This window comes from Mesoplodon bidens (genome assembly GCF_964165515.1).
Source record: "Mesoplodon bidens genome assembly, chromosome: 2".
Taxonomy (NCBI): Eukaryota; Metazoa; Chordata; class Mammalia; order Artiodactyla; family Ziphiidae; genus Mesoplodon; species Mesoplodon bidens.
Window position 1 is genome coordinate 9,131,646 of NC_138177.1, and position 144,179 is coordinate 9,275,824.

Sequence of the window (144,179 nt, forward strand, 5' to 3'; positions counted from 1 at the left end):
CCCCTTTACCTTCTTTCTTCTTCCTTTCACCTCAGTTGTCCGGATCACCTGGTCCTGCTCCATCCACAACTTCATAGTCAGACTCTTTGTCAGTCACTTCTAATCTGATTTCTGCTACTACCACGACCATTCTTGAGAATTTGTCCCTTGAAGGGTAACAATATCTTTCCTCTTGCAAATCAAAGGATCTGTATAAGTTCTCACTCCTTCACTCATGTCCTTTTTTGCTACTATTGACTCTGCCCTCTCTTCAGAGAAATTTTCCCCTTCATAATTCTGCCTACATTGTCTTGTGTGGATTCCCAAAAAGGATAAAAGATACAATTCAAGAAAAAAGCAAAGGGTTACAAAAGCCTCTCTGTGTTCTTTGCCTCTTGTTTGCAGAAAAGCTGAAGTCTCCCAGGCTTCCCAAGGTCACAAAGGAGCAGTTAATGTCCTAATGATTAGGACAATAGAGTCATAGATTCGGTGTCTGATGCACATTCTGAGTGGTTTAACAAGTACTGTAACTGCCACCAGAGGACATGACATAAGCTGCTCCAACTTGAGCAGTACTGAATCTATGGCTAGCACAATTCCAAGAACTGGCCTCAAGAGCATGGGATTAAAATTATTGCTTATAATAATCTGTATCTTTGTGGGCATCAAAATAATTGTAGCTTTCTCTGCCCATATATGTAAGCTGGCAACTTAAATTGTCAGCAAAGAGATGCTACAGACCAATGTTGACATCTTCCACTTGAGAAAATGGTGCCCTATGTCAGCATGAAGAAGTTACAGAAGATGGACCTTTGCCCCTAACCCTATAGAAATGGAATGATGTTTGACAGTGGGGAATTGAAAGCAGCTATTCTGCCCCTTTCCTGTTTGCCCACTTCTGTTCCCCTCTAACCTTCAAAGAACCTAATTATAGGAATGAGATTACTAAGCAATTTAACCTAACTCCTGATTTATGCTCTCCTGAACGCACACTATGCCCTGCTTAACCTGTTGATTCTTTTCCTAGATAAAAAGACGAATGAAGAATTAAGTTAAAAAAAATGACCAGTTCTACCCCCAACAGCTCCCCTTAGCAATCCTGCAGGCCAATCACTCAGGCAAGATAACATCTGAAGAGAGAGTCAGCCAGTCTGCTCGCAAGGGAGAATGATGCAGAACCCAACCTCCTGCCTCGATGATTCACTGAGATTCTTTCCCCCATTTTTCCCTTTAAAAACTATCATGGGGCCTCCCTGGTGGCGCAGTGGTTGAGAGTCCGCCTGCCGATGCAGGGGATACGGGTTCGTGCCCCGGTCTGGGAGGATCCCATATGCCGCGGAGCGGCTGGGCCCGTGAGCCATGGCCGATGGGCCTGCGCATCCGGAGCCTGTGCTCCGCAACGGGAGAGGCCGCAACAGTGAGAGGCCCGCATACCGCAAAAAGAAAAAAAAAAAAAAAAAAAAAAAACTATCATGACTGAGCAGAATCTTCGGAGTCGGTTTCTGGACACGAGTCCACCTTCTCCCCAGATTGCTGGCTTTTCTAATTAAAGCACCTTTCCTTTCTAGTGACACTTGCCTCTCGGATTATTGACTTTTGAGCAGCGAGCAGCTGAACCTGAGTTCAGGAGCAATACAAGTTCAGCCTCCTCTTAAGGAAAGAAATAGGACAGGGCAAAGCAATAGTGACCTCTATGGAGATAGAGAGAAAAGACAACATTTCAGAATGCAAAGGTTAAGAAACATCTATCACAAAAGGCTGTTCAACACCAGATGGCAATCAGAGGTATTAATCTGTCTAGTGCAAGGTTTATAGACTACCCAAGATCTTTTTTTTTTCAGTTGAGGTATGGCTGATTTACAATATTATGAAAGTTTCAGGTGTACAATGTAGTGATTCACAATTTTTAATGTTATACTCCATTTATAGTTACTATAAAATATTGGTTATACTCCCTGTGCTGTACAACATATCCTTACAGCTTATCTATTTATACATGGTAGTTTGTACCTCTTATCCTCAACCCCTATCTTGCCCCTCCCTGCTTCCCTCTCCCCATTGGTAACCACAACTTTGGCCCTCTATATCTGTGAGGCCACCCAAGGTTTTTTTTTTTTTTTCAGTACGCGGGCCTCTCACTGTTGTGGCCTCTCCCGTTGCGGAGCACAGGCTCCGGACGCGCAGGCTCAGCAGCCATGGCTCACGGGCCCAGCCGCTCCGCGGCATGTGGGATCTTCCCGGACTGGGGCACGAACCCATGTTCCCTGAATCGGCAGGCGAACTCTCAACCATTGCGCCACCAGGGAAGCCCCCACCCAAGATTTTAGAAAACAATTTGCTCACACTTCAAAAGAAAATATTTTTGTTCTTGTCATTCCCAGTCTATTGACCCAGAGACTTAAGAACACACATATTAGGGATTTCGAAATGATATAGAAGTTAATAAGCGCTTGACAAAAAATAAAAGCTAAATAAATATCTTCATTAGAGTCCACTGGATGCTAATTCTTCAGCAAATTGAAGTGGTAGAAGTACCACATTCTTTAACAGAAGTTTCCCTAATCCATGATACAAGTTTCATTTCCTTCATAAGTATGTCCAGGGCATACTTGGTTAAGGAATTCCAAGTCTTCCATATATCTATAAAATACTCCCTATCTGGTTTTCTTTCCCCTGTTCTCTGGGCTCAGAGCATTTAAATATCTTTCAGTTTGACACAAAAATTCTGAATAAATCTTGACATAATTCTTTCCCATCTCACTATGCTGGTGGATTTTCTAATCTACCTATCCAAGGTATTTTCTTATTCATTTCATTCTTGAATTAGGAACCTGAACTATATGCCTTCTGAGTATAAGAACTTAAATAACATTTGACATCCCCATTCATTATGGCTTATCCCTGGGTTCTTCCAAAAAGATCACATAGGTCCTTGTGGTATCAAAATATATAGAGAGAGATTTGGCTTTTGTCCCCGGTTTGGTTCCTGGCACAGAGCTCCTAAAACCCTTGGAATTTCCTGAGTGATTGAAGGGTTTTGGTTATTCATAACAAGTCCCTTCCCCTCATAACTGAGTATATGTTAATGAAGTTATTCTTTTTTTTTTTTTTTTTGCGGTACGCGGGCCTCTCACCGTTGCGGCCTCTCCCGTTGTGGAGCCCAGGCTCCGGACGCGCAGGCTCAGCAGCCATGGCTCACGGGCCCAGCCGCTCCGCGGCATGTGGGATCTTCCCGGACCGGGGCACGAACCCGCGTCCCCTGCATCGGCAGGTGGACTCTCAACCACTGCGCCACCAGGGAAGCCCAATGAAGTTATTCTTGATGCCCCAAATCTGGTTTCAAGGGAGGGGCTCGCTGGGCTTAAAAGTTGGATTTTCAGTGCCCCCTGCTCCTCCCCCCAAACACACATCTCAGTGGAAGGGACAAGTTTGAGTGCCACCAAGTCAGTGATCCAATCAGCCACGCCCATGCAATGGAACTTTGATACCAACTCTGGAATGACAAGATTTCGGGGAGCTTCCGGGCTGGTAAACAGGTTGATTTGCTGGGAGGGTGGTGCTCCTGGCGAGAGTGCTGGACTTCTGCACCCAACCTTCCCCCAGCCGCTCCCCAGGCATCGCTTCTATTGACCTGTTCCTGGTTTGTATCCTTCAGAATAAAACTGTTTTTTGTAAGTACAGTGCTTTCCTGCATTTCGTTCGTTTGTTTAGCCAATTATTGAACTTGAGGTGAGGTCGTAGGAACACCCAGATTTGTAGCTGGCCAGGCAGAAGTGTGGGCAGCCTGGACACCCGCTTTGTGGCTGGTGTCTGAAGTGGAAGCAGTCTTGTAGGACTGAGCCCTTGACGTTTGAGGTCTGTGCCACGTCCGCGTAATTAGTGCCAGAATTAAATTGAAATGTAGAACACCCAGTTGATGTCAGAGCATTGGAAAACTGGGTGTTGTGTGAAAAAGCAGAGAGTCCTTATCAAGCTTTCCTGTGAAATGATAATGTGTTGTACTTTTTGTACTTGTTGAATGAGAAACTCTAATGCCCAAAAGCTTACAATGAATCTCAGTCATGGTTTTAAACTAATGTGGTTTTAATTTAGAGTTGCAGTCTATTTGGGAGAAAAACACAAGGGGGAGACATTGTTCAGGCTAAGACAATATGCATGGGCACACATAAGTTTGTTTTTACCTTTTCAAATGGGAGTACTTAACATTGATGTCAAAGTAAAAATATGACACATCTTTGTGAACCATGAACTATACACCGTTTACAACTTTACAGCGTTCAAAAATTTGTTGAAAAGATAGAGTGTTATCTCCTATGGGGCAGGAACCTTGTCTGTATCGTGCATCCAGAACAGAGGCTGACCGAATAAAGGATGAAGTAATACAGGAAAACAAATCCAGAAAATGACTATAATGTGAAATTCACAGGATTTTAACAAAATACACAAGACTTCAGTGAAATATCAGGCTTTCTCTAGGCTGTGTTAGGTGTGGTAGGTTGAAAAATGGTCCTTCCCCCCAAAATGTGGAGGTCAAATCCCTGCAATCTGTGAATGTTACCTTATTTGGAAAACTGAGTCTGCAGATGTCATTTAGTGAAGGACCTAGAGATGAAACCATCCTGGATTTTTCAGCTGGGCCCTACATCTAATCACAAGTGTCCTTATCAGAGAAGGAGACATGAAGAAGGAGGCAGAGACTGAAGTGATGTGGCCACAGCCAAGGAACACCTGGAGCACCAGAAGGTGGAAGAGGAAGGACATGAATTCGCCTTTATAGTTGTCTCTAGAAGGAACACAGTGCTGCCAGATTTGGGACTTTTAGCCTCCAGAACTGTGAGAGAATAGATTTCTGTCCTTTAAGTCTGTGGGAATTTGCCACAACAGCCCTAAGACAACTAATACAATAGCTGATCCCTGAGGGCTCACAATCACGCTCTATTTAAAGTTTCTCCGGAGGAAGCATTTTCCAAGGTTCCTAGATGTCTAAGGTCCACAGGTTGGACCCACTCTAGAGGACCTCCCTGAAGGCCCTTTCAAGTGGAAGATCTCACCATTTACTGATCTGAGCGACTTACAACGCTAGGAAGCGGAAAACCCTGCTCTTGATGTCAAACACAATGTGTGAGCTTTAACTGACAATTTAAAGAATAAAAAACGAGTTTGAAAGAACATTCAAAGATATGTCAATTCTTTTAATTGATACCATGTTGAATCTTGAAAAATATTGTAGAACTCCTAAGGCCGTATTTACCAATATATTCTTGATCTACCTATACTGGCCATCCCCCATTATGTTCACACAAAAATGAACAGCCCACATCTTCATGTATCATTGCAGACATCACAATTATGACCAAAAATCATCACTTCTGTAGCTACCCAAAGAAGTACAAAGCAGTTGAAGATGATGAATATATCATGCTTAATTCAGGCATAACATTTTTGTCTGAAGTACTCTCATTTGGGAATCCCTTTTAAAAAATCTGTCCAGTGAATTCTGTGCTTAACATAGGCCATCTATACTATATTAAAATTAAATTGTGACATGCTTGTTTCACCTCACAATACACAATTGGAGACAATAAGGTAAAATTCTACAACAAAACAAAAAAAAAATACAGTAAAGTTCCTAAATAGCTGTCTTTTGATTAAAAAAAACCCAAAACACAAAACCGCACAACATTGTAGATAACAACATATCTTCATTTTTAAATTTAATTTTGGATTTATGAAGAATGACTTTACACCTTTTGGGGTATTTGTTTTTGCAACCAATTTTCATCCTTTTATGAAGTAATGAAACATGGCCCACTTGAAAGTAGGGAAAGAACTCTCAGAACTAAATCTTAAATTTAGCTAATTGAGCATGAAGGATCAAAAAACATCTGAATTTTTCTAATAATTGTTTAGAATTTTACCATTTGACCTTTGACCTTAACAAATAGATTTCAACGTCCTCAGTAAATAAAGGCCGACCCGCCTCTTCTTATACAGCCACGCACAAAGGGCTACTATTACCGTGACTGACACAATCCTGTCATTAGCAGCACTCAAAGCCATAGGGAACACTCCTGGGCTATTTTAAGTTTTATTTTCTAATTTTATTTTGAAAACACAATCTTTGTTTTCTTTGGAATGAACGTTCTAAATTGGGTGGCTTTTTTTCTAAAATCCAATATTCCCATGATTTATATGAGTTCTCGATCAACGGCCTAATTTTGAGGTGACATCTTTAGGCTCTGATTTCACCAACACAAAAACCTGTCCGATAGGAAGTTGCGCTGACGCTGCCTTCCTATGTAAACATCCCAGGCACTTTGATTCCGTGTCGGACACTCATTATTTTTCTTCTCCGTTTTGTCATAATGTTGGCCACAATCCCCAAGAACTATCTCCACGTGCCTGTGAGCCTTCATGAGCGTCCCTAACCCTAAAAGGAACAGGTGCGTGGCTTGGATGAACCTTGAGACAGGCAGGTGAGACCTCGGCGAGGACTCCGACAGCCGTTCCCAAGTGGGCGGGGACTCGCGGGACCCAGCTCTTCGGGCGCCCGGACAGGGAGGAGCCGCCGGCCGCACAGAGAGACTGGCGCCCGCGCGGGCAGCCCGGAGGAGCGAGGCCGGCCGGCGAGGGCGGGGCGGGCTAGCGGGGGCCGGGCCGGTGGGCGGAGGCGGGTACTGCGGGGGCGGGGATGGGGGCGGGGCCGTCGAGCGGGGGTGGAACCGGCGGGAGGAGGCGGGGCCGCTTAGAGGGGCAGGGCCGGCGGATGGCGGCGCCGGTGGGCGGGGGCGGGCTCTCCCATGTCGCGGTCGCCGGCGCATCTACTCGCGGTGGCCCAGAGCCACGGCCACCGCGTGTACTGGCGCCGCGCAGCACTGGTGAGGACGCGGCTTGTCCGGAGCGGGAGCAGGTCGGCGGGCCGGCTCGAGGGGGCAGCGGGAGTTTCGGCCTCTGGGTAAGGGGCGCCGCGACCACCACAGGCAGGACGTGGCGCAGAGGCCTTGCGGGGGTCTGGACCTAGCGGTGGGCGGGGCGGCTCTTCCTGGGTGCCGGGTGGGCCCTGAGTCGATGCAGGTGCCGAGGCCCCTCGGAGGGCTGGGGGCCCAGGAAGGGCAGGGAGGGAATGTTCCCTAAGCGCTCAGGTCGACTTAAGGATCATGTGACTCTCAGGTTGCAAATACCTGAGTCTTGTTCGCTTGTACCTCCCCTCCCCCTCGGTTGCTAGGTAAAATACAAGATGCTCTAATAAATTGGTATTTCAAATAAACAGCGAATAATGGTTTGATTTAAGGATATACCAAATATTGCACGGGACATACGTAGGCTAAACAGTTATTCGCTGTTTATCTGAAATTCTAATTTAACCGAGCTATCTTCATTCTCACTTGCTAAATCTGGCAACCCTGCGGCAGGAAGTGAAAGTGGCGCTTTCTACCAAATCGCCAAGTCTTTGAAGATAGGACGGTTGCCTATTCATGCTGAAGTCGTCCTTGGCTCGAGCGAGGACGGTGAATACCCGCGGCTCCCCGGCCTGTGGTGCGAGACCCACTGCCCAGACGGATGCTCTGCCCACCTCACTCCCGCGCGGCTGGTCTGGGCTGTCCTATCCGCTCGCCTATCTGTGCATCCATCCCTCTGTCTGGGAGTTTCTTCCTAATTCCTTGATCTCCTACCAGTTTTGCAAGACTCCAGGAACTCTTTTTGGGTTTTTTTTTTTTTTTTTTTTTTTTTTTGCGGTACGCGGGCCAATCGTTTTGGCCTCTCCCGTTGCAGAGCACAGGCTCCGGAAGCGCAGGCTCAGCGGCCATGGCTCACGGGCCCAGCCGCTCCGCGGCATGTGGGATCTTCCCGGATCGGGGCACGAACCCGCGTCCCCTGTATCGGCAGGCGGACTCTCAACCACTGCGCCACCAGGGAAGCCCTCCAGGAACTCTTGATTAACCTTCCATGCAAAACTAGAGAGCCCCTCCGGAAGGTGCCGATCATATAGTGTAACTATTTGACAGGTCCTTGAGGCTCTTTGTGTTCTTCCAGTGATACGTATCCCTGGGGCATTCCGCCTGTTTAGCACATAGTAGGTGCTCCATAAATGTGGCATGGCTAGTGGCTGCTTCATCAATGAAACGTTTATTGAACACTTGCTGCTTTCTCGACTAGAATTGGAGAAAAGTGCCTTCCAGAAGCTTTCTCTTTTCTGTGGTAGAGAAGAGGATGATGTTTCAGAATGCACCTCCCACCTCCTCTCTTAGTACCCAAGAAAGCATTGTCTTATGAAAGTGCTACTGGAATTCCTGCTTCCAGAGCAGATGCAAACAGTAGATGGTTTAGGGATGATAATTAAATGCTGGAATTGAGATGAAAGGACGTGTTTTCTTAGTTGATAAGAGAAAGAGATTTCTGTGTTATTCCACCCCTGCACCCCTTAATCTCCTTTTTCTGTTCTGGAGGCTAGTTAGAGAAGCACACAGGCCCTTTTGATATTAGTAAACAAATACTTTGTAAACTGATATTTTGTACTGATAATAAGTAAAACATTTTTCTCTTTCATAAGTTTGGATATACATTAGCATATTGGGTTTTCTTCAAATGGATCTCATCTGATATATTGATATATTTAATGTTTAATAAACTGCACTGCCTTTTAAAATTCCTTTTAGGATGGGGAACGGCACATCGTCATCTATGGGGAACACAGCAGCTACTCCCATGAATCAGATCCAAGTGAGTGATGTGGGACATGTAGGAAAAAACTTTCCTTGGTGGAAAAAGAATTGTCTTACACATTTAATATGCTTATTCTGGTTCCAAACCTGTCATAGTGCAGCAAATGAATTACTAAGTTATTATATATTTTAAAATCTGCTATCAAAATCATGCATGTGACAAGGAAGTTCTAGATCATTTTGTTAGTCAGAATTTATGAGATTTATTCTTTTGTTTTTTTTGACCATGCTGCATTGCTTGTGGGATCTTAGTTCCCCAACCAGGGATCGAACCTGTGCCCCTGCAGTGGAAGTGCGGAGTCCTAACCACTGGACCGCCAGGGAATTCCCTATGAGATTTATTCTTAATGGAGCCTTCGCTTCCCTAAGCTGGGTCTATGATGTGGGCTGCTCTTACTGTCTCACCCAACGCAGGTCTACTGTTGATACCAGTCAGGCTGCTCTTACCCAGGGATAGTGTTTGGTTCTGGTCTGGGAAGCTGTTTCCCTAATACAGAACCTAGTTTGCAGTAGTTACTCTATGACCGATCCTCTCAAGGATACTGTGCACTGCTGTGCTCTCTTGTCTTTCTCTTGCTTGCACTGCGAAGCCCAGTTAAGTCTGCCTCAGAAAATGCCTCTTGTGTGTATGTTTTTGTTCCCTTGTAGTCCACAGGACATACTCATTTGTCTGCTTCTCACCTCCAAACACTACTTCACACAAACATTTTTGCCTTTAATTTATTTGGCTACAGAAGTATCCACCCACAGCCATTGAACATAACAGTAATGTTGGAGACCTATAGTGAGGGATTGCCTCTTTTAAAATAAGAATACAAAACCATGGTGGGGTGGGGGACTTCCCTGGTGGTCCAGTGGTTAAGACTCTGCACTTCCACTGCAGGGGGCATGGGTTCAATCCCTGCGTGGAACTAAGGTCCTGCATACCGCGTGACTCGGCCCCCCCAAAAAGAATACAAAACCACGAACTATTTAGCAAGGATGAGGTTGAGAAAAGGTGAGAAGGAAGGTTCAAGAAACTTGGACACTGTCCCCTCGAGTTTCGGCTCACTTTGGAATCTCTCCATCAGTGTTGGTACTACGTCTCGGCCTCCAGGGTGCTCCTCTCTCTCTGAATTATGGTCCATGTGCCTCTAACCCGAGGCAGCACAGTGAGGAAGAAGCACTGGCTTTGGTGTTGGGACAGGTTGGGTGGAATCCCACCCAGTATTGTGAACTTCTCAACCTCAGTTTTCTCATCTATAGAATGAATTCAGTAGTACATCTCTGGTGTGTCTGGCTCTCCCTGAGATAGACTTCTGTAGTAAATAGTATGAGTGAGCGGGAGAGAAAGCATAAAAAGAGACCAATCTGCAGACACCTAGACACTGACCTAGAACCCTTCTGACACCCAAGGGCAGATATAACTTCTGAAACACTTTGCCTGGGTGCTCGACTTTCTGATTTTTGGTCTTCTTGAAGGTGCTGCTTATAACCCACATTAGGACAGCCTAGGCAGATGCCTAGGTGCCAGACATGTCCATTCAGAAACTCTTGAAGTACCTGGGCATCGATATGTCTAGGAACACAAAGCTCAACAAATTTCACAGGTGACGCAGATGCAGAGCAGAGTCTCAGGGTCTTTGTGATAAAAGCCTGGAGAGTAGCTTCCAAACCAGGCTGATATCATTAGACTCATCTGGAAAGGTTTTTCAAAAATAGCTTCTGACCTCTGCCTCAAACCCATTGAATCAGTCTTTCTGGAAGTAGCATTTCCAGGAACAACGCTGTGGGAAGACCTTATCAAAACAGTAATGACTTTTTTTGTTTTGTTTTTTTTTACTATAAAGATACACAAGAAGAAGTGGAAGTTGAGGGGCAGGGTAAGCTGTTGTTTACATCTGGATCAGTGAAAGACTTACATTTTAAAGAGAAATCATACATTTCTCACCACTGAACGTTTAGGAAGTGGTGATCATTTTGTAAAGTATAAAAATATCGAATCACCATGCTCTACACCTGAGACTAATATAATAGTGTAAATCAGTTATATTCCAGTTTTAAAAATAGCAAAGAAGGGAATTCCCTGGCAGTCCAGGGGTTAGGTTAGGACTTCACGCTTCCACTGCAGAGGGCACGGGTTCGATCCCTGGTGGGGGATATAAGATCCTGCAAGCTGCACGGTGCAGCCAAAAAAAAAAAAAAAAAAAAAAAGGCAAAGAATGGTTAAGATGGTAAAAATAATAATACTAATAATAAATTAAGGAAAAAAAGTTAACTCCTGAACACCTGAATATTTGAGAAGCAGTATAGCAGAGATCAACTACCTGGGCTGTGGCATCAGACTTGCCTGGGTTCAAATCCCAGCTCGCCCGCTTCTCAGCTGAGGACCAGGGGTAAGTTATTCCCCCTCCTCTGTACCTCAGTTTCGTCATCTGTAAAGTGGAGGTGATGATAGCATCTATCTCAAGACTGTAGTCAGGTTTAAGTGAGCTAGTAAAGGTAAAGTGTTGAGAGTTGTGTCGGCACCCAGAAGTGTCGCTGTATATGAATTGGCTATGAGTATTGGTGTTATTACTCTTTGCCAACACTTTCCACCTGTCACATCCTATTTTTCTTAATAATGTTTCTTTGTCCTCAATCTACAGATGAGAAAACAGATTGATGGCGACTGAGTAGTTTGAGCCCTGAATTGTGAGACTCCAAAATCCATACCCCTTCTACTGTATCATGATTCCTTTCTGAAAGATAATGTCTAGAATTCAAATGATTTTTTTGTTCTGGTTTGTTTTCCTTCAGGAAACCATTTCTAATAATTGCGTGGTGATTTTCTCCAAAACTTCTTGTTCTTACTGTACGATGGCAAAAAAACTTTTCCACGACATGAATGTAAACTATAAAGTGGTGGAATTGGACATGCTTGAACACGGAAGCCAGTTTCAAGATGCTCTTCACAGAATGACCGGTGAAAGAACTGTGAGTACATCCACTGTGGTGCTTTGCCCCAAAGTGGGGACTGAGCTGGGTCACCTCGGGCCTGTGCCCTCATGATGGGAAAAGTGAGCCAGACATACTCTGAGAATCTTAATTGATACAGAAATGGCAGATCTGGAAACCAGACTCATAGACTAGGAAACAGCAGAGTTCATTTGTTTTATTTTTTTTTTTGCTGTGTGTGTGTGTGTGTGTGTGTGTGTGTGTGTGCGCGCGCGCGCGCGTAGATGGGAGAGGTAATGGTGTTGTCGTGAGTGCTGGTCTACAAATCTTTGAGGTCCTCCTGGGGCTTTTTCAAGATGAAAACATCCTTCCTTCCTCCCTTGAACAGTGAAGACCAAGGGTTGGTCTTCATGTTCTGTGCTAATATTAGTGTTTTCGGGCTCCATGTTTTTAGATTCTTGCAATCTGTGGATTTTCCCATAATATGCATTATCAGACAAACACCCTGGCGGTCCAGTGGTTAGGACTCCATGCTTCCACCGCAGGGGGCACAGGTTTGATCCCTGGTCAGGGAACTAAGATCCTGCATGCTGCGTGCCACGGCCAAAAAAGCCCCCAAACGCCCCGGCAACCCAAAACGAACAAACAAAAGAAAAATAGATAATATTGCCATTTTCCTTCTTGTTTATATGTGCCTGGAAGGAGTTGATACTGTACTCTTCCTCTTTAGTAAACAATGGTAAGAAAGAACCACTTAAACATTATTAATAATTAGAGATTGCTTTATTTTGCCTTTTATACGCCATAGCGATGAGGCGGAGGGGGCAGAGAGTTAGATTGTCCTGGATTTAGATCCCAGCTGTGTCATTTACTATCATTGTTATCTTGGGCAAGTTCCTGTGCCTCCTCTTCCTCCAAAATAAGGCTAAAAGTAATACCTACCTGAAGGGTTGTAAAGTTTAAATAGGTAATTAGTCAAAGAGCTTCATGTATGTCTGGCCCATAGAAGTACTCACAGTGGAATATGTATTAGCATCATGTGAATGGCCTTATACTTCTGACACCAAGGTGCCATCTCATCTTTTGTTTATCCAACAGGTGCCAAGAATATTTGTCAATGGAACTTTTATTGGCGGTGCAACTGACACTCACAGGCTTCACAAAGAAGGGAAATTGCTTCCACTAGTTCACCAGTGTTATCTAAAAAAAAGCAAGAGGAAAGAATTGTAGTGATGTAGGTGCTCATAACTTTGCTAATAAAATGTCACTATATATTTAAAGTGATAATGCCTGATAATGCCTTTTAAATATTTGAGGGTATTTTAAATATATGAATTATCTTCATGAAAAAGTTGTCAAAAATAGTGAACAGTAAATCACACTGGAAACCTCTTCTTATTTGCCAATTCTTTTTTTTTTTTTTTTTTTTTTTTTTGTGCGGTACGCGGGCCTCTCACTGTTGTGGCCTCTCCCGTTGCGGAGCACAGGCTCCGGATGCGCAGGCTCAGTGGCCATGGCTCACGGACCCAGCCGCTCCGCGGCATGTGGGATCTTCCCAGACCGGGGCACGAACCTGTGTCCCCTGCATCGGCAGGCGGACTCTCAACCACTGCGCCGCCAGGGAAGCCCTATTTGCCAATTCTTGAGTAAAATGGATGATATTTAAAACCGAAGGAGTAGAGTTGTATCAAAAGTTAAGGAAAGAATGTGTTTTATTCAGAATTTATAGATGAATTTTACAACCAAGAGCTAGAAAGTAAGCCTTTGGGACTCTTTATTCTGTATTGTATTGAGAAGGAGTTAATGCCTTTTCTTTTCTAGCTTTCAGTGGTGAGCGCTGATGGGTGCCTTCTCTGCAAAATGTAAGGCTCTCACTGATGCAGTTGTGAACTCGGTAGGGATATCCTTGTACTGTATTGTGACAAGCCTTCACACTTTGTGCTTCTAGAGTAAAAGAAGTCTATTAAATTTGTAGGATGGAATGACATTCATTTTAGAAAAACCACATTATTCATCTGATGATTTAGTAGTTCTAGAGAATAAAACGGCACCTCTGGGCAGAAATTAAGAGGAGGAAGATTTCAGCATTGTAGGAGGATGAACTGCTGAAACAGTTCAGAAATATACTTGAGTCATAGTGTGAGGTGGAGAGTTCTGCTTTCCAGAAGCTGTTGGAAGCTGTTGGAAATGTTCCATAGGGGATCCAGGTATTGGATGGGAGATGAAACTGAATGTCCCTAAAGTAATTTCTGATGTAGATATTCTTCGCTTCTGTGACTGGGAATTCTAGCTGATCGCACAGAGTCACACGGGGCAGATTACCAGATGCTGGGAAGAGAAAACTCTTCCTCAGAGGTGGGAGGAAGATGAACTTTAAGAGAAGCGGTGAGCGTCTGCTTTCTGGTCAAGATGGATCAGAGAATCTGGGATAGTCCTGCAGAAGACAGCTGGTGGCTTTTTTTGCCATTTGCCCCCAATGATGCTTCTTACATGGTCTATTAAGCTGTCGTTAGACCTTGATAAAGCAAGAATTTGGACTATTTCATTCTCACGTGATAAGTTATAACTGGAATGGAACAGTGGAGGCATTCCTTTAGCCCTTTATTTTGCATTATGTCATGATGCAAAATTCTTGCATGCTTGCTATGTTGTAAACTCTTTGTTAGAGAGTAGAGGAAATGTTACCTCGTGTGATATTGTGATTTATATTAAATATATATTTGGTCTTCATGCCATTCCTAGCACACAGCTGAAACCCCTGGAATTTCCTGTGAGAAGAGCTATTAAATTGTCTTTGGTTATGTTAATGAGGTGTTTTTTTGAAAGCCCCTGAGGATGGAGGCTGGTTGCCTGGGGAAGCTTGTGATTAGGTTGGAAATACCAGCCCCACCTCCGACCTCTGGGGAGGGGAGAAGGGCTGGAGATTGTGTTCAATCATCAATGGCTAATCAATCCTGCCTGTGTAATGAAGCCTCTCTAAAAACCCAAAAGGACAGGACTTGTGAAGCTCCCTGGTTGGTGAAAACGTGGAGATTGGGGGAGAACAAAGTGCCCAGAGAGGACACGGAAGCTCTCCCCTTTCCCCATACGTTGCTCTATACTTCTCTTACAACTGGCTGTTCCTGAGTTAGAGGCTTTTATTGTAAACGGGAAATCCAGAAAGTAAAATGTTACCTCTGAGTTCCGTGAGCTGCTCTAGCAAACTAATCAAACCCAAGGAGGGAGGGAGAGGGTTGGTGGAATCCTGTCTATATCTGGTTGGGAGAAGCACAGGTGACAGCCTGGACTTGAGATTGGCATCTGAAGTGAGGGCTGGAGGGGACAGTCTTGTAGGTCTGAGCAGCTGCCCCGATGACATGCCAATCCTGGCTGACCGAGGCTTTAACTAGTTGTGCAGGGGCTAGTTACAAAGCCGAGGATTAACAGGAAGAGATTTCGATAGGGGACTGTAACAGATTCTCAGTGGAAAAACTCATATAATTGGTGCTGGGGATGAGGGTTTCAGCATAAATTTTGGGGAGACACGTTCAGTCCATGACACCATAAATTACAGCTAGATAAAAGTGTATATATATTAAAAAAAAGTATAATGTAAATCTAAGGCAAAACTAGGTATGAGGGGTTTCAGCAGCTGTTTTTTCTTTCCAAAACCACAGGTTAGAAAGAAAATCATGACCAGTTGAAGAAAAAGTAATGAGATCATTTTTTTTGGTCCTCTTATTTTTAATATTAAGATCTGAAAGACATACCGTTTAACATTTTTAAAAAGGGCCATTTGTTTTCTCACTTTATCACTAATCAACTTACACATAAATTGCCAAAATATTTAACTGGGAAGCTGGAAAGCTGCTGAGAAAAAAAGGGGTCATTTGTTTAAATATATCTGCATTTTATTATTTACTAATATTTTAAAAAATACCATTTGAACATATTTTTTAAAGGCAAGTTTTCTTGATAAGGTTTAAAATAAAGTTTTTTTACGTTTAGTTTTCTTCATCTATGAGGAAATGTATACAGTTGACCCCTGGAACAACGCAGGGGTTAGGGGCTCCAACCCCCACACTGAAAATCCAAGTATAATTTATAGTCAGCCCTCTGCATCCAAGGTTCTGCATGCCCAGATTCAACCGACCGCTGTTCAGGGGTCCAACCAGCCGTTCAAGGGTCCACTGTAGTTTGTGATCTTCCTTTCTCCGTAACTGTTCACTGTCACCTTTAAATGGAGAACTATAAAATCGATCAAATGTTCAAAGTTTTGGTGGGTATATTCATATGTAACTTGTTCTCACTCTTCTTCATAACCTACAGCTCAGATCTTAGAACTTTTAATATGAAAGTTTTATGGGAATTCAGAGAAAAGAAATTTCTGCAAATTGGCACTTAAATATTTTTATTTGCATAGTTGACTTTTGGTGTTAACTTTTCCCAAAGGCACCTTTTCTTATTTTTAAAATTTTTTATTGAAGTATAGTTGATTTACAATGTTGGATTAGTTTCAGGTATACAGCGAAGTGATTCAGTTACAGATATATATATCCATTCTTTTTCAGATCCCTTTCCCTTATAGGTTATTACAAAGTATTGAGTATAGTTTCCTATACTATACAGTAGGTCCTTGTTGGTTATGTGTTTTATATATAGTAGTGTGTATATGTTAATCCCAAACTCCTAATTTATTCCTCTCCCACTCCCAAAGGCAACTTTGAATTTTTTTTCACAAAAGAATCATGTTTTAAACTCTTTAAGAATATGCACTTTTATTAAATCCAGTCGTTTTGGTCCTATAATTAATATCCATTGGAAAAGAATCCCCAACCACATATTTTAAATAATTAAATAATAGTTATATACAAGTAGAGGCATTTTAAGACCAATATTAATGGTCAAACCTTAATTTAATCTTATTCAAATATTATAAGATTGCTAAGAGCCTTACATTTAATAAGGCATATAATAACCTTAAAATTCTTCTTTAAAGAAATGGAAAGACAATTACTTGATGTGCATAGAGTTTATTTGGTACATCTATCAATTTTTACAATACAAGTGACCAGAAACAGTTCACATTGTGCCCACCTGCACTCCATGTCTAAAATGATTTATCCAGTATGGGGTTTTGCAGGGCTAGAAAGGAGAGTCCAGATTTCACAGTATCAGTGAAAACTGTTTTGTCATGAAATAAATTTCATACATTAGTATTTCATCCATTTTCTATCAGAAAACAGCAGAATTACATTGCTAGGTATGTTATTTACAGTGAAAACTTGGAAGACTCAACAAAGTTATCAGTGAGTTGATCAACAACAGACCTAGGAAACCCCCTGCCCCTCCTTTCAGTGTCCTTTTCCTTTGAAATGGAACTTGTTATAAATTGAACTTTATATACTTTTAAGCACCAGCTTGACAATTTAAAGTTTTCTCTCATTTTTATAAAATATTCCTGCTTTGAAAGGCAAAGTGAATGTAAAAATGTGAATGTAATTAAACATCACTGGCCTGGATACTTTTTATTGCAATAGTCGCAATGTCTTAAAACTATATTCACTTCTTTGAATGAATTTGCTGGTAGGCTTGAAACAAAATATTTGCCTTTTGTCTTGAAAAATTCCCTTAAAAAATTAATCATTTTTGGAACTGTACAACTATATTTTTCATTCAGAGTGTTTAAATATGCAACTTGGTCCTTGGAGATCAGTTACAGAGTCCAGCTTCCTGGATAATTTGTTATACAAAACAATAAAAAACCTTAAACTACCACAAAATATTACTGATGTTAACAGTCATGTATGTATAACACATCAGTGTCCCTAGATTATCCTGTTAACGGGTGCTTAAACAGCTAATGTACAATCAGGTTTTAAAACTTAATAATTAAATTTCCATTCTATATGTAAAAGAGACAGCTGTAAAAGACCTTTCGAGTTCTATACTTCAGAAACACTGACACTATTAAGGCATTACTTAATGAACAGACCCTATGCAAAGTACGTATGCCTGTGTTGGAGAGCTAGTCATATTTTAAGGCAGTCAGAAGGCTCATTTTTTTTCACTTTAAGGCTCTTGCATACTTAAATTTTATTCTATGCAGCCATTAGTCTGTATAATTTAAATTTTTGAGTGGTCAAATATGGAAATCAAAGCCTTTATATAAAGCAAATGGACAGTTTAGAACTAGATTATAACACCTCTTCCCCATTCAATTTTTTTTAAAAAGATGATTTCATATATCTCATCTCCTGGAGAATTTCTTCATTATCAGAAGCTGGCAATAAAAGGAAGAAAATATAACTCAAGTGCATTACAAGTTATGTCTAGTCACATCACACCGAATTGCAAGCAGTCCATCTTTAGAATAATAGTGAACAAAAACACTTTTTCTTGGTTACTATTCATTAATTGTATAATATGTTTAATTTGGCTATCTATGGATTCTAAACAGTTTACATTGCAAATAAAGCCTAATAAGTAATTTAAACAGAAGTTTCAATACAATGATTGTATGGATATAATATTCTATCAGTTATGTGGTAATGATATATAGCAAGACTTCAACCTCATTTACTACACTCAACAATCCAAGTATTCATGAAGTGAAGCCAGCGAAGTGTAGCTAACTTACTATTTCTTTTGTTCAAGAACAGATTCTGATAACTTCTAAAAGCAGAGAAATTTAAATATATTTTAAAATGAAGTATATTATCACTTGTGTTCATAAAATTAATATGACACATGGTGGTGCTAAATTAAATAGAAGCAAAGGGGAAAATCTTAGGCTCAGAAACATCTTTTATATCTCTTCATTGTATTTACAAAATTAATTCTCATTGAAAATAATCACCTTCATTTTAGTAACTGAATTTTGCAACATAACTCCTCAGTTTATGTTTCTTTCTACCAATTTCCTATATAATTTGGTTATTTTCAGGGTTTAGGAAAATGTGTCATTTATTATAATTCTATTCAGACAGTAAGTTAAACTACATTATTAGTTTTCTACCTGAAAAATATTACCATAGAATTAATTTTTAAATTAACTTCATAATTTTTCAAAAGCAAATAAAATACTCACCGGTTAAAAAAATTTTGAATGTGGATACATGTCATTTACAAGACCTTTTATGCTACAAGCCATGTATATATAAGCTCTGTGAAGTATTTGGTAGACAAAGATTTTGTGGGTAGTCTTTATAATTATGGCAATATGAGCACTGAGACATGCTATTTTCTGAAAGAGTATTCACTTAATTATTTTTCAAAGAGTGCTTTTTCTAAGAGCTAGGTACATCTATAATTGCAAACAAAGGCTGAATAACTGCAAACACTTCTGCAAATATCTAATATAAAAGGTATACAATATAACTTGATTTGGGGAGAGAATTTATCAATTCAATTATTGTTCCAGGAGACCTGCCCATTATTAATTTGAAAACAATATGACCTTAAATCTATATGGAACAAAAAGCAATCTGCAAGATGTATCCCAAACCTAAATACGGGTGACTTTCCTGTCATTTATTTTATTACTCAGGTACCAGGTACAGCAGGACTAGAAAAACAAACAGAAGATCAAAATGTCAGAAGAAAGGAATTTTAAAAGAAAAAAAAAAGGTATAGAAGGAATCTTCCAACAAATAAGGGACTAGGGAGCAAGTAACTGGGATATATACTAAATTAAATGCATACAGCCAATACAACTAATGAAATAGTTTATCTTTTTTCTAATTCTCCCTTGTGCATGTTTACATTGATGCTATCTGACATTTCTCTAGAGGGGATATAGCCTTAACGAATCACCCAAGTCTGTGGTATACAAGACTAGAATTTTTCATTTGTGATTACTAACTGTAAGGGACTCATCGAGAGATCTGTGGGTATATCATCTTTAGGTCAAATTGAAATAAGTCCAATAAGTGATCACAACCATTTCCCTTTAATCATTGTTTAGATGTAGCTTTACTGTGCTTCTAAAGATGTTTCTTACTTGTCAGATCCTCAAATTTATTCAGAAATTCTATCTTAAATTTCCAAAATAATTGTAAATTGTTTTGCAGAAAAAAATCCTGATTAACTGATAATCTATCGTTTGTAGATTTACCTGTTATTTTAAAAGATTAAGCAAATGTTTGTAAGACCATCTTCTCATTTAGAGTATGAGTTAGTTTTTCTTGATCTATCTAATGGAATATATTCCTTCTTTCTCTTATCAGAGAATGGTGATTTCTTTAGTCATTACCTTTACTGTTAAAATTTTTCTTCCACATTTCCCCGTTCAGAACAGGAGTGTTTAAAAAAATTATTGAGCCTACTGAGCTGTTTTTCTAAAACATTTTATCTTTCAAAACATATATCCTATTAAAAGTGTTTTTAATTTTTTTTAAAAAGTTCAAATTTCTTTGCAAGCCTTCTTCCCAATTTCAAGTTTTATACAGATATAAAATCATTGATTCTTCTATGATCCAAGCATCAGATGTTACTTTTTAAAGATAGCAAAATTGAATCACATAGGTTAAATTGGTCTACAGTCACACAGTAAGTTAGATAAAGCAAAAGAGGTTCCAGAAGGGTATAACACTAAATCCCATTCACTAGTGTCTTCCTCACCAATATTTCCTAAAATGATGACTAAACTAAATAATACGTAAGTGTTAATAAGTGGAATTTCCAAGAAATTTCAACTAACAGGGATAGGGTAGGATCATAAGATTAGTTTTTGTTTTACTAATTACAACTATATCCTGAAAATATTTACATATTTTCTAGGAAATAAAGTTTCCTTCTCTTAGGATTGTTTTTTAGAAGCAACATTTTCCTAATCAGCAGTAATGCTAGAAGTAATTCAGAAAATAAAACTTCTTTATCACTTGAGTACATTTTATTCATAATGAGGTAAAGTTTTTTTATTCTTTCTATATGACTATGTTATATAGCAATACAGGTTATTAAGACATTAATTGTGCTTGAGGGTTACTATGAACTACAGAAGTATACATGTTCACAAGTTCTGTTTTTCTACTCCTAAAGCAATCATGTATATACATTATTTCCTAATACCTAAAAAGATAAAAGTCTTGAATAATTCTATTTTATCACCTACTCTTGTAAGTCAATGTCTTCCCATTTTGTCGGGAAATGAACACTGGAATGGGAATGAAGAGACCAAGGTTTCTAGATCTACTAGATCTAGGGCTCCAAAGTCACACTCTCTCAGACCATGGATCCCTAACCTAACTCAAACAATTACCTTTTATATTTCTAAGGTTTCTTCCAGCTCTAAAGCTCCATGATTTGAAAATAAAGCTACCTTCAGTGGTGGCTTTTAGTTTTTTCTTTCTCAAATCTTACCATTTAATAGACTTATCTATGTGACTTCAAAAAAGTCACATCTAATCTTACTTCTTTGATGGATTTAATATTAGTCCCTGAACATATCTGTCTAAAAACAATATAGAAACAGTGTTTAACTGAAGGAAATAAACGTTTATACTATATTCCACTTAACATTTCTATTAGGAATAAAAAGTTAGATCATGTTATAATTTTTAATTTAAGAAGATTTTGGGGCTTCCCTCGTGGCGCAATGGTTGAGAGTACGCCTGCCGATGCAGGGGACGCGAGTTCGTGCCCCGGTCCGGGAGGATCCCACATGCCACGGAGCGGCTGGGCCTGTGAGCCATGGCCGCTGAGCCTGCGCGTCCGGAGCCTGTGCTCCGCAACGGGAGAGGCCACAACAGTGAGAGGCCCGCGTACCACAAAAAAAAAAAAAAAAAAAAAAAAAGATTTTGGGTTTACTTAAAGAATTCAAGTACTATTACAAAATTCTGTTAGGTTCTTTAAACTTTAAATTCAATCTGAACGTAATATTTTAATGTATCAAAAGTAGCTAACATGTCAAATCCAATGCCTGACAGAGGACAAAAAACAGATATCAGAAGCCATGTATTTTTTTTGGGGGGGGCAGGTAGTGGTGCTACTCTTTGCTGACAAAAAAATCAGGTAAATCATAATATTTACAAATGGCTACTAGTGGCCTTGAAGGAAGAGCTACATATCAGACAAGGCCAGCATTAATTTATCAAATAAGTTTGAAAGGAACATTGTCTTGTTACTCCCAGAGCCCAAATTTCTCATGAAACAGAAGAAAATATACAAATTCTAACATTACATAAGTCCCCCTGCCCCCCAAAACATAAAACCTCTAACCCCCAAGCACGTGAAAGTATAATTTACATTTACTAGTTTGACTTTTCATACAATACTGAGAAGGGCTTTATAAATCCCCAGTAAATCTTTAAATACATTTAAAGAACAATACATAAAAACTGAAGTTTTGGGCTTCCCTGGTGGCGCAGTGGTTGAGAGTCCGCCTGCCGATGCAGGGGACGCAGGTTCGTGCCCCGGTCCGGGAAGATCCCACATGCCGCGGAGCGGCTGGGCCCGTGAGCCATGGACTGAGCCTGCGCGTCCAGAGCCTGTGCTCCGCAACGGGAGAGGCCACAACAGTGAGAGGCCCTCGTACCGCAAAAAAAAAAAAAAAAACTGAATTTTTATGTGCACATTATCTTAGACAGCCATGATATAATTATGAGCAAATATACTGGCAGTTCAACAGGTTAAAAGCTCCCCACAAAGAAGGGATACTTGCTCAAGAAAATAATACACTTTATAATGAACAGGAAGTTTAATATACACAAATAAAATAGAAAAAATTAATTTCTTACAGACTGGTTAGTGATAATGTGCCACACAAAAATTGCCTTTCAAACCTGAAAGACCTACCTTGCTTTATTATTTTTTTATACTATCAAAAAAGAATGTTTTGTCACAAATGAATAATGGACAAAGCCACAGATGAATAATGGACAAAGAGAGAGAAGGCCACTAACATGTTTACGATTAGAAATATCTAAAACCCATTTACAATTGGCTAAAAAAATAGATACAAGTAATTAAAACAATATTTTTAAAGTAAGGAAAAGGCTAATCTGGCTATGTTTGAGATTTTAATTGTCATACTTTCAGATTATGAATGGGGGGAGTTAAATGCTTGAAACGTGTTTTCATTTAAGAGAATGAAAAGAAAAGTGTGCCTGCATGTGGCTATGTTGTTATAAGCCAGAGGAAACTGTCAAGTCATGCCCCTCACTCACAGCAATAAACAAACAAAAGCAAACCAAAATAGACTTCCTCAGCTGACACTAACTTCAGATCTCAGGGGTTTCCCTTATGTTTCTGGTTAATGGTAACAATTCTACAAGTGTAAATTAAACCACAGAAACAAAATATCTTTTTCACTAACTGAGAAAGCTGTTATTTATGTGACTGTAGAAAACTGTTAAAGGAATTTGTAAAACTCATTCATAATCAAATGTCTTTTGTTTTTTTGTTTGTTTTTTTAACCCCCTTGGTATAAAAGTTGACAAATGAGTTTCATATTCCATCACAGTTACATGGTCCAGTGCATTTCAGAGTATTTGGACATTATCAAAGTTGTCCTTTACCTATGAAAACATTTAAGAAAACTTTAGGCATTTCTCAAATAAGTGACATGATATGGAACTACTTACACTTTTGGCTCTCTCTTCTTTTAAGTACAAGTGTGATTATTCACCAAAACAAAACTGTTTGACTATTTTACAGTCTCTCAACAAGAAGTTCTCTATTAGATAGAGGGGGCTACAGTGTATTCTGAAGCTATTTCCCAAGAGCTAGTTTAGTAGACAGAAAGAACTTTGGGCTCATCTTATTGTTCCTTCCTTTTTTTTGGTAAGGTAAACCTTCCATTATGCACATACTATACCATCATCCTACTGTTTTTCATTGGATTATGATTAGCTGGGAAGTAGCGGTGTATTAGCGAGATCACTGATGGCAATGGACCTCTTAGACTGTGCTGGTGCTTATGATTAAATCATATCTAATGTGAAACTTCGAATCACATCCAGAGCTCCAGTATCAAAGCCACACATATCCAACATGCCTCTATCATCTGGGTCTGCAATGGTAAAACCATTTGATGTCATTCCACAGACAATCAACTTAGCTGGAATATCCATATTCTGTAGGAAAAGATCAAAAATATTTTAAAAATAGTATGTAAGCAAAAGCAAATTTTAACCTAAAATTAAAACACTTTAAATTCTATCGCAGCTTTTCATTACAAAGCCAATTTGTTTTTCCTCCATAAAATCTGTCAATCTTCTAGGGCCAGACTATGTGATCTTCAGAAGAATAGAAGGTTATTAATAAACGTGTCAACAACCTGCCTGAAATCCCTGCTTCTTTGTTCAATAGTTATTACTCATTTTACGGGCATAGAACACATTCCTGAGCGGCATAGGGACTGTGTACTTATGAAACTAGTCAGGATATTCAGGGGCATGACACTTTTACCAACATGTCAAACCCTGGGGCAGTATGTAAGGATATATATAAGGAAACAGTTCCCTGGGGTTATCAATTTTTGGTTTATGACTTTGCTATGTATAACATATACGTCACATGTAATAACCTGTTCTCTACAGCTATGATTTCAGGCTAAAATAATTGAGTTTTTGAGAAAAACCAACAATCACTGAGTGTGCACTATGTCAGACACCATGCGCTCTTTAAGCAATTTATCTAATGTAATTGTTATAACAACCCTAAAAGCTAAGTAGTACTTTTAACTACTATGGCACATATCACAGTAGTGATATACTACTATGACACGTATCAGTTAAATATTGATAATTCACTTGGATCCACAGTTAGTATAATGAGAAAGGCCCAGGACTCAGAACCCAGGCTGTCTTGACTCCGAATTCCATTCTCTCACTTGTTCTCAAACTTAAGCATACATTAGAATCCCCAGAAGGGCTTGTTAAAACACAGTCCCACCCCAGAGTTCCTGATTTAGCAGGTCTCCCATGGGGCCCAGGAATATTCATTTCTAACAAGGTGCCAGGTGATGCTAAGGCTGCTAGTAGGGAAATCTCACTTTGAGAACCACTGCTCTTCATCAGGCTCTATTTCCACTTCCGGTCACACATGCCACAATTCAAGTGCTCCACAGGCCATGTGACTGGTAGATTTCACACTGGATAGTGCAAATATAGAACAATTCCATCATTTCAGAAAGCTCAACTAGAGAGCACTGATTAGAACACAGAAATACCCATAAAGCTTAAAACACAGATTACAGCTTTGCTTTAGGTTTATGTAATCCTTAGCAAAACTCAGAAATGATGCTTTAATTTTTCAAGGAGCACACTGAATCATTAAAAATTTACAGTTAAGGTAACGAAAATTTTGATTATCGAAAATACTGTTTGCAAAGGATATTAAAATGTATGGAAGTGGAACTGCTTGAAATAAATTATATACGTGTAGGCAGTACTTCCTTATTTCCAGAACTGGTGTTATATTCCTATACAAAGGTACAGAACTACCTTCAGTATCATTTTTTGAAAAATATAGTCAATGTTTGAGAATCTAATCTTATTTGGGGTGAGAAAGAATATTAGAATTTATCTTACCTTTCGATATTCCCTCAGAGCAACGGCAGGATGGACATGTCCAGCAAAGGTCTCGTTATCAGTGAATACTATGAAGACATCGGCAGCTGTATTTGTGTTTTGAGCCCAGATCATTGGAAGAGAGCAATCAGTTCCACCTGCTGGGATCTAACTCGGAAAAAAAACATGGATAAGAATACAACAAAATGCCCTCATTTCTGTACTGACATGTCTGAAATAATTAAATACTTAAAAATACTATTTTATAGGTTATTTTGTTTAGACCCAATACACAGGCTTTTCTAAAGCTTGTAAATATATTTCTGATTTTGTGTTCATGAGAAAGTTGAGATGAAATAATTTGTTCTCACAAATTTATTAATATCAGGAATGACATCAATAAATTTTTATAGAATACATGTTAAATAAACTTAATAAAACAGTTTCTTACCTGGCTCATAGCCATTAAAACCTGTTGTAAGGTCATATCTGTAGTCACTGGACATGGTACCATTTCATCTGAAAAAGCAACTATATGAGAATCTTTTTCTGTTCGTGTGACAACCTGAAAAATTCAATGGTAGTAATTTTCAGTAGATTTGGGGGAAACAAATACAGTATCTTGAAGTTCATCTTTAAAAGAAAATACCCTATGATGCTTACTTTTATTTCTAAACGTATATTACTTTGTTTGGAAACTACACAGTAACAGTGGTATAACTTTCAAAGTACTTTCACAAACTCTTATAAAGAAACTGGTTTTCACAACAATCATTTGAAGCAAATAGAGTATATATTATTATTCTCATTTTATTAAATAAGGAATAAACCCACAGAAGAGAAGCTAAGAAGCTCGCCTATGGTTCATTTACTTGTTATTCAGCGACAGAGTCAGGCTAGAACAAATCTCCTGACTGTTATTAGTTCCTGATCTTTTAACGTCTATATTCATTAATAATTTCTCTAAGCATTATCTATTTCCTTAAAAATACTGGTAATATTTAATCTGTTGTTGTAAAATTAAAATTTCTACTCTGACTTTTCCTTAGACATGCTTTTTCAATATACCTACAACATTGTATATACCTAAGTATAAAACTATATACAAGTATACCCAAGTATATATATAATACTTAAAGCTTTGCTTAAAACAAGTGAAAACATAATTCGTGATCATATCCAACTTTATAGTTTTGTCCCAGGGTAAACATTTTTAGGGTGGCAAAATTCTAAATTGTCTTAGGTGTTCTCACCATGCACATTGCTGCGGCTACTGTGCTAGCGTTGAGTACACTACCCAAAACTCTTTGGTTCATAGAAGCACTGACATCAATTGCCAGTAAGAAACGCTTTCCAGCTGGCTCAACTGTCTAAAGAGAAAACGAAACCAAACAATCATTAAAAGCAGTGAAAGAAATTATAAGTATATTAAATTTCTAATGAATCGTATTTACTTAATTTTCATTCAAAAGACTAAGATAAAAGGCCTGATTTTTGATTTACCAATTGACAATTACAAATGCTTAGCTTTTACTAGAGGTAAAACAAAGGAAATAAGACGGCCTATTTACTAATTTAAAGAAGTTATCATCTTCCTTTTTTTAAAATCTTTCCACATGAAGTAAACTGGGAATTTCTAGCAAGAAAGTTTTTTGTGGTAAAATACAAATAACATAAACTTTACCATTCCTAAAAAAATTACTTCCTATCAAGACAGAAGAGATCTACTACTGATTAACGGAAAAACAAGGACAGAGGACCAAGTCACAGGACTCCAGAGGAATGCAAATTTTTTAATTTGGTAACTTAAAACTTATCAAAATGATCTTAGGATAACTGGTTGTTGTGCAAAGGTAGAAATACTTTATTCATAAGCTTACAATGTTAATTATATGTTCATTTTCACATGAACTAAGAAAAAAACAAATGAATAATCAAAAATGGTTAAACTACTAATATTATCTTTAAAATGTGTTTTTACAAAAGATATTAAATCCTAACTGGGTCTTTTGTTTTAAAATAAAAATCAAACCATTACCTTAAATGTTTTGTAAAAAGCGGCATCCAAAGCTTGCAAAATTTCTTCATCAGGGCGCCACTTCAGTTTTCCTCTGAGCCCATGACCTGTTTTGTAAGTTTCTAATGCAATTAAAACATGAAATGGATGTATACGAGCCTAGAAACACAACAAAGACAGAAAGCAAATGTCAAATTCAAGTGAAGAACAGTAACTATTTCTTTTAGATTTTTGTTATTTTGGCTAATAAATCTATTTCATAAAGAAAAGAGAAAAATGAGGACATACTAATCTTAGATTTAAGAGTCAGTGCAACTTGGTCTCTGAATACCTAAAAAATGTGCCAACCGCATTTCCAAAATTTAGGAGCCAACTTTTTCAATTAGCAGTAGTTAACAAAGGTAATGCTTACCTTTTTTAACAGTTTTTCATTACACAGCTTTTCACATACTAAAGACACTTCTGAGTTTCCTGGTTCAAGCACTGAATTAGCAGTCATCTTTCCAAGATTCCTTAGTAATGCTGTAAGAGGCATTTCTTGTAACAAAGCCTTCCATACCTATTGCAATAACACAGGTAGAAATACAAGGAATTAAGGGTAAATGAATATGTATAACATAGCTGTATCAATTAATAACATAGACTTTAAGGCTTTCTTCTGGGGTTCAGAGCATGTTCTAAATAAAAATTTGTGTGAACTGGTCAAAGGTTCATCAAATAAAATAACTTGCTCTTTACTAGGGTGAGGAAGTGACGTATATTTTGTAAAGGAATTGCATATAAGAATTTTATTTACTTATTTTAATTAGTAAGGCAAAATAACCAGCACATTTTCTGGAGTGAAACTAATATTTATAAAATGCCAACTACATCTGGCATTGTGTTAGGTGTTTTAAATAAACGTTAATTTTAAGATTTATTAAAATTACTTTTTTAAGGAAATCCCCTGGCAGTCCAGTGGTTAGGACTCAGTACTTTCACTGCTGGGGCCCAGGTTCAATCCCTGGTTGGGGAACTAAGACCCTGCAAACTGTGTGGTGGGGCAAAAAAAAAAATTTTTTTAAGTATTAATTTTTTTAAGTATTATTTTTTAAAAGCATTACCCACAATTTATCCTTTTAATACACAGCGCAAGTTCCTCATGTTTAATCACATGCTTTAACATATTATAATTTGCTTACCTCCTTAGACTTCAAGTGATTTGTTAGGAGATGCTCCCTAACCAGTCTGTGCTCTTCTATCAGATGAATGACTTCCAGTTCATCTTTTGTGCGCTTCACTTTCTCTACAGCCTCCAGATACTTTAATAATTTCTCAGTCTCCACAGAAAGTGCTTTTTCTTTATACATTTCATGGACCTCTTTCCAGCCCTTTGTAATATATTTGGTAACAATAGCAAGTCCTTTAACAAAATAAAGAATTAAAAAGGCATGTAGGATTATAAGGTAAAGAACAGGACATGTTATGGAGAACGCATTATGTGAAAGGCACACCTAGATACACGGGAGTTTAAACTGACATGCTACTTTCTATGATATGACAAACACATTTAAGCCAATGGAGTCTGCTAATTTTGCCTGTTCCATCATAACTGCTTCAACATGAGACTTTGGAGGAAAAGCTCCAATATCCTAAGTCATTTCATTACGGAGCTTTTATTTATTTTTTTGAAGCACTAGCATTAGAACCTTTGGTACACAGTGCCTATCTCAGGTCCACAATCTCAGAACTCACAAAAGTACAGATCTACCTCAATTAATCTCATATTCACTTGCCCCTTTAGCTGCTAAATAAATATGCATTTATAAATTGTAGAGATAAGTGGAAGTAGACAGGTAGGTAGGTAATTTGTGATTTTTTTTTTAATAGCTGAGAAAGTATTACAGGCTAAATTTTTTTAAAAGGGAAAATAATGTGTTCATTTCTTCTACAATTCCTTTCAAAAGCTGAAAGAGCTTTCAGTTGGGGGGCGGTGAGGAAACCTGGGTTCTAGCTTACATGTTGTCAATAAATGGCTGTGTGATCTTTCTAGGCCTTAGTTTCCACTTCTGTAAAAGGGGGGGAGGGGACAGACTGAATTATTCAATTCCAGGGTCTATGGGGGAATGGTAGGTAAAGCAAATAAATGAACGAGGCCACTGACAGAAGAGAGAGTGCTTAGCACTGTGGTGAACTAAAGAGTGAATGCCCTGACAAATGTTTTAGTGAAATATTGGCTCACTGCTGCCAAAAAACCGTATTTTCAAAAGAAGGTACAATATGGATTTTTATGTGATGCTGCGAAAGAGTTCACTTTTTTCTAAAATATGGTGCAGCCCAAATAAAATACATCTCTAAGGCAGACTGAACCTATGTGCTATTTCTGAACTCTAATTTAAATAACTTGATCAAAAGTTAGTACTAACATGCAGGAACTTCTAAAGTATCGTGACTCTTGCTATCTTACAGATCTTAGTACAAAATCTTACATTGCCTTAAATGAGTTCATGTTTCATGTGAGCACGTTTTCTGTTCTTTCCAACTAAAATAAAAACTTTCGGGGCTTCTCTGGTGGCGCAGTGGTTACAAATCTGCCTGCCAACGCAGGGGACACGGGTTTGAGCCCTGGTCCGGGAAGATCCCACATGCCGCAGAGCAACTAAGCCCATGTGCCACAACTACTGAGCCTGTGCTTTCTAAAGCCCGAGCGCCTAGAGCCCGTGCTCTGCAACAAAAGAAGCCACCACAACGAGAAGCCCGTACACTGCAATGGAGGAGCCCCCGCTCACCACAACTAGAGAAAGCCCGTGCGCAGCAACGAAGACACAACGCAGCCAAAAATAAATTAATTTATTAAAAAAAAAAAACTTTCAGAAAGTCTGTCTTATTATTATTTTTATCTTCTTCAAGTCCTAGAATTGTGTTGGCCACACAGTAAGTACACAATAGACACCTGATTAGTTGAATCACACTTTGAATTGTTTCATCTGTTTAAATACACATTTCAGTTACTTATTTGGTAACTTAGAGTTTGTTTCCAAACACTAGGCTCTGAGAAGCCTAAGGATCTTCTACACCTAAACATATTTCTATTATTACAAGGTTTCAAGTATGAGTTCTGCCCTCAAAAATCTAGAATTGAAGAATCCTATGTGTGGGACTAAGTTTAGGGAATATCTACTAATTTCTCAATTTATAGACCAAAAATTCAAAACCCAGAATAACTATTTGCACAAATTCAGAAACTAATTTTTCCAATTTGGACTAGCACTTAGGCCCACACCACCACATAGTGTCTCAATAGACAAATAAAGCTGGATCCCTACAGCCTCCTCAAACTGGAGCAAAAATTTAAAGAAATTTTTAAAGTTAAAAAAATTAAGCCATGAATATGTTAGGAAAAAAACACATGTAAGTATTTTTATGACTTTAGGTTGGAAATGGCCTTTCTAAACCGAACATAAAATAAAAACGTATTAACAAAGGCAGGTAAGTTTGATTACATGAAAATTCCAAACTTCACTGTGCCAGAAACCCCCTCCAGCAAAAAATGAAAAGACAAAGAAAAAAAATGGGAGAAAAATGCATGCAATGTATATAATAATAAATTATTAATTCCTATACTTGGTATTCCAAGTTCTGAGAACAGTGCCCATCTACAGTACGTGCTCAATAAATATTTGTTGAATGAATGGTGATTATAATTATTGCTATTTTTATAATATTAAAAATAGCAACTTGATAGATAAAAAGATACAATATAATCCATGAAAAATACAAGTAATAAATAAGCACATGAAAAGTTGAGCTTTCGCCCAAATACATAAATTCAAATAACAAGATAAAAATTTTCACCTATCATTGGCAAAGATTAAAAAACACTGGTAAATAGTCAGTGTTCAAACGTGGGGAAAGGGGCCACTTTCATATACTCTTTGTGGATTTAAGCATTACAGAAATTATAGAAACATTTATATTAACCAAGTTTTTTCACTGTAGTATTTTTGTAATAGTATAAAAAAACCAGAAGCTACTTAACTGTCATCAGTAAGAGACTAGCTACATAAACTATATTCATATAATGGTACACATGCAATTATTTCTACTGACCTGAAAAAAATCAATATACTTTTAACTGAAACAAAGAAGGTATATAAAATTTAAAAAAATAAAACATTATATTTAGGAAAAATTGGGAGTAATATACAACCTACGTATAGTGGTTTCTTTTGAAGGGCAGGACTACTTTCTGCATTATAGTTTTTTGTATTATCCAGCTACTTTAAAACAAGCATGTAGGGAATTCCCTGGCAGTCCCGTGGTAGGATTCGTGCTTTCATTGCCGAGGGCGCAGGTTCAATCCCAGGTCAGGGAACTAAGATGCCACAAGCTGCGTGTGGAATGAATGAATGAATGAATGAATGAATAAGTAAATAAAACAAGCATGCAATTTCTAATAAAAAATCAAAATATAAACGTGTTTATATACATAAATGTTTGCAGTAATTTACTGCTTAAACTTCATTTGAAAAAGTCCATTTATAGTAAAAAAAAAAAAGGGATAAATTAAGAATTACTGAGGAGATACTATGTATGAAGGTATTATTACACAAGCTATGTGGGAGGGAGGGGAGAGAACCAACACTGCCCTTTACTCGGGCCAGGAACCGTGGAAGTATTGTAATACACACTATCACATTTAGTCACAACAATTTTAAGAGTTGTGCCTTTTCTACCTTTTATAATAGATGAAGATACAGAAACTCGGAAAGGTTAAGTTACTTGGTGTAAGGACACAAAGTAATAAGTAGAACTGAAATTTGAACCCATCTGAGGGGCTGTCTTTTCAAGTTTCACTTCTGCTGTAAAAAAAAAAATGTCAAATTTGGACATGTTCATTTTGTGAAAGTTCACACTTAAAATTATTCTCATGCAAAAGTGTTTCTTATTTCCCTTCTAAGGAGGAATAAAGAGTCATTGTAGACCCAACTAACTTTTCAAAAGTCTCTTCCCATAGACATAGAAAAACTTCCTCAAGTCACCATGACCCCTGGCTGACTGCGTGGAGACAACTACCATCCTGACTTGTTACGTTCAGCACTACTTGGGTGGCCTTTAGGTTCCACGAACATATGTCCTAGGAAGACAGGGAGGGAGAAAAGGGGCTAAAGCAGTACAGCCTGGCTGTCTGCCATCTACTGGCTAGGAGCCGTTTTGATTCCTACAACTTTAATCACATCCATGCTGCTTTCACAGTCCACAATCAAGGGGGTGAGCATTCTAGTTAGCATGGTGACATTTTAAGATTTAGAATATCAAGCTGCAAATCTGTCATTTGATTCTTGATCATTAATGTCTAGGTGTTTAATTCCAGGTTGGAATTAAACATATATGAATCAATGTGTTCTGAGAATTAAAGGCTATTTCTAGAAAATATTACACAACTGTCTTATGTCAAATAAAAATTTGCTATTTGTTGGATATCAGCACCTCACCCCCCCGCAGGAAGATCTTACGCTTACCTTCACTGGAAGGTTTAAGATGCGACAATCTTAACAGATCTTTGTGAGACCAGCCATTTCTTTGTTTATATTTTGTGACGGCCAGGGCAAGGGCCATGCCACCTTTTTCATTGTACCAGTCTGCTACGGCCTTCCGGAGGGCGCGACCCCACATGCCACATTTCATGCTTTCCTTTAGATCTTTCTTAAATTGTATAAAAGTAAAGAGATGTGTAGGAATGCGACAAACTTCAGAAACAGCTTTGAAAGCAGCTTGTTTTGTGCTTATGTCGGAACACTGGGAACAAATGGCGAGGGCAAAGAGCATAGGCTCCTGCTTTGCAGTTCTGCCTTCTTGACTAAACGACTTTATTTCCTGTATCACTTCACATCCTCTGCCATCTTCAATCAATCTAATTAAAGCTTCAGCATTCTCAAGGCCCAACTTCTGTTCTTTGATAGAGTAAGTCCCACCTTCAGAACCAAAACACAAGAACCGCTGCAGCCGATTCATATCAGTGACTTGCCACACATAGCCGTCTTCAGAATTGGCTATCTGCTTCTCATTCAGCGGCTGCATTTGGTTTACCAATTCCTCCATTTTTCTGTCTTTTAGGAAACTGTCAAAAAGCAAAACGTTATTTTAGCTAGAAACAAGAAAATTCTAAAAAGGAAAATTATTATTAATCTATGCTTATTGAAATCTGCCATGAAATCTTTTAATTTAAAAATATTTTTTAAGCTCAGGAACTGGTGGTATAACGATCAGAAGCAAACGCTAAGAAGTCGCATTTTTGAGGTATAGCTTGTTGCTTCAGAGACTGAGCAGGCAGTTCAGCATGGAGTCCAGAGGACCAGACGGAGGAGGATAAAAGGGGCGGCAATAGTCACTGACCCAGACAGGGGGCTGGCACTCCCTTTACTTCCTGAATAACCGTGTAGACGGTTTTGATTGTGTATCCAACACCTGTTCCTCCCTTCCCCCTTGTCTTATCCTCTTTCTGGCAGGAATGCCCTTCAGGGGACATTCCCCAGCCCCAAGGGATGAATCTTGATTGCTCTAAGCCAGTGGTTCTCAAACTCTGTGTGCATCAAAATTACTTGAAGTGCTAGTTAAAACACAAGATGATGGGTTCCACCACCCCCCGCCCCCCCGAAGTTTCTTTCATAATTCAGTATGTCTGGTTGAGGCCTAAGCATTCATACTTATCCCAAGTTCCCAGGTGATGCTCTCATTCCTCTTGCCATGTGACTGGTACAGGTTATTGGGCAAGTATCACAACTCCCACCAGTGAGACATGATAAGTCTGCTGGTAATACTTATGAGGTTTCCTTCCTTCTTAAAAAGGGGCTTGGGCTCTTAAAAAGGAATGGTCCCCTTTCTGCCTCGACATACTCATCTGCACATGATGCCTGAAGTGGTGTCAACTATCTTGAGCCATGGGGGGTGCACTTTAAGAAGACAAACTAATTTATAAGGATGGAAGCACCAGAAAGAAAAAAAAAAAGAAGGAATCTGGGTCATTGATATCATCAAGTTACCTGTAACTGCCCTACTTAGAAATGTCCTAACATATCGTAAGTATATCCTTATTGTTTAAGCCATTGATAAGTTTTCTGTTACCTGTAGCTGAGAGGATGCTAACTGATTAACATCCTGTATCAACAGTGCTCATTTATAGTTTACTTCATCTGTGACTGCCCACATTTTCCTCCTTCCATTATCTCTGAAGCTACTAAAACTAGCTGTCTGGCAGCAATAGCCCTTTTTCTCCTCCAAAGGGAGTAACCACAATCATCCACTACTTTATCGGTCCACCGCTTCTCTCACTATAGGACAGCTGTTTATCTTCAGGTTTCCTGCCTGGGCCACTACAGTGCACTGGGCTTCTCCCCATGGCAACCAACCAACAAAAAATCCTCAACCAGCATTTACTGCATACTGTGTGTAAGGCATGAAGGAGATCTCTGTTCCATTAAAAATATTTTTAAAACTTTTTTCCTGCCCTCAGGGAAATCACAGTCTATTTGATGAGGTAGAAATTTATACACAATACAAAGCAAACTGTAATCAAGTGCTTTAACAGAAAAGTGAATGAGCAGAGGAAGATAAAATAATGGTGTCTCAATAATCCAGGAAGACTGAAAAACTGGCATATAGAGTTTGGGGAACACATTCCAGGAAGGGGTATATGAAATCTTGCTCTGTGTCTTTAAATTTTAGAAAAGGAACTAAATATACTGCAAAGAAATGTTGACAGGTAAGGTAGTAGCTTAAAGAGGAACACACGTAAAAGATATTTTGTTTTGAAGATGACACAAGCTTGAGCATGTTTATATACTGTGGGGAAGGCTAAAGACAGAATCCTGGTGAATATTAACAAAAAATAGCTAAGGAGAAAAGGGTCCTTTAAAGAAGAAAGGGAAGGAGAGGCACATAGACTTAAAATCAGGAGAGAGTGGTGTAGACCACAAGGAAGAGAATTTCACGGAGTGAATGGTTGGTAATGTCAAATGCTCAGTAATCAAGTAAGTAAGGCTGAAGTTGGCAACAGGAATGCCGAGGAAAGGCAATCGCAGTCGGGCGCTGCGAGAAATAGCTTGATTCTAGTGAGGTCAGGAGGGCGTGCAGCGATGAAGAGACTTCACAGGTAGACTACTCTTGCACAGAAGCAAAGTTCTAAAGGGAAGGTAAGAGAGAAGGCAGGAGCTAGAGGAAAAATCTTTTTACCTTTTCAGATGAGAGGACACTGTGGTTGAGGTTCAAAGTTCAATTTGGAGAGGTGAAGACAGCAGAGAAAGGGTGCAATTGAGGGAATAAGATCCCTGAAAGAAGCTTCAGAGCATCCAGGCAGAGACTAGCCCTTGACAGCAAAAGAGGCATCTCCTCCACTAAGGGTGAAGGTTATGGGTAATGATCCGTTTGAGGGAGTCAGTGCGGGGAAACTGGGTGAGTAAGGGAGCAATGACAGACTGGGTCTCAGAGGGGGGAACACACAATGGTGCAGAGATAAGTGCTGGGAAGAAAGCCCCACATCGTGAATGTGACTGAGGGGGACAGTGATTTGGCATGTGGGATCTTCCCGGACCAGGGCTCGAACCTGTGCTCCCTGCATTGGCAGACGGATTCTTAACCACTGTGTCACCAGGGAAGTCTGGGGACAGTGATTTGAATTGTGCTGGAAACAGCAGTGTCAATATTCCAAATAAAGCTCTGACATAAGTAGTTTATGTCAGTGCAGGCCTAGGCTTCAGGTGGTGTCAGAGATGAAATGATCATATTATATTAGTTATTATGGACTGATTTATAGTGACTGAATACAGCACAGGCTGAAACTCCTGGTGCAGTGGATGTTGCTTTTTCTATGTATTCGTACTCCCTTTTCTTTCTTTTTTTTTTTTTTTTTGCGGTACGCGGGCCTCTCACCGCTGTGGCCTCTCCCGTTGCGGAGCACAGGCTCAGCGGCCATGGCTCACGGGCCCAGCCGCTCTACGGCATGTGGGATCCTCCCAGACTGGGGCACCAACCCGTGTCCCCTGCATTGGCAGGCAGACTCTCAACCACTGCGCCACCAGGGAAGCCCCGTACCCCCTTTTCAATATGGCATTTACCTCTGCCTTTCAATCCAAAAAGGCTAAGAGCCTTCTCAAAGATCGATAACATTAATTGCTAATTCCAGTAGAAATTTTTTGACATTGCTGGACTCTCTCTGGTGTTAACACACTCTCTCTGGTGTTACTTCAACCTGGCTATTCCTGCTTATTAGTCATATTTGTTAAATGAATAATTTTGAGAAGACATTCAATTATCAGATTATATTACACCAGTTTTCCTGCACCAAGGCCCAAGTGGTGAGATTTCAAGGTCCCAATATAAACCTCAAAACCCCCTGCTCTCCAAGTTCTTTCCCTTATATTATTCTTTGTGAGCATGTCCAGCTAACATCAATGGCTCCCTTGAGAACAGGGACCAGGCCTTATTTGTGTATCCCTCCTCTAGAACACCATTTTTAAGTAATTCCTAATATATATTTAAGGATAACTAAGCAGCATTAAAGTTGATTTTCTGAACCATTTTTCTAAGTATTATGCATGACTGGTTTTTCTTTCCTGTAACACATTTACTTTGAAAATAAGCCTCAATGCATGCAATTAAAAACATAATTCAAGCCTTTAACATAAATTCTGTAATCTGGATAAAATAATTAATGTACTATATGCAGGTTATAGAAATACAATTAAGAAAAATAAAACATGAAAAAGTTACAAAGAAAAAGTAATGAGTACTGAGTAAAAATGTCACCTGAGAACAGTATTTCTCTGTAAGTTCTTCTAATATGTTTAATATTAGGTCTTCAAGTATCTTTTGTAAAGCAAGCAGAAAAATGAACTTTTAAATCTAGAGAGGATGCCTAAAAAAGAAATCCCTAAATGTAATCCTTGTAATCCCTACTATAAGAAATGAATTATTTATTCATAGCTGTACCAACGGAATCTTCCCTTGCATGTTATATTTTATTACGGACAACCCTGACCACACACCCTTTCGATACTTCTGCAGGAGAAATTTTCACCTTTTCATATGCTTCTGTGAACATACTTTCCAGAGTGCAACATAAAACTGTGGATCAGATCACATCATTAACAGTTATGGCACCTCTCTACTTGCTTATGTAGATTTACCTGAGTCAAATTTTTAGAGTGAAATATAAAAAAACAGAATGGCAGCATGTTCCAAGCTGCTCTCTTTGTCACTGAGTGCTGAAATACAAATTAACTTTAAAATTGGCTAGGTGATAAGACACAGTGGTATAATAAAGCATATCTGGTTTCTGTGGGAGGTACAGACTACTCCGTGTAAAATAGGCTACAAGGATGTAGAGTACAGCACGGGAAATACAGCCAATATTTTGTAATAACTACAAATGGAGTGTAACCTTTAAAAATTGTATAAAAAAAAGAAAACAGAAGAATATCTGATTTTTGTCCATGGCTCTCACAGGGCTTCACACACCACTTTGGGTTTATATCCGAAAAAAACAAAAACACTAACTTGAAAAGATACATGCACCCAATGTTCATAGCAGCGTTACTTACAATTGCCAAGGTATGGAAGCAACCTCAGTGTCCATCAACAGATGAATGAATAAATAAGATGTAGTATATGCATATACAATGGAATACTACTCAGTTATAAAAAAGAATGAAATTTTGCCATTTGCGGCAACATGGATGGACCTGGAGGGCATTATGCTAAGTGAAATAAGTCAGACAGAGAGAGACAAATACTGTATGGTATCACTTACATGCAGAATCTAAAAAATACAACAAACTGGTGAATAAAACAAAAAAGAAGCAGACTCACAGATACAGAGAACAAATTAGTGGTTACAGAGGGGAGAAGGAAGAGGGAAGGGGAAATATAGCAGTAGAGGATTAAAAAAAGGGTTATTATGGGATTATATGAAATCATATTGTGAAACTTCTGGAAACTGTGAAGCACTATAGAATTTAAAGAATCTTTTATTCAATTTAAAAAGAGTTAATAAAAAAAAAACCTTGGAATATCCTGATTGATGGGAGTGTCTTTGTTATGCTAATGAGGTGACTCATCCTGGGTCTTTGGATTGCTTCCAGTTGGGGGTCACCATAAAGACCAATCATCTGATTAGAAGGTTGGAACTTTAGGCCAGATCAACCTCCCAGGAGGGAAGGAAGGCAGGTGGCTGACCTCAACCACAGGGTCAATGAATTAGTCAATCATGCCTAGTCATGAAACCCCATATACAAACTCTGGACATCAAAGTACAGCGAGCGGAGGGACTTCCCTGGTGGTCCACTGGTAAAGAATCCACCTTGCAATGTAAGGGATACGGGTTTGATCCCTGGTCACGGAACTAAGATCCCTCATGCTGCGGGTCAACTAAGCCTGCACGCCACAACTACTGAGCCCCAGTGCCGCAAACTACAGAGCCCACTCGCTCTGGAACCCACAGGCCACAACTAGAGAGAGAAAACCCACACGCCACAACTAGAGAGGTCTGAGCGCCACAATGAAGAGCCCACGCGCCCCAACGAAAGATCCGCATGCCTCAATGAGGATCCCACATGCCGCAACTAAGACCCGACGCAGCCAAAAATAAATAAAATAAAAAAATAATAAATAAATCTTAAAAAAAAAAAAGTTCAGGAGAGACTCCCAGTTGGTGAACACTGATGTGCTGGGACGGCAATGTGCCAGGATTTTACAAACAGAAGGAATCCCTCCACTGCCTCCAGATTTTGGCCTGAGTGTGTCTTCCATTTGGCTGTTCCTGAGTTGTATCCTTTATAATAAAACTGTAATCATAAGGAGGGTGCTTTTAGGGAGTTGAGTCACTGTAGTGAATTATTGACCCTGAGCGCATTGTGGGAAGCCTAGCTGGGTGGACTGGGACCTTATTTGAAGCTGTTGTCTGAAGTAAGGGCAATCTGTTTGGGATCCTGCCCTTTCACTTGGGGGATCTGATGCTAACTCTGGAACTGAACTGAGTTGATCTCAAAATACAGACACCAAAGGTGTAAGTGACAAAAGAAAAAACCCGATAGACTGGACTTCATCACAATTTAAAACTGTGTTTCAAAAGACACCACAAAGCAAGCAAAAAAGACATCCCATGGAATGGGAGAAAATAGTTGCAAATCATACATATGATAAGGAATTTGTGTCTATAATATATAAAGAACTCATAACTAAATAATAAAATGATAAATAACCCAGTTAAAAAATAGGCAAAGAACCTATATAGGTATGCCTTCAAAGAAGGTATACAAATGGCCAACAAACACAAAAATGGATGCTGAATATCATTGGTCATCAGGGAAATGCAAATCAAAACTGCAATGAGATACCACTTCACACCTAGTAGAATGGCAATAATCAAAATGATAATAATAAGTGTTGGCAAGGATTTGGAGAAATTAGAACCTTCATATACTGCTAGTGGAATGTAAAATGTTGCGTCATATAATATCTCTATATTTAACCTTTTGAGGGCCTGCTAGATTGTTCTCCAAAGAGGTAAGGGGTTTCTTTAGGGGTGATGAAAATGTTCTGAAATTAGATAGTGGTGATGGTTACACAGCTCTGTGAATATACTAAAACCCACTGAATGTGAAGTGTGAATTCTATCTCAAAAATCTGTTATTAAAAAAAATTTAAAATTGGCTAGGTGAAATATATTTGGAAAGTTATTTAAATAGATAAGCATTTAAGTGATATTTAACCCTACATTTTTTATATTTGTCTTTAGAAAGAAATTTGAGATACACACAGACATACATATACAGGACCTTAATTTCTTCCTTCCCCAAATGTTATCATCCCCCTTCTCAAAGCTTAAGCTCCAGTGTCAGTGGTTTAGAAGGCAGTTGGGCAGTGAGTGAGGTCAAAGCCTGGTCATCAGTTAATCCACTCCTGAATAATCAAGTGTTGTAAATCCAGATTAACAAACAAACAAAACATAGTTAATTCTTCTTTCAGTTGGCCTGACGTATTCGGTGCTCTTAAAGCAACACCCCTCCCAGGAAATGTAACACAGCTAAAGTTGTATTAAACGTCTATAAATCAAAACTTCGAGAGGAAATCAAACATCACAATATCATTAAAAGCACGGCCACACTCTGAAATTGGCTGTGGATATTTTATACATTGCCCACTTCTCTTTTTCCTCATTTTGAATGCAAAACCAGTGAACGGCAGTAATACACAGTACGCAATAGCACTAGTTCTGCTTCTTATTCGCTGGAACTCGAACATCTATAGTAAGGTTTAACAGTGCTAATAATATATTACTTCTAAGGATTCCTACATTCTTCTTGAATGTGCACATCTAAATACCTTTCCCAAGTCTCCTGATCATTTGTCACCTGAAAAGGCTCCCTCTCATCCCAAGAGGTCAAACAAGTTTGCAGCTTATTCCTTTTTAAATGGGAGTCAAAGCTGACTTACATCTACGAGAGCAAGAGAGTTTGAAAGAAACAATACTGCAAACACGGGGGTCACAAATTCAGATAGCTGTATCACTCAGACTGGTAAATGGACATGCGCGAATCCAGTCAAGGGTGATGCAATAAGAAGTGGCAAGGAACTGGAGCAGACACGACAGCATGACATCCTGCAGGCACACACCTTTCAGCCAACTGGTCGTCACGGAGTTTGGGCCTCATATTGCCAGACCTTCTCATTTTTCGCAAGCACTCAGCAAGCTGGATGTTTAGGTGACCTCTTAGGATTAAATGTTAACCACATAATTAAAGACATTTGACACACACCCCCCCCTCCCATTCTGATTACTTATAAGTTGTTTCAAGGGCTAAACTTTCAGTTTGGTCTCTCTACAATAGGCACCATGTTCAGTTGGGTATCAAATGTTAGTTCTGATGTATTCAATAGTTCCTTAGCACCAAAAACATTTTCAAGTTCACAGCAATACTGCAGATTAAGAAAATACGGCAAATCCCTGCAAACAGCTTTGGGCTCTGATGACACTCATTCTAGGCATCGTTCATAAGGAGATAAGGCTAGACTCCTGTGTCTCACAGACTTTCCCATTTAAGTATATTTAACAGAACAGATACCTCTCCCGCCCCCCACCAGCTTGAAGACACAGTCTCCCAGGGACAAGAAAGTTTCCAAAAAAAAAAATTTTTTAGGGCTTCCCTGGTGGCGCAGTGGTTGAGAGTCCGCCTGCCGATGCAGGGGACACGGGTTCGTGCCCCCGTCCGGGAAGATCCCACATGCCGCGGAGCGGCTAGGCCCGTGAGCCATGGACGCTGAGCCTGCACGTCCGGAGCCTGTGCTCCGCAACGGGAGACGCCACAACAGTGAGAGGCCCGCATACCGCAAAAAAAAAAAAAAAAAAAAAAAAAAAAAATTTTTAAATCTAACCCCTGACATAAATTTTGGCTTCTACTCCATAATATAACCGTGGTTGTTTTCATATAAAAGCTGTACCGCTGTTTTTCTCAGTAAAATGTATGTTTATTTCGTAGCTTCACACAGTCCTGCAGGACAAGTTTCCCTTATTCCAGGGCACAGGTCCTCCTGCTTGAGAAGCAAAGAATCCGAGTTTTACCAAGTAAAGCTTTTTTTTTTTTTCTTTCTGGAAGCCAAGGGCCCTTCTTGGAAGTCAGAGCTTTAAAGAGTGATGCATTAACACTACTACTCTGAAAGATTTTAGTTTTAACATTACTATTCTGCAAGGGCCTGGTGAATGAGGTTTCGTGATTTAGTGAAGACAGCCATTTTTGGTTTAACACATCTTTTGGTCTTAGGACCATTACAGATATTTTCAGATTAACACACTGCATTTTTCAACCTCATGTGCCTTGGAAGCATCGCGCCCCTTTACACTTGTCTATCAGCCCCACCGACGACAAGACGGGTCTTCTCCTGTCCCTCGTCATTCCCTCCAGGACAAATTCGTCCTCGGTCTTCTCACAAAGATCCTTCTTCCCGAAGCCCAGAGGCCGGGCAACGCCTCTCGGCGCAGCAGCGGCGGGAGGAGGAAAAGGAGGAGGAGAAGGAGGGGGAGGAGGAAAGCGGGCCCCTGGGACGCCGGCCTGCGGGAAGCTCCGCAAGTACAAGCGGGAGCGATCCCGGCTTCGGGAGGGGTCCGGCCCAGCAGAGGTGTCGGTCCAGCCACCCAGGCCGGCAGGGCACGGAGGCGGGGCGGGAGACGGGTCGGCGCAGCATCTGCTCCGGCCGCGGCCGCGGGGATGCGGGGTGAGGGCCACGGAGGACCGGCCGGACCTTGCGCGTCCCCGGCGCCGCTCAGACCGCACAAAGGGCCCCGGCCAGCCGGCCGCCCGCGGTGTCCTCACCTGTGCCCGGCGGCCGACCCTCCGAAGCCGCCGCGCCACCGGGAGAAGCGCTGCGCCACGCCGCCGAAAAACGACGCGCGTCAGCCTGAGGGGTGGCGCCTGCTCCGACTCCGCCGCCCGGGTCTCCCGGTTCGGCTCCCGGGAACGAGCCCCGCCCCCCAGGCTGCCCCGCCCCCGCCCAGACTGGCGAGAGTCCCGGATGTTCCCTCCTCCGGCGCCCCAAATCCCGCCCTTTCTCGGCGGCCCTGGCCCCTCTGAATCGGCTCCGGGTCCTGCGCGGCCCAGAAAGAGTTTCGCCGGCTCTTGGGTGGCTAGAGCGTCCTCCCGCGCTCTGTCGCGCTGCAGGTGACGGCGCCCGGAGGCTGTCGGGAAGTAGGCGGGGTGACGTGAGGTTGACGAGCCAGCGGCGGGTTTGCAGAGCTCAGTGGCCTGAGGCGGCTGGATTGGGGGGGGGGGTGCCGGATCCGGAGGTGGAGCGGGGCGGCGTGTGGCCGGGGCCATGACGGGCAATGCTGGGGAGTGGTGCCTCATGGAAAGCGACCCCGGGGTCTTCACCGAGCTCATTAAAGGATTCGGTGAGAGCCAAGGGGACCGTCCTGGGCCGGGGGTCACGGGAGGAGGCCTGAGGTGGGCACGGAGTGCTTCCCTGCGGCCGCCGCCGCCCAGCGTCTGAAGGGAGGCGACTCTCTAACCCTGGAGTCGGGGAGGGGGAAAGGCAGGGCTCCGGTCCCTCCTTGGTCCCGGCCAGTCGCGTTTCCGTGGTGATCTGAGAGCCACACGGCGAGGGCAGGAGCGTGTCCCCGGGACTCGGCGCTCCAGTACTAGCTTCGCTGACCTGAGCCCCCGCCCCGGTTCCCACACCCCCCTTTACGTACCGATTCTTCCCTTTCCACCACGGGGCGCCCCCATTCCGGGCAGGGGTGCCCAGGTACGTGTCTCAGGCCATCGGTGCTACAGGAAAAGTCGGGTGCGCCTTGTCAAGTGTGGGGTGTCCAAGGCCCAAGCCGCCCCGGAACCTGACATTCGAGTTATTCGGAGCAGAACCCCTCGAGTGTGTGACCAGCCCTGCGATCGTCCGCACAGGCTGGCCGCGTGGGACACACGGGCCACCTCGCTCGTTCTGCTCATTTTGTGGCCTCCGGGGAAGTGTGCTTTCTCTAGCTAGTGCTCCAGAGGCCACATGCTTGCCTCTAATTTCTTTCTGACTCTGTTCCTTATCTCTGGTCCTAAGTAACCAACATATTTGACTTTGTAGCCTTCCCTGTCCCTGCAGCTCTTCTTTGGCAGTAAGTTTATTTTTATCTGTTACATTTTCTCAAGTATTAATTTTAGCTCTTATGTTAAAACTTGTACTTGAGGTGGAAATTCAACATTGATATAGATAACTGTTTGTTGTAAGTAGCTGACTGTTTGGATATCATGTATCGGGCATATATTGTTTACCTGCTATGTCTGACACATTGGTAGGGTTTGGATATTTTTAATGTGAATAAAGCATGACTGCTGTTTTAAAGAACTGACAAGCAAATTATAATATGGCGTATTAATTGCTGCATTAGAGTAGGTACACACAGGTCGTGGAAGAGCACAGGCAGAAGGAAAGGCATAAACAGTAGCGGTGGTAAAGTATACGAGTTAGGGAACAGCTGGGAAAGTGACTAAAACATAATGTAACAGACTTCAGGAGTATTTCGATCCGAAACTGAAAAGATAAACAGGCCAGATTGTGTGTCCTGTTGTGTAGTGTGGATTGCTCTGTAGTCCCTGGGGACTGAACTGTCAAAGATATTTCAAGGCTGAAATGATATTTTTATAATTTAAAAAGATTTACTACTTGTAGTGTGCAGGGTAGATTGGAATGAAGTAAGAGAAGCTAGAAGCCTCTTAAAATGGTCAGAATTTAAGATGATTGGCTCCACACATAAAGTAGTGATTTGGAGAGCAGGAGGCAGATTCAGTAATTTTTGGTATATTTAAATCCACAGGACTGTTACCTGCTGGAATGTAGGGAAAAAGAGGTGACAGTGACTCTAGTTTCTAGCTTGGGAGACTGGTGAAGTACAAGTACAAGAGAAGAGTAGGCTTGATGGACAAGAAAGTGGGTGCAGCTTTGGACATACACTGCGTTTGAGATGTCTGCAGGTTTTAGCCGTAAACTTTACCTTCAAAACCTTAACTATTATGACATGTTAGAGTTAACCTTAAGAAACGTTGTATCAGGCAAATTTGTTTATTTTAAAATTAGTCCATTCTGTTAACAGCTTTTGCTCCAATTTCATACGTGCAGAAAACTTGGAATTGAAAATGATTTAAATAAAAGCATGCATAAGAGACTGCCATGGCACTGCACCTTCTGTACCCGTGCAAATGAAAACTGAAACTGTAGTTATTAGACTGGTTTCATTAGCAGAAGAAGAACTTTGCAAAAAGTTAAATGATGGTAGTTGTATATCACCATCAGATGCTTCAAAGAGACTGAGTTTATTCCAGTCATTTTCTTTTTTCCTCATTCAGTTCATGGATTTAAAAAACCTTTGGGGGCTTCCCTGGTGGCGCAGTGGTTGAGAGTCCGCCTGCCGATGCAAGGGACACCTGTTTGTGCCCTAGTCCGGGAAGATCCCACATGCCGCGGAGCGGCTGGGCCCGTGGGCCGTGGCCGCTGAGCCTGCGCGTCCGGAGCCTGTGCTCCGCAACGGGAGAGGCCACAACAGTGAGAGGCCCGCGTACTGCAAAAAAAAAAAAAAAAAAAAAACCTTTGGAAGTTTATTCTTTCAGAAGTGAAACATCTTATTGTATTATGAATGCTATTGTAGATTTAAGTTTCTTCATTGAAGGGGAAATTATTTGTGAGTTCAGTGAATATATTAAATAAAATTTTTGGTGGAATATAATGTCATGGTAAAACAAAGTTCTTATTAAATTAAGAAACTGATGGAGCAGAAATATACTTTTAATTGGTACAATGCATACATAATTCATAAATGCAGCAAAACAAACTAGGATAGTCTACTAATTAAAAATAGAGGCTGTATATTTCTGCTTCCAGCCAAGATAGAGTAACAGGGACTAGATTTACTACAACAAATCAGTGACCTCAGCTTTCCTTTCAAGAAACTAGAAAAAGATGAGTAAATTAAACCTAAAGTAAGCAGATAAAAGGAAGTAATAGAGATCAGAGTTGAAATTAGTAAAACAGAAAAGAGAAAAATAGCGGAGAAAGTCAATGAAACCAAAAGCTGGTTTCTCAAAGATCAATAAAATGCATAAATCTCTAGTCAGACTGATCAGGAGAAAGAGAGGAGACAGATGACCAGTATCAGGAATAAGAGAGATGATATCACTACAGATTCTACAGATTTTTTAAAAAAATTAAATAGTTATTTTTTTGCTGCATTGGGTCTTCGTTGCTGCGTGTGGGCTTTCTCTAGTTGCATCGAGTGTGGACTACTCTTTGTTGCAGTGCGCAGGCTTCTCATTGCAGTGGCTTCTCTTGTTGCGGAGCACAGGCTCTGGGCGTGAGGGCTTCAGTAGTTGTGGCACGTGGGCTCAGTAGTTGTGGCTCATGGGCTCTAGATCATAGGCTCAGTAGTTGTGGCTCACGGGCTTAGTTGCTCGGTGGCACGTGGGATCTTCCTGGACCATGGATCGAACCCATGTCCCCTGCGTTGGCAGGCGGATTCTTAACCACTGCACCACCAGGGAAGTCCCAGATTCTACAGATATTAAAAGGATAAGTGAATATTTTAATATTTATGCAAGTAAATTTGACAACTTGGATGACAAGTCCAGATTCCTTTAAAGACGCAAATTACCAGAGTTCACTCAAGGGGTAATAAATAAACGGCATAGCCTTATGTGTATTAAAGAAATTGAAATTGTAATTTAAAATTTTCCCACAAAGAAAACTCTAGCCAAAATGGCTTCACTAATAAATTCTGTCAAGTATTTAAGGGATAAGTAATACCATTTCTGCACAAGCTTTTCCAAAGACATTGGAGAGGAGGAAGTACTCCCCAACTCATTTTATGAAGGTCAGCATTATCCTAACACCCAAACCAGACAAAGACATTATAAGAAAAGGAAACTGCAGACCCATAGCCATCATCAACATAGATGCAGAAGTTCTAAACAAAATATTAGCAAATCAAATCCAATAATATATTAAATAAACAATATATCATGACTGAGAGGGGTCTATCCCAGGAATTCCGGGTTGGTTTTAACATTTGAGATTTACACCATATTAAACTAAACAAGAAAAACCATACGATTAGATTATCTCAATAATTGCAAAAAGCATTTGAGAAAATCCAGCATCTGTTAAACAATTATGAAATGTTAGATTTTACCCTGCTTGCCAGCTGACAAATGAGCCTGCCACTATTTTATAGATGCTGGCTGACAACTTCAGCTTTACAGCTAAAGGACTGTATTACTCTTGGCACAGTAGGCAACAGGAGATTCATGTTTGCATTGGTTCCCTTGTCCTTTAAGTCCATAGAAGTGGAGGTAGATGCTGTATGCATGAGTTTCTGTCATAGCTGAGAAACCCCCAACCTTAGGGAGCTCCCAATGTTAAAAGAGGCTGCTAGCAAACTTGCTCAACCTTTAGCTCTAGGGAGATACTATTATTATAGACAGCAATAAATCTTCTCTCTGCCCCAGAGGGAGAAAACATCTCTACCTTTCAAGTCTGTTTACTATTTTGACATCCTTGAAAAGACAGTTTTGAACAAATCTAGTAATTCCTCTCAGAAGACAAGCAGTAACAGTAGAAACCCATTGAGAATTGTCAACCAACAAAACCCATCCTTTCTTTCTATACCAAATATGCCATTCCCTCAGCTACTCTGATTAATCTGACCTGACCTGCAGGGCTGGTACCAAATCTGTTTAATTTATCTCTTGGAGTGTTTTTGTTAGGGAGCCAGGTGACTTTTTCAAGTCTTTGTATCAACCTTTCCTCTTAGCTTAAGGCATTAACTCAGGTATAGCAGGGTGTATTCTGATTGCGCAGACTCTGCCTGGGTCTGCAGGGAAGAAGTCTAGAAGAATTCCATCACCCACAACAACTCAGGCCCCTGAGCTGAGGCAGATCTGAGTGACTTAGAGCCAATGTGGTGTTTCCTTTACGTGAAAGTCTGTTTCAGACACTTGTAAGGTGCATGTCACCTTGTTTTGGGGAGAGAGGCGAGTTAATGCCTGGCATTAATTAAAAGTATAGGCATTCACACAAGAAATAAAAGTATAGTTATGAGCACGTGGTACGCTTGGAAGCAAGTGTTGATTATAATCATTGGGGCCTCCAAAATGGAACCTTCTTATTAGGGGTACAAGTTAACAGTGCCTCCAACTTAGGGCTCCCTCTTCATTTCACATAATTGAGTCTAGTCCTCATTTTTGGAGAGATTGCCTAAGAGCTGACAATGCAGTCTTTCCTATTTGGTCACATCACCGGCTAAATGACATTTGTCTGTGCCATGAAATAACTGAAAATGGAGTTGGGGAAGATATCAAGGGCTGTTTTTCATGGGAGGTGCAGAAGCTGGGCCCACACCTGCTGCTTCTGGTAGACCTGTTGATACGGTTAGGGGACTGGCAATCAATGTTGTCAGAACTGTGTGTTGCAAGATAGCATCCCTACCAGTTAACTAAATTTAAGGCACTGGCAACAGATTGGGAGAGCCTCACCAGAGTATTTTTCTTGGGGAGAAAGACTCCAGGTATATCGTTAAGAAAATTATTTTTAGAATTGGTTTTTGAATAGACTGTTTTATGGAGCCACCAGTACTATAATACAGATGTGTTAGTCAAGATATAAATAGTTTAAAACATTTTAATTTAAAAATTTATTTAATGTCCTATTAAGTAAAATCAATTTAATAAAAGCAGTGTTCTGGTTTGACAGATTATTTGGTCGTCCTATTTAAGACCCAGTTCAACTATTTTTAAATGATTTATATAATTTTTTTGGCCGTGCGGCATGTGGGTTCTTAATGCCCTGACTAGGGTTCAAACCCGAGCCCCTTGCGTTGGAAGCAGGGAGTCTTACCCACTGGACCGCCAGGGAAGTCCCCCAGTTTAACTATACATTAAAGTTTTTTCTGATCAGCAAGGATAGTTGGCTACCTCTTAACTTCCAGAAGGCATCCCGTGTACCTTTTATATGCAAAATATGCAGACTGCACTGCCTTTGAGTTATATGAGCTTGTTTCCTACTAGGTTGAAGTTCTTAAGTGTTGTTAAAATAGTTTATTATTTCCTGTCCTTGCTAGGGCCTAATACCATGCTTGGCACATACTTTCAACCTGTGGTTGGTTGATTCCGCGGACCCAGAACCCGTTGGATACAGAGGGCTGAATGTATTTGTTAAATACCAGTGAATCATTAACTTTTTAAAGCCTACCCCCCACCCCACTCAACTTTTTACTTAATATATATTAGAGGAATCAGCATGGTGATTCTTTGTGTTTGGTATTTGAGAACATATACCTCACAAGAATTGTGTGGATTGGATGAAGCAGGTAGTATTCTTGTTTTAAACATGAGGAAAGTGAGGCTCAAAGACATGTTCTCATTCAAGGTAAAGAACTTAAAGGCAGTGCTAGGATTACAGCCCAGTTCTCTTGAATCATTGCTTATTTCTCTTTCCATTATACCATGCATTATTTGAAATTGAATGTACACAAGGGGATTATTAGAATTGAATGTATATAAGGAGATAGATGCTAACAGTTAAGTACTATGTTTTCCTTACACAGAGATGTGTATGTGTCTAACATAAGGCTATTTAAACAGTGTCACCACTTGACAGAAGATTTTGCAGAAATTTTTTGCAAAAGATTTTGGGGCTCTTTTAATTCAGTGGCTTTTGTTGTGTTTTTGTATGATATGTGCAATGTTTTAACGTTTGGCCTTTTTACAGTTGATTTCCAATAGCATAACCAATGTTAACAAGCGCATTAGTGTTCTTTTGTGCCCTTTCCTGATACACGTATAAATACAGGTTCACACTTAAACAAGCTTTTTTTCCCAGCTTAATGTATGTGGACGTCTAGCAACCTGTTCTAGACATTCAGGTTGTCTCTAGTTCTTCTCTACTACAAATAACGAAGTAACTCTCCTTGTACCTGTATCTTTAATGCTTGGGTGGGAGCTAATAGATATTTGCTGAGCAGAGCAAATTGAGGTACTGAATGGTATGAATGCCAAAGTCACATAGTTGGTTGGTCCAGTATTTTTTTTTTTAACCACAGATTTTTGCATGTGATCTAAAGGCTTCTCCAGCACTCACTTGAAAATAATCTGGAACAATAGAAAGTGCTCAGACTTTGGAACCAGACATGGGTTTTAATTAACTTTTTGGCATATATTAGTTTTAGTGTATTTAGATAAGACACCTAACATCCCTAAACCTCTTCCATATAATACTTTCCTTGCAGGGATTAGAGAAAATGCATTCAAAGCACTTTACACATTGCAGTTACTGGTAGATACGGCTGTTTTTTTCTGTTGTGATCATAATGCCACCTGACATTTAATGGATCCTTAAAGTGTGCCGAGGCATTGTATTAAATGTATCTCATGCATAATAAATTACCTTATGAGATAGTAAGTTATCTCATTTATTTCTCACAACAGCTCTATGAGTATGGGGAACAGAGAGCTTCAGTGGTCATGTAGCCAGTAAATGGAGGAGCCATGGTTCAAACCTTGGCAGTTTGGAGGCCAGGCTCTTAACCAGTACACCATTACCACCATATGAACTACTAGAGCACAGTTCTCGACCTTGGTACTCTTGGCTTGCCTTGCAGGGATTAGACACTTTGGGCCCGATAATTCATTTTGTCTTGACACTTTGGGGCAGATAATTCTGTGTTGTCAGGGGCTATTCTGTGCAATGTAGGATGTTCAGTATCTCTGGCCTCTACCTACTAGATGCTACCTCCCCGCCCCCCAAGTGACAGTAGTGACAGTAAAAATGTCTTCAGACATTTTGAGATGTTCCCTGGCGGGGGTGGGGGGTGCAGAGGCATAAAAAAAAAATCATCCTGGTTGAGAACCACTGTTGTAGAACACATTTGGGGGACTCTGATGTAGTTGATATTAAATTAAAAATTTAAAATATAGAATTGGAATTTAGGAAAAGGGTCAGAACTAAATAGTGTTCTGAAATTCACTGTTAAGTGGTAGCTATTTATTACCACTTTATTTATTTTTTAATTTATTTAATTTATTTAAATTTATTATTTATTTTTGGCTGCGTTGGGTCTTTGTTGCTGTGTGCAGGCTTTCTCTAGCTGAGCGAGCGGGGGCTACTCTTCGTTGCGGTGCGCGGGCTTCTCATTGCGGTGGCTTCTCTTGTTGCGGAGCACAGGCTCTAGGCACGCGGGCTTCAGTAGTTGTGGCTTGTGGGCTCTAGAGCGCAGGCTCAGTAGTTGTGGCACACAAGCTTTGTTGCTCCGCGGCATGTGGGATCTTCCCGGACCAGGGCTTGAGCCCGTGTCCCCTGCATTGGCAGGCGGATTCTCAGCCACTGCGCCACCAGGGAAGCCCCTATTACCACTTTAAAAATAAAGTGTACAGTAAGGAAAAAAGGGGGCTGTGGGCAGAGCTGTGGAAGCATAGCAGCTGAGTGAAGGGAGTGGATGAAGAGGAGCCAGAGATTGAGAGAGACTGAGAAGTAGCCATGGGGTGGTGTTCCAGTGAAAATAAATCTTGAAACTTTTTAAAGTTGTCAAAGGAATATACTCCCACTGTAATAATTAGGAAATAGTAAAGGTAGGACTAGAATTTGACTGTGAGCTTTATCATTATCAGTTTTACCATTTTAATTTATCATGTCTTATTGCCCCCAAATGTGCTTTTCTTTCAGTTAATATTTTATTTAATGGTGAAGGAAAAAAAATGAGTTATTTTGTCTTCTGAAGAAATAATTTCTTATTTCAGGTTGCCGAGGAGCCCAAGTAGAAGAAATATGGAGTTTAGAGCCTGAGAATTTTGAAAAATTAAAGTAAGTATGTTTTTACTTACTTTAAAAGTAATATGTCTATACTTAAGTAAAGTTTCATGAGTTTATTTTACTTGGGTTACCTTAGGCTGAACACATTATCTCCTTTAAGATTTTTTTCAATTGTGTGAGGTAGGTATTATTCCCATTTTATAACCAAGAACCTGAGGCTCATAGATAAGTAATTTGCAAGGGATTCAAAACTAAGTCTCTGTAATTCCATATCAACAAAGTACTGATAAGTTGATTTTTTTACAACTTTCAGTTATAGATCAATACTGTTAGAACATGGAACACATTTTAATATAAAACACATGAATAATAGGCCAGTCTACAAAACTATATTTGACAGATAATGTATATTAATAGTAATTCAGAACTTAAAAAAAATAATTTATTTTTGGCTGTGTTGGGTCTTCATGCTGCACGCAGGCTTTCTCTCGTTGCGGTGAGTGGGGGCCACCCTTCGTTGCGGTGCGCGGGCTTCTTATTGCGGTGGCTTCTCGTTGCAGAGCACGGTCTCTAGGTGCCTGGGTTCAGTAGTTGTGGCTCATGGGCTCTAGAGCGCAGGCTCAGTAGTTGTGGCGCACGGACTTAGTTGCTCCGCGGCATGTGGGATCTTCCCGGACCAGGGCTTGAACCCATGTCCGCTGCATTGGCCGGCGGACTCTCAACCACTGCGCCACCAGGGAAGTCCCAGAACATTTTTTTATACATTATTACATTGCTTCTTGGGGAGGTTACAGTTCAGATTCCAAATGTTGATGCCAGGAAGTACCTTCCTCTTACTCTGTCCTTCTGATTTCTCTGGGCCTTTCCTTAACCCCCAACCTCCAGGCATTGACCCTGGATTGCAAGTGGAGGGCTAAGGAGTTTTCACTGTGGGGAGCATTCTTAGGTCCTGGAATGGGGACTGTAGGGATATGTTTTTTATAGTAAGGAGACAGTTCCCTCCCCCCTATTTTCTTCTTCCCCACAAAGTGAGTAGTCATTTTAGATGGAATAAGAGAGAAATTCTGGCTGGATGATCAGGGGAGGTTAATTAAAGGTGCATCATTTGACCTGCCTTTAAGCAATAGGAAAGATTTTTGTTGCATGGAAGGCAGTGGTGAAAGATAGACTGGAGAGAATCCTAAAGTGGTGATTTAACGGTTTGTGGGCAACAACCCTTCCTTTGGGGAGGTGGTGATTTCATTATGTGTGAGATGCAACATCCAGTCATACTGTAGTGTGATGGTTGCTCATGCATCCAATAATTATATGAAGGCGACATCCTATATTTCATAGTATTTATGCTAGCAGCCATTTATCTGTAAACATCCTATGTGAACATGTATATCAGAATTCAGTCTAGGGTTAACAGCTTCTTCTAGTTTTGCTATGTTCTTTCTGTTTTTAAGTGAGGTAATATAAGGTAGAATTGAATAATGCACAGATTTGAGATTATTCCTTTCATTATAATTCCATTTTAATTGATGTATTTTTTAAAAATTTTGTTAGCCGTGTCTTGGGCAACATTCTAGTAACTATGAACAGCAATAGAAATCTTTAAAAAATTTCTCAAATTTACTTCATTTGCATTGTATTTGTTAAGTAAATGACCAAAACTTAACATATTGACAGTGTGTTAAAAGAAGCAAGGTTTGGTGTCACTAATTCGTATTTTTTTGTTTTGTAGGCCAGTTCATGGGTTGATTTTTCTTTTCAAGTGGCAGCCAGGAGAAGAACCAGCAGGCTCTGTGGTTCAGGACTCCAGACTTGACACGATTTTTTTTGCCAAGCAGGTATGGTCCTTGGATACTGTGGAGTCTCAAGAGCAACCCTCTTTACAAACAGCACTCTTCCACCTGTGTCTCTAGTGTAGCAGTTCTCAAACTTCTTGGTCCTAGGACTCCTTCACATTCTTAAAAATTATTGAGATCCCCAAAGACCTTCTGTTTATATGGGTTATATTTATTAGTATTTATCATTTAGACATTAAAACTGAGACATTTAAAATATTTATTAATTGCTTTAAAAGTAACAATAAATTCACTACATGTTAATGATAATGTATTTTTTTAATGAAACGTAAATATCTTTACCAAAGCAAAAGAGTAGTGAGTGCATTATTTTACATTTTTGTAAATATCTTTAATGTCTGGCTTAATATTAAGCACACAGCTGGATTCTCCTATCAGCTTCTTTATTCAGTCTGTTGCAGTGTTTTCATTTTGTTTTGTTTTTGGTTGAAGTATATGATTTAGTCTCACACATATGTGTAGTGGAGAGGGAGAAGTATGTTAATTTCTTTTCCAGGAAATTATGGATATTCTTTGATATTATATCAAAACTCCAGAAATGTTCCTCTCCTAAAGATTGGTTGCAGTGTGAAATCTGAGATCATATTAATGAACTTTGTACTTTGATATATAAAAATCCTTTGGTTTATCTTGCTCTTCAAAAGGATCTTTTACTCTTGGAGGATCTTATAACATTATGCATTGGTCATTTTGAAAGTTTACCGACTTAGGCAGATTTTCTATATGTTGACACATGATTATATATGTTATCAACAAGTCACATTTGTTAATATCAGCATCTGTATCATTAGGAGAATTGATAAGTATCCTGAAAGTTTTAAACTCACAGTGGTGGATCTATGGATCTGGATCTTACAAAATTCTAATTTTCACTTGAGAATTCAAACCTTATGAAGGGCAACAAATAGTATCAGATGTTTTCCTTGAAGTGACAGACGCATTTCACTCATTTTCAAGAATATATCTGCCAGATACCGTCTGAACAACCGTATTTGTCTGCTGTATGTCCTTTCAAGTGAAAAATGATGTTCTAAGAAAAAAGCAGCCAACCTAGTTGACAGTTCATGGAATGCCTTTCATGGAATCAACTGGCATGTTCTGGTTTGCAGCTGAAGTGCTTTATTTGTACCACCTGTTTCGCTCAACCACTTGTACTCTGAGGTCAAAATGTAATAAAAATTTTACTGCTTTATCAAAGTCATTCTTCACTAAAGCTGGTTTTTGTTTTGTTAATTTTTTAAATTACTCATGTGTGTCAGTGAAACAGTTTAATGCCACTGCCTAGGTATATGCTAAAATACCAGCAGTTTTACCCTCGATTGCTGTTGTGCTACAGTGTAAATAAGAAAGCAGGGGAAAAAAGCAAAAACTGTTTTGGAATTCTTATGGAAACAATTTTGAGCTCACAAACCCCTTGAAAAGGGTCTTAGGGATTCCCAGGGTTACATAGACCCCACTTTGAGAACTGCTGTTCTGGAGTATACAGAGAAATGTTTAACCAACATTATTAGATGCCTCCTCCATATTTTGGAGTCCATTGTTTGGAAAAGCTGAAAAAGAGAATGATGAAAGAGGTTTGATTAATGTATAAAATCTAAGCTAAATATGATCGCATTTGTTTGAAAATTGCACTTATTTCTGAGACTCAAAAAATTGCTTAAGATAATCTCATTAACCTTTAGGGAGGTGGAAACAATAAAACTGCTAATTCTCATTACTGCCCTTTAAATCAAACGTTTACTATTCCACTTAGTAACTTGTTTTTCCTTTTTCTCTTATTTTATTACTTCTTTCCATTTTCCCCCCAACTTTTAAAAATTGAGTGTTTTTAGAGAAATTAGAGTTTTTTTGCTTTACTTCAAGGGTTAGGAAAACATTATCATTGTGTACTTTTTTTTTTTTTTTTTTTTTTTTTTTTTGCGGTATGCGGGCCTCTCACTGTTGTGGCCTCTCCCGTTGCGGAGCACAGACTCCGGATGCGCAGGCTCAGTGGCCATGGCTCACGGGCCCAGTCGCTCCGTGGCATATGGGATCTTCCCGGACCGGGGCACGAACCCGTGTCCCCTGCATTAGGCAGGCGGACTCTCAACCACTGCGCCACCAGGGAAGCCCTATCATTGTGTACTTAAAGTATCTTAAGTTACAGAAATATATAGTGATGAGTGAACATCCCTGTGCTCCCACACCCATGTCTACTAACCCCTTCTAAGAGTTTGACTCATTCATTTAATCAACGAGTAGTTGTTGAGCACCTCCTTTGTGCTGGGCATTGTTTTAGGTCCTAGGGATGTAATGGTGGATAAGGCAGGCATGTGTCGTCTTATTGGTAACAACTATCACCATAGCAGTACCAACAACAGCCCACATTTACCATGTTTGTTGTGTGCCAGATATTGTGCTTTAGATATATTATTTATTTAACCCTTGCAACGGCCCTATGAGATGTTACCCTCATTTCACAGATGAAGAAATTGAGGCCTAGAAAAATTAACTTACTTGCCTGAGGTCACACAGCTAGTACATGGTGGATCCAGAATTTAAACCCAGGTCTAAAGCCCAGATTGGTGGTTCCACCTGCCATACTGCCTCCCACATTTTCTATTCACTTGTTAACACATTTTTTTATCTTTTTTTTTTTTTTTTTTACTGAAGTTGGACTGTTGTGCAAAATATTTTGCATCTTTCTTCACTTAATGATAAAAGTTTGACTTTCAGTGCACATAACAGTATTAGCTAACATATTGAAGGCTTATAAGGTACTTTTATATGTATTATTTTTTAGTATTAATTTATTTGTTGTAACTGATCCTCACAACGACCCTATGTGGTTTTACAGGTTCCTCGTCATTTCACAGATGTGGAAACTGAGTCCCAGAGAGGTTAAGAAACTTGCCCAAGTTATGTAGCTAGGCAGTGGGAGAGCTGGGTGCAAACCCAGGCACTGTTGCCTTGAAGTCCATACACTTAACCTTATCACAACACCACCTCTTTTAAAAGTATTCTTAGTATAAGCGTCCTGTAATTTATTTAACTAAATTTCTTAATGATGAACGTTTTGAGATTCCAATTATTTCTGTAACACAAATAATCCATTTATAAATTGTAATATTTATCATTGTACTATAATAATTATAATCACTGTTTGATTTTCAAGATCTAGGTAGTAGAGAATAAGTAGGGGACAGATAGTTTGGTCCTTCAGGTGATTTTTCTCCTTTTAAAGACAGTTTTTTTAAGGTATATAAGAATCTATACCCATGATATAAACTGTAAGCATTATAAATGTACAATGTAGAAAATACAAGTCCATTATAATCCCTGCTTCAGAGATAACCACTTAAAACAGTTTATATTTTTCAAGATTTTTTCCATATATATTTGTGTGTGTATTTAATTATATTTCTTCCATACTAAATTGTAAACCCAGGAGTTTTCATGTATAATCCCTGACACATAGTAGGTATCTGATAAATGTAGAAAGAATATTACAGTTAAAGAACACTAGGATTCACTAAGACACTAACAATGACTGACTTATAGAGGCCTAGGTATTTTTAAGGTATAAGAAAGTACTCTACAAAGAAAAGAAAATGATACTGGAGTATGAATTTATAATTTCTAGAGTCCCTTGATACTTTTCTAGTTCTGTATTACATTTCTACCTTACTATAATTTAATGTTTTATTTGTATTACATTATTCCTGCCATGTTTATTAATATGCCAGATTAGTGATTTCCCAATTATATTGTATTTTTTATACTATATTATGCCAACAGTTTCTATTAAACTGATCAGTAATTCAACAATAATATCTATCAGTCTTTTTAGTGTATGCCTCCTATGAGCCTATGCTAGAAATTTTATAGTATATGTTACATAAATATATAATCCTTGGTTCTAGGCTTCAAGAGCTTATAGTAAATATTTCCAATCCAGGGTCTCTGGACTCTGAGGAATATTTTCAGATATTTAAAACATTTAATTAAAATTATATTTATTTGTGATAATGTCATACAGATTAACTAAATACATAGTTTTGGTATTTATGGATGGAATTGCATCATTTTAGAGAGGTAATACTGCCTGTCTTATGCTAATCATATGCTCTAATTGGAAGTGTGCATATGTGTGGATCATTGATTAACAAAATATCTAGAAAAGGTGTCTTCTAGTAGTTACAATTTGTGTATAAGGATCCAGGAATGACCCTTTTGGTAATGCTTCTCTGCAAAACATTGTTGTCTTGTTACTTTTTCACTGATGAGAAAGCTAAGGTCTGTCTGATTTATTGCTTTAGGTCATTGGTACTAGGTTTGTGTGACTCCACCTGTTCAGTCTTTCAGGAAAGAATGATTGAGTGTCTGCCATGTGTCAGACACTGTGCCAGGTGCTCGGGGAATGATAAACAGTCAGGAGCTCTCTCCTCAAGGGTGTTCAGAGCTTAGTGGAGGAGATTGGTATTAATCAGTGAAATACAAAATTACAGTGGCAATAAGTGCCGCATGGAATGAAATGAGAACCGTATTGTGAAGTTCAAAAATAATCTATTCAGACTACCCTCCCTTTGGACACCAACTAGAGTTTTGGGTACCACAAACCACCCTCACTTTTGATACTTGCAAGTTTGGGGAGTCCCCAAGACCACCCTCAGGTTCTGTAATTTGTTAGAAAAACTCATAGACCTCACCAAAATCTGTGATAGTCACACAGTTCATTACAGTGAAAGGACACAGATTAAATTCAGCCAAGGGAAGAGACACGCAGGGCGGAGTCCAGGAAAGCTGCTTGTGGTCTTCGCCCGGGGAGTCAAAGCCAGCGCTGTAACTTGACTGGTGGTAATGTGTGACGGTGTGCAGAGTGCTGCCACTCAGGCCATCTCAGCCGATCCTTGGTATCGAGTTTTTATTGGCCCTCAGTCTCCAGCCACCCTGGAGGCTGAGATGATACTGTCGACACAGAACCCACCCTAAGTCACACGGTGAGACTATCTGTGTGGCCCACAGCCCCCAGGTAAACGAAGACACTTTAGTGAGGCATGGCTTCTCAAGAGCTTAGAGATCACCTCCCAGGAGCCAAGGGCAAAGGCCAGGCCTCTCTTAGGGCAAGACTAGATTCTTCACTGCACACATAAAAATGAGACTGACCTCTTCAGGGAGATCTGAGAAAGCTTCTCTGAGTAAGTGACATTTCAGCTGAAATCTAAAGGTTAAGTAGGTATTACCTGGGGGAAAGAGGTTGAGGATCATCCCAGATTACTAACAGCTTTATAGTAAAAGGGAGTAAGGCTAGTAAAATGTACTATTACAGGAAGGCCAGTGTAGCTGGACTAGAGACAGCACAGGCAGGGTGGTATGAGATGATGAAGCTGAGCAAGCAGTGTGGTAGTCAGGGCTCAGTACGATTAGGTATAGAGAAACAATGGTTTATAAGAAACACGCGTTTTTCTCTTTCTCATTCTCTGTGGAGCACGTCAAGATGGCAGGCTCTTTTGTTCTGTTCCTTTGTGTGTGCTTTCTATTCCAAAGGTTACTTAATGGTCTGAGATGATTGTTGAAGGTTCAGCCGTTCTATCTCAATTCCACATTCAAGACAGTAGAAGCGGACAACACACTCCCCTCTTTTTACGGACGTTTTCTAGAACTTGCTCATGTTACATGCTTTCTTCTCTTTGTCCGGAACTCAGTCACATGGCTGTACTTAGCAGCAGAGGGGGAAGCTGTCCTCATGCCAGGTGGACATGGACCCAGATAAAAGTTGGGTCCTCTGTCCATCTGGAAGAGGGAGAAGGTGGATATTAGAGAACAACTCTCCACTTCCTGCCAAGATGTGGACAGAGGCAGGGCATGCTTGAGCCTTTTGTCTGTATCCTAAGAGCAGTAGAAGGTTATTGAGGTGTTTTGGGTTTTTTTTTGCGGTATGCGGGCCTCTCACTGTTGTGGCCTTTCCCGTTGCGGAGCACAGGCTCCGGACGCGCGGGCTCAGCGGCCATGGCACACGGGCCCAGCCGCTCCGCGGCATGTGGGATCTTCCCGGACCGGGGCACGAACCCGTGTCCCCCGCATTGGCAGGCGGAGTCTCAACCACTGCGCCACCAGGGAAGCCCCCTATTGAGGTGTTTTAAGAAGGGTGACATGATCAGATTTTCATCTAGAAGAGATCACTTTGGCTACAGTGTGGGGAATGTGTTTGAGGAGGAGGGAGTGGTGCAGGATATGAGACTACATATCAGTTAGGAGGCTTTTGTAGAAGTCCATGCAAAAGCAGGTAAAAGACTTAGTAGTGATAGATGTGAACAGATGTGATTAATACTCAGGAGGTAGAGTAAGTAGCAACTTTAGCGTGTAATGATCAGACGTGATGAAGGAAGGGGACAGATCAGTCAGTGATGATGAGTGTGTCTTTCTTTTTTCCTTTTTGAAAAATTGATCTTCAGGTACACAGCATGGAATTATGATAATTCTTGACTGATGACACACGCTCACGTCCTCCTTGTATTTCTTTGTTTACTTATTTGGTGACTAAGTAATGTAGTAAGCACCTAAGAACTCACCGCCTAGACAAACGTCATCTAACTATCATTTCCTTGTGTCCCACCCATTGTCCCACATAGCTCTCATCCTCCCTCCCTTCATCCAAGTAACCTGCATGTGGAATTCTGTATATCGTTTCCTTGCTTTCCACTTTCTGTATTTTTTCTAATCCTCAAAGGGCTGTGTGTATATAAATTTTTAACTTGATAAAAAGTATCATGCTCTTTGTAGTTTTGGGAGACTAACTTTTTTGACTTAATATTTTAAGATTTATCCACTAGTTGTTTATCATAATAGTTAACTTATTTTGCATGCTGTACAATAGTAATTGCACGAATGTGCATGAAGAGTAAGTGTTTACTCTTTGTAGATTGGCATTTGAGTTTTCATTTGCATTACTGTAAACTGTGTGGCTACATACATTTTTATATGTCTTCTGTTGTATTTGTGCAAATTTCTCCTGGTACATATGTAGAAGTACAACAGTGCTTCTTCTGATACGTAAATGTAACTTTAGGAGGAAATATCAAAGTGCTTTCGGAAGTAGATACTCCAGTTTACACCCCTACTAGCAATATCTGAGTTACTGTGTAGCCACATACTCCAATATGTGGTATTGTCGGGCCTTTTTTTTTTTTTTTTTAAATAAATTTATTTATTTATTTATTTATGGCTGCATTGGGTCTTCGTTGTTGGGTCTTCGTTGCTGCGTGCGGGCTTTCTCTAGTTGTGGTGAGTGGGGGCTGCTCTTCATTGCGGTGGCCTCTCTTGTTCTGGAGCACGAGCTCTCTAGGCACGTGGGCTTCAGTAGTTGTGGCTCGCAGGCTGAGTAGTTGTGGTTTGCGGGCTCTAGAGCGCAGGCTCAATAGTTGCGGCGCACGGACTTAGTTGCTCTGCGGCATGTGGGATCTTCCCAGACCAGGGCTCAAACCCATGTCCCCTGCATTGGCAGGCAGATTCTCAACCATTGCGCCAGAGGCCTTTTTGATTTTTGCCAGCCAGCTCATTCTAAAATGGTACTTCATTATGGTCTTGGTTTACATCTCCCTGGGCATTAATCATGTTGAAAGGGTGTTGATGTACTTAGTGGCCATATGTGTTTCTTCTGTGAAATTCTTAAATTATTTTTCTGTAGGACTAACTGTACTTTTTGATTTGTAGGCGTTGTTTATATCTTCATGATACTGCTTCTCCAAGTTGGCACCTTATTGTTTTACCTTTTCTGGGTGTCTTTTGATGAATAGAATTTTGTGTTTTGTTATTTTATTTATTTACTTTTATAATTTTATTTTATTATGTATTATTTTTGGCTGCGTTGGGTCTTCATTGCTGTGTGCTGGCTTTCTCTAGTTGCTGTGAGTGGGGGCTACTCCTTGTTGCAGTGCACAGGCTTCTCATTGCAGTGGCTTCTCTTGTTGCAGAGCACGGGCTCTAGGTGCGCGGGCTTCAGTAGTTGTGGCTCGTGGGCTCTAGAGCACAGGCTCAGTAGCTGTGGCACACGGGCTTAGTTGCTCCATAGCATGTGGGATCTTCCCAGACCAGGGCTCGAACCCATGTCCCCTGCATTGGCAGGCAGATTCTTAACCACTGCGCCACCAGGGAAGCCCGAATTTTGTATTTTAGAGCCAATGCTTTTTTGCGTCTTGTTTAAGAAATCGTTATCTATCTGCATTTGTAAAAGATATTTACCTATGCATTTAAATTTTAATTTTTGATATCTATGTCCATAATTCATTGGGAGTTGGATTTTGGTATATTATTTGAGGCAGGGGTTCAATTTTATCTTTTTCCATGCGGATCACCCTTTTTTTCTAACATCATTTATTGAACATCCATTATTTTCCCTATTTATTGGACATGCCACCTCTGTTGTATACCATAGTTCCGTGTGTGTGTGTGTGTGTGTGTGTGTGTGTGTGTGTGTGTGTGTTTTCTGGACTCTACTGATCATTTTGTCTATCTCTCTGCCAATACCACACTGTCTTAATTCCTTTCACTTCTTCGTAAGTTCTTATATCTAATAGGTCATGTCTCTTCTCCCTCCTCTTTTTCAAAAATATCCTTGCTATTCTTGACCCTATGTTCTTCATATAAATTTCAACGTCATCTTATCAAGTTGTATGAAAAATTATTTTGGAATTTTGACTGGAATAGCATTGAATATATGTATCAATTTGGGGAGAATTTATATCTTCATGATACTAAGTCATGAATGTAGTATGTATCTCTATTTAGATCTGCTTTTATTTATTTACTTTTAGATATGCTTTTATTATCTTTAGTATGTTGCATAATTTTCTCTATAGAGGTTTTACATCTTTTATTAGATTTATCTTAATTCCTTGATCTCTTTGTTATAATTATAAATCATCTTTTCTTCAGTTACATTTTCTAGGTGTTTGTTGCTGGTATAAAAAAATGTAATTCATTCTTATGTCTTAATATTATATTTAGCCATCTTGCTAACCTCTATTATCTCTGTTATTTGTTGGTTTGGGAGGGGGTTCTATCTAAATTACTATGTCAAGCAAAGCAGTTTTGTCTCCTCATTTTGAATCCTTATGTCTCTAATTTATTTTTCTTATCTTATTGACTGGTTAATACCTCCAGTAAAATCATTGTGATTTTAAAGGGAATGCTTTTCCCATTTCCCATTTCAGATTGTTTTTTCTTAATGTTCAGGTAAGGACATTCTTTTAATAATTTAGCAAGTGTCCTTATTATGGAAGGATTAAGTTTTTTCAAATGCTTTTCTGCATCTATTGAGATGATCATGTTTATTTTCCCTCTTAATAGGTTAATATGGTTAGTTATGTTTATGAATTTTTCTAATATTAAATCATTCTTCCATATCTGAGATAAGCCCAGTTGGTCATTCTTCCATATCTGAGGTAAGCCCATATTCTCTTTTATGCACTGTTGAATTTAATCCAGTAATATTTGTTTAGAATTTTTACATCTATATGAATGAAATGGCCTTAATTTCCCTTTCTTGTAATGGCTTTGAATAGTTTTAGTATTAGGGTTGTGCTTGCTTCATGAATTGAGTTGGAATTTCCTCTTTTTCTTACTGTCCTGAAGAATTTGGACAATTTAGACCATCTAAAATTTAGATGGTCTGTTTCTTCAAATTTTGATAGAATTGGCCTATAAAACCATCTGTGCCTGGTATTTTCTTTGTGAGTATACATATATATATATATATATATATATATATATATATTTTTTTTTTTTTTTTTTTTTTTTTTTTTTTTTGCGATACGCGGGCCTCTCACTGTTGTGGCCTCTCCCGTTGCGGAGCACAGGCTCCGGATGCGCAGGCTCAGCGGCCATGGCCCACGGGCCCAGCCGCTCCGCAGCACGCGGGATCTTCCCAGACCGGGGCACAAACCCGTGTCCCCTGCATCAGCAGGTGGACTCTCAACCACTGCGCCACCAGGGAAGCCCTTTGTGAGTATATATATATATATATATTTTTTTTTTAAGATGTTGGGGGTAGGAGTTTATTAATTTATTTATCTTTGCTGTGTTGGGTCTTCGTTTCTGTGCGAGGGCTTTCTCCAGTTGTGGCAAGCGGGGGCCACTCTTCATCACGGTGCGCGGGCCTCTCACTATCGCGGCCTCTCTTGTTGCGGAGCACAGACTCCAGACGCACAGGCTCAGTAATTGTGGCTCGCGGGCTCCAGAGCGCAGGCTCAGTAGTTGTGGCTCGCGGGCTCTAGAGCGCAGGCTCAGTAGTTGTGGCTCACGGGCCTAGTTGCTCCGCAGCATGTGGGATCCTCCCAGACCAGGGCTCGAACCCGTGTCCCCTGCATTAGCAGGCAGACTCTCAACCACTGCGCCACCAGGGAAGCCCCTGTGAGTATATTTTTAACTACCACTTCAATTTAATAGTTAAAAGACTTATTTGGGCTACTTATTTTTTCTTGACTTAGTTCTGGTAAGATTTTTTTTTTTTAATTTCTGCATTTTAGCTTAAATTTACAAAATTGTTCAATATGGTTGTTATTACTATCCCCTTATTCTTTTTAATCTGATTTTATTTTTAGTTATATTCCTGACTCCTAGAATTCTGACTCGCATATTTGGGTGACCCTGCTTTTAATGGATCCTGCTCCATTAATCTATTGCCCTTTATTATTTCATGCTAGCATTAGAGTAGCTACCCAGTGGGATCTTGTTTGTTTTTAGCCACCTTCAATCTCTCCTGTAAATTGTCTTAAACTGAACTTTCTGAATCACTGTATTTACTGTTATTTCCTATTAAAAATCTCTTACTCCTAGCGTGAACTCCTAATTGCTTAAAGGCACTGATTTACGAGGTAACCAATGACTCTGATTACAAGCACACTAGTACATACCAGTGTGCTCATTGTCTCTTGAACATCTCATCTCAATTTGTTCCTTGTTCGCCCCCTTCTCGTTGGGGACTATATATATCATTTATACTGCAATAATTTTTTGTGAAGAAAGATGAAGTTAAAATTCTCCCAAATGGATGTATATAAGGTAGTTTTTAAGTGTTTCACGAGGACAAGGACCACATGTCTCTTGTTCACTGTGTATTCAGCATTTATCACAATGTCTAGCACACAGTGAGTTCTCAGTAATAAATATTTGAACGAATGAATGGCTGTGCACTTTTTAATGTCTTAAGTTTTTTTTTTTTTTTTGGTAATTCTGTGCGGTATTCCCCCCTTACCTGCTGTTTTACTTTCCATGGTTTCAGACAACTCTGGCTGAAATATTAAATGGAAAATTCCAGAAATAAACCATAAGTTTTAAATTGTGTGCCGTTCTGAATAGTGTGATGAAATCTCATTCTGTCCTTCACTGTCCCACGTGGGATGCATCCCTTTGTCCCTCATGTGTGCTACCAGCCTGTTAGTATAGGAAAAAACATGATATGTATAGGGGTTGGTACTATTCATGTTTGAGGCATCCATTGGGGGTCTTGGAAGATATCCCCTAAGGATAAGGGGACCACTGTGCTATTTATAACATAACCACTTTGTGGCACTTAACTCATTTAAAAACCTGAAGAGGTATGTTTACACTGATGCACACCATAATGACTGTTCTTCACACATATGCAAAATGAGCTGTAATAAATCGTGGACAGTGTAAATCCTTATTAACACCGGAAGAGAAGTATCCATAACCACGAGATTTTTTTCTTTTTTCCTTTAAAAAAAAAACAGGTTTATTGAAATACAATCGGTGTACAAAAAACTGCACATGTTTAGTGTGTACAATTTGATGAGTTTGAAAAAAAAAATTCCTAAAGTGATAGGTTACAGACTTGAAGTCCTTAGATCATAGGAATATTTGATAGTATTCTCTGCCATAGCCTCAGCGTCTAGCCTAGAATTGGGTACATATTATATCTTTAATGTGTCATCATTTTGAAAGGATGTGTGAATGAGTATAAATTTTAACTTCTGCTAACTTCGCTTCTACCAACCCATCTCCAGATAATTTTGGCCCAAGATAAGGGAGCACTAAGTCTTGTTTTAGTTAACGACCTTTATGATGTCTCCTTTAATCATTAAAAATTTTCATCCAAGTTTATTTACTAAAGAACTGTGACTCAGAATACATATTAAAAGAAATCAGCAGCAATGTTAATTGGATTCTAGATCTCCTGTTACTTTTCCTTAATCGTCAATCATAAGATAGTTTTGAGTACAAAATACTGTAAGAGGAATTACAAGAATGTGGTGGTATCACTGTTTGAGAATTGGGAGTAAGACAGTGTTCTCTAATGGAGAAAGCAGCCTTATCAAGGAACTCCTCAAACATACTGCAGTCAAAAATGTAAGAACTGGTGGGTACTCACAAGACTTCAAAAGTCTGGTAAAAAAAAGTACAGGAGTATAAGAGTTAATGAGGGAAGATAATGGAAAAATTTTCTTTTGAAATCAGGCAAGATAGAAATAATTTACCAAATTGTAAGATCATAAGTGAATTAGCATTTTTGGAAAATGGTACTTAATTATAATATTGTAATGAAATATAGCAATATGACTAAACTATATTGTAAAAAATCATTTATCAAGTTTAATTTAACTCTACAGTTAACCTTGCTGGTGTTCGAAGTGATCATCTGAAGCTCTTTCCACCTCTGTGATCTCAGCCCTGTGTAGGTGCTGTAGGGAGTGTGGCAGAGCCCTTGTCCATAAGTAGGTTATAATCTTGTTGGAGAGACCACATACGTGTACAGAGCCAGCCTCATGTTGTGGCTAAGTACACAAAATTCTAGAACCAAATCACCTGCCTCTTGCTTAGCTCTGTGCCCTTTGGGCAAGCTACTTAACCTCTTTGTGCCTCAGCTTCCACAAATGTAAAATGAGGATAATAATATTACTCCTTCTTCATAGGCTGTTGATTGACAGGATTAAAAGTATTAATACATGTGAAGTGCCTAGAAAATTACCCACACATAGTAAGTGCTATCTAAATGTTCTCTCCTCTCACTAGAATGCAAGGTCCACATAACTTGTTAAATAAACAGTTAATAGCTAGATGACAGCACTATAAAGATTGAATTGAAAAATATGTAGACAGTATATACACATTTTTAGGAATTCAAATGAGGGAAGAAAGTAATATGAGTTGTTGGATAAGTTCTTTAAGAGCCACGTCGGTGAGCTGGAGCTTGCGTTGGATACTGAAATATAGGTTGAATTTTTATAGGTAGAAATGAGCATAGGAGGAAGTGAATAAGAGGGAAGGACAAGCTCTTTTGATTTAATTAGATATATGTTTTAGACCAGGAAAGATTGGCTTTGTTACCCTAACTGAATTGGTTTTCACTGATGTGAGTTCATTTAATTTATTCGATTTCCTAGAATCTTCAGCTCCAGAATTGCAGCAAATTCCTGAAAATAAATTAGATTGGGAATTGATCATGTTTATTATGTTTATGCTAAGACTATATGAAATAAAATTTGGAAACTTTTTTTCATATTTTGGGGGTCATCATCACCAGTTAAAAGCTATTTTTTTAACAAATTGATAATATTTTTGCTTTCATATTTTATAGGTAATTAATAATGCTTGTGCTACTCAAGCCATAGTAAGTGTGTTATTGAACTGTACCCATCAAGATGTCCATTTAGGAGACACATTATCAGAGTTTAAAGAATTTTCACAAAGCTTTGATGCAGCTGTGAGTACAGTCGTATTATTCCTAAAATGCCCTGTTTGTGGTGGTTCTTATTTTAATAGGCTATTCTTAAAACTTATTTCAGATGAAAGGTTTGGCACTGAGTAATTCGGATGTGATTCGACAAGTACACAACAGTTTCGCCAGGTAAAGATAACTTTATGTGAAATAAATACTGTCTCTGTTTTTTTGTCCCTCACTGTTTTTTCTTCGCTGTAGACAGCAAATGTTTGAATTTGACGCAAAGACATCAGCAAAAGAAGAAGATGCTTTTCACTTTGTCAGTTATGTTCCTGTTAATGGAAGACTGTATGAATTAGATGGATTAAGAGAAGGACCGATTGATTTAGGTAATGTGGTTACTATTCCTGGTATTTCACTTTTGATAAGGAAAAAAAGATTGGATGTTCACCTTTGGCTTAGCCCTAGTCCTGCTTAAGTTTAGAAAGGGGAGGTGACCGTGAGGTGTGATGCCATGCAGGCTTTAAGCTCTTCAGTACTTTATGAAATTAAGTAACAGGAGTTAGGACATGTTGACTACTGTAGTTGCATTGGGACCTTTAGTTTTTTTCCTACAAGAAAAGTTTTTTTAACCCATAGATTACATAATTTATTTTTATTTTTTCAGTTAACTTTTAAAAACTACTTTTTTCTATGTAACTAGTGCATTAATGTGCTGTCCTTTGTGCCAAAGTGTGGATTTGTCCTGATCCCACCCCATCTCCTACCTTGAGCTAATGATAAATGGTTATTGAGGTTGAGGTGTTTCTGATCTAGTAATGAACTAATAGACCCACAAAATAATTTTAACTCCTTATTTTTACCTCATTAAGTTTTCTTTTTCTTTTTCTTAAAATTAGGTTTAAGTGCAGTGTAACCTGTTTTAATGGAATCTAATGTTATCTGCTGGCCATAAAACTTTATACTTTCAGATTAAAAAAAAAATAACACTTTCATTTTGCTTGTTCTTATTGACCATGCCCATGTCTAGAGCTAATACTTCATCTAATGCAGATTTACATGTTTAAAAATATTTATTTTTCTATGTTTCTTAAAGAAAATTAATAGAATGTTCTTTTAATTCTATAGAAGCTGATTTTCTCTGGTTTGGGGGTTGATCTGATCACTGCATTTTTTTCTCTTGGCTTCTATCTGGTCAGCCATTCTCTATTCATTAGATCCATGAGCTATAAAGGAAGTAAAATATAAAACAGAACAGCCAGTTTTGCTATACAACTGGTGGCTATACTAAAATTTAGGTAAAAAAGAGGATTAAAAAACTGGGTAAAATTGGTTTTGCATTGTGTGTGGATTTCATTTTTTTTCTGTAGTTATGATGGTGGGGAGTCAGAAGAGGATTGAATCCTTATTTTGTCACTAATATGTGAGCTGGGTTTTTTTAGCCCTCTGTCTCATCGTCTGTAAAATGAAGGTAGTTATCCGTATCTCACAGAGTCGTGAGTTTTAATGAAATAATTCCCTAGTTCATTATTTTCTCCAACATTTGTCTAGCACCACTAAGTGATGCAACAATGTGGAAATGCAAATTATGATAATACTCTTTCCCCTTACCATTACTAAGAAAGTAAGAGTTGGAGCTTAACATAGTTATGCTAAAAGGTTTTTTACTATCCTGAATTTGTCAAAATATTAATAAAAATATTTTGGACCAAACTTTTGAAATAATATTAATGTTGATTTTATTTGACATAAATGCTTTTACATTTCTTCCTAGGTGCATGCAATCAAGATGATTGGATCAGCGCAGTGAGGCCAGTCATAGAAAAAAGGATACAAAAGTAAATGCTCAGCTAATCTTACTGGCATAACTAATGTTCTCGTTTTTAAACCTTTATTTTATCGTTGTTTTAGCAATACTTATTGAGCTTCTACTTTTGATTGGATTAATGTGTTCAGGAAATCTATTCGGAAAATCTCTAAATTCTACATCGTAGTAAGTCGTCTTGTCTTTATAGAAGTTAAACATGCACATTTCCATTAAGTTAGATATTTTGTACAGTTATTTTGTAGAGTTTTGTTTTTAGGAGTATCTGTCTTTTTTATTAAATTAAACTTTTTATTTTGAGATAATTATATATTCACATTAAGTTATAAAAATAATACAGAGAGCTCCTATGTACCCTTTACCCTGCAGGAGTAGCATCTTGTAAAACTATGGTACAATGTCACAGCCAGCTATTGATGTTGATATAGTCAAGATACAGAATAATTCCATCATCACAGTGGTTCTTCATGTTGCCATTTTATAGCTACAGCCACTGCCCTCAACCCCACCCTCCCCCATCCTTAATCCCTAGTTCTATAATTTTTGTTATTTAAAGAATGTCATATAAATGGAATCATACAATATTTAACCTTTTTGGATTGGCTTTTTTCACTCAGCATAATTCTCTGGAGATTCATCCAGGTTGTTAAGTATATCGATAGTACATTCTTTTCTATAGATGGGTAGTAGTCTATGGTATAGATATTCCATTTTTTGCCCCATTCACCCATTGAAGGACATCTGGATTGTTTCCTGTTTTTAGCTGTTATGAATAAAGCTGCAATAAACATTTGTGTACAGATTTTTGTGTGTACATAAGTTTTCATTTCTCTGGGATAAATAACCTAGTTGTATGGTAAATACATGTTTAATTTTTTAAGAAATTGACAAACTCTTCCAGAGTAGCTGTACTATTTTATTTTACATTTCCACCAGCAGTGTAGTATGAGTGATCCAGTTTCTCCACATGCTAGCTAGCATTTTGTCAAAATTTTTTATCTTAGCCATTTTGATAGGTGGATAGTGATATTTCATTGTGGTTTTAATCTGCATTTCCCTAGTGACTAATGTTGAAAATCATGCCTTTTGTTTATTTTGTAATTGGATTGTTTTTTTGACTCTTGAGCCTTGAAGTTCTTTACATACTCTAGCTATCACTAGTCCTTTGTCAGACACGTTGCCTGAAAATATTCTCTCCCAGTCTATAGCCCATCCTCTCCTCCTCCCAACGTGGTTTTTCACAGAGCAAAAGCTCTTAATTCCAGTGAAGTCCAATTTGTCAGTCTTTCCCACTGTGAGTTGTATTTTTGTTGTCCAATCTAAGAATTCTTTGCCTAGCCCTAGATCCCAAAGATTTTCTCCTTTTTTTCTAAAAGGTTTATATAACATTTTACATATAAGTTTATGATCTATTTTGAGTTAATTTTTGTGTGGTGTGAAGTTAAGTCAAGGTTCTTTTTTCTTTCCTCTGTTTGTCCAGTTGGTCTAGCACCGTTTGTTAAAAAGGCTATCCTTCCTCCTCTGAACTGCTGCTGCACCCTTGTAAAAAAAATCCAGTGGGGCATATTTGTGTGGGTCTATTTCTGGTTCACTGTTCTGTTCCATTGATTTATTTGTCTGCTGTCTGCAAGTACTACAGAGTCTTGATGACTGTGGCTAAATTGTAAGTCTTGAAATCAGGTAGACTGATGCCCCCAACTTTATTCTTTTTCTTCAGAATTGTTTTAGCTGTTATAGATATTCTGCCCTCCATGTAAATTTTAGTATAATCTTGTATCTACAAAAATTCTTTTTGGGATTTTGATAGGAATTGTGTCAAACATCAATTTTAGGAGAAGTGGCATTTTTACTATATTGATTTTTCCAATCCATGAACATGGTATGTCTATCCATTTACTTGGACCTTCTTTAATTTCTTTCATCAGCATTTTGTAGTTTTCCGCATGCTAGTTCCATATGTATTTTGTCAGATTTATACCCAAGCACTTCATATTCTTTTGAGTGATTACAAATGATACTATATTTCATTTTTGTTCCATGTGATCATTGTTAGTGTGTAGAAATAAAGTTGATTTTTTTCTGTCTTTGTCTTGTATCCTTCAACCTTGCTAAACTCACCCACCAGCTTTAGAAGTTTTGTGAATTCCTTGACATTTCCTGCATATTGATAGATGATCATGTCGTTTGCAAATAGGCACAGTTTTGAATTTGGCTATTTCTAATTTAAGTTTTATCAGTTTTTCCCTTACATATTCTGCAGGTCTCTTGTTTGTTGCATAAACATTTATGATCACTATTTCTTCTTAGTGGATTGACTTTTTTATCACTATGCAATGTTTCTCTCTAATAATTTTCTTTGCTCTGAAGTTTACTTTATCTCACAGTAATATAACCACTTCTACTTTTTCTTGATTCATATATGCATGATATATTTTTTCCATCCTTTTACTTTGAACCTACCTATGTCATTATATTTGAAGTGAATTTCATATAGACAGCATATTTTGAATCATATTTTTTAGTCCACTCTGCCATTTTTTGTCTTACTGGGTGGATTGAGACCATTTACATTGAATGTAATGGATTTATAAAATTACGTATAAAATAAAATGTATATTTAATATGTAATTATTAATGTCTTATGGTTTAAATCTGCCATTTAAATTTTTTCTCTTTGTTCTGTTTTTTTTGTTTGTTTCTCTTTTCCTGCTTTTCTGTGAGTTATCCAGACATCTATAGTGGTTTTGAGTTTATTTCCTTGTATGGCTTTTCTAATGGTTTCTCTAACTTATCCCAATCTACTGGTGTTAACATTTTACCAGTTTGAGTGAAGTGTAGAAATCTTACCTTCCTTTATGTACTTTTACTGTCCATTGTTATAATTGTCTTAAATAATTCCTCTACATACATTTAGGACTCCATCTGACAGTATTATAATTTTTGTTTTAACCATGAAGCATAATTTTAAAAACTTAAGAGAAGGAAAATGTATTTACCCATATTTTTACTTTTTCCATTGTTCTTTCTTCTTCATGTTCCAGAACTCAATTCTTTATCATTTCCTGTCTGTTTAGAAAACTTTGTTTAGCCATTCCTTTAGGGTAGTTCTGCTGTCAAAGAATCCTAGTTTTTCTTCATCTAAGAATGTCTTGATTTCCCTTTTATTTCTGAAGGTTATTTTCACTGTGTATAGAATTCCGGGTTGATAGTCTTTTCTTTTAGCACCTGAAAATTGTTATGTCGCTCCCTTCTGGCCTCCATGGTTTCTACTGATAAATCCACTGTTGTTCAAACAGTTTTTGCCCTATAGATATGGTGGTGTTTCTCCTGTTGTTGGTCTCAAATTCATTTTTTTTTTGGTTTGTTTTTAGTTTTCATATATTTGAGTATGATGTGTCTTGGTGTGGATTTCTGTGCATTTATTCTATTTGGATTTTGCTCAGCTTCTTGAATCTGTGCATTTATGTCTTGTCAAATATGGGAAGTTTTTAGCCATTATAACTTGGAGAACTTTTTCAATCTCACCCTCTTTCTCACTTCTTCCAGGACTCCAATGACACAAATGTCTCCTGCTTTAGTCCCACAGGTCCCTGGGACTCTCTTTATTTTTCTTAGTCTGTTTTCTTTGTTCAGTTGGGTAATTTCTGTTCTACTTTTCAGTTTACTGATTCTTTCCTCCGTCTCCTCCATTCTGCTGTTGAACTCACCCATTGAGCTTTTTTATTGTTTTATATTTCAGTTGTAAAATTTCCATTTGTTTCTTCTTTATATCTTCTATTTCTTTGCTGAGACTTTCTATTTTTTGTTTCCAGTGTGTTCATAATTGTTCATTGGATCATTTTTATGATGGCTGTTTTAAAGTCTCTGTCAGTTAATTTGGACATCTATCATTGCTCCATCTGTTGAATGTCTCTCATTCAAATTGAAGTTTTCATGATTTTTAATAGGACAAGTGATTATTGATTGAAACCTGGGCATTTTCAGTACTATATTATAAGACTCTGGATCTTATTTAAAACTTCTCTTTTAGCTGGTTTTTATGGGCACTGTTCTGGCAGGGTAAATCAGGGATGCCACCCCATTACTTCCAGGTGGAAGCAGAAGTCCAGGTTCCCCACTCTGTTTTCATTGACACCTGAGGTGGGAAGGGGTTCCTTGTTACTGCTGGGGAGGGGGTGGGAGTTCTGGTCCCCCGTAGGGCTTCCCCTGATACTAACCTGGCCGAGAGGAGTAGCAGTGCCTTGTGACTGCTCTCTACATGGCTCCACTGATACCAAAGTTGGGAGGGGGGCTTCTTTACTCCTGGATGGTAGTGACTTAGCATTTGGCTTCCCACTTGATTTCCTCTGACACTGCAAATAGACGTCATTACTGTTTGCAGGGATGAAAGTCCTAGCTCCCTACACAGCCTTTTCTGACACCACCCCAGGTGCCTATTACAGCCTGGTGGGGGTGGAAGTCCAGGCTCCCTACCCAGCCTTTGCTGGCCGGTAGGGTTTGGGCCGTTTTTTTCAGTTGTGTTTGGGTATGGTAGAGTGGTTATTGTCTCAAAGTTTTTTGTCTCATGAGGTTGCCCCTTTCCTGTTTGGATAGAAAGAGCAGACTATTGTTGGTGCTTTTTTGTCTGTGCCTGTTGGCATTTCTCAATTGATGGCTTCCTTAACTCCAAGGCCAGGACATATGCAGCAGAATGATTATCCAGAGACTTCACCACTGTCATTCTTGGGTCCTGGTTCCCTAGCATGTCTGCCTTCTCTTCACTCCAGAATTTTAATTTTTTTCATTTTTTAAAAAATGTATGTCTAGATTTTTTTAGTTTGTTATTTTTTACTGGGAGGAATAGGGAAATCGAAGTCCCATAAGCAGAGTTTTAAAAACAGCATTTTTACATAGTTCAAAGTGCTATAGTTATACTGGGCCATATTCTTTCCAGTGAATAGAACTATTTATGAGAAGCTCTTGCAGGTGAACTAATGCAAAAACAGGCTTACATTTTCTACATGTTTTCATCTGATTAAGTGCCATTTACATAATGTTATGGATAATCTTTCCAATGTCAATCCTTGCCATAAACAAGCTTATACTATAAGATGTTTCATTGGTATCAGAGTAGTGAAAATAAAACAGTATTAAAAAGTTTTACAAGAGACTATTTATAACATATTACATAAATATTTATATATTTGTATATGATAAAAGTACAAGTGAAATGTAAAACATATATTAGTTAAGAATAGAAACAAAATCATGATTTGGAAAAAATTATATAATAAGGAATATAGTTAATACCATCAAGATGTCAGTAAAATTAATTCAACAAATGTGAGGTCTTAGTTTAATTATTTTTTCTAATTGAGATAAAAGGTAATAGTTACCATATTTTCTGTGAAAGTATGAGAACTGATGAAAACACGTTATTTCAAATGTCTAGGAGGTACTAAAACATTTAATAATATATTTGTGATTGATGAAATTTAGCTGATTTTTTCCTTTTTTCCTTTCATATATGAAAGCTTATTTATCTGTCTATAGACAAAAGTATTAATAAATAAATTTATATTGAAGTATAGTTGACTTCCAATACTGTATTAGTTTCAGGTGTACAACATATTTTTATAGATTATGCATCATACAAAGTTATAACAATATTATTGACTATATTCCTTGTGCTAAATGTTACATCCCTGTTTATTTATTTTATAAATGGTAGTTTATACCTCTTAATCCCCTTCACCTATTTCACCTACCCTGCCAATTCCCCACTCAACTAGTAGTTTGTTCTCTATATCTGAATTTGTTTGAGTTTGTTTCTGTTTGGTTATATTTGTTTTGTTTTTTATAGTGAAATCATATAGTATTTGTTTTTCTCTGTCTTACTTATTTCACTTAGCATAATACCCTCTAGGTTCATCCATGTTGTTGCAGATGGCAAGATTTCCTTCTTTTATATGGCTAAGTAATATTCCATTGTGTGTGTGTACAAAACATCTTTTTTTTTTTTTTTTTTCTTTTTGCGGTATGCGGGCCTCTCACTGTTGTGGCCTCTCCCGTTGCGGAGCACAGGCTCCGGATGCGCAGGCCCAGCGGCCACGGCTCACGGGCCCAGCCGCTCCGCGGCATATGGGATCCTCCCAGACCGGGGCACGAACCCGTATCCCCTGCATCGGCAGGCGGACTCTCAACCACTGCGCCACCAGGGAGGCCCCAAAACATCTTTTTTATCCATTCATCAGTCAATGGACACTTAGGTTGCTTTCATATCTTGGCTATTGTAAATAATACTGCTGTGAACATTGGGGTAGATACATCTTTTCAAATTAGTGTTTTTGTTTTCCTTGGAAAAATACCTGGAAGTGAAATTGCTGGATTGTGAGCTCTTTATATATTTTGGATATTAACCCGTTATCAGATATATCATTTGCAAATATCTTCTCCAATTCAGTAGGCAGCCTTTTCATTTTGTTGGTGCTTTCCTTTGCTGTGCAAAAGCTTTTTAGTTTGATGTAGTCCATTTGTTTATTTTTTATTTTGTTTCCCTTGTCGAGGGGACAGATCCAAAAATTATTGCTAAGACCAATGTGAAAGAGCTACTGCCTATGTTTCTTCTAGGCGTTTTATGGTTTCAGGTCTAACATTTAAGTCTGTAATCCATTTTGAGTTTATTTTTGTATAAGGTGTGAGGAAATGGTTTAGTTTCATTCTTTTACATGTAGCTGTCCAGTTTTGCCAACAACACTTATTGAAGAGACTTTTCCCCCATTGTATATTCTTGCCTCCTTTGTTGTAGATTAATTGACTGTGTGTTTTGTGGGTTTATTTCTGGACTCTATTCTGTTCCACTGATCTATATGTGTGTTTTTGTCCCAGTACCATACTGTTTTGATTATTTTGACTTTATAGTATAGTTTGAAGTCAGGGAACATGATACCTTCAGCTCTTTCTTTCCCAAGATCACTTTAGCTATTTGGGGTCTTTTGTGGTTTCATACAAATTTTAGGAGTATTTGTTCTAGTTCTGTGAAAATAGGGATTATCAAATCTGTAGGTTGCTTGGGTGGTATGGACATTTTAACAGTATTAATTCTTCCAATCCATGAGCATGGTATATCTTTCTATTTGTGTTGTCTTCAGTTTCTTTCATCAGTATCTTACAGTTTTCAGAGTACAGTTCTTTCATCTCCTTGTTTAACTTTATTCCTAGGTATTTTATTCTTTTTGATGCAGTTGCAAATGGAATTGTTTTCTTGATTTCTCTTTCTGATAGTTCATTATTAGTGTACAGAAATGCAACAGATTTCTGTATTTTGATTTTATATGCTATAACTTTAGTGAATTCACTTATTAGTTCTAATAGTTTTTGGTAGAATTTTTAGGATTTTTTTGTATTTAATATCATGTCATCAGCAAATAGTGAGTTTTACTTTTTCCCTTCCAATTTGGATGCCTTTTATTTTTTTTGTATGATTGCTGTGGCTAGGACTTCTAATACTATGTTGAATAAAAGTGGTGAGAGTGGGCATCCTTGTCTTGTTACTGATCTTAAAAGAAAAGCTTTTAGCTTTTCACTGTTGAGTATGATGATAGCTGTGGGTTTGGCTTAAATGACCCTTATTATGTTGAGATTGTTCTGTCTTACCAAGTTTGTTAAGAGTTTTTATTATGAATGGATGTTGAATTTTGTCAAATACTTTTTCTGCCTCTATGAAGATAATCATGTGATTTCTGTCCATTGTTTTGCTGATATAGTTATAATGTTGATTGGTTTGTGTATATTGAACCATCTTTGCATCCCTGGAATAAACCCCACTTGATCATTATGTGCAATCCTTTTAATGTATTGTTGAATTCTATTTGCTGATATTTTATTGGGGATTTTTGCATCTGTGTTCATCAGGGATATTGGTCTGTAATTTTCTTTTTCTGTAGTGTCTTTGCTTTTTGTATCAGGGTAATGCTGGACTCATAGAATGAGTTTGGAAGTACTCCCTCCTCTTCAGTTTTTTGGAATATTTTGAGAAATAAAGGCATAAACTCCTCTTTCAATGTTAGGTAGAATTCCCCTGTGCAGTCCTCTGGTCCTGGAGTTTTGGTTGTTGGGATTTTTTTGTTTACTGATTCAATTACATTACTAATAATCAGTCTGTTCAGATTTTCTGTTTCTTCCTGATTCAGTCTTGGAAGATTGTTTCTAGGAAATTATCCATTTCTTCTAGGTTGCTCAATTTGTTGGTGTATCATTTTTCATAGTATTCTCTTATGATTGTTTGTATTTTTGTGATACTGGTTGTAACTTCTCTTTAGGAAAGATTTTTTAAAATGTCAGTTTTTATGGTTAGCCAATTGGTAGATCTGTGTTTACCCCAGAGAATAAGGGGGTAATCACAATAGATTATCTTAATTGTAATAATGTTACATTTCTTTACTACATTATAAACTTTAATTTTTTTTTTAGGTACAGTGAAGGTGAAATTCGATTTAACTTAATGGCCATTGTGTCTGACAGAAAAATGATATATGAACAGAAGATAGCAGAGTTACAAAGACAACTTGCTGAGGTTTGTGGCCAGTTTTTATGTACAAAGTTCTAGCTTAGTTATTCTCTCAGGGAAACTATTTATTTTCTTCTTTCCTTTTTTCCTTCTTCTTTCTTTCTTTGTCTGAAATATAGATTTAATCAAGTATCCTGAGTGGTGATTACGAGAATATACTCTGGAGTCAGGCTTCTTAGATTCAGCTCCTGCCTTTGCCACTTAGTGGAAGTATGATTTTGAGTGTATTTCTTTGTGCCTCAGTTTCTTCATGTAAAGTAGGGATAATAGTATTTACCTCAAAAGGTGGTTGTGAAGAATAACTGAGATAACGTATATATAAACCACTTAAAAAAGTGACTGACAAATAGTATGTGCTAAATAAGTGTTAACAATTTACTGTAATTTCATTATATAATTAAGCAAGTTAGACTATATTTCTTACAGAATTAATTGGGCACATTTAGATTCACATGTAATCTTTACTGTTCCTCATGATGATTATCTTTCTAGTAAATATGACTGGAGAAGAGAATTAGTAATAGACAAAGACTTTTTTTACGTTTCTTTGATCACATTTTCATGAGTATATTTAAGCAGATTTACTTTATAGCTCAACAGCAGATTATAGCAATTCAGTTTGCTACCGTATAGATTGTTTTTAGGTAAAAATTCATATGTATTGTTGTAGAACATAGAAAATTGGAAGATACTACTTAGCTTTTATCCTTTAATATTGCAGTTAGTAAGCTGGTATTCTATCACCAATATTAAGAATAAAATTTGAAAATGATTGTCCTATGTTTATCATTTAAAAATAGTTTAGACTTAAGCCTCAGTCATTAGGGTGTGCTATTTCTTTTTCTTTCCCCTAAGGAGGAACCCATGGATACAGATCAGGGTAATAACATGTTAAGTGCTATTCAGTCAGAGGTTGCCAAAAATCAGATGCTTATTGAAGAAGAAGTACAGAAATTAAAAAGATACAAGGTATGTACTTTTTATTTGTTCCTTTAATGTTTTAGTGTAGAGTGGTATATTTTGACATGAAGGTATGTTGAATGCTTGATTGTTTTTTCCCCATGATTTACACTTTTTCAGAATAATGCGTTGATTCCCTGGTATCCTAAAAAGGTAACTAGTGAGGTTTCTTTCCTTTTTTTTTTCCTTTTTTTCAAGTATCATTACAAACAGATATTTAACATATTTGATGCTAAAGTTCACTGCAGTTATTATTGATGCTCAAATTATCCCATCTTTAGCCATTGGAAGCCACTTCAGGCTGTCTCCTAAGTCTTTTTGGTGTGACTCTCTTCATCTTTGATAGATTCCTTGTTTTCTAGTATGACAAGATGTTTCAGACTTATCTTGTACATTTCCTGCTTCAGACTGGGAATCAGCCATTTTTTCAAGAAGTCCTGAGTGCTTTTGGTGAGAAATGGTATTTAGAAACCATTATCTGGTTGCTTAGGGTGCTCAGTCATACTGATTCTTCATTACTTCTAGGACTTTTCAGAGCTAAGAAATACGTTTTTATTTGTTTCTTCTTTTATTTTTGAAGAGAAAATGCAACATGAATTCATATTAATACTCAAATTTAGGATTAAAGGGCTTTATATTTGAAGTTAAGCATTTGTATCTTTTCAGCTGAAAGTCTTGGTTTCTATCAACATTAACATAATTACCTATTTGCTTTATGCTATCTGTATTTGTATGTATATATAAAAAGGTTCAAATAACAGTGCCAGTAGTGTTAATAACAACTGAGAAGTTTCTTCTTCAGTTAATTTTCTCGTTAGGATATATTTCATTTTGGATGTGCAATCAAATTAGCAGATTTTAAAATTCATCTGAAAAAATTTTCTCTTGGTGTCATCCTATCACCAATTTAATACAAAGTTGGATTCGTTTTTAAAATTTTGCTTTCCAGTTTTTTTAGGGTTTTACATTTTTAAAATTTATTTTAATTATGTCAAATATTATATAACTCAGAGTAAAATATTAAGCAAGACTGCCTTTAATAATGTCATTCTCCTTCACTTGCAGTCTGTCTGATAAGCTTTTTTTTTTTTAAACATCTTTATTGGAGTATAATTGCTTTACAATGTGGTGTGTTAGTTTCTGCTTTATAACAAAGTGAATCAGTTATACATATACATATGTCCTGATATCTCTTCCCTCTTGCATCTCCCTCCTTCCCACCCTCCCTACCCCACCCCTCTAGGTGGTCAAAAAGCACTGAGCTGATCTCTCTGTGCTATGCGGCTGCTTCCCCACTAGCTATCTACCTTACATTTGGTAGTGTATATATATATGTCCATGCCTCTCTTTCGCTTTGTCACAGCTTACCCTTCCCCCTCCCCATGTCCTCAAGTCCATTCTCTAGTAGGTCTGTGTCTTTATTCCTGTCTTACCCCTATGTTCTTCAGGACATTTTTTTTTTCTTAAATTCCATATATATGTGTCAGCATACAGTATTTGTCTTTCTCTTTCTGACTTGCTTCACTCTGTATGACAGACTCTAGGTCCATCCACCTCATTACAAATAGCTCAATTTCGTTTCTTTTTATGGCTGAGTAATATTCCATTGTATATATGTGCCACATCTTCTTTATCCATTCATCTGATGATGGACACTTAGGTTGTTTCCATCTCCGGGCTATTGTACATAGGGCTGCTATGAACATTTTGGTACATGACTCTTTTTGAATTATGGTTTTCTCAGGGTATATGCCCAGTAGTGGGATTGCTGCGTCATATGGTAGTTCTATTTTTAGTTTTTTAAGGAACCTCCATACTGTTCTCCATAGTGGCTGTACCAATTCACATTCCCACCCGCAGTGCAAGAGTGTTCCCTTTTCTCCACACCCTCTCCAGCATTTATTGTTTCTAGATTTTTTGATGATGGCCATTCTGACTGGTGTGAGATGATATCTCATTGTAGTTTTGATTTGCATTTCTCTAATGATTAAAGATGTTGAGCATCCTTTCATGTGTTTGTTGGCAGTCTGTATATCTTCTTTTGAGAAATGTCTATTTAGGTCTTCTGCCCATTTTTGGATTGGGTTGTTTGTTTTTTTGTTATTGAGCTGCATGAGCTGCTTATAAATTTTGGAGATTAATCCTTTGTCAGTTGCTTCATTTGCAAATATTTTCTCCCATTCTAAAGGTTGTCTTTTGGTCTTGTTTATGGTTTCCTTTGCTGTGCAAAAGCTTTTAAGTTTCATTAGGTCCCATGTGTTTATTTTTGTCTTTATTTCCATTTCTCTAGGAGGTGGGTCAAAAAGGATCTTGCTGTGATTTATGTCATAGAGTGTTCTGCCTGTTTTCCTCTAAGAGTTTGATAGTTTCTGGCCTTACATTTAGGTCTTTAATCCATTTTGAGTTTATTTTTGCGTATGGTGTTAGGGAGTGTTCTAATTTCATTCTTTTACATGTAGCTGTCCAGTTTTCCCAGCACCACTTATTGAAGAGGCTGTCTTTTCTCCACTGTATATTCTTGCCTCTTTTATCAAAGATAAGGTGACCATACGTGCGTGGGTTTATCTCTGGGCTTTCTGTCCTGTTGCATTGATCTATATTTCTGTTTTTGTGCCAGTACCATACTCTCTTGATTACTGTAGCTTTGTAGTACTGTCTGGAGTTAGGGGGCGTGATTCCTCCAGCTCCATTTTTCTTTCTCAAGATGGCTTTGGCTATTCGGGATCTTTTGTGTTTCCATACAAAGTGTGAAATTTTTGTTCTAGTTCTGTGAAAAATGCCAGTGGTAGTTTGATAGGGATTGCATTGAATCTGTAGATTGCTTTGGGGAATATAGTTATTTTCACAGTGTAGATTCTACCAATCCAAGAACATAGTATATCTCTCCATCTATTTGTATCATCTTTAATTTCTTTCATCAGTGTCTTGTAATTTTCTGCATACAGGTCTTTTGTCTCCTTAGGTAGGTTTATTTCTAGGTATTTTATTCTTTTTGCTGTAATGGTAAATGCAAGTGCTTCCCTCATTTCTCTTTCAGATTTTTCATCATTAGTGTATAGGAATGCAAAAGACTTCTGTGCATTAATTTTGTATCCTGCTACTTTACCAAATTCATTGATTAGCTCTTGCAGTTTTCTGGTAGCATCTTTAGGATTCTCTATGTATAGTATCATGTCATCTGCCAACAGTGACAGCTTTACTTCTTCTTTTCCGATTTGGATTCCTTTTATTTCTTTTTCTTCTCTGACTGCTGTGGCTAAAACTTCCAAAACTATGTTCAATAATAGTGTTGAGAGTGGACATCCTTTTCTTCTTCCTGATCTTAGTGGAAATGGTTTCAGTTTTTCACCATTGAGGACAATGTTTGCTGTGGGTTTGTCATATATGGCCTTTATTATGTTGAGGAAAGTTCCCTCTATGCCTACTTTCTGGAGGGTTTTTATCATAAATTGGTGTTGAATTTTGTTGAAAGCTTTCTCTGCATCTATTGAGATGATCATATGTTTTTCTCCTTCAGTTTGTTAATATGGTGTATCACATTGATTGATTTGCCTATATTGAAGAATCCTTGCATTTCTGGGATAAACCCCACTTGATCATGGTGTATGATCCTTTTAATGTGCTGTTGGATTCTGTTTGCTAGTATTTTGTTGAGGATTTTTGCATCTATGTTCATCAGTGATATTGGCCTGTAGTTTTCTTTCTTTGTGACATCTTTGTCTGGTTTTGGTGTCAGGGTGATGGTGGCCTCGTAGAATGAGTTTGGGAGTGTTCTTCCCTCTGCTATATTTTGGAAGAATTTGAGAAGGATAGGTATTAGCTCTTCTCTAAATGTTTGATGGACTTGGCCTGTGAAACCATCTGGTCCTGGGCTTTTGTTTGTTGGAAGATTTTTAATCACAGTTTCAATTTCAGTGCTTGTGATTGGTCTGTTCATATTTTCTGTTTCTTCCCAGTTCATGCTCAGAAGGTTGTGCATTTCTAAGAATTTGTCCATTTCTTCCAGGTTGTCCATTTTATTGGCATAGAGTTGCTGGTAGTAATCTCTCACGATCCTTTGTATTTCTGCAGTGTCAGTTGTTACTTCTCCTTTTTCATTTCTAATTCTGTTGATTTGAGTCTTCTCCCTTTTTCTCTTGATGAGCCTGGCTAATGGTTTATCAATTTTGTTTATTTTCTCAAAGAACCATCTTCTAGTTTTATTGATCGCTGCTATCGTTTCCCTCATTTCTTTTTCATTTATTTCTGATCTGATGTTTATGATTTCTTTCCTTCTGCTAACTTTGGGGTTTTTTATTCTTCTTTCTCTGATTGCTTTAGGTGTAAGGATAGGTTGCTTATTTGAGATGTTTCTTGTTTCTTAAGGTAGGATTGTATTGCTGTAAACTTCCTTCTTAGGACTGCTTTTGCTGCATCCCATAGGTTTTGGGTCGTTGTGTTTTCATTGTCATTTGTTTCTAGGTATTTTTTGATTTCCTCTTTGATTTCTTCAGTGATCCCTTGGTTATTAAGTAGTGTATTGTTTAGCCTCCATGTGTTTGTATTTGTTACAGATTTTTTCATGTAATTGATATCTAGTCTCACAGCATTGTGGTCAGGAAAGATACTTAATACGATTTCAGTTTTCTTAAATTTACCAAGGCTTGATTTGACTCAAGATATGATCTATCCCAGAGAATGTTCCATGAGCACTTGAGAAGAAAGTGTATTCTGTTGTTTTTGGATGGAATGTCCTATAAATATCAATTAAGTCCATCTTGTTTAATGTATCACTTAAAGCTTGTGTTTCCTTATTTATTTTCATTTTGGATGATCTGTCCATTGGTGAAAGTGGGGTGTTAAAGTCCCGTACTATAATTGTGTTACTGTCGATTTCCCCTTTTATGGCTGTTAGTATTTGCCTTATGTATTGAGGTGCTCCTATGTCGGGTGCATAAATATTTACAATTGTTATATCTTCTTGCATTGATCCCTTGATCTTTATGTAGTGTCCTTCTTTGTCTCTTGTAATAGTCTTTGTTTTAAAGTCTATTTTGTCTGATATGAGAATTGCTACTCCAGCTTTCTTTTGATTTCCATTTGCATGGAATATCTTTTTCCATCCCCTCACTTTCAGTCTGTATGTTTCCCTAGGTCTGAGGTGGGTCTCATGCAGACAGCATATATATGGATCATGTTTTTGTATCCATTCAGCCAGTCTATGTCTTTTGGCTGGAGCATTTAATCCATTTACATTTAAGGTAATTATCGATATGTATGTTCCTATTACCATTTTCTGAATTGTTTTGGGTTTGTTACTGTAGGTCTTTTCCTTCTCTTCTGTTTCCTGCCTAGAGAAGTTCCTTTAGCATTTGTTGTAAAGCTGGTTTGGTGGTGCAGAATTCTCTTAGCTTTTGCTTATCTGTAAAGGTTTTAATTTCTCCGTCAAATCTGAATGAGATCCTTGATGGGTAGAGTAATCTTGGTTGTAAGTTTTTCTCCTTCATCAATTTAAATATGTCCTGCCACTCCCTTCTGGCTTGCAGAAATATCAATATTAATTGATATTTAATATTAATATTAATATTTCTGCTGAAATATTAACCTTATGGGGATTTCCTTGTGTGTTATTTGTTGTTTTTCCCTTGCTGCTTTTAATATTTTTTCTTTGTATTTAATTTTTGATAGTTTGATTACTATGCATCTTGGTATGTTTCTCCTTGGATTTATCCTGTATGGGACTCTCTGTGCTTTCTGGAGTTGCTTAACTATTTCCTTTCCCATATTAGGGAAGTTTTCAACCATAATCTCTTCAAATATTTTCTCAGTCCCTTTTTTTTTCTCTTCTTCTTCTGGGACCGGTATAATTTGAATGTTGGTGCGTTAATGTTGTCCCAGAGGTCTCTGAGACTGTCCTCAATTCTTTTCATTCTTTTTTCTTTATTCTGCTCTCCAGCAGTTATTTCCACTGTTTTATCTTCCAGGTCACTTATCCGTTCTTCTGCCTCAGTTATTCTGCTATTGATTCCTTCTAGAGAATATTTAATTTCATTTATTGTGTTGTTCATCATTGTTTGTTTGCTCTTTAGTTCTTTTAGGTCCTTGCTAAACGTTTCTTGTGTTTTCTCCATTGTATTTCTAAGAGTTTGGATTATCTTTACTATCATTATTCTGAATTCGTTTTCAGGTAGACTGCCTATTTCCCTTCATTTGTTAGGTCTGGTGGGTTTTTGCCTTGCTCCTTCATCTGCTGTGTGTTTCTCTGTGTTCTCATTTTGCTTAACTTACTGTGTTTGGGGTCTCCTTTTCTCAGGCTGCAGGTTCGTAGTTCCCGTTGTTTTTGGTGTCTGATCCCAGTGGCTAAGGTTGGTTCAGTGGGTTGTGTAGGCTTCCTGGTGGAGGGGACTAGTGCCTGTGTTCTGGTGGATGAGGCTGGATCTTGCCTTTCTGGTGGGCACGTCCACGTCTGGTGGTGTGTTTTGGGGTGTCTGTGGCTTTATTATGATTTTAAGCAGCCTCTCTGCTAATAAATGGGGTTGTGTTCCTGTCTTGCTAGTTGCTTGGCATAGGGTGTCCAGCACTGTAGCTTGCTTGTCGTTGAGTGAAGCTGGGTCTTGGCGTTGAGATGGAGATCTCTGAGAGATTTTTGCCCTTTGATATTACGTGGAGCTGGAAGGTCTCTTGTGGACCAGTGTCCTGAACTTGGCCCTCCCACCTCAGGGGCACAGCCCTGACCCCTGGATGGAGCACCAAAAGCCTGTCATCTACACGGCTCAGAATAAAAGGCAGAAAAAAGAGAAAGAAAGAAAGAAGGTAAAATAAAATAAAATAAAGTAAAATAAAATAAAGTTATTAAAATAAAAAATAATTATTAAAAAAAGGTTTTTTAAGTAATAAAAAAAGGAAAGAAAGAAGAGAGCAACCAAACCAAAAAAAAAAATCCACCAATGATAACAAGTGCTAAAAAGTATACTAAAAAAAGGAGAAAACGGACAGAGAGAACGGTAGGAGAAATGGTAAAAGCAAAGCTATACAGACAAAATAACACACAGAAGCATACACATACACACTCACAAAAGAGAAAAAGGGAAAAATATATATATGTTGTTGCTCCCAAAGTCCACCTCCTCAATTTGGGATGATTCGTTGTCTATTCAGGTATTCCACAGATGCAGGTACATCAAGTTGATTCTGGAGATTTAATCTGCTGCTCCTGAGGCTGCTGGGAGAGATTTCCCTTTCTCTTCTTTGTTCGCACAGCTCCCAGGGTTCAGCTTTGGATTTGGACCCGCCTCTGCGTGTAGGTCGCCTGAGGGCATCTGTTCTTCACTCAGACAGGACGGGGTTAAAGGAGCAGCTGATTCGGTGGCTCTGGCTCACTCAGGCCGGGGGCAGGGAGGGGCACGGATGCGGGGCGAGCCTGCGGCGGCAGAGGCCGGCGTGACGTTACAACAGCCTGAGGCGCGCCGTGCTCCCGGGGAAGTTGTTCCTGGATCCCGGGACCCTGGCAGTGGCGGGCTGCACAGGCTCCCAGGAGGGGCGGTGTGGATAGTGACCTGTGCTCGCAGACAGACTTCTTGGTGGTGGCAGCAGCAGCCTTAGCGTCTCCTGCCCGTCTCTGGGGTCCGCGCTGATAGCCGCGGCTCGCGCCCGTCTCTGGAGCTCCTTTAAGCGGCGCTGTTAATCCCCTTTCCTCGCGCACCAGGAAACAAAGAGGCTAGAAAAAGTCTCTTTTTTTGGCAGCTCCAGACCTTTTCCTGGACTCCCTCCCGGCCAGCCGTGGCGCACTAGCCCCCTTCAGGCTGTGTTCACGCCGCCAACCCCAGTCCTCTCCCTGGGATCTGACCTCCGAAGCCCGAGCCTCAGTTCCCAGCCCCCGCCCGTTCCGGCGGGCGAGCAGACAAGCCTCTTGGGCTGGTGAGTGCTGGTCGGCACCAATCCTGTGTGCGGGAATCTCTCCGCTGTGCCCTCCGCACCCCTGTTGCTGCGCTCTCCTCCGCTACTCCGAAGCTTTCCCCCTCCACCACCTGCAGTCTCCGCCCGCGAAGGGGCTTCTCGTGTGTGGAAATGTTCCCTCCTTCACGGCTCCCTCCCACTGGTGCAGGTCCCATCCCTATTCTTTTGTCTCTGTTTTTTCTTTCTTCATTTTCCCTACCCAGGTATGTGGGGGAGTTTCTTGCCTTTTGGGAGGTCTGAGGTCTTCTGCCAGCATTCAGTAGGTGTTCTGTAGGAGTTGTGCCACAGGTAGATGTATTTCTGATGTATTTGTGGGGAGGAGGGTGATCTCTGCATTTTACTCTTCTGCCATCTTAAAGCTACGCCTGATAAGCTTTTTTCAGAGAGTGAAAAGAGTGAAGGAAACTTCAAATTTTGTAGGACTTTGGAAATGGTACTTATTCAGTTTGTCATGTTTGTCACAGTAGAAAAAGCAGTTTTTCATTTTAAGCTCAGTTGAAGGCAGGGATTGTTCTTTTTCTTTCTGTTGCTTACCACAGTGTCAGGATACTGCTTTGCAACACACTTAACAGCCAGCAATGTGATTTTTAGAATACATGGACCTTGGACTAGTAGGATTTCTTCAGGTGGAAGTGGTAGGGACTGGCTCCAGAGTATTCCAGGCAGGAGGAAAAAGGAGGGCTGAATATATGGTGACAGGAAAGTAAGGGATGAAAACTTGAATGTTATCTTCTATTTTATGTGATATAAAAAAAACCCTGGGCTTCCCTCGTGGCGCAGTGGTTGAGAGTCCGCCTGCCGATGCAAGAGACACGGGTTCGTGCCCCGGTCCGGGAAGATCCCACATCCCGCGGAGCGGCTGGGCCCGTGAGCCATGGCCGCTGAGCCTGCGCGTCCGGAGCCTGTGCTCCGCAACGGGAGAGGCCACAACAGTGAGAGGCCCGCGAACCGCAAAAAACAAAACAAAACAAAACCCTACGTATTATTTATATATTCTTTTGCAGTGTTGTTACATAATTAACTAATTTTTAATATTTGCCTAAAATAAAACTAAGTTTTTAGAATCTTTACTACATTGTTGGAGAATGCTTTGTTCAAAAAAATAAAATGATTCTCATACTGATATAAAATGAACATGTTAAGATTTTATTTAGTTCATTAATTGAACAAACCTGTAAGATGTCACAACTATTTCAAAGAAGTCAAAGAAGCTCAAATTTATATGAAGTATAGGAATGTTGAAACGAATTCACAAAAGATGGAAAATTTTTCCTCCCCTATGGGAAGGGAAGTAAATTGAACCTACCAGACAGTGAAAGGTTGCAATCACGTAACTTGGGAGAGCATACTTTAGAGAATGCATAGTTTTCCATTGAAGCACAGACAGTCCCTACAGTCTATTTGCTTTTGGTCAAAAATAATGTCAAAGAAAGATTGTTCTTAATCACACAATAAAGCTGGTCTCATTAGGCATGGCCTTATTATTTACATAGGTGTAGTAGCAAGAGTGTTAATTTATCACGTGGGCCTTCTAAGTTTGCTTTCCTTTTTTTTTTTTTTAAAGATTTAATTTTATTTATTTTTGGCTGTGTTGGGTCTTCATTTGCTGCTAGTGGGCTTTTTCTAGTTGTGGTGGATGCAGGCTACTCTTCGTTGTGGTGCGCCGGCTTCTCATTGCAGTGCTTTCTCTTGTTGCGGAGCACAGGCTCTAGGCACGCAGGCTTCAGTAGCTGTGGCACGCAGGCTCAGTAGTTGTGGCGCATGGGCTTAGTTGCTCTGCGGTATGCGGGATCTTCCCGGACCAGGGTTCGAACCCGTGTCCCCTGCATTGGCAGGTGGATTCTTATCCACTGCGCCACCAGGGAAGTCCCTCTAAGTGTGCTTTCGTAAGTTAAGTTTTCACAAATTATCTCAGATTAGACTTTTAAAAGCCTCTGTTACTTGATAAGCCAAGAGTAGGAAGCGACACCCAGGGAACTCTCTCCACATGTTTTATTGTAATTAGTCTTTATTCTCAATGGCAATGGAAATCTCATTGTTTCTCATATTTTTTTTTATGGGAATGGAGGATTTTCTTCCATTACTATTTTGAGTTGGAAGCAAAAATTAAAATATCAGAAACTTAGTGAAAATACAAAGTTAGTGTGGTTTGATACATGTTTTATTTTCAGATTGAAAATATCAGAAGGAAGCATAATTACCTGCCGTTCATTATGGAATTGTTAAAGACTTTAGCAGAACACCAGCAGTTAATACCACTAGTAGAAAAGGTAAGTATTTTACTGGTGAATAGTTAAATTAGATTTAGATTCTCCAAAAAATGTTATTTGGCTTGAGAAGAGATAAAATTTGTTGAAGGTTTTTATTTTTATTTTTTTGCTTTTACTGTTTTTCATCTAGAGGAACATTAGTTCAATCTAATATTACAAAATAAAAATAAGGAATTGCATTACTGCTTTAGCTTTACAGAATCCTTAGTGTCAGGAATTCAGGTTGTGCTATATTAGGATGAAATTTAAAACATTTTTCTTCCTTTAGCTGAAAACGAATTATTAATTTTAATTATTGAAATAATAGATTTTTCTTATTTAATTTAGCAAAAATTTGAATTATCATCGAATTTACTACTAGAATGAAGGGGGAATAAAAAATAACCTAGCCTAAGAAATAGGTTTTCTTATTCCTAAGTTATTACTCTTTCCACTGAGGGAAAACTAGCATAGGTTAGTGAAAAATTTGGACCATTAACTTAAAGACCAGAATACATGGTAGGTTTTTTTTTTTCTTATTAACTTTTAAGTTCATGAAGCAAAGATACATTTCAACCCAGCTGTTAGATATCATCATAAATTCTAAATAATACAAGATGTGAGTTAAGGTTTTTATATATACCTTATTATCTAGATCCTGAACATGTGCTTCAACTTTTAGCATTAAATGTAAAAATTTACATTTAAGAAAATTTAGAAGAAGACTGCTAAGTCTTCTCTTTTCCATATAGGTTTTTCTATTCATGTATCTCAGGGTGTTAAATCATAAAAGTCCAAGATGGGAAACTGATTTTTAAAGTTTTAGATTAACAGTTAGGGTCCTGTGATCCTCAAAATTGGCTGGTTAACAGAGTACCTCGATATTATATTCTTTGTATGAAACACTATGAAATATTTCTCTGTTGAAAATATTAAACAAAATGAAATATAGACTGTTATGCTCAATTGTATGATGTATCAGGTATTAAGTATAGATAAATATTATTAGGGACCAGACAAATGTTATTGGAGAAATTTTACATATATATGTTTTGCTTTAAAATTGGCCCGTGAGTAAACTTTTTTGGGCAAATTAAGAAAAGGATCATTCTTATTTGATTTTAATGACAGTATATTTCCATAATTTTTTTAAAAGCATAGATAGAGTACAATAGCTTTTCAGCTTTTACATTAGAACCATAATTCCTTAGTTCACATTATTTTGGACACAGGGTGGCAGTATATGAATGCCTAGTGTTAGTGGAATACCAATTCAGTCTCTTCTTGTGTTTGCATTTGTTTTATTGAATATAATACAAAGACATTATATGTCTGTTTTATTGAAAGGGTAGTTACTGACTTGCTTGTTCTTTGACTAATAATATTGTACAAGCAATATTGAGATACATTTCTTTCTGTATAGATACTATACAGAAAGATACTGTATATGCAGTATCTTTTATGTGCCTAGATTCTGAAGGGAATTCAGATTCATTATTTGATTAAAATTTTTGAAATGTTTTGATTATCCAACATTTATCTAGCTGAAACTATATTTAAGGCAGTCTCTTAAAGTCAGTGGATATACACATAGTTAAGACACATTTTTCTGTCTTAAGCAACTTAGTTGGGGAAAGGAATACATGCCTATAGTACTGTGCTGGGTAGTATTATTCTGATAAGTGCTAGAATAAAGTCATGCTAAAGATTCTGGGGGATCACAGGGTAGCTCCTAAATAGCTTTATGCCACTTAAAATTTCACATCCACAAATTTTGAATCTGTGGTTAGAATTAAATGCTTAATTTCTGCCAATAATCAGCTTCCTTAGCACAAATATATTTTTGTTCATCTTATTTTGAAAAAAGAAATCATATATCATATTGAAATATCACTTTCTGCTGGTAAATGCAAATGTTAAAAATTAAAAAACAATAGATGAAGATTATTAGATTTTACAATTGTATCCAATATAAGGACTTTAGTAGTGAACATTACTTAATAAGTAATACTTCTAAGAAAAGAATTACATGTAGAATTCAGAAATGGATTATTATGTCAAAAATCCCCCCCTTCCCCCCAATGCCAAGTGAAAGTAGAAAAGATGTGGCTAGTCTAGGCAGTGTTGCTACGTGCTAAAGCCATCCAGCATCAGATTTCTGAGTGATTGGAGGCAGGTCCTGACTGCCTATGATGGTGTGGAAGTATTTGACCGGTGGAAATCTTTTCATTTTACAAAATAACAAAGAGTGAGGACTTTGATTCTCCCAAGAGCATGTGGCTTTAATGAATTAGGTTAAGATATCGCCATGTAAGTGTTCTTGTTCTATGAAGCTTCTGTTCTTATCTGATCAGTTCATTGAGTATACATTACATAAAGATTGCTCAGGAGGTAACCTAAAAATATAAAGTTATAAAACTTCTTGTGCCATATACCAAATCTGTTCCTTAAAATATAAAATAAAATCAGCTATATTAAGATTTCACTTGTAAAACTTTTATTCAGATACATTTACAATTCTTTTAAAATTTTATCTCAACCTTTATGTGTATTTCTGAATCATTGTCTATCCCAGGTTTTTAACAACCACCAATAACCTACCATAATTTAGAATCACAGATTTTGCTGCTATGGGGGATTCAAAGCACAGTACTGAATTTTGTACAGATTTTACCAAGACATTATAATTCAGTTGGTAATAAATAACTAATCTGCAGAACTTACTTTTTATATCTCTTAATAGAAATAAGGTAGAAGAATAAAGTTATCTGCAATAATATGTACATTAATACCTATATTAGAGAATTATCTGACTTCAGTCAGCAATTTTTGTCTCACTAGCACACTAAATAGAAGGAAAGTATTTCTTAACAGTGAACATTATTTCCATGCTATTTTGAAATACAGCATTTTTTATTTTTCAACAAAGGCAAAACAATACAGGCTTTCAGTTTAAATCTCAGATATGTTACTTAGCTGTTATGTTATTAGCTGTTGCTTTTAGGCAAGTTATTTACTTTATTATAGAATCTATTTCCTCATCTATAAATTGGTAATCACATTTCGCATTCTTAAGGATTAAATGAGATAATATTGGTCAAGTTCATAATATGTGCTCAATAAATGGTGGTAATTATTTTTAACTTACTTTATTTAGCTTACCCTTAGTTTTATCTGAATTATATAGTTCAATACATGTATGGATACTCTGCATTATATGTATTTGCTTTTTAAATTATGTTGTAAAATTTATGTCATTAACCAGTAGATTGATTCCTGTTAATCCTAGTAAATTTCCTGTATATTCAGAGATGACTAAGAAAAGAGGTACATATTTTTATTTCCAAATTACATCTAAAATTGAATAGTAGTTTTATTATTTGGAAACAGAAGACTTCTTTGAGAAATTGTACATATCAAATTACAAATTATGCTTGTTATTAAAAATGTTTATGCAAGCAATTTTTAAATTTCTATATGGTACGTATAACATATTTCCTCTTAATATATTCTAAGGCATTGCACTTAATTTTGTCATACGGTTGTATGATAATTCTATTATCATTATAATGCATTATAAAAAAAAGATTATAGTTGTTCTCATTAAATAAGTTTTTTTCTTAATTGTATAATAGCAAAAGTCTAATTTATTTGTTCCTTTCTGATTCAAGTGCCATAGTGGAAAGAACATTATATTCTAGTCTTCTAAAATCTTACTTCTCAAAATGTCACCTGAGGACCAGCAGAACTGGCATCACCTGAGAGTTTGCTAGACATTTAGATCCTCAGGCATTTTACCAATTCAGCCTGCATTTTTTTTTTTTTTTTTTTTTTTTTACGGTACGCGGGCCTCTGACTGCTGTGGCCTCTCCCGTTGCGGATCACAGGCTCTGGACGCGCAGGCTCAGCGGCCATGGCTCACGGGCCCAGCCGCTCCGTGGCATGTGGGATCTTCCCGGACCGGGGCACGAACCTGCGCCCCCTGCATCGGCAGGTGGACTCTCAACCACTGCGCCACCAGGGAAGCCCCAGCCTGCATTTTAACACTGTCCCCAGGTCATTGGTCTCTACATTAGAAGCACTGGTATAGAATATGTGTCTTTTGACCTCTATTGACGTTTTGTTATATATTAGTTGTGTGACTTGGTCAAGTTTGATAACACCTGTAAACTCTGGCTTCCTCATCTGCTAAAAAGTGCAATAGAATTACTGTGTTCAAGCTCTATACTTGTTACGAGGTTCAAGTGAAACAACTTGTGAAAACATTTTTTTGGTCTTATATGACTGAAAAAAGCCTCACTTATATGTGAGGTTTATCAACACTATGGGTATATAATCCTTAGTTATGTTAAACTCATGTAAACTATTATGTTAAACTCATTTATTCAAATATGCAGAAATTAATATAGGATTTTTCATATACTCAGTTTGTATGAGAAATGGGCACACATGTAAATATATTGTTTTGAAATAGTTATGAATGAGTATGACTTTATAGGATGAGTAATTTTGTATTTTTAAATTGTTACCATTATAATAATACATTTCAACTTCAGGTAAGAAAGAACTGCAAACCAAATATTATCCTTTTTATTGAGGGCAAAGCATAACTATATCATTGTCCAGGAGTAGTTTGTTGTGAGTCTTAGAAAAGATAATTCTCTAGAAATCTTGCAAACAACGCATCTCAAGCTTTTTAGCTTAAGAATGCCCTCTTAGACACATTTCATTTTAATATGAACTGGAACAGACTTTTAAGATTTTATAATATACTATCTTTAATTTCTAGGCAAAAGAAAAACAGAATGCAAAGAAAGCACAGGAAACCAAATGAAGAAGATGCTTTGGGATGTGTACACATTTCTGCTTCTGCACTTATTTTCAAGGAAACCATTAAGTATAAAGAACTTTGAGCAACATCCTAATCGACTCGGCGCACGTTTGGCAATAGTCCCAGTCTGTCTCGTCTTCAATGCATGGATTCATAACCTCTCCCTGCCTGCATCATGTGCATGTGGTGCATATTAAATAAAAGTGGTGTTCAGAGCGCTTGCCCAAATCCCATTATATGACATTGGATCTGAGAACTCCTGTTGGTTCTCTGGACAGATAACTACCGTAATGAACTACCATAATGAAAATGGACAAATGATATTCTCTACCTGTAATTGTTATAATTAATCTTCCAATCTTCCAACTTGGTTAAATGCTTAAAATTTATAAATGTCAGATCTTGATTAAATGGAGTCTCTTGTTTCTTCTCATCATTAATGAAAAAAATCAGTATTTCTGTCTTTGATATCTAAATATTTTGAAGATTTAAAAACTGAATTTTATCTTCTATACCGATTATTTGTAAAAGCTTGATTTTAAAGGAGATGATTTGAAAAGAACAGAAGTATAGTTTCTGGGCTTCCCTGGTGGCCCAGTGGTTAAGAATCTGCCTGCCAATGCAGGGGACATGGGTTTGAGGCCTGGTCTGGGAAGATCCCACATGCCACGGAGCAACTAAGCCCATGTGTGCCACAACAACTGAGCCTGCGCTCTAGAGCCTCCGAGCCACAACTACTGAAGCCCACGTGCCTAGAGCCCGTGCTCCGCAACAAGAGAAGCCACCGCAATGAGAAGCCTGCACACCACAACGAAGAGTAGCCCCACTCAACGCAAGTAGAGAAAGCCCACGCACAGCAACGAAGACCCAACGCAGCCAAAAATAAATAAATAAATAAATGTTTTTTTTAAAAAAAAAACATAGTTTCTAGTGATTTTCATTGCTACCCATAGAAAAAGTTTAAAAAATCCCAATTTTATTTTAGCAAACTTTTTTCAGTGTTTGGGATTATTTTTGTATTGTAGAATTATTTCAGGAAGGTGTATTATGCATCAAAGCAAAATTTTAGGTTAAGAACAGATTGTAAATCTTAAAGTTTTTTGGTGCTACTCTCAGTTTGGCAACATTTTTACAAGCTGTTAAGCTGTATCTTTATAAAGAATTGGGGGTTTAGCAATTCAGGCTATCTGCTTTTTTTTTAAAAAAAGGATGATGGTGGTGATGGAGGATCCTTCTTTGCCAATTTGAACAAAATTAGTACAGCCCAGTAGTTTCCAAGAGCCATTTATCGTTTGCCCACAATGGAATTGGGAGTTGCTTTGTTTTTTATTTTATAAAACAATATTGTATTCTTGCTCTTAATCTTCTTTTCCAAGTTAAACTTTAAAGGAAATTTTATAAAACTTATGTTTGTAAAGGAAATAATCTACTTTTTTCTTTACTAGGTACCTTTCTGAAATTGATACATGACTTTAATATTTTATTATGGAAAAGTTTAAACATGTAGAGACTGTGTATGCATCCTCTAGTTTCAGAGAGACTGTTCGCATCCTCTAGTTTCAAACACGTGACATTTTTTTAAGGATTTTTTTTTTTCCTGTAAAAAGCTTTATTGTTTCCATTTGGTCCAAGGGTTGGGAGAGGGCTCCAATGTGGTTAAAAAGGTGCCTCCTTGCTGCCGAGAGCTGCTTCAGGCAGAAGCCCTGATACCAGAGGGGCTCCTCAAAGGCCACTGGACTTTGGAGGCTCCTCGTCGTGCTTGAGGATGAGCCTTTCGAAGAGATACTGGCCCAGCCCAGCCTGGGACCGGTACCAGCCTGCGGAGCTTAGTCAGGTGGTCGCCCATCTTCTTGATGAGTTTCACCTGCTCATCTAGGGCGTGGCCCTCCAGTTAGTCACAGAGGCGGGGCTGTGCGTGGGCAGAACCCGGGGCGTGCAGGTCCACGAGGGCCTGATTCAGGTTCTTCTCCGTGAACACAGCGGCTTCAGGAGCGTCCTGGGTTTTATGCCACTCCTCTTGGGACGGCTTCTGCACGTCCTGGAAGACGGCCAGGTGGCTGCACTGGTTTTGCATTTTCAAGGGTCGCTGGGCGCCCTCGCGCTGCTCCTCCGCCGATTCGTGGAAAAAGCGGCCCACGCCCCCCAGAGGCACAACGCTTCGTTGGAAATAGAAGCCCAGAGAGAGGTAGGTGTAGGAGGCCTGCAGGTGCCTGTTGACCAGGCCGTGGAGGACAGCCTCCACGTGGGTGGAATCATTCTGAGGAATCCTGGAGCTCCCGGTTGATGGGTTAATAAGGAGTTAAGCTCAAAAAATGGAGTTGGCTGGGCCTGGTGGCCGAGGATAGCTGAGTGGCTGATTCCAAAAGTAAAGACGGGAAAAAAGGTTGGAGGGTGGTCAGAGGCTGGAACAAGGGGTGTCCCTGGGTCTGTTCCGTCCAAACACGGTTGAAGCAAGAGACAGATCCTCGGGACCACCGAGCACACTGCCTAAGGATTGTTTTTAGGCTTACTACACTGTGGTATTTTTAAGACCTGGTGGGAAGTTGAGTAGTAAAATTAATGAAATATTTTTCATACATAATTTCAGTTGAAGGTCATGAAGAATGTGTAGTTTTTCATTTGTGGGTAAATATATTTCACTTTGGAAACGATAGTGATTATGGAGTGTTTTCAAAGCCATGATACAGTTTAACAATGATTTCATAAGGATTATTTTAAGCTCATCTTGAGCCCATACATTTATTTCAGCTTAATTTATATACCCTCTTTTGTAGAGTCTTAAATTTTGTAAAGCAATACAAGGAGTATTGTAGTAGGTAGTATCCAGTAATCAAGGACAGTGTGATACTGGCATAAGGATCTACAAATAGCTCAGTGGGATAGAAGAGAGAGCCTGAAAACAAATCTACGTTTATAGGGTCACTTGATTTTTGACAGAGGTAGCAAAGCAATCCAACAGAGAAGGGAAATCTTTTCAACAAATGGAGCCGGAACAGCTAAATATCCCCATGGAAAAAAATGAACCATGACCCCCTACCTCACAAAAATGAATTGGAGATGGATGACAGGCCTAAATGTAATAGCTAAAATACAAAGCTTTTTAGGGGAAACAGGTGAATATCTTAGGTGACAGAAAACAACCATAAAAGATCTAAAATTAGTGTTTATGAAAATTAAAAACTTGTCATTGAAAGAAGCTTTTAATAACAGTAGCTAGTATCAAATGACATTTAAAAATTAGCTTTATTCTGGAAAAGGCAAGGCAAGGGATTTTCCCCTAGAGCCTCTGGAAAGGAACATAGCCCTGCTGACATCTTAGTTTTGGCTCAGTGAGACTCCTTTTGGACTCTGACCTCCAAAACTGTAAGAGAATAAATTTATGTTGTTTTAGGCCAAAAAGTAAATAAATAAAAATTAGCTTTATAAAATCACTGAGTTGATAGATATAAGGATATTTTATTAATCTAATTCTAATACAATTCCTTGATAGGCATTTCCATAGCTTAAGAATGGTTTATTTTATCTGCTTCCTTGATGATTGCAAATGCATTGTGTCCCTTCAAGATAATTTCTGCCAGTGAATAAAGAAGTATGACATCCTTTTCTGTGTCCTAAGTCATGAAGCTAGTGGGTAGAGAAAATGGAGGAATAAAGAGCAATTCAGAAATACGTGTTAGTTATGTGGGAAAAACATTTTTTTAAAGAAATGTTTAAAAGAAATCTCATTTGCTCATTTCACTTTTGCCCTTTCTTTTCTGAAATCTCATTTAATGATTGGGTAGGTGAAGGCACTTCCATTCTGTGTTATGCCTTTTAAAATAGCCAATTCTAAGGGATATACTTCTGCTGTTTTAAACAAAGAAAGCTCACCAACAGCTGCGGTACTGGCTAGTCTCAATTTCATATGTTTAGTTCCCAAGGTAGTTGCCCTTTTTCTAGCAGAGAGCAGTCAGCTTGACTGTGTCACTAGAATAGACAAATATTTGTTCTGAGATCATGAACCATGGGGACTTGCTCCCCTACTTAGACCATGATACATACTCCTGTGTGTGCTACAGTGTTACATGCAGATTAATACCTTTAGTTACTAATCCTAGTTGCCTAAAACATTTCAGGATACATTCAGAAATTGCTCTTTTCCTGCAAGAGGATTCTGTTTTTGTTTCAGAAAAAAAAACATGGCTTTTAAGGTTTTCCCTTAAAAAAAAAAAACTTAAAGATAAGCAAAACAAAATTTAGATTACCCATGATTCTACCACCTGAGATGACTACATTAACATGTTAGTGTACTTAGTGCTCCTTTTTCCCCACATGTTTTTGTATGTTAGTCTCACATGCCCTCTCCACATTCTGAAATAGATTTGTGCAATATACATTATTTTTAAAGTTGATGATACACAATTTATCTTTTTTGTATCACTGATGATTTACTTGCAGGAAACAAACCACTCTAGCTATTTTAAGAGGAATGGGAATTAATACTGGGAATTTTGAAACTACTTAGTTCCTTGCAAAATCATTGGAAGGTATGGAGAAATGGGCTCAAGTTTGGGTCCCCAGAAAAGACTCCAGCAAAACATACGTTAACTGGCCCACCAGGGCAACTGCTACTACTGCAGCAGCCAAGGGGTTCGCCAGTGGGGTTTCTGACATTAGAACAGGCTGCAGAGGTTATGTTCTGGGAGTGGGGACCTGCCACACTGTCTGCAGGCACCCAGTGACCATACACGGGAAAGCAGAAAACTGCCACCTCTCCCTGGCTGCACATGCCATGGAGATGGCTTCTGCCTTACTTGTCACTTCCACGTCTTACGTTACGTTTTCTGCAAAGGGAGTCTGGGAAATTGTTTTTTTTTTTCTTTTTTGACATCTTTATTAGAGTATAATTGCTTTACAATGGTGTGTTAGTTTCTGCTTTATAACAGAGTGAATCAGCTATATGTATACATATGTCCCCATATCTCTTCCCTCTTGCATCTCCCTCCCTCCCACCCTCCCTATCTCACCCCTCTAGGTGGTCACAAACCACTGTGCTTTGCGGTTGCTCCCCACTAGCTATCTGTTTTACATTTGGTAGTGTATGGAAATTGGTTTTTAACTAGTCAGTCTGCAGAGTAGGAAGGCACTCCAAGGATGGAGGACGAGGTCGATGTGGGTGCTGTGTGCAAACCCACTTCATCACACACTACTACGTTCTTCCACCCCAAAACAATTTCTCCTTTTCACATAAGTAATATGTGTTTATTTTAGAGAAATGAGAAAATACAGAGAATAAAAAATATATAAAAATCAAATCTAATCCCATTACCTAGCGATACTCAGTGTTGGTATTCTGATGTAGATCTCTCCAGAGTATGTGTTTACACTCACACATGTAATAGATATTTTCTTGTTCTGAATATGGGATTATGTTGCATGCTATTTCGCCCTAAACTTCTTTTCATATTAATAATTATGCTTATATCACATCTTTTTTAATGGCTGCTTAGAATTCCATTATATAAATATGCTTTAATGTATTTAACAAGCCCCCTATCGGGGCTTGTAAGGAATAAAGCGCAGAAACGGGCAAACTGGATAGCTCAGTTTTTAGGGGGGAATTTTATTTTTTAAGGTAAAGTGAATTCCTAGATCAGGCAAGCCTACATGTTCTTTAATTTGTTATTTTCCTTAGCACATAGTTACTGGCACTAGATCCAGTGACTGACCCAACTAAAGAGTCACCACTTTAAGCATACCTAGTCCTTTTGTTTTTGACTTGATATGTTAACATCTTGACATACCTTTCAAGATCTGGTAATATCTTTGGTTAATTTATTCTTTGGTAAGTTATTCAACATACCTGAGTTGTTCTAGGTGGTGGAGGTATAGTGGTGAATGAGATAAAGCCCCACCCTCACGGTGAGACAAGTAATAGGATAGACAAGCCTGTCTAATGTAATTTTTCAAGTAGCAGGAGAACTGTAAAAAGAAACCAGGACAAAAGGATGGAGGGAGCTGAGGTTTGATAGGATGGCCATGGAAAGTCCCTTTAAGGAGATGATATTTAAGCAGAGACCTGAATGAAGAGAATTTTCTTTCTGAAGCACTGACTCAGCAATATGAAAGTGAGTCACATGCGGGCAGAACCAACGTGTAATAATTCAGAATATTAATTTGCAGTAATGTTTGATGACAGTTGACTTGGGGTATCAGTATGAAAATAGGTTGAATAAAAGTTACATTTAGAAAATGTAGGTCCTAGAAAAGGCTAGGACCACTGGCCTATCCTTTTTAGGCTATCCAGATATTTTACATGATAAACTTCTCTAACCCTTTCTTGTAGCAATAATAATATAGTATTGACTAAACCATAATTCCAGTGGTAAAAGCCTCATGCAAGTGTATTTTTAAAAACAATTTGATATACATCATGATTAAAGATGTAAACATTAAAACTAAAACAAATGAAATTACTAGAAAAAAATGGGAGAATATTTTATTATTGGGGGGAAGGGAAAAGCCTCTAAGCAAGAAATAAAACATTAAAAAAACATAGAAAAAAAGAATCCAGAGTGAAATGCTTGATTCCATAAAAATTTCTGTACAGTAACATACCCCATTAAAGACAGCAAGCCAACAAAATCTTAACCATAAAAAATGTAATATGTATATTAGAAGTATAATATCTAATATACAGAGAGCTCTTATAAAAAAAAAAAAAAAGAAAAAGGTTACCCAGGAGAAAAATTGGCAAGTGATAAGAACAAGTAATTCATAGAAGAAATTGAAATGGCTAGTGACATTATAAAAGATAGTAAATCTCACTAGTGATTAAGAAAATGAAAGTTAAAATAATAAAGGGATGACCTTTTCCTGTCAGATTATGAAGAAGTCAAAGTGATTGCAAATGGCCGTTTTACAATGTGCACGGAAGTAGGGCCGGCTCCTGGAACAGTGGTAGAAGCCTTTTTGAAAAGCAATTTGGCAGTTCTCAAAATTCCGTGGTCTGTATCCTTCACAACAATTTCACTCCAAAAACCACGTTACAGATGTATTCAGACACCTATACAAAGACGGGTATAAGAAAATTCTTTGTAGCATTATTTGTCATAGCAGGTAATTGGAGACATCCTAGAAGCACAGCAATAGAGAATGGGTAAATGAGTCATAGTATGTTGGAATACTGTGCAATCACTGAAAAGAAGGAGGTGAATTTCTACGTATTAACATGGAAAGATGTTTGATATATCTTTGAGGAAAAAGTAAGTTGCATTATAGTGGTGTAGATTTGCTGAAAAAAAATCTTATATGGATATATAAGAATAAAAAATATTTTAAAATATCACACCAAACTCTTAATAGTTACTAGTTTAGGAGCTTAGAACTTTAAGGGTGAAGTGGGGAATTTTCCATTTTAAATGTATAGACTTCTGAGATAATTGAATTTTTCCGATGAGAATAAATTAATTTTGTATTCTAAATCATATGTAAATAAACTATATCAGTAAATTAGCTAATTATTCTCATAACAAAAATATTGGCAGGATTTTTTTTTCCAATAAGATGCTCCCTAAGTGCAGTTAAGCATGAACAAAACATAAACAAATGCAGTTTATATACATATATACACACATATACATATATATAACACATATATTTGAAATAAATGTATTTGTTGTGCAATCTAAGGCGTGCCTAGAATGCCTTCTGAGCAATAATAATACAGCTGATTATGGAGTACTCCCTACTGGTGGCCATTCCCCTAGCATTTTAAATATATTATTCTATTTTACTTCCTTCCTCCTAACTATTATATTTTTTCCTTTGAATCAAACCATCTACAGTCTGGCTACTCAAAGTGTGGCCCACAGACCAGCAGCACCAACATCACCTGGGAACTTGTAAGAAAGGCAGACTCTCCTCGCCTCAGGCCAATGGAATAGAATCTGCATTTTAACAAGATGCCCAGTTGATTCCTATGCACATTAAAATTTAACAAGCACAGCCTCACCTGTTTTTTTTTTTGTTTTGTTTTTTTGTTTTTTTTGCGGCACGCGGGCCTCTCACCGCTGTGGCCTCTCCCGTTGCGGAGCACAGGCTCCGACACGCAGGCTCAGCGGCCATGGCTCACGGGCCCAGCCACTCCACGGCACATGGGATCTTCCCGGACCGGGGCACGAACCCGTGTCCCCCGCATCGGCCACCAGGGAAGCCCACCTGTTATTTTTATATTTACAGAAATCAGTGTTGTTTCCCTAATCAGTGGGCATTGGGCTTTGTTTGCTGCACTTGAGAAATTGGTTTTAGGATTTTTACAGTTTATGTAGCAAAATGCAAAAGTGCAGTCGTTTAGAAAATTTATTAGGAATAAAATGCGAAACCGTTCACAATGTGTCAGGCACCGTCCTAAGTATTTTTACGTAGTAACTCTAATCCCCACACAATGGGAAGTAAATCCTATTATCTCCCTTATTCAGATGAGGACACTAAAGCACTAAGATAGTTCCTTGGTCAAGTTCACACAGCTAGTAAGGAGTAAACCTAGGATTCAAACTTGAGCTGAGGCTCCTGAATTCATGCTCCTTCCCTTTCCTTCCCTCTCCCACTCCCTCTCCTGTTCCTGCCTCTCTCTTCCTTGTTACCTCTCTTCATTTCTCCCTTCCCTCTCTTTCCCCTTCTTCCTCCCAACCACCCTTCCCTTCTCCTCTCCCTCCTTCCCTCTTCCTTCCTCCCCGTCCGTCCCCCATTCTTAGAGGTGAAAGTTGCATTATCACAGAATCATACAGTGGAAGCACGCACATGAGAAGACTCTCTGGATTGATGAGAAGACTTGCAGGAGACACTGTTGACCTTGGCTGAGTTATTAAGAAATGCACACAGCAAGTGGTAAACATGAGCTCTGGGCCTGGTGGTTATAATGATTCTGATTAGACACTAACAACCTATCCAGGCTGGGCCCCCTGGGCTGTGTCTCCTAGTGAGGTTACCAAAGTTCAAGATCTGCCCTTTAAGCTTATGATTTGAGGCGTTGCGAGTATACTCACTGAAGGTGATAAGGACGTCGGATATTTGAGACAATTTAATAAAACTTGCAGGAGACTAAGGTGCGCCTAAAAGACAATTTATTTATTTATTATTTTTATTTTTGTGGTACGCGGGCCTCTCACTGTTGTGGCCTCTCCCGTCGCGGAGCACAGGCTCCGGACTTGCAGGCTCAGCGGCCATGGCTCACGGGTCCAGCCGCTCCGCGGCACGTGGGATCTTCCCGGACCGGGGCACAAACCTGCGTCCCCTGCATCGGCAGGTGGACTCTCAACCACTGCACCACCAGGGAAGCCCAAGACAATTTATTAATTTACTTTATAGTTATAACTGCCAAATGGGCCAAATATTCCTAATGGCCTATCAGTACATTTTCTCCCTGGTAGATGAACTTACCCGGGAAACCGAATTAAGGCCAGAAGGTTGGTTGACTATAGAAGTGATTGGAAAGGAAATTATTTGTTTTTTTAGAGATACTGGCTGTCATAACCTGGGATATGTTCTGTCATATTTGACATCAACCAAATCTGCCTGGTTTACTACACACCTCCTTGGTCAAAATGTTACTATGTCCTTTTCCTATACATCACTAGGGACACAATGACAAAATTGTAAGCTCCATAATTATCACTGGTTGATATTTTCCTACTTCCCTTCTCATATCACACGTTTTCAAATATGTTGTAATTTAAGTTTATTTCATTTCAGTTTTATTCTGGCTTCTTAATGACATCTGGAGGGGCTCCTTAATTTAATTTTTTAAACTGTGTCCAAATAAAGGGACTATTTCCTAAAACCTATGTAACACCTATGTACGAGGAATCAGTGTTTCTATTCTAATATTGCCAACATGACCTTTCATTTTGTGTGTCTGTTCACCCCTTTTTTTGTCTTTTTTTTTGAATGAGAACATACATATAATGAAGTAATTAAAGTATACAAATCTTAAGTGTACAGCTCAATGAGTTTTTTTTTTTTTTTAATATTATTTTTTGGCTGTGTCGGGTCTTAGTTGCGGCATGCGGGATCTTTCGTTGCAGCATGCAGGCTTCTCTCTAGTTGTAACGTGCAGGCTCAGTAGTTGCGGCATGGAGACTTAGTTGCCCCGTGGTACGTGGGATCTTAGTTCCCCTGGCCTGCATTGCAAGACGGATTCTTAACCCTTGGACCACCAGGGCAGTCCCCAACATGACCTTTCTTAATATCACATTCGTGAAATAGTCTATATCTAATTTGCACATTTGGAATGCTCTGCACACTTATTATGAGGTGGAAAGTTTTTCTCTCAGAGCACACAGGACTGTTATTGGAGAAATTGTTTTGTTAATACCGTGAACATCTTGGGTGATGCAGCTACTTTTTCAGATTTTAGGGCAAAATTTGCTTGAATTAGTATTTGCAGTCAAAAACACTGGTGTGTCCACTTAGTAACCTCTTTATATCTTCTGTGAGTCACTTGTTCACTCTAGCCTCTACTGCCATTCTAAGAACTATGCATACTTGCTACCTTTCTTAAAGCTGGTAAACACAACTTCAGAGTTAAAACACTGACCTTTCTGCATACAATTTTATTCTCAGATTCTAACCCCCGGTGCAAAATGTTACAGGCTACTGGATTTGGACTTGGACTTGGGACACCTAGAATCCTAACACTAGGATCCTAGTGCTGCTATACTACTAACTATTGTGTGATCTTGAGCTATATTCTGTTGTCTGCTGAAATGTACTTTGTCCTTTGTTATAACTTTTAAGTAGCACTTACGGGGCAAACAGATGGCTTTCATATCTGTCTATACAACTAACCCTTAAAACAAATACTGCTCTATTAAAGCTTCATTGTATTAGACACACACACTTCTGGTCCTCTCTTGCTTTCTCTCATGGTTGAGTCTAAACATAAGAAATCAAGCCTATGAGTATAAGCTATATAAACCATGTATTCTGACACAGCATCTCCAATTTGACATCTAGTCGTTTGTGTATACCATCTTTATAACTTCTTTCCAAATGTATTCACTGAAAGGAAAATCAGCTGCTTTCTGGATATGTCTTTAAATAAATGCAGACAATTCTGGGGCCTTGGATAGAAATACCATTTAAAAAAATTTGAAGTCTGTATTTCAGCATCAGTAAATGTCAGGACAGAAGCCCTATTATAAATACCACATGGTGGTATTATAATAGAAGAAGCAAGACTGGAAACAGGCTTTACCATCTGCTTGTCCATTCATTGGCTCATTCAATCTGAGGTTCACTGCTTTATTGGGAAAACAGGGATGAAGAGACACGGTCTTGCCTTGTAGGCTTGGGCTGGGTTTTAATATTGTGAGATTATAATAGTCACTGGTGGTAACTTCCCCAAAGAGCAGGGACAACATTATGATAAGTACCTATTACCCGTCCATTAGACAAAACAGCCTAAAATAAGTCTAGTTACTGCCGCACATGCCGTAAGACTGTTTATGTATTTTGAACAAATGCTTATGAGAATCAACTCCCACTTGAGATACCAACTTACTATTATATATTGTGGTCACGGTGTAAACATTCCTGTCAACATTTTTCTTTTTTTCAGATTCGGTAACAACTTATTTTGGGGTGAGGGGGGGAAACAAGGGGAGGAAAGAGAACAGAGGTGTTAGCTGCTTTTCAGTCTAAGTTCAAGATAAATGATAAGTAACGATGGTGACTGCTAAGTACTATCAGCATCTGGGGGCTAGAGAGGTGCATCTCAGGAGCTAGGGAATTAGGGAAATAAGACTGCTTTCTGCAAGTTAAATTGTAAAGTCAACACATAACAGAATATAAAAGTAGTCCCTTAGGAGCAGGAGCTTCCCTGGTGGCGCAGTGGTTGAGAGTTCGCCTGCCGATGCAGGGGACGAGGGTTCGTGCCCCAGTCTGGGAAGAAAGGTCCCACATGGTCTGTGAGCCATGGCCGCTGAGCCTGCGCGTCCGGAGCCTGTGCTCCGCAACGGGAGAGGCCACAGCAGTGACAGGCCCGCGTACCGCAAAAAAAAAAAAAAAAAAGTAGACAGTCCCTAGAATGAGGCAGACTGTTTCCATGCCATTTGAACGTGACTATAACCCAAAGGTCACAAACTTAGGCCTGCAGATCCAGGCAGGCCATATAAAGGACAGGTTTAACATACTGAACACGAAGTGATAATCTTCCCTTTCACGAAAATATGTGCTTTCCTTTCCTTTTCTTTGACATATAGGCCCCTCTTCGTCCAGTTTCCTTTTTTCTCTCATCGGCAAGATAGAACAACACGTATTTTATTTTTCTCTCAAGTTTACTCTAAGGGGGAGAAAAATAGAACACATACAGATTAATGGCAAGTGACACGTGGCCAGACTGGCAGAGTTCTCAGTGAACAGGAGAATACACACCTTACCTAATGGGAGCAGCTATTCCTCAGCTGTAGCTGATTGTTTCCAGGTAAACAGAGGGGCCAGTATTGCCAGATATTCCTGTTTTTTGAAAGAAGTCCCCAAACCAGGATTTATTGAAATTTCTCAATTTGTAAATGTTGGCTTCACTTTCTTTAAAACACCACAGGCCAAACAAAAACCAACTGTGGGCTGAATTTGACCCAAAGTCTTCATTTTACAACCTCTGCTATAACATAATTGAATATATTAATATTTTATGAACATAGCTAAAGCCAGAAGGAGTTAGTAAAAAAAAAGGATGGCCAACTGTAGACCTGCAAATGTAATAGAGTCATAGTATCTGTTGAAATGCGTCCAGAGGAAGAGTCTTACCCATTAAATGCCTGGGTATTTCTGATCTCAATGCTCGGATATTTCCAATGTTAAACCCACCTTGCATTTCTTGGATAAACCTAATTTGATGCTGCTCTAGTATGTGGTTTTATTTATTACTAGATTCTGTTTGCAAATATTTTGTTTGGGATTTTTGCCTCTATGTCTGAGTAATATTGGCCTTCATTTTACCTTTCTATTAGTACTTTGCTTGGATTTGGATGGTAAGGTTTTGCTGCCATATAATGCGTCTGATTATTCCAATTTCTGAAGTCTTAGTGGATCTGTTTTTCATTTTGTGGTTTCTGTTAGTTCTTGCTCAAGTTGTGTGTGTGCATATGTGTGTGTGTGTGTGTTTGCATGCACACACATGTGTGTTCCTTATTGAACATTGTTTTTGAAAAGTTAGTTCTGGACTATGAGACTGTGCAAGGGCTGATTTCAAGTATGTGTAATCCTTTGGAGTCCAGATGTTTTTTGTGGGAAGCATTTCCAAATGAATTCTTATTTTCTGGAAGACAGGGCTTTGATTTCTATTCCTGTTGACCTGGGAGGCCGTAAAAATGAAAGTTAAAATTTCCAGAGTCTGACAGATGTCTAAAGAGCAAAAGCATCTTTCAGGGGCTCTTTTCTCTCTTGAGTTGTTCTTTTCTCTTTTCTTCGGTGTAGTAATTCCTTACTACCTTGTTGGTACTTTGATCATTTCATCCGTTGTTTTTCGTTTAAAGTTGTTGTAAGCAGGAGATTTAGTCACTACCGGGATGGCATTACTAGACAGTGGAGTTCCTTCTCTGTTCATTTCTGCATGTAAAAACTGTCAAGGGTTACTTGTAGAGTTCTTTTTTTTTAAATTTAAATATAATTGACATACAACACTATATTCGTTTCAAGTGTACAACATAGTGATTCGACATTTACCTACATTCCGAGATGATCAGCATGCTAAGACTAGTTACCTGTCACCCTTTAATATTATTGACGATATTACCTGTTTTGTATATTGCATCCCTGTGACTTAATTGTAATTGGAAGTTTGTGCCTCTTAATCCCCTTCACCTGTTTTGTCCACCCCCAGCGCCCTCCCCTATGGTGAACAACAGTTTGTTCTCTGTCTCCATGAGTCTTTTTCTGTTTGGTTTTGTTTGTTTGTTTTGTTTTTTAGATTCTGACTAGTAGTTCTTAATTATTAAAAGAAATTGAATAAATATATAAGAATATATGTAGTTCTTATCTTTCCTATGTTCTTTGATTACTAGTGGAGTTTATGCTTGTGTGTGTTTAATGACCGTTTGTATTTCTTAGCCAGTGAAGTATGCACCTGTCATGTACTTAGTCCATTTTTTCTGTTGATGTGTTAATATTTTTAAAGTTAATGTTATTCATTTGTGGGACTTCCCTGGTGGTCCAGTGGTTGGAACTTAGTGCTTCCATTGCAGGGGGCACGGGTTCGACACGTGGTCAGGGAACTAAGATCCCACATGCCGCAGGGCGTGCCCCCCCAAAAAAAGTTCATGTTATTAATTTGTAATAGCTTTTTAGGTATTAAGAAATGTTAGTTTCTAAAGAAAGCTGAAATCTTATTTCTAGAGCTTTACCACCATCAGGCTATTCCATCAATAAAAAGGAGGAATATTGGTATGGATGGCTTAAGGCTAATGATATTTGTCTCATTATAGTGCTGGAGACAGTGTCTTCTGGATCAAGTAGTTTAATAAATATTTACTGACCATACTGAGTGTGAGGTACTTAATGAGGTTCTGGCTATGTAATGGTAAAAACAACAGACATGACCTTTGTCTTCATGATGTTTACTCTCTAGTGAGGTTGAGAAACGTGAACCAGATAGCCACAAATATATGATTATGAACCAGTATAAGTGCTATGAAAATAAAGATTCCTGTGAGATCATAATAGATCATAGGAGACCTGACCTATGGTGGGGGGAGAGGGGGAGTTTGAGCTGAAATCTGAAGAAGAGGGAGTTAAGTAGACAAACCTGGGGGTTGTGTGCGGAGGGAAGTATCCCAGGCAGAAGGAAGTCTGAAGGCTGTGAGATAGGACAGAGCTGAGAAAGGTTTAGAAATGTTGAAGTATGCCTGGAGCCACAGAGCGAATGCTTGTGTTGAGTCTGGTGAGCTAGCAGTAGTAATTGTGCAGATGTTTGTGAGTCACACCAAGGACTGTGGTCTTCAAACTAAGACGCATAGAAGCCATTAAAGGGATTGAAGCAGAGAATGATGTGGTCATCATATTGGGTTCTTCCCCAACTGCAGGTGACTCTGGTCCACGTACGTCTCCATCTGTTTCTCTTTGGTGACACCTCCCTGCCATGGTTGAGTTACGACTAAGGTGTCTTCCGACTCGTGGCTTTCAGCTTCCCTATTCTTCCCACAGTTATCACATTCTACCCGACAGAAGGGTGGGCGCTCTTCAGAAACAGGTTCCCCTATTTCCCATGGAGTCTGGGAGCACACTTCCTATCAGCCACAGGAGCCCGTAATGGTATGCAGGAAAAATCCAGGTTCCTGCATGAGCCATTGGGCAAATGATGGATGCAGTGTTCTGGTACCCTTCCTCTGCCTCCCCACCTCCTACTCACACATCCTCACTGCATCAGCATCTACATCCAGACACATAATAAGCAGGTAGCAAGGCTTTCACTCTATTAGGATGAGATTGGAAAAGAAGATTCTATGACTCTTAAGGAAAATAACATTGCTTCTCCTCTCACGCTCTTCTATTTTCTTTGTTAGACTCCTCCATTCTCACAGGGTCAGCGCAGAGGCGTGTTGTATAGATGACTCCCAAGGTCTAGGTTCTCTCCCAGGTGCCTGTTCAACCACCTGCTGAACTTCTCCATCTAGACATTCTTCTGTAATCCTGAAGCCATCATGGCTGAAAATACACCCGCATCTTCCTTCCTGACTTACCTGTTCCCTTACTGGTAACTAGACACCCCAAATGAAATGTAGTAGTCATCTTTGAGTTCCCTTTACCTTCTCCTCCTACACGCTGTGGCGGTCTTGTGGAGCTAGCTCACCTCTGTAATGACTCATCAGCACCACTTTGCATTTTCATGCCACCACCCTGACACTGGCAGGGCCATCTTTAAAGCTTTAAGATTCCCTCCTTCCCTGGACCTTACTCAAATTTAAAGCTATGACAAACCCTAACACATGAGGCCTAATTTGCATGTCGAAATTTTTAAAATAATTTACTAGAGTGGGTGAATGCAAAATTCGGTAAGTATTCACTGAGGGTGAACTTTTTCTTTTCTTGCTACCTCACCTTTACTGTTGCCCTAAGTTTATTGTTAGTGAAAAGAGTTCAACATACCCAGACTAACACAAATATTTTGTTAGTGGAAAGAGGTCCGCCTTACCCAGACAAATACGAATATTTTGCTTTTTGATTCTATTACTGCATGTATTTCCCTTTGATTTGCTTCTTCTCTTCTTTAAATTAATCTTCCCCAGACATAACTCTTTTCTCCTCAGGAAAATTGAAATGCTCTCTCTCATGTACCAAAGAAATAAACTATCCAGACTGTTCATGTGGTGTGTGGCATCTTAACAGTTTGGGCAGAGTCTACCTTTTAAACCATTTCCCCCTCTACTTCTTGTGTCTCATATTCCAGTCAAGTTGGACCTACTAGTTCCCAAAAGCACCCCTTTTTATTCTTCCTTTAAGCTTTGCTTACGCCGATTCCCTCTGACTAGAATCCCTCCTCCCCCTGTATTTCTTATAGAAATTCTAGGGCTTCCCTGGTGGCGCAGTAGTTGAGAGTCCGCCTGCTGATGCAGGGGACACGGGTTTGTGCCCCGGTCTGGGAAGATCTCACATGCCGCGGAGCTGCTGGGCCTGTGAGCCACGGCCGCTGAGCCTGCACGTCCGGAGCCTGTGCTCCGCAACGGGAGAGGCCACAACAGTGAGAGGCCCGCGTACAGCAAAAAAAAAAAAGCCTATTTGATCCTTAAAATGATAAAGACATACAAAGCTAAACCAAGGTGTGTAATAATGTTTCGATAGGGAAATGAATTCAGATTTCCAATATGAGACTTTTCTCATCCCCCAGCCTTGATACAGGAAAAGTGGAGACACCCCCTCTTCCAATAAACTAGTGTTGATACCTCTGCCCTGGGGCAGAACTCCAGAGTGAGGGGACACAAAGGGTCCTAGGGTGGGAGGAGCCCTGAGGTTATGGTAAGAGGGTATTTGAAGGGAAGGAGGAGGTGAAGCCACATGGAGGGCCCCTTCTTTTTCCTGCCCTCTCCCTCTTGTTATCATTCCACGAACCCTGTAGATTCATGACTATTTATAACTAACTGGAAGAGATCCCAGCCATCACCCACCAGTGATCACTCCACCCCCAACTTGAAAAGGGAACCCAAAGTGAACGAGTTCAGTAGCCTTGGGAGTGCCTGGTACAGACATGGTAGCCCAGATCTTTAATTCATCTTTGATGTCTACTGAGACTTTCCACTTTTGCTGGAACTAGGTAGTATTCTTTTTCCTCGGGCTCAAAAGGACCTGCTCCCTGACTGTGGGCAAACGACCAAGTCTTACCAATACTAGAGAACCCATTAGGCAACCTAAGTCATGCCAAAAAGGGCATCATAAAATGAGAAAAACATTCAGAAATAACGTTGTGTGGAAAATCGGAGCATTGTGGGATTTCTTTACATGTGTCTTATGGTAGGGTATTGCTGGGGTGTGGGGAAGGCACCGTAAGCTTTCCATTGTTCCAGGATCTAAAGATCTGGCCTGGTCCCTGTCAAGCCAGTGATCCACTGTGGGCTCCGGTATACACTGATGCACATGAGTCTACGCCTGCTTTCTTATCCTTCAGTCCAATCAGAGAGGTTCGTGTTCCTCATTTTCTCTAAAGCCGGCCGTTTCCTTTGTATGTCTGTAATCTATATTTGATTAGATGTCTGCCTCTCTATCTTTTAAAATTATAAACAAGACATGTCTTCTTTCCACGCTTTATTTTTTATGGTGATTATTAACAAAGTGAGTTCCCAGTTTACAGGATGCTAACTCCAATGTTGAATTACTGGGCTGGTCTCTGTCTGCATACAGGTGCTAATGAATGACAACCACAGATGTGGATAAGACATTTTCCCGTCCAAGGCCTGCTCTCCCATCCGAGACTCTGTAGGATGCAGGCCCCTCATACTACTAAACTGAGGTGGATGAGAACGGTAGTCTTTGGATCAAACAAGCAAAAGAAACTCTTAAAAAATTCCATGCCCTTGGGGCTTCCCTGGTGGCGCAGTGATTGAGAGTCCCCCTGCCGATGCAGGGGACGCGGGTTCGTGCCCCGGTCCGGGAAGATCCCACGTGCCACGGAGCGGCTGGGCCCTTGAGCCATGGCCGCTGAGCCTGTGCATCCGGAGCCTGTGCTCCGCAACGGGAGAGGCCACAACAGTGAGAGGCCCGCGTACTGCAAAAAAAAAAAAAAAAAAAAAAATTCCATGCCCTGCTAGCAGCAAGTGGTAAATGGTTGGATGGTGATCAAAAGAACAAAGGAAGTTTGTAAGTTTACCAAGACTCAAAACCGAAGGTGTCCCAGATCTTTGTTGGAAAGCAAATGAAGCTGGGTTCTAACTTTTTCTAAACTTGAACTCTGATTTAGGCTTTCCATTTCTTCCCACCTATTTTAAATTCTGCTAACCAGACTCTTCTCTTCCCACATGCGGTCCAATTTCAGATTAAGGGGCCGCTACTTCTACATTTATAAAAATATTGAATTCCTTCCTTAGGAGAGGCTTGCCAGTACCCAGCAGATTAGGGGCTGTGAGTGAGATTAATTTCCATTTTATCAAACAGCCCAGAATCGATCCTTGGTTTCTCCTTATCACTTTCCTTCTATTCCTTTTTTTTTTTAAACCAAAAATGATAAGTGGAGAGTATTTTTTCATCTGTCCTATAATACATTTTTCTCTTCTTTTTCTCTCTGTTTCTGTTTAACACTCGAATCTCTTTGCCAACAATTACAGAGCTGCCCCAACTCTCAAACTACCCCTCCTCCCACCACCCAGGGCTGGGTGAGAATCTGTGAACCTGGGACCTGTCTGGGGTGGAACAACTTCCAGAGCCCATCTGTTTTAGGGAGAATGAGAGTCCCTCTCCTTGCTGGAGAGAAGAAAGTGGATTTGGGGGAGAGTGGGAGTATTTCTGTAGCAAACCAGCTGCTAAGTGTTAACTAAAGTCTCCTGGTAATTAGCAGCATTGTTTATAGCATGTACATGTATAGATGTACTGTGCTCATCTCTGAGGAATTCAGTAGGTTTTCCAAAATCATCCCATTTTTATCATTTTAAATATTTTTGAAGTCTCTCTGACTTGTGAGATGGGAGAATAATCGTTTTTTCAGCACACTTTATAAATGGAGAAAACAGAGAAAGGCACATTTACACCACTTTCTCAAGGTTATGCAAAGACATGTAAAGCAGAGTCCATTCTATCTATTTCTTAAACATTTTTGGATTTTAGGTTATTTCAGTGGAGTCAATAACTTCCACTTACTACTGCAGAAAATAAAAGTTAATACTTCCCCTCTCAACTCATCAGAATCAAAGAGGACTTTAATACTTTTTGTGTAACACCGTTGTGGTCATTTTAAAAACTTAAGTTGCGTAAACAAATTATAACATCATAGCAAAAATAAAAGTATATTTTAGCGACTCCCATATTAAAAATGTTAATACCACAATTGTCTGACCCTGAGAACGACTAAGGAAACTAGAAAGTAGTACTTTTGTCAGTCAGTCAACAAGTATTTACTGAACACAAGCTACGTTACTACCACAAGGCAGTGACCCAGCATGGCAAACCTGTGGCATGTAGCACGCATACCTGCTGTTCCACACAGTCCAGGAAGATGGGGAAGTCTTGGCTACAAATTCCTGGTTCAGCTTAAGCATCCTTTTCGACAGTGTTCCAGCAACCACTGCTGGAGAAGTAGTTGGGGAAGGTAACTGGTTTTCCATCTCTCCGAATTAATCACTGTTTGTTTGTTTGTTTGTTTTTTGCGGTACGCGGGCCTCTCACTGTTGTGACCTCTCCCGTTGCGGAGCACAGGCTCCAGATGCACAGGCTCAGCGGCCATGGCTCACGGACCCAGCCGCTCCGCGGCATGTGGGATCTTCCGGGACCGGGGCACGAACCCGTGTCTCCTGCATTGGCAGGCGGACTCTCAACCACTGTGCCACCAGGGAAGCCCTGAATTAATCACTGTTGAAAATAAAACTGAATGGTGTAGTACTAAGATCATAGGCTTTGGAGAGAGAAAAATCTGGATTTGAATCATGACTTTTTAATTGTTGTGTGTCCTTGAGCAAGTCACTTAATCTCTCCGAGCTCCAGTTTCCCCATCTGTAGAACAGATAAAAATAACCTTCCAGTACAGACCTTGTGAGGACTAGAGGTAACGGCACGTAGAAAGTGCTCAGTGAAGTAGGCACTTGGAACTTGCTCTTTGGAAATATTTGAATGATCGAATGAGTTGATTAGTGTTTGTCTCTGTTTGGCATCATATATAGGTATAACCCAAGCTAGCTCTTCTAGCTGTTTTCTGATAGGAAGTTAAATTTTCGTTATAAGAGTTATGTAGGAGGAACTTACGTTTACTGAGTACTCCTGTTCCAGGCCCTGTATAGAAATTCTACACATTTGTCTGATTTCATTCCTTCCAACAGTATATGAGGTCAGTATTCTAATTTTCATTTTACACATGAGGACATGAAGTGAATCTGGTTAAGTGGATGATTTTAACTCATATACCTAGAAAGTGGTAAAATTAGAATTTTACCTAGGCCAATCTAGCTCCAAAACTTCTGTCATTTTTAGTACTTGTGTAAGATCAATGAATTGTTTATATGTAAGACAATGAGTTTGTGAAACTCTACAATCATATGCATGAGTATTAGGGCAGTGAGGTGTTAACGGTCTATGTCCACTGAAGGCTTTTGTCCCAACAAAGAGGCTTTCAAATTTGACAAAGGATCCTAAAGGTCAAATAAACCTCCCTCCGGTATATAAACTAAAAAATAAAATATCCAGATCAGCACCAAGTATTTTGGTTTTCTTACAGTTTTTCAAAAAGTGTAAATAAATTTGGAATCTTTGATACTTTGGAAAAATAATCAATAATGTTAAGGTGCATCCTTGGAATGGGGGAAAATTTCTGACTTTAGAATCACTACTATGGGATGTAAATAAAGGCAGATTGCCCCTGTTATAAAAGTAATATTTGCCTAGTAGAAAAAGTTTAGAAATGTAGAAAATATAAGAAAGTGTTTTGCCATTGTCCCAGCTCCTAAAGACTACTGTTAATATTTTGGTTATTCTGTATATTTAAAAATTAAAGAGTTTTTTTGAAATTAACTAGATAATTTCTAAGATTAGAAAGCTAAGGGTTGAGAAAGCTTATACACCTTACCTAGGGATACTAATTACTAAAAACAGGTATTCATTTTGATCAAAAGTAAATAATCATGTGCTAATTTACATGACTTCACTGCAAAGACTGGGATGCACTTTATTACCATTAATAAATGTCTTGCCCTGTTTTAATACTCAGACGAGGTATGGAACTTATAGAGACCACTCCCAAGTCTTTTCCTTTTTTTAAGTAACAAAAGCAGATAACATTTAGGGCCTTCCAAGAACACTCAAAAATGATAAATTCCAAGTGAAATATGGAATCACAAAAACAATGACATTAGGGGCTAATTTAATGGCCCATGTGGTTGTTCTCCACTCCTACTCTCAACATTTGAAAAGGCACTTTTGTTCCAGAATGAAAATAAAAAGCAATATGTTAGATGTAATAGGATCTTTCTGCACATTGATTCAGGGAAACAAACTACTCTAAGAAACTCTTCTGGGAACTACAAAATTCTGTTCTAATAAATTTGTAAAATAATTTATTTCTTAAAAGTATGGTAACCTGAGGTTAAAAAAAGGCCCCATTGAATCTAGGGTGAGTCAGAACGTTTTTTATTTTTATTTTATTTTTTTTGAATTTTATTTTATTTTTTAGTACAGTAGGTTCTTATTAGTTATCTATTTTATACATATTAGTGTGTACATGTCAATCCCAATCTCCCAATTCATCCCACCCCCCTACCCCCCACTTTCCCCCCTTGGTGTCCATATGTTTGTTCTCTACATCTGTGTCTCTATTTCTGCCTAGCAAACTGGTTCATCTGTACCATTTTTCTAGATTCCACATATATGCATTAATATATGATAATTGTTTTTCTCTTTCTCACTTACTTCACTCTGTATGACAGTCTCTAGGTCCATCCAGGTCTCTACAGATGACCCAGTTTCATTCCTTTTTATGGCTGAGTACTATTCCATTGTATATATGTACCACATCTTCTTTATCCATTCATCTGTCGATGGGCATTTAGGTTGCTTCCATGTCCTGGCTATTGTAAATAGTGCTGCAGTGAACATTGGGGTGCATGTGTCTTTGTGAATTATGGTTTTCTCTGGGTATATGACCAGCAGTGGGATTGCTGGGTCAAATGGTAATTCTATTTTTAGTTTTTTAAGGAACCTCCATACTGTTCTCCATAGTGGCTGTATCAATTTACATTCCCACCAACAGTGCAAGAGGGTCGCCTTTTCTCCACACCCTCTCCAGCATTTGTTGTTTGTAGATTTTTTGATGATGGCCATTCTGACTGGTGTGAGGTGATACCTCATTGTAGTTTTGATGTGCATTTCTCTAATAATTAGTGATGTTCAGCAACTTTTCATGTGCCTCTTGTCCATCTGTATGTCTTCTTTGGAGAAATGTCTATTTAGGTCTTCTGTCCATTTTTTCACTGGGTTCTTTCTTTTTTTAATATTGAGCTGCATGAGCTGTATATATATTTTGGAGATTAATCCTTTGACCATTGATTCGTTTGCAAATATTTTCTCCCATTCTGAGGGTTGTCTTTTCATCTTGTTTATAGTTTCCTTTGCTGTGCAGAAGCTTTTAAATTTCATTAGGTCCCATTTGTTTATTTTTGTTTTTGTTTCCGTTACTCTAGGAGGTGGGTCAAAAAAGATTTTGCTGTGATTTATGTCAAAGAGTGTTCTTCCTATGTTTTCCTCTAAGAGTTTTATAGTGTCCAGTCTTACATTTAGGTCTTTAATCCATTTTGTGTTTATTTTTGTATACAGTGTTAGGGAGTGTTCTCATTTCATTCTTTTACATGTAGCTGTTCAGTTTTCCCAGCACCACTTGTAGAAGAGGCTGTCTTTTCTCCATTGTATATCCTTGCCTCCTTTGTCATTGATTAGTTGACCATAGGTGCATGGGTTTCTCTCTGGGCTTTCTATCCTGTTCCATTGATCTGTATTTCTGTTTTTGTGCCAGTACCATATTGTCTTGATTACTGTACCTTTGTAGTATAGTCTGAGGTCAGGGAGTCTGATTCCTCCAGCTCCGTTTTTTTTCCTCAAGATTGCTTTGACTATTCGGGGTCTTTTATATCTCTATACAAATTTTAAGATTTTTTGTTCTAGTTCTGTAAACAATGCCATTGGTAATTTGACAGGAATTACATTGAATCTGTAGATTGCTTTGGGTAGTATAGTCATTTGCACAATATTGATTCTCCTAATCCAAGAACATGGTATATCTCTCCATCTGTTTGTGTCATCTTTGATTTCTTTCACCAGTGTCTTATAGTTTTCTGAGTACAGGTCTTTTACCTCCTTAGGTAGGTTTATTCCTAGGTATTTTATTATTTTTGTTGCAATGCTGAATGGGATTGTTTCCTTAATTTCTCTTTCTGATCTTTCATTGTTAGTGTATAGCAGTGCAAGAAATTTCTGTGCATTGATTTTGTATCCTGCAACTTTACCAAATGCATTGATTAGCTCTAGTAGTTTTCTGGTGGCAACTCTAGGATTCTCTATGTATAGAGAATCATCTGCAAACAGTGACTGTTTTACTTCTTCTTTTCCAATTTGTATTCCTTTTATTTCTTTTTCTTCTCTGACTGCCGTGGCTAGGACTTCCAAAACTATGTTGAATAATAGTGGCAAGAGTGGACATCCTTGTCTTTTTCTTGATCTTAGAGGAAATGCTTTCAGTTTTTCACCATTGAGAATGATGTTGCCTGTGGGTTTGTTGTATATGGCCTTTATTATGTTGAGGTAGGTTCCCTCTATGCCCACTTTCTGGAGAGTTTTTATCATAAATGGGTGTTGAATTTTGTCAAAAGCTTTTTCTGCATCTATTGAGATTATCATATGGTTTTTAGTCCTTCAATTTGTTAATATGGTATATCACATTGATTGATTTGCATATATTGAAGAATCCTTGCATTCCTGGGATAAACCCCACTTGATCATGGTTTATAAAAAAAATAAAATAAAATTCATGAATTCAAAAAATAAAAGAAAAAGGAGAATGGAAACTGGGGTACAGTTGGCCGTCTCTACTCCGCAGGTCAGTGGCCAGAACTTAGTCATCAGCCCCTCCTACCTGTAGTAAAGGCTGGGGAATGTAGTCTTTGGGTTGGGTGGCAAAATATGTAAAGAACAGAGTGCTTTCATTATAAAGGGAAGGGAGAAAGAATAGGGAGAAGATATTGGCAATCTCTATCACATTATGTGATTAAACTGCTGGATTACTAACACTTTCATTACTAGTATATCAAAAAATTAAGGGCTGGGTTTTTCAAACAGTGAATCAGTATTCTCAGCTACTTAGATTCAAGGTAACACATGACTCATGATAAAACCCATGAGTCTTTAAGACATGTAAAGTTTATCTATGATTCCTGGAAATAAATTGATTTCCATGTTATGGTTTTGATAGAAATTAAAACTATTCTTACTAAGTTAATTGACTTTTGAATTGCCTTGTCCATGATTACTTGTCATTTCTTATCTTCCTTCATGCTGCTGGTGAATTTGTTGGTGCTATTTCCTCATCAGGAAACATCCTACTCCTTTTGTTTCTGAATCATTAACTTTCTCTTTGCTCTTCTGCAACCCCTGAGATTGCTCCTTTGTAGCAATTGCTCCTTTTAAAAGCCACCTAGCAATTCTTTATATTTTAAATTTTTATTTATTTATTGTTTGAGCTTTAACTTTCTATTTTATGTTGGAGTATAGTCGATTAACAATGTTGTGTTAGTTTCAGGTGCATGGCAAAGCGACTCAGCCATACATATACATGTATCCATTCTCCCCCAAACTCCCCTCCCATCCAGGCTGCCACATAACTTTGAGCAGAGTTCCCTGTGCTCTACAGTAGGTCCTTGTTGGTTATCCATTTTAAATATAGCAGTGTGTACATACCGATCCCAAATTTCCTAACTATTCCTTCCCCCCACCCTTCCCTGCTGGTAACCATAAATTTGTTCTCTAAGTCTGTGAGTCCGTTTCTGTTTTGTAAATGTTTGTGTTCGCCTCTGTCTGGAGAGCTCACTTCCACTCTATGTGTTCTCTGTGAAATCTCACACTCATGGCTCTGCTGCTGCCTTCAGAAGACAACCCCTGTATTGGCTTCTCCAACCCAAGCTTGCCCTCGGAAGCTCTCATCTGTATAGTAAATACCTATGGGACAATTCCAGGTCTTTAAAAAAATTTTTTTAATTAAAGTATGTTAAATGTAATATGCCAGGAAAGTGCACAAATCATAAATGTACAGCATAGTGAACAATTAAAAAGCAGACACCTCTGGAAACACACCCCGTCAAAAGATAGAACTTTCCCAGCCTGCTGAAGACTCCTGGATATTCCTTACTAACTATACTACCCTTCCTCTCTCCTGGAAGCAACCATTATCGTGGTGTTTGTGATAATGTCTTTCTTGCTTTGTTCAACATGGTTTTACAAACTACGTATGCATCTTTAAAGAATATAGTACAATGTTGCCCGTTTTAACTCTATGTAAATAGAATAATACTGTATATATTCTCTTGAAGCATGTTATTAAGCACATATAGTTTTAGAATTGTTAATCTTCAGTGTATTAAATCTTTTATCATAATGAGGAAACCCTCTTTATCTTCAGTAATGTATTTATCTTGCTTTTGGTATAATTATTACAACATCATTTTAGTTATTATTTGAATTTTTCCCACTTTTAAATTTTCAATCCTCTGTACACTTATGTTTTGGAAGTCTTTTATTAGCAACACATAACAAAAGTTAAATCTAGGGTCTCAGTATTTGACTTCTACTTGGAGCATTTAATACATTTACATTTAATATAATTGCTGATATGATGGATCTTAAATCTACCATTTTACTCTGTGTTTTCTACCTGTCCTATCTGTTTGATATATTTCTTTGTCTTTCTTTTCTTGCCTTCTTTTCATTTGTTGTTTTTTAATTTAATTTAATTTAATTAATTTATTTATTTGCGTTACGCGGGCCTCTCACTGTTGTGGCCTCTCCCGTTTTTGGAGCACAGGCTCCGGATGCGCAGGCTCAGCGGCCATGGCTCACGGGCCCAGCTGCTCCGCGGCATGTGGGATCCTCCCAGACCGGGGCACGAACCCATGTTCCCTGCATCGGCAGGTGGACTCTAAACCACTGCGCCACTAGGGAAGCCCCCTGTTTTTTAAATTTTTTTAGTCATTTATTTTTTTAGTCATTTTTCTCCTTCTGTTGGTTTTTGAAGTCATAAGCTCCCATCTTTATTTGTTTGGTATTGATAAATGCCTTCTCATCATTCAAAGCACAGCTCAAGTCCGTCTTCCGAGGGACATCCTTCTTGAATCCTGTCCCTTCCCCACCATAAACTAAGAAGAGCTGATTCTAGTTCCGTTGTTCCACACTGTATGTGGATCACATGTGGAGCACTTATCACCCTGCGAGCCAACCATTGCTTACGTGTCTTTCTCTCTTAATAGATCATGACATATTTAATAACAGAGAAAATACCTAATTTATTATTGTCAGTCTTTTAACACAGTCCTTTTAGGATCAGATATTCTATAAATAAATTTTAGTTGGGACCAGCAACTGAAGTACTTATATCAAAACTTCAGTCCTAACTAAAATGTCCTCTCTCTAGGTGTATGTATATATATGCAAAAAAATATATATATAGATATATATTGCAAACCTCTGAAATTTTTAATATTTGGCCTTAGGGCAAAAATGAGCTCTTTCATTTTAATGATCTTTTCCCATCGAATTAGATGTTGTAATTTATTACAGTGATATTTTTGCCAAATATCTAAGTGAATAGTTCTCAGATTTTAGTGTACACTAGATTTACTGGGGAAAGTTTGTTAAAAAAGGTATGTTCCTGGGATCCATCTCCAATTCCCTTTCTTCCCTTCTTTACTTAACCAAAATTATCCGAATCCTCAGGGTCTCATTCACAGGCAGGTTCTCTGTAAATCCCATTTCACATGGAATCCTTTCTTTCTACCTGCACCCCCCACTGCACTGTTAAAGTCACACCCTGGATTCTCCAGTTTGGCAGGAATTCTATCCCACACTCTCCTCCCCTTCCCACCAGGATACCTGGCCTGAGATGGCAAGTGCTTCACCTTTTGCTTGTGTCCCACAGGAGCTCTGCCAGGTGGGATTTCCAGTTAACACTTTATTCTCTGGGCCTAATTTATATTCTTCCTTCTCTCAGTCTACAAAGCTGACTCTCTCTGTCTCTCTCATTCTTCCTTGAAGGTAAATGTGGTGTTGTAAAGGGTAACTGAACCTGGAAAAAGGAAAACAGGTTTCAAATCTCAGCCCTACTATTCTTTTATTTTTATTATTGTTTTTTTTGAAACTGAGAAACCCTGAAGGACTCAGGGACTTCTCCATGATGGAGTTTGTATGCCCTCATCCCTGTAGATGTCCTTTCCCACTTCCTTTCACACACAGTGTTAATCCCTAAGTCTTCCTCCTCAAGAAAAATTCTTGCCTTTTCTGAGAACCATCCTTGACTAAGTTTCCTCTGAAGTTAGCTGAATTTCACCTGATCCTCTCTTGGTAAACCTTATAAAGCCTTCCATCCTCCTTCTCAAGTTAGATTTTTCCCTGAAAGCCTTCTCATGCCCAACATTTTTTAAAATTTGCCTGTACTAATGAATGGTATTCTGGTTACTTTCCTTCCGCTAAATATACTATGTGTGTCTGTATATTGGTATATGCATGTGTGTGTGTATTTATAATAAAAGATCTGTCACCAAAAAAAAAAAAAATCTCAGCCCTACTGCTGCTACCTCTGTGCCTCTGCACAGCCATGTTCATCTCTCTGGGCTTCATTTTCCTTCCTCTTTCAAATATGTTGAAAGAATATTATGAAATTATATGGTAGTACCTGAAAGGTACTCAGAAGGTTCTAAGTCAGTGTTATTTCATTTTAAATAATATTTGACTTCCTGATTACAACACGAAGGTGAAGCCCCTGTCTTATTCATATTTGTGACCCGTCAGGTTTCACACAGTGTTTGTAAAAATGAATTCAATGCAATGAAGCCAATTGACTATAAGTAATTAGAAAGCATTTGGAAACCTGTATATAAATCTGAGAGGTTTTTAAGCCACAAACTTAATTTATGCTGCTTCTCCAGTAATATGAGATAACTTAAAACGTTTTGAAATGGAGGATTAATTATGGCACTTGCATTTAGAGAAGTCTTGAAAATAATGTTTTATCTCAAGTTGACATTTTCTTTATAATATTTAGAAAAAAGAACTTCATTTTTCTGTTAATTTGATAAGTAGCCTTTTTTTTTTGGACTAAGGCCAAATAATCTATCTTGGTTTTTTTCTCCCATTTATTTGATTAATGTAATATAAACAAGACTTAAGATATTTAAGTCACTGGGATTGAGCAGAGCAAATATAATATCACAGGCCAGGTTCAGATTTCTACCGACTCCAGAGCGTGTCTTTAACATTTGGTTCAACTTTGCTACCCCTAGGGAGATGCAGTTTCATGATTACATAATTTAGAAACAAATTAGGGATAATTTGTAGTATAATCTGTAAGAATAAGACACCATTATTTTGTTCAATTATTCAATTAGATTCAGAAGAATCAGTAACTGTTATCATCAGAATTTAATAATTCAACTAGCTACTCAAGTACCAGTTAACTAGTCTGAGGGTGATCCATGCCCTTGATTTAATTATATATATCCTTAGAATTGTTCTCTAATTATTTAAGGACTATGAATTTATCTGGTCTGCCTACCAGACATGCTCCTTCAGGACAGGGATTATATTGTCCAATGCAGTTTGATGGAAAGAGCCATAAAGTGAAACTTACATACCTGAGCGTCTACTCTTGACTCTGCCGCCAACAGCAGTGTGGAATTGGACAACTGCCTTAATTCTCTGCGACTTGAGTTCCCCACCTGTACAAAAAAATTGTTAACTAATGATCTCTAAATTCACTTATTTTTACTTTTTTCCTAGTTTAAAAAAACTGAGATATCATTGATATATAACATTGTCTTGGTTTTAAGCATACTATTTAATTATTTGATATGTGTATGTATTGTGAAATGATTACCACAGTAAATTTAGTTAACATCCATCGCCACACATAATTACAAGTTTTATTTTCTTGTGATGAGAACTTTTAAGATCTACTCTTGTAGCAACTTTCAAATATAAAATAGAGTATTTGGGGTTTTTTGTTTGTTTGTTTTAACATTTTATTTATTTATTTATTTATTTTTGGCTGCGTTGGGTCTTCATTGCTGCGCGCAGGCTTTCTCTAGTTGTGGTGAGTGGGGGCTACTCTTCATTGTGGTGTGCGGACTTCTCATTGCGGTGGCTTCTCTTGTTGCAGAGCACGGGCTCTAGATGCGTGGGCTTCAATAGTTGTGGCACGCGAGCTCAGTAGCTGTGGCTCCCGGGCTCTAGAGCACAGGCTCAGTAGTTGTGGCGCATGGGCTTCGTTGCTCCACAGCATGTGGGATCTTCCTGGACCAGGGCTCGAACCCGTGTCCTCTGCATTGGCAGGCGGATTCTTAACCACTGCATCACCAGGGAAGTCCCTAAAATTAAGCATTGTTAACTATGGTCACCATGCTGTACATTACAGCCTCATGATTAATTTATCTTATAATTGGAAGTTTGTACCTTTTGAACACCACCATCCATTTTGCTCATCCCCCACTCCCTGCCTCTGATAACCACCAATTTATTCTCTGTGTTGTTAAATTCAGTTTTTTTAAGATCCCACATCTAAGTGAAATCATATGATACTCATCTTTCTCTGTTTGACTTTATTTCACTTAGCATAGTATTCTCTAGGCCCATGAATATGGCAATTGGCCAGATTTCTTTCTTTTTTATAACTGAATAATATTCCATTGCACATATCCCACATTTTCTTTATCCATTCATTCATCTATGGACACTTAGGTTGCTTCCATGTCTTCACTATGGTAAATAATGCTGCAATAAGCATGGAGGTGCAAGAATCTTTTCAAGATAGTGATTTCATTTCCAGCCAGAAGTGGAATTGCTGGATCAAACGGTAGTTCTATTTTTAGTTTTTTGAGGGATCTCCATACTGTTTTCCATAGTGGTCGCACCAATTTACAATCCCACCAACAGTGGCAAGGGTTCTCTTTTCTCTACATTATCACCATGACTTGTTATTTCTTGTCTTTTTCAGAATAGCCATTCTGACAGGTGTGAGATAAATTGTCACTGTGGTTTTGATTTGCATTCCCTTGATGATTAGTGATGTTGAGTATTTTTTCACGTACCTGTTTGTCATCTGTATGTCTTTGGAAAAATGTATCTTTAGTTCCTTGGCCCATTTTTAAATCAGATTTTTTTTTTTTTTTTTTTTTTACTGTTGAGTTGTATGAGTTCTTGAATATTTTGGATATTAACCCTTATCAGACATATCATATGAAAATATTTTCTCCCATTGAGTAGGTGGCCTTTTCATTTTGTTGATGGTTTCCTTTTCTGTGGAGAAGATTTTTAGTTTAAGGTAGTCACACTTGTTTATTTTTGTGTTTGTTGCCTTTGCTTTTGGGGTCAAATCCAAAAAATTATCACCAAGACTGTGGTCAGAGAGCTTACTGCTTATTTTTTCTTCTAGGAGTTTAATGGTTTCAGATCTTACATTCAAGTCTTTAATCATTTTGTGTTCACTTTTGTGTATGAACCCAAAGGTAGCGCTCTAGTTTCCTTCTTTTGTATGTGGGTGTCCAGTTTTTCCCAATGACATTTATTGAAGAGACTGCCCTTGCACCATTGTATATTCTTGGTTCCTTTGTCATAAATTAATTGACTATATATATGTGGGTGTATTTCTGGGCTCTGTAATCTGTTCCGCTAATCTATGTGTCTGTTTTTATGCTAATAACATACTGTTTTGATTACTGTAGCTTTGTAAATATAGTTTGAAATCAGAGAGTTTGATGCCTCCAGGTTTGTTCTTTTTTCTCCAAATTGCTTTGGCTATTTGGGATCTTTTGTGTTTCCAAACAAATTTTAGGATTCTTTGTGGAAAATGCCATTGGAATTTTGATAGGGATTGTATTGAATCTGTAGATGGCTTTGGGTAGTATGGACATTTTAACAATATTAATTCTTCTGATCCATGAGCATGGAATATCTTTCCATTTATTTGTGTCTTCTTCAGTTTCTTTCATGAATGTCTCATAGTATTCAGTGTACAGGTCTTTCATCTCCTTGGTTAACTTTACTCCTAGGTATTTTATTATTTTAGATGCAATTGTAAATGGGATTATTTTCTTAATTTCTCTCTATGCTAGTTCATTGTTAGTGTATATAAATGCAAGAGATTTCTGTATACTGATTTTGAATCCTGCAACTTTACTAAATGTTTTCATTAGTTCTAACAGTTTTGTCTTTTTTTTTTCTTTTGGTGGAGTCATTAGGGTTTTCTACATATAATATCACATCATCTGCAAATAATGACAGTTTTACTTCTTCCTTTCCAATTTGAATACCTTTTTTTTTTCTTTTTCTTGCTTTAATGCTCTGCTAGGACTCCCAGTACTATGCTGAATAAAAATGATGAGAGTGGGCGTCTTTCTCTGGCTCCTGTTCTTAGAGGAAAAGCTCTTAGAGGAAAAGCTTTTCACTGTTAAGTATGATGTTAGCTCTGGGCTTGTCATATATGGCCTATTATGTTGAGGTACATTCCCTGTACCCACTTTGTTGCGTTTTTTCAAAATCATAAATGGTTGCTGATTTTATCAAATGCTTCTTCTGCATCTATTGAGATGATCATATGATTTTTATTCTTCACTTTTTTATAGTGATGTATCACATTGATTTGTGGATGTTGAACCATCCTTACATCCCTGGAATAAATTCCACTTGATCTTGGTGTATGATCCTTTTAATGTATTGTTGAATTCAGTTTGCTAATATATGACTGAGGATTTTTGCATCTATGTTCATCAGGAATATTGGCCTGTAATTTTCTTTTCTTGTAGTGTCCTTTTCTTGTTTTGGTAATGTTTGCCTCATAAAATGCGTTCGGAAGTGTTCCCTCCTCTTCTGTATTTTGGAAGAGTTTGACAAGGATTGATATTAATTCCTCTTTGAATGTTTGATAGAATTCACCAGTGAAGTCATCTGGTTCTGGACTTTTGTTTGTTGGGAGGTTTTTGATTACTGGTTCAATCTCCTTACTAATAATCTGTCCAGATTTTTTATTTCTTCATGGTTCAGTCTTCATGGAAAGTTTCTAGGAATTTATCCATTTCTTCCAGTTGCCCAATTTGTTGGCGTATAATTGTTCATCGTATCTTATTACGATCCTTTGTATTTCTGGGGTAGCACACATTATGAGACTTATAATGATCTGCCCTATCTCCTTTGACAGCACTGTAGTCCCGTATGACCCTCTGTTATTTACATTCCAGCAATACAGAACCACTTATATTTCCCCATATAATGCCATGCTGATGGTTGCCTATTTATTTTCCTTGGTACCAACTTTCCTGTTTTCTCTTACCTTTATTTTCTCTTCCTCAGTTTCTTTCACGGTGTCTTCTTTTTCTTGCGTGCATGTATGTTCCTTTCTCCACGGTCCTGTCCTGGTCTTCACTATACCCACTTTTCATGAGTGATCTATCTCATTCACTCCTAAGGGTTTGATTGCCATCTATTTATTCATCTCTTCAGACTCTTGATCTCCAAATGGATGTTGCACAGACATTCCCATCTCAGTGTGTCAGAGACTGCAGTTTGTCCATGTAACACTCATTCCTGTTTCTTCCATATTGATTGTAAGAGATTTAAAACTCAGTTTTCAAGCCTCCTTTATAGTTAAGGGTGTGGCCATGTTAAAAGTTCTACAAATGTTGCATATTTGGGGGTCTCCTGTTCCACTTCTCTTCCTTACTTCTTTCCCCTGCCTAGCACTCTGAAGGCACAGAAGTCATTTGGGATCACAGGGAATGAAAACCATGCAGGAAGGGGGGAGAACAGGAAGACAGAAGGAAGTGGTCCTTGATGGCATTGTTTAGACACAGAATCCAGCCTGTACTCTCTGCCCCCAGGGGTTTTTTTTGTTTTTTTTTTTTGGCGGTGCTTGGACCTCTCACTGTTGTGGCCTCTCCCGTTGCAGAGCACAGGCTCTGGACGCGCAGGCTCAGCGGCCATGGCTCATGGGCCCAGCCGCTCCACGGCATGTGGGATCTTCCCGGATCAGGGCACGAACCCGTGTCCCCTGCATCGGCAGGCGGACTCTCAACCACTGCGCCACCAGGGAAGCCCTGCCCCCAGGTTTTTATTGTGTGAGTAAATAAGAATTAGCCACTGCAGTAGAGCTTCTTGTACTTGGTTGAATGCAGTCCTAATTGTGACACTCAGTGTATCTTGAACTTAGGTCATCTCATCTCTCTCATCCTTCACCTTACTTGCTCACCTTTTCTCATATCAGTGAGTGGTACTACCATTTACCCAGGATCCCAAATCAGAATTAGGGAGTGAAACTCAATTCTTCCATTTCCCTTATGACCCCATCTTTCTGAAAAATATGTCTTTTTTAACATCACATCAGTCCATCTACTTCTTTTTATCGCCACTGCCATAGGTTCTGGGGGGACATGAGTTTTGCGGGGACATTATTCAGCCCACCACAGAAGGAGTTTCTAGTCAAAGACCTATAGAATACAGCGTATATTTTGGCAGTGTATCCATTCAGCAAATGACTCCCACAAATTTACTGTGTCAGGAACTGCTGGGTCTAGAACTCGGAAGTTCTTTTCTTTCTTGCTACCCTTATGGTAGTGAATACATCTAACTTTGATGATCACTCCTTAAATTTCTTAGGTGCAGCCTAATTTATTTAACATATCTAGTGTGCCATTTAAATATTTTCAACTGACCAAAGTGAATGATTACCTAGCAAAATACCATCCAAACAAAAGATTGGAGCAGGCTTATTGGGATCTCATTAAATATCGGTGCTGATAAGTATTGGGTCAAGAGAATCAGCCAGATAATGAAAGAGGAGGCCTAGTGCTTTATTCTGAAAACTCAAAACTCACATTTCTCCTCTTTGGCATGTAGATATTTCATTACCCCAACCCAAACTCTTTTTTTCTCTAGACCATCATCAAAGAAATATCAAACACTTAGAGGGGTTTTCTTTTTCAATTGTGATTTAAAAGCTCAGGAAATCAGAATTTCTGGTTTTGTGATAGGATTTCTTGAAGGGAGCCGGATAAGTACGGTGTTGTAACCAGAGTTCCCGGAGGCAGGAGGCATAACTGTAAGCTGCATCACAGGTGTTGTCTGCAGTGATTTGAAACCATAGAAACAAATCAAAGCTATTGCTGGTGTTTGCATTGAGCTGAAATTGCATGCACATGACTGTTCAGTCCGCCAAAAATGGTGAGTGTTCACCAGCCAAAAATAGATTCAGGTACATTTGCCCTTCTCCATGCATTTATGGATGCTGAATTATTTTGACATTTATGCAGTCATCTCTCTGGTCTCCTGACTGGCTGAGATATGGCTGAGAAAGTGACTTCATTTGTGTTTTACGGTAATTCAAGTTGGGGTGAGAAGAGACAAGATTGCAAAGCCGAACTGCAGGATGACCGTTAGCACCGTGGCTGTAAAACAAAACACTCCGTAAAGTGGCACAGGAAATCACTCACACCTCTTTGTTTGAATATGGTTGGCACACAGAGTTCAGAGCCTTTGAAGGAGCAATAGAAAGCAGCCATTTTTCATACATTGGATAGAAAAAAAAAAGCATATTAAATTTCTGCTAGCTCCACTACCACTCGAGTAGAAATAAACAATATGATTGAATTTCCTGGGCATGCAAGAATCTTACCATTGAGGAACATGAGCTGTTTTATTTATATTGAGAATCAGTCTTGAAAACATAAAACTTTGGGGGATAATAGTTTAGGGAAGCTTTTTTTTTTTTTTCGGTACGCAGGCCTCTCACTGCTGTGGCCTTTCCCGTTGCGGAGCACAGGCTCCGGATGCGCAGGCTCAGTGGCCATGGCTCACGGGCCCAGCCGCTCCGCGGCATGTGGGATCTTCCCGGATCGGGGCACGAACCTGTGTCCCCTGCATCGGCAGGCGGACTCTCAACCACTGCGCCACCAGGGAAGCCCTATATTTTCTTTTTTAAAGTAAAAAATCTTTAGAAAAAAATGATTAAACTTTATACTAAAAAAAACCAAACAACTTTATATTTAAAAAAGTTTTTATTGGAGTATAGTTGCTTTGCAATATTGTGTTAGTTTCAGGTGTACAGCAAAGTGAATCAGCTATATGTATACATATATCCCCTCTTTTTTGGATTTCCTTCCCATTTAGGTCACCACAGAGTGCTGAGTAGAGTTCCCTGTGCTTTACAGTAGGTTCTCATTAGTTATCTATTTTATACTTAGTGTCAATAGTGTATATGTGTCAACCCCCATCTCCCAATTCATCCCACCCCCCTTTCCTCCTTGGTATCCATACGTTTGTTCTCTATGTCTGTGTCTCTATTTCTGCTTTGCAGATAAGATCATCTATACCATTTTTCTAGATTCCACATATATGTGTTAATATATGATAATTGTTTTTCTTTTTCTCACTTACTTCACTACGTATCACAGTCTCTAGGTCCATCCACGTCTCTACAAATGACCCAATGTTGTTCCTTTTTATGGCTAAGTAATACTCCATTGTATATATGTACCACATCTTCTTTATCCATTCATCTGTCGATGGACATTTAGGTTGTTTCCATGTCCTGGCTATTGTAAATAGTGCTGCAGTGAAGGTTAAACTTCTTCAAATGTCTCTCCATTTGACTCCGTTTGACTAGAAATTAGATAGCCTCCAGTGACTCTCCTTAGCTACTCTGTTAATAGTCACAGATTGCAGCCCCCAAGGGCCAAATCTGGCTCTCAAGTGTGTTTCTTTAAACTTGTTTTTAATGTGAACGTATTTCATTCTCCAGTTGGACTGTCCTGCCAGCCTTGCTCTTTGCCCATTTTTGCTTGACCTTCCTCCTGTGTTCAGCCCCATTTCCTATGTCCTTTGGGGTCCATCTGATACCAGTTTCTCTCTCTCTCAGGTTATTATTCTCCTCAGTCTTCCAAACTGATGCTTCTTTTCTTTCTAGATTCCTGAAATTGGTTTTCTCCATTCAATTTGTCCTAACTATGTATAACTTGCCCTTTTGTTTCCCAGCTTGGCTTCTCATTGGAAGAGCACAACAGAAGGTAACAGAGAAACAGAATGCTGGCAGAACTCCAACAGCTTTAATTTGTAGGTACTCCCCACTGCTCTAGAATTGACAAGCTGGAGACTGAACTGGTATCCAGAAACAGCTTCCTCTCTATCTCCCCCAGGGCCATCACCTCTATTGATGGCTGCTCCTGGGAGGTAAGACTAGTGACAAAGACACAGAACAGTGAGAAAGCTATGGCATCAAAATCCTCTGAGTCTCTCCTTCTTAATTTTCCTCAAGCTTTCACCCCTCCACGATAAAACCTAAGCATTAGAAAAGTCTGGCTCCATCCCCACCTCAGGCAAATGTATCCTGATTATCTTAAACCATTCTCAGTAGCTCATGGTATCCATTTCAGGCCAAAGAGGTATGAGGAGAGGGCTGCTGGGATCTTCTGGCAAGATTTCTTCAGTTTTAAGTAGGAGACACTGAAGATGCAGAGGTTCTTAACCTCTGAGCTTTACGCTGTCGGGCTGTGATGCCTGGAAAGGCTGCAGCTATACTGGCTAAAGAAGCCAATATATGGAGAAGGGTGGAACCAAGGGAACTGCAGAGAAGCTGAGCTGGGGTTCATACAAACCACAGCTGGGGTTGCCCGACTTCCATTGTTTCTCTGAGTCAGGTCTTCTTGGTCCTTAAGGTTCAAGGCATCCTAAATAACACAGTCTCCCAAATTTACCACATCTTTGTTTAATAGGCAAAATACTCTGACTTAACGACGTAACCTCCAGAAATCTATTTGTTCTTTTGTTGTCCTTTGGAATGTCAGCCACTTCTAGATATTTATTCTCTCTCTAGGAGGAAACCCTGGAGAAGAATGAGCTCGGTGCTCTGCTGAGAAAGGTACTGAATAGTTACCGATGATCACTAGTATCTGTGTTTTTCTTTTAACCACTGTTACAATGTGGTTATAATCATTATACTTTGCATCTGCAAACTGATTTATAATTTTCTAAGTGCTTTATGTGTCACTTATTTAGTTCTAATAACAGCCCCATGAGATAGACGAACAGATGAAGATCCAAAAGATGGAGCCCAGCAAAGTTATGTGATTTGACCAAGATCACAAATCTTTTTTTTTTTTTTTTTTTTTTTGTGGTACGCGGGCCTCTCACTGTTGTGGCCTCTCCCGTTGCGGAGCACAGGCTCCGGACGCGCAGGCTCAGCGGCCATGGCTCACGGGCCTAGCTGCTCCGCGGCATGTGGGATCCTCCCGGACCGGGGCACGAACCCATGTGCCCTGCATTGGCAGGCAGATTCTTAACTACTGCGCTGCCAGGGAAGCCCCAAGATCACAAATCTTGAAAGTGTCAAGGCCAGGACTTAAATCTGGGTCCTGTAACCCTAAATCTAGTGCTTTTGCCACCAAGCCACAGCTAAAGGTTGGAGCAAACCTATGGGTTATGGGGAGGGAACAGTTTACAGGAGGGAAGTAAGGAGGTGGCTCCAAACTGATTGCAAGGAAACTGGATTCTGCTCCCGGCTGTGTCAACCACTAGCTGTGAAATCTTAGGTGAATCGTTTTGTCTCCTGGGAGCCCCAATTTCAAGGAATTACACTAGATGATCTATTATATGCTTCCTGATTCTAACATCCTGTGATTCTGAGACCGAGAATTGCTTATGCAAATAGGGTACAAATCATGCTTTATATAAGCTGTAAAGCTTCCCTAGTGACCAAAGAGGCACGGACTGTGTGTGTTCAGCTTGGAGTTCTATTTTAGCCTCTATGTTCACGCCTCTTGAGCACCTGTGAAAATGTCAGCAATTAACAAATGGGTTGAACATCAACTTAAATTCATAACCCAAGTCATGGGCTTTTTGTGTGCAGAACAGTTTTACTCTAGAGCTGCAAAAATCATTTGTTGATGAGCTAATCTTGTCACTGTGATTCTTGGAACGTATTTAAGGTGGCATAAAAAGCCAGCCCTGTGGAGTCTTTGGGATGCTTCTTTATTAGGCATTTGAGTGGCAGGTTTCCACAGTTAATTGTCCCATGACTGGCTTCACTATTTTAACGAAGCATGTGATATTTGCTGCCTTAACAGATTTAGGTTTGCAAACTTAGCACTACAGGGGCTATTTTCTCCTAAGCAATATGTCAGCACTTTGAAAAAATTGCCATCAGGGAAACCGTGGTGCTTTGGTTGCAGCTTCACGATCCTCAAACTCATCTTCACACAGACAAATTATTGTCAAAGAAAATGTAGCACACCAGGACTTAGATCCCTTAAATAGAAACTGTTCTATTTCAGAAAGTGGGAAATACTTGCTGAAGAATTATAAAGTAGTGCTTTATGAATAAATATAAGCACTGGCTGACTTAAAATATCAGGTGCTATGGCCACATAAGGAAAACAGCTAGAGGAGGATGGGAAAATGATTGCATAAAGTCTAATTGCATATGGAATACAGTAGCCTTTGAAAAAAGATGCTGGAAATTGAGTCTCTAGAGGGATGATTTAATTTTTAATTAGAAAAAAATCTTCTCTTCCAGCTTTATTGAGATACAGTTGACATAGAGCACTGGATAAGTTTAAGGTGCGTAGCATAATGATTTGATTTGCACACATCATGAAATGATTATTGTAAGTTTAGTGAACATCCATTATCATCTCGTACGTATACATGCAAAAATTAAAGAAACAAAAAAAATTATTCCGCGTAATGAGAACTTTTAGACTTTACTTTCCTAGCAACTTTAATATATAACATACAGCTGTGTTCATTACATTTATCATGCTGTACATTACATCCCTAGTACTTAACTTATCTTGTAACTGGAAGTTTGTACCTTTTAACCACCTTCATCCAATTCCCCTCCCCTCCCCTCCCTCCTCTGGTGACCACAGATCTGATCTCTTTTTTTTATGAGTTTGTTTTGTTTGTTTTTGAAGTAAAATTGACCCACAACTAACTGTTAGTTCTTGGTATACAACATAGTGATTCTATATTCTTATACATTTCAAACTGATCACCACGATAAGTCTAGTTACCATTTGTCACAAAGATATTACATAATTATTGACTATATTCCCCACACTGTACATTTCATACCAGTGACTCATTTATTTTGCATCTGGAAGTTTTGTACCTCTTAATCTCAGAGGGATGATTTTGAGTGTAAGATGGTGACATAAAACTTTGTGTTAGGTGTCTTTTTGAGTGACAGAAACCCAACTCACACTAGTCATGTAAATTAGAATTTATTGGCTTATATACATGGGAAGTCCAAAAGGCAGGCTGGACCCCCTGATTGCAACCAGAGACTCAACTTATATCATTTTTCAGCTTTGCTTCCTTCTTAGTGTTGGCTTCATTCTGTTCATAAGATCTTAGCACACAGAAGAAAAATGGCTAGAGGAAGCTCCAAGAAGCTTCAAGGCTATATCCTTTTCCCCCCCAGCACATGTATATAAATTCCAGGGAAGAATCTTGTTATCCTTATTTGGGCCATAACCTTACCTCTGGCCCAATCACTGTGCCAAGGAGATGGAGTACTCTTTTTTTTAAAATTTATTTTATTCAAGTATAATTGATTTACAATGTTGTGTTAGTTTCTGGTGTACAGCACAGTGATATATATATATATATATATATATATATATATATATTCTTTTTCATTATGATTTTTTTCCATTATGATTTATCACAGGATATTGAATATAGTTCCCTGTGCTATACAGTAGGACCTTGGTGTTTGTCCATCCTATATATAATAGTTTGCATCTGCTAACTCCAACCTGCAAATCCATCCCTCTCCCACCCACCCTCCCGCTTGACAACCACAAGTCTATTCTTTTTTTTTTTTTTAATTTATTTACTTTATTTATTTATTTTTGGCTGCATTGGGTCTTCGTTGTGGTGCACGGGCTTCTCATTGCAGTGGCTTCTCTTGTTGCAGAACATGCGTGGACTCTAGGTGCGTGGGCTTCAGTAGTTGTGGCATGTGGGCTCAGTAGTTGTGGCTCATGGGCTCTAGAGTGCAGGCTCAGTAGTTATGGCACACGGGCTTAGTTGCTCCACAGCATGTGGGATCTTCCCAGACCAGGGCTCGAACCTGTGTCCCCTGCATTGGCAGGCAGATTCTTAACCACTGCACTACCAGGGAAGCCCCGACAAGTCTGTTCTTTCTGTCTGTGAGTCTGTTTCATAGATAAGTTCATTTGTGTCATATTTTAGATTCCACATATAAATGATATTATATGGCATTTGTCTTTCTCTTTCTGACTTAATTTCACTTAGTATGATAATCTCTAGGTTCACCCATGTTGCTGCAGATGGCATTATTTCATTCTTTTTTATGGCTGAGTAATATTCCATTGTCTATATGTACCACATCTGCTTTACCCATTCCTCTGCCGATGGACATGTAGGTTGTTTCCATGTCTTGGCTATTGTGAATAGTGCTGCTATGAACATAGGGGTGCATGTATCTTTCTGATTATAGTTTTGTCTGGGGATATGGAGTATGCTTATTACCCAGTCTGGATCACTGCTCATGTCTGGGGATAAGGCAGCACCATGACTGACAGCCCACTGAGACCACAGGCTGTAGGAATGGGGAGTATCCCCAAAGGAAGAAATGCTGTAAAGACAAAACCATAGGTGTACTTGAAGCTTTTCTTGAGATTTTTTTTAAAGTGTTCATATTTAACACTAAACCTAAAGTTTTGAAACTAAAAACAAACATGAGTAACGGACAGCGTTTTTCAAATTATCTAGAAATGCTTTGTCCTAAAGTTAGAACAAATGAAATAATCAGAACTGAATAAAACTTGAATCAGGTAGTGTACTTTTTTCATCTAAGTCCTAGTTTCCCTATAGGCTCATTATTAAAAGAGCTATGCATCAGTAAATACAACTTACTAAATGTACAATGGCCAGTACTTTGGAGGAAGATTTAAATAATTGTAAATTGGACAATTGTCTCTTCAAGGCAGAATCAATGATTAATTTCTATTTCCACACTTGAATAGATCTAATGTAACCCATAAGATACTGGAAATGAAGTGATTATTAAACCTTAATGATGTTAGTCATTAGTTTGGGTTCCCTGGAACAGACTCAGATGGATGGCTACTTGCAGAAGGTTTGTAAGAACGGGAGGAAGGAAGGCAGCTTTAGGCAGAGGGAAAAGCTGATCCATCACATGACTGCCACTGACATCTCAGCCCATCCTACAGGGGTTCTGGAGCTGGGGTGGCCTTCAGAGTCTCCCAGATAAAGGCAAGCGGGCCAGACCTGTGCATGCCTATGTTGACAGTCATTGGATGCAGGCTGACTGGGTGGGAACGGGGGGCAAGAACTTCGTCAAGGCAGCTTCCTCAGCCGAGGGCTGGTCCTGGGAAGGCTCTCAGCTGTGAAGCATGAGCAGACCTCACTGCCTGGAGCCATAGAAAACAGTGCCTTGGTCCTGCGGGACCCCAGCACCTAAGTGATGCTCTACAGCATCCATGACTGGAAGACATTTAATAGCACCATGCAAGGGTCAGATATATTTGCATTTTGGACGCCAGGCAGAAACAGTCTTTTTTGGCCAGAGAAGCTTTAAAACATTTCCCGTGGTCATAACAAACAAGAGAACACAGTGGTCAGACCAAAGCATGCTAATTGTGCCTTGAGAAGGCAGTTACTCAAGAGATCACAGGTCACGAACAAGATCATTCCAGTTACGCCGGGCATTACGCGGTCACTCCCAGGGTTGAGAAGCAAAGACCCACCTGGGTAGGGCCTGGAAGAAAGATTACAATAAGTCACACAAAATCTTGATAGAACAGCTTAATGCAAACAAAGGAAGATCTCAGAGCCCAGAATCAGTTCCCTCATCCAGACTGCTTCATGGTAATCACTGGTACCTTGGTAAGTAACAGCAGGGACAACATTATTTTGTACATATTTCAGTACAACTGCATCTTTTTAAAAGTCCTGCTATGCTGGTACATTAGGGTCAGAAAGGAGGGTGTTTTATATCCCTTCTCAGGTTGCCATCCAGCGACCATTCCTCAAACCCTCTTCCCCCTCCATCTCCAGCTCCGCTTATATTCAAATATGAGCCGTAAGGGATCACTATGTATCCGAGGTAACACTCCAACGCCAGTGGAGAATAAAATGTCCGCGAAGGAATGAATGTAGTGCAAGGAACAAAAGAGAAACAAAAATACCTTCTAATAGGTATCCTATTAAGGATGGAGGAATTAAGGATGCTATGGGAAAGGAAATTCATAGAACAAAAGAGAGTTTTTGAAAATTAAAAATGTTTATTAAAATTTTAGAAAATGCTATAAAAAAAATGGAAGATACAGTTGAGGAATCTCCCAGAGAGTAGAACAAATGGCTAAGCATAGGGTAGAGATTTCACGCAGAGTAATAAAGATTTAAAATTGCTGACATACAGAGGGGCAGAAAGAGCTGCCTAGGGAGAGCCAGGATTGGTGGGCAGTGTGGAGGTTCTAGAAAAGGTAGAGGAATGGGCAATGTTAGAGACAGCCCATGGTTACATAGCTGTGTGAATTTGCACAAGTAATCTAAACTCTGTAATTTCTCATCAGCCGTATGAAGACAATAAGATCATTAAAAAGGCTAAAATTATGTCAAACCAGAAGCAGCACCTGCCTTATAGTAAGTGTTCTCCAAATGTTAACAATTAATGTGACCTGAGTCCTTTTCTCTTTGGAAAACCAAGCTCTTGGAATGAAAAATACCAAAAAACAAAGAATTCTATGTCAAAAAGCCCACACTTGTAGATGAGCCCGCACTTAGCCTTCAAACCATTGCTTATGCAATGAGTTAAAAAAAAATCTATTTAGAAGCTCATTTAAGTTCTTTGTTCTCTGTATTGTTTTGCCCTCTTCTCCTAAGGCACTGAGTAACTCTGTGGAAAAAATAAAAGAAAGACCTTGGTGTCTAACTCCCAAGCTAATTCCATCATACAAACAGATGTGAAATTTCAACTGTTACAAGGTGATTTTAGGCTTATCTGTTCTCAAAGTTTAAAACAGTGATAACCCAGACTCAGGTTGAAACAAAGAGCAGCCCGTGTTGTCACACTTCTTGCGAGGAAGCCAGGCCTGACCGGATGGAATTCTCTTTAACACAGATGGTGTTTCCCCAGGAGCCTCACCTGTAACACCAGGGCAGGGGGACAGAAGCTGCTCTGGACAGGGTAAGTTTCTTCCTTTCTGCTTCCTTCCTCAGGGATAGTTCACTTTCCCCGCCTTCGGTTGGCCTGGTATGATTTTATGATTAGGGTAAGATTTTCTGTTTTTATATACTGTGTGTAAGCTCACTGTAAGCCTGAGACAAACCAATCACCTTTGAGTTATCTGTAGGTCTTGAAACGGGTCTCTTCAAGGACTTGTGCTTTCAAGTACTAGAAATGTTAGCTGGCTGGGAAGATGGATGAATCAGGGGACATGTCTGAAAGTAACAGAAAGCTCTTCTCAAGTCAACTTTATTAAAAAGAAATATTTGCTCACGTACCTGGGAAATCTGAGATACAGCTGACTTTGGGTAGAGTTGGGTACAAGGGCTTACATGATACTAGAGGTTTCTCTCAGCTTCTTATCTCTGTTTGTTTCTGTTCATGTTAGCACATTGGCCTCTTTCTGTTGTCATGTAGAGAGGTTTCCTCCATGTGACTTGGAGAGATGGCCAGTAACAGCCTTAAATTTAAATTTTCCCAAAACTGTGACTCCAAAGGCAAAGAAGAATTGCACCTTATTTGAACTAACATAGCAGTCACGTGGAGGACTCTGACTGGCCCACTGGGGTCTTGGGCTCATCTCTGAATAAATCACTGCTGCTAGAAGCGTTGAGACCCTGACTGGCCTGACATGGTCCTTTGCTCACACCGTGCCAGCACCCTGTGATGGGGGGAGATCTTTCTCAAAGAAGAGAGGGTATGCTTTTACCACAAGTTTAGCTGATGAAACTGTAATTACCATATTTCACATAGTGCGGAAGAAAAGAGGAGGTAGATCTGCCTTTGTTTTCATTACATCCTTGACTCGATAACCGTATTTTTTTACTGAGTCCGAGCTCATACTGCTCGCTGCACCACAGGCCAGTAAATCGAGAGACGAGTTGTTAGGGCCAGGAATAGCGACTTTATTCGTAAAGCCGGCAGATCGAGACGATGGTGGACTAGTGGCACAAAGAACCATCTTGCCTGGGTTTGGATGCTAGTGTCTTTTCTAGAGCAAAAGGGAGAGGGGATGAGGAGGTAAAGTAAAAAAGGTGATTAAGTTGCTGCAAATATTTCCTGGTTCTGGCCGGATTCCTGAGGGGATGTGTTAATTTCTTCTTTCCTGCAACCATTCACAGGTGGGCCTGGTCAGGCTGTTTCCTGTGAGCTAAACAAAGGTATTGGGTTGGCCAAAAAGTTTGTAACACCTTATGGAAAAACCCGAATGAACTTTCTGGCCAACCAATATTTTCGCTTAATGCTCAGGCATGGAGGCAGGGTCCCAGGGGATGGGCCATTATGTACACTTTCTGCCATAGGCAACACCCCTTTAGTGATCAACTTGTAGCAAAAGCAATAGAATACAAAGTTTAAAGTAAAAGAAACAGCCAGTGTGGAGTCAGGTTTGTGCTTCCCTATTACATATTCCATCTTAGCTCCTCAAAACTATGGCGGATATTCTTTCAATGTGTATTGGCTTTTAAGTTAGTGCTTGGATGATACATTTGGCAATTTTCAATCATTCACATGCGCATACAATATTATGAGCATTCATTATGAATAATGCTTTTGAGTTCATTCATTCATTCATTCATTCTTACATTCAGCAACTTTTATCTAGTACCTAGTATAGACCATGTATAGGAAAAAAAGAGTCATGGTCTCTGCTCTCCTGAAATTTATAGGGTAATGAAAGAGAAAGACAACCAAATCTACACACACTGGGAAGCACAACTGGAAATTGTTTTAAATGTTATTGAATTTTATAACAAGAGTAGACATCTGGGTTGTATTGGCATATCAGAGAAGCCCTCTCACGAGAAGCTGTATTTAGGTAGAGTCTTAAATGACGAATAGGAATTAACCAGTTAAGAGTGCAGGGATGACCTTCCAGAGAGAAGAAACAGCATGTGTGAAGGGCCTGAATTGGAAAAAAACAAAAAAAAAGCCACCAAACCAAATCCGTTGTCTCAGACTACAGAGAGTGAGAGGCATAAAATATGAGGCGAAAGATGAGGTCGGAGATCCTGCCAGACCTTACAGGCTGGGCTGACAAGTTAACGTGTTTATCCTACATACAGTGGGGAATCCCTAAGGGTTTAAATCAAGGCAGTGATACAACTTGATTTATGTCGATAAAAATCATTCTGGTTCATTCATTCATCTGTTTATTTAAACTACAGATTATGGAACTGTGGAACACGAATACCTGGGCTTGAAGTCTATTTCTGCCTCTTACTACTTGTGTTACCCAGGACAGTTTTCCTAACCTCTTTGGTGCCTCAGTTTCCTCATTTGTAAAATGGGGATAGCCATAGTAACTACCTGAGAGATTTGTTGTGTGAATTAAAGGAGTTAAATATATATAAAGGTTAGAAAAGTAATTGGAGGGGCTTCCCTGGTGGCTCAGTGGTTGAGAGTCCACCTGCCGATGCAGGGAATGCGGGTTCGTGCCCCGGTCCGGGAGGATCCCACATGCTGCAGAGCGGCTGGGCCCGTGAGCCATGGCTGCTGAGCCTGCGCATCCGGAGCCTGTGCTCCGCAGTGGGAGAGGCCACAACAGTGAGAGGCCCGCGTACTGCAAAATAAATAAATAAAAAAAATAAAGTAAAATAAATAAAAGTAATTGGAACATGGTATCTACGTACTCACTATTATTATCGTTGTTGTTATTAAACATATATTTATTGAGTGGCTCCTAGGTGCCAGGCCTTGAGGAGGTATGCAATGGACTTTATAAAGAGTGCGAGTGGTTTCTCACTAGAGCATTTGTAGTAAGGTTGTCAGACAGTGTTGGGTGTCGTTTTGAGCTGAATGATCATGATTTATAGGGCCACCCGTCTACTTACATGTTTTACAATTATCTAGGCTATTTTCAATGGATTTCAGAGTTAGACCTCGATTTCGTCTCTGGCTTTGCCTCTTACTAACCAAGTGTTTCCATTCAATAAGTCTCAGTTTCCTTATCTGTAAAATGGGGTCATAAAAGGCACCTACCTCATAGAATAAACAAAATTCCATGTCTGTTTTTATATATGTATGTATATGTATATGTATGTGTGTGTGTGAAGTTTTCAGCTACCTACTAAGTACTCTTTAAATGATACTTAATATTAATCCTAACTTAAGAAGTGGTGATAGTGGTATGTTTTTTTCAATGCAAGCCGCTATGCTTAATCTATATATCTTTCTGATACATGCTCTGAGTTACTGAGAAATTGGATTCATTTTAGCTGCATAAAATATACCCCAAAGAGGAAGAATACACACAACTCTTTTTTTTCCTATTTAATAATTACAATTATTTATTTCAAACAAATATCATAGAAAGAGAAACTCCTCGTAAGGGACAAATACAAAGACACTCAAAAATGCCATTTTCTGTTGAAGGCATATCAGTGTGGTTAAATTTGATTCTATTCAATAAGCACATATTGAGGAACTAAATAGGGAGCTTTAAGGGTATAAATATGGACACATAACTCATCTTTTTTTTTAGTTTTACTTTATTTTTTTTATACAGCAGGTTCTTATTACCTATTTTATACATATTAGTGTATATACATCAATTCCAATCTTCCAAATTCTTATTTTAATTATTTTTAGGTAGGAGAGTAGAAAAAGCAGAATAGGATTAAGGAGAGATTTATATATTTTACTAAAAACACGAAAAATTTAAGCCATTGATGGTGAAAACATGTTTATAAGTTATTTGTATGTTAGAAATAATTATGGAGAAGAATAAAATAAAATAGTGACATACACTCAGAATATTTTCTTACCTGGCAAAAAATTAACATTTCTAAAACTTGTATGTGTGACTTTAAATTTTACCTTCCTCTTTTGTTACTTATAAGGAAACATACATTTCGTGGATTTTACAAAACACAAATGTTTGCAAAGGCAAACTCTGATTTGAATATCTGTATCTGTCATTTTCAAACCTGTCTTCAAATCTGCCCTTCTAATTTCTATTCTTCTTGTCTCTAACTAAACATACTATGCATTTGCTAGAGACAGATGGATTTAATTTTTATTGTGATCGAACACAAATGGAAAGTGAAATGTGAAAAGAATATTTCCATAGCAATAAGTTAACATTAAATCTAGTTTTACAATGTTTAACTTTGAGATATCCTGCCAAAACATAGTTGACTGATAGGATTGAAATTAAAACCACTAATGGGATGTCTCAGTCTATAAATCAGGGTTGAGGATTATGGAGCTAAGTTCATTTTCTTTATTGCTCTTTGTAGAAAGGAAAAGTACGTAAACAAACTTAAATGAGTCTGTGGGCCTGGGTGCCCTGCAGGGATACAGACAGAAGACAGGGTAACAACTCAAGGAGTCTGCAAGCCTGGAAGTGGTAGCTAGAATACAACCACTCAAGAAGACAGACTAGAAACAAGTGTCTGCAAGTGAACTAACTGTAGGACAGAGAAAAGAACAACACTGGAAAAAGAAGATCATGCAAAGGAAAAGTGAAGTATAAGGTGAAACTTCCAGCAAACATCCTGCAATTTCTCTGCATTCCACAAGCCAGAACATGATCTTAATTCCTTCCTTGCTAAAATTGTCAACATGATCTTCTGAGGGTTTTTTTTTCCACAGTGTTAAAAAAATGGGAGAATAAAGATTCACTCGGTAAAAAATTTCCTGATAGCCAGTTCTGCGAAAACATGTATCTCTCTTGCATTTCAGGCTCCAAATGATTCTCCTAAAAATACAGAAGTGTAAACTAGATATTTGGCGTGAAACATTTAAAAGAAGGATATACTGTGTCTCTCCTAAAATAAAATAAAAGATTGATTCTAATCTGGCAGAGAGCAAATGCTTTGATATTAAATTTAGTTCCTTTTTCACCTCCACACGTGCTCCTAGACCATTGGAATTTCCTCTAACTCTGATTTCTCTTCTGTTTTTTCTGTGTTTTTGCTTTGCTTATTTTCCTTTTTCTGTCTTTCAGTGCCCAGTGAAACTAGACGACTATAATCTAGCTGTTCCTTGAACTTAAACTTTGTTTCATGAATGAGAAACTAAAAAAACAAACAAACAAACTTAGGGGCCACCAATATAAGATCATTTTTTGTTTTGCTAATGACAGACATCAAAAACAAATTAAAAAATTGAAAATTTTTAATTAGATGTAGTTTTATACACCATTCACTACATCGTACTTATTTCTCTTATTGCTTCTTAGACCAGTGAAAAATTTATTACTGACTGACCCCAATCTGGGGACTTACTTTGGAGATACTGCTCTAATCTGAAGGAGTTAGTCCAAAGGACTTAAAGCTTCAGTGTTTATAAACAGACTTAGTTCTCTCTTTCTTTTGTTCTCCAATTACAAACAACTAACATTACAAAAACGCTTAAGGTGGTGTTTACTTTTTTGTTAAAGGCAAATGCAGTCTTCAGTGACTCTTCATCATGTGTAGGATGACGTCTCCACTTTTGGAGATGACTTGTATTTTTATTATCTGGTTCCCATCTACTGTTACAACTTCTTCTTCCTACCACTTAATGCTCCCCCCTCTGTGTGGGTCTCCATATACACCATCCAAGATCCAGTCCTACTGGATTGTCAAGCTCCTTCATGCATTAATGTATGGTATTCTCTCTGAGAGACTTTGGTTTAAAAGGCCCAAATCCTAGGGGAAGCCTTTCTAGGTACCTCCAGGTAGAGCTGGTGGCTTCTTCCTCTTTCCTCTCATGAATATATACCATATATATATGTGTGTGTGTATATATATATATATATATATATATATATATATATATATATAATATCCCCTCTAATATTGTATGGCAATGTTTTATTTTTATGTTCTCTTCTACAAGAGCTCCTTGAAGATAGGAACTATATCCTTTTAACTTTTTATTATGCAAATAATATACATTGCAGGAAAGATAAAATATATAAGGCGAAAGTAATCTCCTCTAGGTTCTAAAGTCATAATCTTTCTTTTAACGTGATTAAAATCTTAGGCAAGACCAGTTTGCCCTGGTTTGTGTAGGCAGAAGGAAATAGCATAGAGATTTATTCTCTCACTGGCATAAATTCTGCTCTTCTGATCACCAACGACACCATTCCCACCCCTACCAGCCCTTAGAAGACAAATGACTACAATCAAGTGTTTTTGTTTGTTTAAAATAGCACCCTCCACCCCAAAATGTAGCTATTTATATGTTTGAATAACAAATAAAAAGATATCTGGATAAATACATACACACCAAGCTAAGCAATGCTTATAGATATATATTTTCACTTATTGTGGACATCTTTCCATGTCAACTTATTGACTTTTATCATTTTTAATAGATGCCTCATTAGACCACATGGCTGTCTCTTATTTGGATTTTTTAATTCTCTGGCACAGTGTCTGGAATACATATTTGTTGAATGAAGGACAGAACATCTCCTCAGCACTTTGACCTAAGCCTGATTTGAGAATCTAATGAGCCCAGCAGTGACCTTATGAGAAGCTCACTGCAGCCTCCAATGAGAAAACAGGAAGGAAAACGAAAGGGAAGTCGTGGTGATGGAGTGATGACTCATTCTGTTTTTCTGTCTAATTCCCTCTTATCATAAAGTAAAAACCAGTGGCTGGAAAAAAAAAAAAAAGATGTGGTTTCACAAAACATCATCACCTTACTAAAATGACAGCGTAGCAACATATGATTATGGAAATCGATTTGGGTCCCAGATGATAGGGCTTTGACGCAGGACGCAACCGTTACCTTCACCAAAACATTACCTTCCCTGAGGCAGTGGGAATTCTGACATCGTGTTATGAAACAAAGTAATTGAGAAAATAATAAATTGATTCAAGACATTCTCGAAATATATGTATTGAGCATTATGTGGCCAGTAAGAGGCATGCAATTGGGAAAAGACCTACCCTCCTAGAGCTGAAGATTGATTAATGAGGTGATGGGGCTCCTGCCAACACAAGGAAGGCAGAGAAAAACCCACTCCCATCTCCAGTCATCTTCTCTAAAGGATTCTCAGCCTCTGCCTGCACCTTGAACTGCTTCCTCTTTCTGCCTCTCTCCCCCGCATGCGCCTGATGGCCTGGTGGTTTGAGTAGGATGTGAAGGGACCAAGGTCCCAGTCCCAAAGCTTTGTCAACCAAACCAGGCCTGGTGCTGCCTAGAGGGGTCCCAGTCTTCATTCTCTTCAGCCTTTGTGGATGAACCATTGATCCAAAGAGGGAGAAGGGGCCT

At 38.8% G+C, this 144,179-nt stretch overlaps 3 protein-coding genes across 6 annotated transcripts; 2 read left to right on the forward strand and 1 right to left on the reverse strand.

Annotated features, from left to right (window-relative positions):
* The first annotated feature begins 6,770 nt into the window (after positions 1-6,770).
* GLRX2 (glutaredoxin 2) lies at positions 6,771-25,372 on the forward strand. The gene is made up of 5 exons (XM_081225869.1): positions 6,771-6,934; positions 8,637-8,700; positions 11,481-11,657; positions 12,717-12,828; positions 25,151-25,372. The coding sequence occupies exons 1-5, from the start codon at positions 6,780-6,782 to the stop codon at positions 25,195-25,197; spliced, it is 555 nt and encodes a 184-aa protein (XP_081081995.1). The 5' UTR covers positions 6,771-6,779; the 3' UTR covers positions 25,198-25,372.
* Positions 16,615-42,632, reverse strand: RO60 (Ro60, Y RNA binding protein). 3 transcript variants are annotated; one of them, XM_081225864.1, is made up of 10 exons: positions 42,473-42,632; positions 33,083-33,228; positions 28,310-28,530; positions 27,541-27,687; positions 27,150-27,287; positions 26,365-26,481; positions 25,563-25,676; positions 25,133-25,279; positions 22,173-23,674; positions 16,615-21,955 (listed from the first exon to the last, which is right to left on the reverse strand). In XM_081225864.1, the coding sequence occupies exons 2-9, from the start codon at positions 33,207-33,209 to the stop codon at positions 23,522-23,524; spliced, it is 1,164 nt and encodes a 387-aa protein (XP_081081990.1). In that variant the 5' UTR covers positions 33,210-33,228; positions 42,473-42,632; the 3' UTR covers positions 16,615-21,955; positions 22,173-23,521. The 3 variants fall into 3 exon arrangements, with proteins under 3 accessions (XP_081081990.1, XP_081081989.1, XP_081081991.1); XM_081225863.1 differs by having other exon boundaries at positions 32,630-33,228; XM_081225865.1 differs by lacking the exon at positions 33,083-33,228 and having other exon boundaries at positions 42,473-42,630.
* A 237-nt stretch (positions 42,633-42,869) lies between these two features.
* Positions 42,870-94,211, forward strand: UCHL5 (ubiquitin C-terminal hydrolase L5). Of its 2 annotated transcripts, none has more exons than XM_081225866.1 (11): positions 42,870-43,047; positions 51,422-51,485; positions 53,161-53,266; positions 66,861-66,986; positions 67,069-67,130; positions 67,203-67,333; positions 68,719-68,782; positions 77,221-77,323; positions 78,173-78,286; positions 88,384-88,482; positions 93,251-94,211. In XM_081225866.1, the coding sequence occupies exons 1-11, from the start codon at positions 42,972-42,974 to the stop codon at positions 93,293-93,295; spliced, it is 990 nt and encodes a 329-aa protein (XP_081081992.1). In that variant the 5' UTR covers positions 42,870-42,971; the 3' UTR covers positions 93,296-94,211. The 2 variants fall into 2 exon arrangements, with proteins under 2 accessions (XP_081081992.1, XP_081081993.1); XM_081225867.1 differs by having other exon boundaries at positions 78,176-78,286.
* Positions 94,212-144,179: the final 49,968 nt, after the last annotated feature.

What these genes read in the sequence shown, in the direction of transcription:
- GLRX2 (XM_081225869.1), top strand. Translation starts at nt 6,780, where the DNA reads ATGTCGCGGTCGCCGGCGCATCTACTCGCGGTGGCCCAGAGCCACGGC. An exon ending in GCGGGAGTTTCGGCCTCTGG is followed by an intron (nt 6,935 to 8,636) that starts GTAAGGGGCGCC and finishes AATTCCTTTTAG; the next exon opens with GATGGGGAACGGCACATCGT. An exon ending in CCAGTGTTATCTAAAAAAAA is followed by an intron (nt 12,829 to 25,150) that starts GCAAGAGGAAAG and finishes ATATTCCCTCAG; the next exon opens with AGCAACGGCAGGATGGACAT.
- RO60 (XM_081225863.1), bottom strand. Translation starts at nt 33,209, where the DNA reads ATGGAGGAATTGGTAAACCAAATGCAGCCGCTGAATGAGAAGCAGATA. An exon ending in ATCACTTGAAGTCTAAGGAG is followed by an intron (nt 27,688 to 28,309) that starts GTAAGCAAATTA and finishes TTATTGCAATAG; the next exon opens with GTATGGAAGGCTTTGTTACA. An exon ending in TAGCCGCAGCAATGTGCATG is followed by an intron (nt 25,677 to 26,364) that starts GTGAGAACACCT and finishes TGAATTTTTCAG; the next exon opens with GTTGTCACACGAACAGAAAA.
- UCHL5 (XM_081225866.1), top strand. Translation starts at nt 42,972, where the DNA reads ATGACGGGCAATGCTGGGGAGTGGTGCCTCATGGAAAGCGACCCCGGG. An exon ending in CGAGCTCATTAAAGGATTCG is followed by an intron (nt 43,048 to 51,421) that starts GTGAGAGCCAAG and finishes TTCTTATTTCAG; the next exon opens with GTTGCCGAGGAGCCCAAGTA. An exon ending in CGATTTTTTTTGCCAAGCAG is followed by an intron (nt 53,267 to 66,860) that starts GTATGGTCCTTG and finishes CATATTTTATAG; the next exon opens with GTAATTAATAATGCTTGTGC.